This window comes from Dasypus novemcinctus, chromosome 13 (genome assembly GCF_030445035.2).
Source record: "Dasypus novemcinctus isolate mDasNov1 chromosome 13, mDasNov1.1.hap2, whole genome shotgun sequence".
Lineage (NCBI taxonomy): Eukaryota > Metazoa > Chordata > Mammalia > Cingulata > Dasypodidae > Dasypus > Dasypus novemcinctus.
In genome coordinates, this window is record NC_080685.1 from 75,682,842 (window position 1) to 75,827,020 (window position 144,179).

The 144,179-nt window shown below is 37.0% G+C and overlaps 3 protein-coding genes across 6 annotated transcripts; 1 reads left to right on the top strand and 2 right to left on the bottom strand.

The window, feature by feature from the left end:
- Positions 1 to 6,519: 6,519 nt before the first annotated feature.
- Positions 6,520 to 72,939, bottom strand: UCHL5 (ubiquitin C-terminal hydrolase L5). 2 transcript variants are annotated; one of them, XM_004484486.5, is made up of 11 exons: positions 72,701 to 72,939; positions 54,566 to 54,629; positions 53,073 to 53,178; positions 34,488 to 34,613; positions 33,437 to 33,498; positions 33,223 to 33,353; positions 31,171 to 31,234; positions 27,736 to 27,838; positions 24,582 to 24,692; positions 20,544 to 20,642; positions 6,520 to 12,593 (listed from the first exon to the last, which is right to left on the bottom strand). In XM_004484486.5, exons 1-11 carry the CDS (start codon positions 72,774 to 72,776, stop codon positions 12,549 to 12,551), a joined length of 987 nt encoding a protein of 328 aa, XP_004484543.2. In that variant the 5' UTR covers positions 72,777 to 72,939; the 3' UTR covers positions 6,520 to 12,548. The 2 variants fall into 2 exon arrangements, with proteins under 2 accessions (XP_004484543.2, XP_004484542.2); XM_004484485.5 differs by having other exon boundaries at positions 24,582 to 24,695; positions 72,701 to 72,915.
- RO60 (Ro60, Y RNA binding protein) lies at positions 72,906 to 113,756 on the top strand. Of its 2 annotated transcripts, none has more exons than XM_004484483.4 (9): positions 72,906 to 73,299; positions 95,730 to 96,331; positions 100,514 to 100,734; positions 101,580 to 101,726; positions 101,992 to 102,129; positions 102,821 to 102,937; positions 104,032 to 104,145; positions 104,431 to 104,577; positions 106,735 to 113,756. In XM_004484483.4, the coding sequence occupies exons 2-9, from the start codon at positions 95,752 to 95,754 to the stop codon at positions 106,885 to 106,887; spliced, it is 1,617 nt and encodes a 538-aa protein (XP_004484540.1). In that variant the 5' UTR covers positions 72,906 to 73,299; positions 95,730 to 95,751; the 3' UTR covers positions 106,888 to 113,756. The 2 variants fall into 2 exon arrangements, with proteins under 2 accessions (XP_004484540.1, XP_071063723.1); XM_071207622.1 differs by having other exon boundaries at positions 73,067 to 73,427.
- A 17,415-nt stretch (positions 113,757 to 131,171) lies between these two features.
- GLRX2 (glutaredoxin 2) lies at positions 131,172 to 140,314 on the bottom strand. 2 transcript variants are annotated; one of them, XM_004484488.5, is made up of 4 exons: positions 139,816 to 139,979; positions 136,492 to 136,552; positions 133,236 to 133,412; positions 131,172 to 132,810 (listed from the first exon to the last, which is right to left on the bottom strand). In XM_004484488.5, the coding sequence occupies exons 2-4, from the start codon at positions 136,549 to 136,551 to the stop codon at positions 132,685 to 132,687; spliced, it is 363 nt and encodes a 120-aa protein (XP_004484545.1). In that variant the 5' UTR covers position 136,552; positions 139,816 to 139,979; the 3' UTR covers positions 131,172 to 132,684. The 2 variants fall into 2 exon arrangements, with proteins under 2 accessions (XP_004484545.1, XP_071063724.1); XM_071207623.1 differs by lacking the exons at positions 131,172 to 132,810; positions 133,236 to 133,412 and having other exon boundaries at positions 136,491 to 136,552; positions 139,816 to 140,314.
- Positions 140,315 to 144,179: the final 3,865 nt, after the last annotated feature.

Genomic DNA, 144,179 nt, shown 5'->3' on the forward strand with positions numbered 1-144,179 from the left:
GACCCCAAAAGTCTACCGCCTCAGATAAGGGAGAACTTGAACCTTTGCATACATAGTCTTGCAGCCCGAGGCTGCCTCATCTGGATAGACCAGGAACTCTTAGGTCTTCCATGTGACTCAAGGTTATCCCACACCAGCAGAGCCTTTAGGAATGGCATAATAATCTTCTCAGGAAGACGTTACCTTTATCTTACACCTCAAAGTATTCCAAAAAATAATATTCCCAGTACAATTAGATAACAAGGTACACGAACACACATACAGACAGATGACTTGTGCAAGAACTAACAGAAACCACACAAAGGATACAAAAACAGATCCACTAAGACATCATATATTGGAAACATGAGACTCATATTGTGGCAGTATAACCTTAGTATCAAAACCCAGGCAGCCCACTTGACATAGATGTGCAATGGACACAATCAATCCAATGTCCACAGAGAAAATGTGGAATGGGTGTGGGAAGGGTAGCCATGGTGGCTGCTGGGTTTGGGGAATAGGAGGAAGAGATGAGATGTGGAGGTGTTTTCGGGACGAGGAGATGTCCTGGGTGGTGCTTCACGGACAATTACGGGACATTGCAGATCCCCCCAGGGCCCACTGGATGGAACGTGGGAGAGTGTGGGCTATGATGTGGACCATTGACTATGGGGTGCAGTGATGCTCAGAGATGTACTTACCAGGTGCAATGGATGTGTCATGATGATGGGAGAGAGTATTGCTGTGGGGGGAGTGGGGGTGGGGGCGGTGGGGTTGAATGGGACCTCATATTTTTTTAATGTAATTTTTAAAAATAAATAAATAATTAAAAAAAAAAAAATCCAGGCAGTATCACTCACAAAATAGATACAAAATTCCTTTTACAAAATTAGCAGATTCTAGTCATATACAAGAATACATGCTAAAACTGTATCAAATTGGGTCCATTTAAGGAAGCAAGGTGGTATAGCATAGAAATTATACTTGTTGAAATCAGAAAATCAGAAATAACCAGGCATTTAATGGGTAAAACTCTTCCTTCCACAAATGTATGGACATGCTTCAGTAGGTACTTGCTTATATTATTATATCTGCACTTCTATTGTTGACCATTCCCTTTTGACTAACTCCTTCTTGCTTTAGATATAGAGGTTTGATATTATTGATGAATTCCAAAAGGAAATATTGGATTATGTTTGTAAACTGGCCTTTTCCTCTGGGCATATTAGATTATATTGTGCCAGTGGGGCATTGAGTCCCCACCCCTTGGTGGGTGGGAACTCACAGATAAAAGACATAGCAAAATAAAACCTTTATTTTATAAAGGTTTATAAAAACCTACCAATTTCTGGTATTTTGCATCAGCACCCCTTTGACTGACTAATACAGAGATGTTCATAAAAGTTTAATATATTCCATTATTTTACAGCAGATGTTGCAAGTGCAGACTTTTGGGTCCAGTATCTGTGGTGTTTTAAAGAAGTTGACACCAACATTTATAAATTAGTATAAAATACTTGGATTTATTGAAAAACTAGACTATCTGTCAATATTGGGCCCATATTTCCACCTGGCAACAATCAGCTATGGCTGAGGAATGCTGCCCCCTTTAGATGGGATGTCTATCTTCATTTTGCCATCAGTTTCTGCCACTCTGGCCTAATTGCACTTGCTATTAGTCTTTGTGCATGTTCTTCCCTCCACCTTTTAGAGAAAACTTGAGAGAAACAGAAAATATTTGTTGTCTTATCTCGCAGATGAGGGGGAAAAAACTGGACAAAGAGGAACCCACATGTTAAGAAAAATAAAGGAAAGCACATATATATGTGAAAGTGAAGAATATCACTCTGTTTAGTAGACTAATACCTGGTCAGCTTCACTCCTTTATAGTACCTGCCTGGCCCGTAGGTATTTGTGACCTCTAGGTTATAGTCACATCCAAATGGCCAGGAACAATCTGCCTCTTTCTAGTGACTTTATTTATGTTCTGATCTGTTACGTATTGATCTTTTCATTTAATTTTTAGAATACAAACTTATTTCCCCAGCTTCTAAGTTTCTTGGAGACCTCTCAATAGCCTCCAAATGCTGATAAATCTTTGAAGTTGCAATTTCTACTTAGTATCTATCTTGAACCTAAAGTGAAATCCACCTAACCCCTGTGACAGTTTGAGATTATTTTATGAATCCCCCAAAATGAGAAAGATTACATTTGTAAACTAATCTGTTCTTCTGGATGTGATATCCTTTGATTGCCTTAAATTCAGCTGAGATATCTTTGATTTGATTTACTGTTAAGATTAGGCTTTCAGATTTTACTATGTTAGAGGGCATGACTCAGGTTGAGTCTGAGCCCCTTTGCTGGGTCTGATGTAAAACAGACACTCAAGAAGGAACAGGGGAGGAGAGAGAACTTTGTTATTTTTTATCCTGGAGCACCAGGGAGAGATAAGCCAGTTTGCAGCTGACCTTGGGTAGATACCAGAATAGATGAGGCTGATAAAGAAGACCGAGAAAGGAATGAGTCCTATGCCAGTAGTGAGATGAAGTCCTGAGAGACAAGCTCTATGCCTGCCTACAGCTGAGATCAGCTGAGGAAGAAGCTGGGCCCACAAAGCCTCGGAGAAAGAGGAAGCCCAGAGGGGAAGGCTGAAACCCAGCAGAGATCACCCGCCATCTTCCTTCAACACATGACAGCTGACTTTGGTGAGAAAGCACCTCTTATGGTACCTTGAGTTGGACTTTCCACAGCCTTCAGATTGTAAGATTTTATCCCAAATAAATACCCTTTATAAATGCCAATGGATTTCTGGCACATTGCATCGGCATCCTTTTGGCAGACTGATACACGCCCCGCCCCCATTTCTCTTTTCTTCCCTTGTCCCCCTCACTCCCCAAAAGAAGCTGTTACTGAATCTGAACAACAAAAAAATGTTGACAGAAATGTTTACACTGTGACCACAGAATATTTGTGTCTCAAGTGGAAGTTGATTCTTGTAAACATTTGTTTAAACTATATAAACATTATTGCTGCATGTGGGGCAAACTTGTCTTATTTAAACTGTTTTGTCTAATGCACTGTAACAGTCACTTATCATAACGTTGTCCTGCTGTTTGGTGAAATTATCACCAATGAAAATTATAATCCCACGAAGTTAAAACCCAGCCCAAACGTGTAGAATAGTTTGGGAAATGTGGTACAAAGCAGGACCATGTCTTTTAATGTATGTATACCCCAAAAATAGCACTGGGCTTGCTCAGAATAGATGCTTAATAAATATCTTTTCACTGAACAGATGGAAGGATGAATGGATGGATGGATGGATAGATGAACAAGCAGATGCTCAAAATGATGCTCTTTTCAATCATCTTTATCTTTGCCTCTTCTGTTACAATAAAGGGAATTATGTGGTGTTTTTAACAGGGTTTCTGTTATGACATTTAATTATGCTAAAATATATAATTCAGCATTTTTAAAATGGTCATTCTATCACTAGGCCCCACACTGTTCTACATTTATTTAAAGACATGTTTGGAAAGGAACTGATATTCTTTTTTGTGAATATATTTGGGAAAAATCTATCAATGTGTGTACAAATGACAAAATACCAAATTGGAGATGCAGTGTCAGATTAACACTGTTTATACTATCTTTTACTTATCATACTACATCCAAGTTTAAAATTAGCAAACGAATTGCTTCAAGACATACATATGTGAATAAATTTATAAGGTTGTCTGTTGAAGAAAAAATAGATTCTCAAACAATAGGGCTAATAGTTGAGAAAATGTGACCATATGTTTTCAAACATTTAAGTGAGTTTTTAAAAAAGCAAGAAGCCTGGCTTCTTGCTTCTTGTTTAGAATTAATCATGAGAGAGAGAACAAGTGAGGCCCAGATGTGGGTGCATCTAATGCAATGAAATTTTAATAGAGAAATATTTATTTTTCGGGCTAGTCATATAAACAGATGTGAAAGCCACCTGTTTGCTCTATACATGCTACTTGAAAATTATAACAAAGGACAAAGTACATTTCAGCAGATAAAAGAACATAAGCCAAGATCACACAAGTAATTATTAGCATAGCAGGACCAGAACCCCATTTCTCCTAAGACCATGTCCAGTAGTCTGCCTTCCAATATATTGAAATATGGGGTTACAATTTGTGAATAAAATAGTGTTTTAGTTCCTGGGCTGTTCAAGCAAATACCATGCAACAAATCAGCTTAAACAATGAACAGGTGCTGCTTTCTCTTAAGAGGACTATGGTATTCTGGGACCTGCTGCTGGGCGATACTTGGTCCTTAGTTTGTCACATGGCAAGGTACACGGAGGCATCTCCGTCTTCTCTTCCAGGCTCTTCCAGGCTCTGTTGGTGTTCAGCTTTTGACTGATCCCTCTGTGGCTTGCTCTCAGTGTCTGAATTTCATTCTGCTTATAAAGGACTTCAGTAATAGGACTAAAACCCAGCCTGATTGAAGTGGGCCACACCTTAACTGAAGTAACCTCATCAAAAGGTCCTACTTACAATGGGTTCATGCCTACTGGAATGGATTAAGCTTAAGAAAATGTTTTTCTGGGGTACATACGGCTCCATATCACAAATAGTATGCACAAAATTCAGTGCCTTAAATATGATGTAGCTGTTTTTTGGGTGTTTTTTTTTTAAAGATTTATTTCTTTCTCTCCTCCTTCCCCCCCCACCCTGGTTGTCTGTTCTCTATGTCTATTTGCTGTGTCTCCTTTGTCCGCTTCTGTTGTCAGCAGCATGGGAATCTGTATTTCTTCTTGTTGCGTCATCTTGTTGTGTCAGCTCTCCGTGTGTGGGGCTCCATTCCTGGGCAGGCTGCACTTTCTTTCATGCTGGGCAGCTCTCCTTACGGGGAGCACTCCTTGCGCATGGGGCTCCCCTACGTGGGGGACACCCCTGCGTGGCAGGGCACCCCTTGCACACATCAGCACTGCGCATGAGCCAGCTCCACATGGATGACGTAGTTTTTAACACTAGCAAGAAAGTATTTCATAGAGTGGCAGTAGAGCCTAGAGTGACCACGTTACTCATAGAGGCATAATGAGGATACTTAAGTTGGACCACCATTGTTTTTTATTGCAAATGCTAATTCAAGTAAATTCCTGCCGGAAATCTGAAAAAGTAACTGCATCACTCAAAGTGTTCATGTTAGCAGACAAGCCACTCCAATAACAATTCTGTGCACTTTAAGAGAAAAACTTCCCACATTGTAATAAGTGCAGAGCATTCCAACATTGTAAATTAGATATAGACTATTTCAGGCATAAGAAATTAAGAAAGGTCATAATGGCAACATTAGAATAGAAACACTGACTCCTATTTATAGGTGTTAACATCTGTTATAGGAAACACTCCCTTGACTTACAGACAGTTTAAAAAGTTAGACTAAGGATCTTCTACACATGGCATCATAAAGAAGAGAGATTGGGATAAAACTAAAATCGAGTAAGTATAAACATATTCAAAAACATTTGTTGACAGGAGATGGGAAGGAGGAAATTTTCCACCAGAAAAGTGTTACTTAGGGAGTTTAAAACGTTTTCATTGTCTCTCCAGCAATGTGTAAGAGAGAGGATGTAGTAACAATTTGCCCGGTGAGGTGGGTAGTGTATCAGACAGACTTGGTTGGTGTCTAGTATGGCAAACCATGTCACAGGCTACCAGAGTCAGTATCTCTTTAAAAAATAATTTCCTTTGGACTAGTTCTTTAGTCAACCAACCTATGGGCCTTAATTTGGTTTCCTCAATAAGTTAATCCGCCAGATACAGAATGTATGTTGATAGGCTGATAGGAATGTCTGGTCTGCTTGGCAGTTATAATTATAAAGTAAATTAATAAATTATATTTCAGATGTACATTAGTCTTCTGCAAGTTTTATTACATTGGCTCAACTATCCAAAGCTTTATTACCCCCAATGTGTGTATTCTCAGTGCCTCAAATAATAAACTGAAAGGGCAGATCTTGGACTCTAGTAAACTCACTAGGAGACACAGCCTGTGAGACTCAACCTAGACAGTTCATTACCCTCTAATCAAAAGCATTTTAATTATCAGCCCTCAGGGAGCCATCGAATCCCAGAGCTCATGTTTACCATTTACTCTACACATACCTAAATATTAATAACCCTAAGAGAGAAGAGAGAAAAAAGAAACGGAAGAGTGGGAGGGAAGGAGAGAAGGAAATAGAAATGAGAAAAAGAGTAGGAGTAAGGATTCAGGAGCCTGTTAGCTTGAGTTTGAATCCTAGGTCTACTTGGGCAAGTAAATTTGGGTAAGTTACTTACTAAATCTCATCTTTAAGGTGGGGAAATAGCAGTATCTAGTTAATCTTATGAGTATTAACAGAGTACATATACAAAACTACTGAGAACAGTGCTTGGCACTGTAAATTGTTTTGTTATTTTATCCCTAATTATCCTAGATATTACACTTTTGCATTTTGTTACTGAGATTGTAAAAATCCTAAAATAAATTTTAATGCATAAAATAAGTAAAAGCACAATATTCATGATTATGAAAGTAATATTTATTTCCATAAACATAAAAATAATGAATGAGGTTATGCTTCTTACATTTTAATGTGCATATGAATTAACTAGGCATCGTGTTAAAATGCAGATTCTGATTCCATCAGTCTGGGGTAAGACTTGAGATTCTGCATTTCTAACATCACTGCATTCTTCCCAGTGACAATACCACTGGTCTGGGGGCCACACTTTGAATAGTTAGACTACAGATGGCTTGATTCAAAGGGAAAACATAACTCAGAGGAAAAAAAGGAAAGGTAATTATTATCAAATGAAGATACTATTTACCTTATAGGATAGTTATGAGGATAAAATGAAGTAATATTGCTTAAATGTAAGAATGGCTACCACATAACAAGAACTTCATAGTCAATAGAAATTATTATTGCCAGAAAGGGATTATAAATATGCCTTAGTTGGCATAATGTAGATATTAGTCAAACATTATAGACATATTTTTTAAGCTGAATCTGCTTCATTCATATTTTGTTAACTGAATTCAGGGAGCATCTTGTAAAGAAATTCTGACTTGTTATGAGACTAACTGGCTCATTTATTGATATGCTTATTATTTTTTAAAACACAAAGTAATATATTCTGGTAGGAAAAAGATTCAATCATCTTGGAAATATATAAATTGAAAAGAGAAAGTTCCCCCACTTCAACCTTCCACTCTTAAGCCTGAGGGTAGACACAATGAAGAACTTAGTGTGATACTTCCAAATATTTTTGTACTATTATATAAACACATATAGGTTTTCTTCAGAAAATGCACTCATACTACATTACTGTAATGCAACTTTCATTTCCTTCAGAAATACATCAGATATCCATCCTTCCATGTTAATGTACAGAAATCTTCTTGTTCTTTTCAGTGATTGTATAGCATTCCAACATGCCATTACTTATTTAGCCATTCCCTATTGCTGTGCTTTTAGATTGTCTCCAACTACTCACTATTACAAATAATGCTATGATGAAATTCCTCATATATATAATATATACTTGCATAGTTATGTGAAATGAATAGTTCTGTAATATGATTCCAAAAAGTGGAGCTGCTGTGCAAAAGGATATGCACTGTCTAGATTTTGAAAACAGCTAATTTGCCTTTCAAAATCAAGGCATCATCAGAGATGCTTTCTCACCAAAAATTGTTTGCTCACAGATCCTGGAGTCCTGCCACGTGGCAAGGCAAGATGGCAGGTCCACCAGTCTCTCTCTACTTTCTCCTTGAGCTCAGCTGTGGGTGATCAGGCATCTCTCCTTGGGCCTTGACCTTTGAGCCTTTCAGGGCTTTTCTTTCTTTCTGCAGTGGTAAGTGAACATGGAGAATTGTCTCTCTCACAAAGCAGGGTCAAAATGGCAGAACTCTTTTTTTCTGAGTCTCTTCTTTCTCAGTCTATATAAGACCCAGCAAGAAGATGGAGACCTAACCTGGGTCATGCCCACTGTCACAGTCCAATCAAAAGCCCTAAAGTGCTCAATCAAGTGATCTAATCAAAGGTCACTTAACTGAATTTAATGCATCAAAGGACCCCACACCCAAAGGAATGGATTAATTAAAAAACAATCTTTTCTGGGATTCACAAAATTCAAACCATTACAGGAAGCTCTATCTCCAAATAATAACCATTTCCCATATTTTTTCTAGTAATTTCATTGTTTTAGTTTTAATATATACATTTTTAATTATAATACAGTATCAAATCAAATTGTTTTAAAATATACACCTGCATACTTTTTCCTACTTATTTTATGGCTTAGTAATACATATTATTATTATTAGAAAGGGTCAGAGAGGTATATTACGTGTAATATCTGGATAATCTAAAAGCATATAAGCCAGTAACCCTAGATTTTTGCATATGACTTTTATTCAACCTCTTTTCATGAACAATTTTAACTATCACACATTATTACAAATTAATACTCTGAGTTATTGTATGTTCGTTCTGCTCATACGCAGTCCATCTATGAAAGTGTTGATTCAGTACTACAGAGAAAAAAAGTCCCTTTATTTAGGTATCTGAATTTTTGAAATGCATCATCTTCTAATAAGTGACATTCCTTGCTCATCCTATCAAACCTCACCTCCTGCAAAACTTTTGCCCTCCCTTTTTTTACACTTTTTCTACCTGAAAAATTAGACACTTGTTTATTGTCAATCATGCATGAGGGCAATAGATTTATCTCATTCACCACTGTATTTCTAGAATCTAGAACTCAGATTTATATTGAATAAGTTACCAAAGAAAGAGTTTTTAATAAGTTAATATAAATTAATATAACCAAGTCAAAAACAGAAAGTACTAGCTATGCTAGAAGTGGTAATCTGTACCTGTCAGTCATTAAATTTAGGCCAGTTAACTATGTGTTGAGGAAAAGGAGAAATTAAAGTATATTGGTTTGATCTAGGAATTACTTTACCTTAAATTGTGAAATCTTACCCAAAAATCAAACTATCCAGCTTGCCTATTTTATTTTTATGCTTTACTTTTTACTACTGGGGGCTTGCTAAATACATTAGAACATATCTATATAATGGAAAATTAAGGAACCATTAAAGAAGAGATGATACCAGTATATTTATTGATATAAGAAAAAAGCATGCAAGAAAATATTGAATTGTATGATCCCATTTTCATAAAAAGAAAATGTTTACATATTCTATGGAAAAATATAAACCAAAACACTAAATAATGGGATTAGATTGGATTTTTAAATTTTTTTCTTCTGAATTTTCTCACTTCTCTAAAATAAACATATATTACTTATGCAAGGAAAAATTGGTTTAATGTAGAATAATGATTGAGTGTACTTGCACTCAGCAAGCTTTCCAACCCACTTTCCTAGTCCTTACTTATTAACACATAAATTTTATAAAGTTATTTTTTAAATGTCAAAATATAACATTTAACTCTTATTAACAGTATCTTTTGATAAGTTTTTAAAAATTTTTTGATTAACTTACATTGGATCTTTCCTTTTATAATTATTGCTTTCTGTGACCTAAGAAACTTTTGGCTACCCCCAAGACATACAGATAGTCTCCTATGTTTTCCTCTACAAAGCTTGATACTTTAGCTGTTACACTTAAGTCTATGATCCATCTCAAATAAAGTTTTATGCATAGTGTGAGGTAGAGGGTCAAGGTTCATTGTTTTTCCATTTGGATATTGCATAACTTTGGCTTCATTAGTTAAAAAGACTTCTCTTTTCCTTCTGGATTACTTTGTCACCTTTGCCAAAAAGTTAAGTGACTATATAAATGTAGGTCAATTTCTGGGTTCTCTCTTTTATTTCATTGTTGTTAGTCGTTATGCCAGTCCCATATCGTTATCAGATTTTGTTTATGTTTGGCTATGTTGCAGAAATGAATTTCAAGAGCATGTGGGGTGAGTTAGGCCAATAATTTACCCAGGTAGGCAGGGAAGAGAAATGGGAGAAAATAACAGGGCAGGGGTCCCAGGTAGAGAGTAAGGAGCTGAAAAGTGATAGAAGGCTGATTTACAGGATACAATTTCCCATTATAGGTTATAAATGCCCAGATTTTACTTGCGTCATGATTCAAGCGGGGAAGAAGGCAGCTGGAGTCCAGGTCTAGAGGCAAGAGAGCACACAAAAGTGCAAACTCAGGTCCAGCATTGCTTTTTAAACTGCTAATTATCCTACCCCTTTACTAATGGCAAGGGAGGAGTTCCAGCTGTTTACTGCTTTGATTGCTTATTTCCCCCATTACTCTCCCAGGAGCAACCAATGATAAAGTCCTTAGGGAATATCCAGGTTTCTCCTGGTTTCCAGAGGAAGTCTTTTTCTGAGTGGCAGAATCTTGGGGAGGGTCTTCCAGCAGCCATCTTGGGGTTCCTGATGTCCATGTGGACTTCTTGCCAGGCTCCAGATCCATCTATTAATTCCCTATCTTATTAGCCTGTTTCAATACTGTTTGGATTACTCACATACTTAATGGTTATTATATACTCCTTGGACTGTTTAATAAAATGTAAGTCTCTATAAAAGAAGGCATACAAATTAAGCTGAAATAAATGAATAGGATCAGGATGAACCTAAAATAATCCTTAGGAAACCATTTTTTTTTAAACCGTATCTTGGCTTTGAAAATAATCCATAAATATGATCATATCCAAAGCAAAATATATATTTTCCAAATAAACTGAGAAGCTAATTTTTCTATATTACCACCTTCAATTAAAATTATATAAACAGGAAAAAATATTTCAATTTCCCACCAGCCTTTCCCACATTAGTTCTCAGTCATTTAATAATACCAAAATGTAGAAAAGTTTAAAATAACCCTTACAAAGTCATGTATTGAAGCTGGAAGATGGGTATGCATTTTCTCTACATGTGCTTAGCTTTTCCATAATAAAAGCTAAAAAGTAACATGCTAACTTCAGAAATGTGCTTGGTGAAAAAAGAAGTGGATTATTTCATTCATGAAAAGAAGTTTTATAAAATTTCCTTGAAAATTCAAGTTAGAAAAGATTAGGAGCATGAACATAATATTATGTTATAAAATAAAAACAAAGCAACTGCCAAAAGCAGTAATAAACGTCATTGTGAGCAAACTGTACATGGCTCTTGGAAACTATTGGGCTGTGCTAATTTCGTTCAAATTGGCATAGAAGGATGTGGTGGTTTGAAGCTATGTACTCCAGAAAAACATGTTCTTAAATTTAGTCCATTCCTGTGGTTGTGAACTCTTGTAAATAGGACCTTTTGATGAGTTTACTTCAGTTAAGGTGTGGCACAGCACAATGAAGATGGGTCTTAATCCTATCACAGGATTTACAGGAAAGGTCACAAAGCCACGGGGAGAAGCCAGAAGCAGAAGATCAACAGAACCTGGAAAATAAAAGAAGCCAGGAGACACTACCATGTGTACTGCTATATGATAGAAAAGTCAAGGACCAAGGATCGCAGGCAGGCAGTCACAGAATGTCACCGTCTTCTAGGAGGAAGCACCTCCTCGATGATACCTTGATTTTGGACTTCCAGCCTCAAAACTATGAGCCAATAAATTCCCACTGTTTAAGCCAACCTATTGCTTTCGGTATTTGTTTTGGCAGCCAGGAAACAAAAACAAAGGATTTCCCCACTCCTTTTGTAAAGCAGAGAGTCTGTGAATTATCAAATCTCCAAATATTTTTTTTTTTTATAAACAAACTGTTTATAAAAAAAAAAAATCTTGAAAAAATGTTGCCAAACTGAGTATCACAAAATTTTTAAAGATTTAAATTTGTCCTTAACCTGAAATTTTGCTTTGAGGCAATAATAATGAATATTGATATGAACACTGAAATAATTCTATAGTAAATAAATAAATAACCCCAAACACTTGAAGAAAGTTTGCTAAAATAAAATTGGGATGTTTATTACCTTTTTTCCTGGCAGCAATGAAAATCACTAGAAATTGTACTTTTATCCTTTTCAGTTGATCAGCATTAAAATCACTTTTTCAAATACTTGATATAGAAGATAAACAAAATTCAGTTTTAAAATCTTCAAAACATGTAGGTATCAAAGATAAAGATATTGATTTTTTTTCCATTAATGATGACAAGAAACAAGAAATTCAATTTAAACAAGATCTGACATTTATAAATTTTAAGTATTTAACTGAAACTTAAAAGATCAAAAGATTAATTAGAACAATTACAGATAAAGTATATCATTTGTGCATTTTCTAGGTTCACTGCATTAGTAAAATATCCAGAGAGAAGGAACAGGAATTCTCAGGTACAATGTCAAATAATGGAATTTGAGCAAACAACTCTTAACATCACTTTTATTTAATATGCACTACATGCACATGATGCAGGTAGGGAAAGTTTATGAATCCATGCATTAAGACAAGACAGACGGGTATGACCGCCAAACGTGCACTAGGCCAATTAGGATGTTGCTCAAAGTTTTTTATACTTAATGGTTTCCATGAAAATAAATGCAGAAGCAGAAATCTGTACACATTCCAAAGAATCTTCTTCATTTGGTTTCCTGAGCTTTCTTTGCATTCTGTTTTTCTTTTGCCTAGAAATTGAAGATAGTGTTTTATGAAATCTTTAAAGTATGTTTCAGACCATATTAAAATACAATGTCTAAGAGGGAATTTTCAAGACTAAAGGTTTGAAAAGCAATGTTCACAAGATTTCTAATGCATTATATTTTATAGCTTAAGACTTGTAGCAAACTACTCCTTAACAATCACGTAGTTATGCTCTGCCCTCAATAAGAAAGAAATCTGTTTGGTTTGTCATTCTTTCTTTTTTCCCTTTATTAGAGAAATTGTGGGTGTGGAACATTTGTAAAATTGATAATAGCACATTTTAAAAATTGTACTAGTAACTATAGCCTGAGGTTCAACTTAGGGTTCACTGTTTTTATTCCTTCTTACTTTCTTTTTTATTATTATTTTTTTTTTAGAAGGTACTGGGGATTGAACCCAGGACCTTGTACATCAGAAGCAGTCATTCAACCATGAGCTACACCTGCTCCACGGTTCACTGTTTTTGTAGTGTAGTTTATGGACTTTTACATTTTTATTCTGTTACCATAAATACAGTCTAACATTTCCCTTTTTAATCACTTTCAGATATATATTTCTTATTTGAAGGTGAAATGCATTATTATAATTGTAATCATTTAAACATATATAATCGTTCATTCCATAAAGTCACATCTTCCAAAACAATACATTATATGATATCTGCACACTTTTCATTCAAATAGGGTATAAGCAAAGTCCTACTTAGGTTCTTCATATCTGAACTATGGATAAATGATTTTAACGTAACACGCATAAAAGGATTATGTGTCCTTTGGTGTCAATAAAATTTACTAATACCACTTTAAAAAGTTTTCACACATTATTTAATTTCCTCCTCATAACAATTACATAGCTTCAATATGGTAATTATTTTTATTCTTTGCAGATAAAAAAGCTGAAACTCACGGATGTTATCAAACTTGACCAAAGTCATACAGTTAGTGAACAGTAAAATCTCAACTACAGGTCAGAAGGCACATGTTCCATACCACTGCTGCTCAATGTACACACCAATGACCTGGGAATCCTGTTAAAAATGCAGACTGATTCAGTAAAATGCCTGAAATTCTGCATTTCTAACAAATGGGACCACACTTTGAGAAGCAAGATTTTATAGTACTAGAATACATGTTCTTTCTTTCCACATTGCCTCTTGATTCAGACAGGAACCAACAAATTAGGCTCTTGCTATTATATAATGAAAAAAACAACTTCCTTAGATAAAAAATAAGATATTTATAAAAACTACAATCTTTTTTATAATGTATTATCTAGTATGATAAGTGCTACGCCTTAGTTAATATATTAAGAGCAAATAAAGTTAAATGTGCCATATAACACAATAATAAAATTAATTGCTTCCATGAACAATTTTAACCAGCAAGCATTATTTGTAATTTGATATGTACACTATTTCTCATCCATTAATGCTAAACAAACACTATTTTCAAATAATGAAATACAATTCTATTTAGATATAATTTAAAGTAAAATAACTTCTTTCCTTACTGACCTCTGAATACACCAAACAGAATGTTTAGTAGAATTAAGGAAAAAATGAACTTACTGGTTTATGATATAAACTTGACAACATAATATAATTAAATCAGCAAAGACACATAATGCAGAGTAGCCATTTATTTACTAATCTGTATAATTCAGGTAAAATTAAGGGGTACATAAAATAAGTTAAAAACAATTACCACCATTAACAGAATATTTATTGAATCCTTTATAGATATAATCTCATATATAATTAGCAGTAACTGGAAGTAGATATGAATCCCATTTTAAAGAAAAGAAAATAGAGACTAAAAAAGTAACTGTGCTATTGTATGGGTAGGAAAGTGGTCAGAAAAGGAAAGTCTAAGGTTATGTATATTACTAGAAGGAAAGCTAAAAAATGTAACATGGCACTGTATTACATGGTGAAACCTCAGGTAAAACATAAATATAGGTGGTATTGCATATATAAGACTGTTTTTACAAAATATAAGTACAAATATACTCGAAAGAAGGAAAGAGAATAGCAGCTATTGTATGGCAAGGGAAACAGAGAGAGATTGAGAGGTGATGAGATTTGTTTTGTTTTTTGTTTTATTATTAATATTGGAATAATGAAAATGTTCCAAAAATGATTGAAGTGATAAATGCACAACTATGTGATTATACTGAATACCATTTTGTACACTTTACTGTACACATTAATACATATCATTTAAATTGATCTGTTAAAAAAGTTTCCAAATTTTCCAATCAATATTAATACATAGTATTAATAATAGGGTGGTTTATGGGAAAAAAATACACCAAATTTAATTTTTGGACCATAGTAGCAGTAATATCCCCCGCCCAGTTCCCAGTTGTCTGCTCTCTGTGTCCACTCGCTGTGTGTTCTTCTGTGACCACCTCTATCCTTATCAGCAGTACGGGGAATCTGTGTTTCTTTTTGTTGCCCTCATCTTGTTGTGTCAGTTCTCTGTGTGTGCGGCACCATTCCTGGGCAGGCTGCACTTTCTTTCGCACTGGGTGGCTCTCCTTATGGGGCGCACTCCTTGCACGTGGGGCTCCCCTACGCGGGGGACACCCCTGTGTGGCAGGGCACTCCTTACGTGCATCAGCACTGCACATGGGCCAGCTCCACACAGGTCAAGGAGGCCCGGAGTTTGAACCACGGACCTACCATGTGGTAGACAGACGCCCTATCCACTGGGCCAAGTCCACTTCCCAGCAGTAATATTTTGATGATATTCTTTCACAATTTAAAACAAATATTTCACAACAATGCAAGATATTGGTGGCCAGGTGATGTATGGGAATTCTGTACAATATGCATGCTTGCTGTGTATAAATACAACTTCTTTAATAAAAATAAATAAAACAAATAAATTGCTTTGGATTCCACATAGCAACTATCTATGATATTTACATTATGGTAGGCTATTGTTAAAAACGTGGAATAGACAATATTGCAAAATTACATATAAAGTCTGAGGTTAAAATTTTAGATGAATTATAAAATTAAGTAATGGAATCCAGTGATATTATTAATACTTTATATTTTAAGGAACAGTTGTGGTATATCGTACATGAAATTTTATAATTATAAACACTTAAGTTACCTCTTTAGCAGTTTTTATATAATGTAATATTTAATAAACTCATCAGATAGGGGTAGAAGTCTCAGATAACAAAAACACTTTCAGGCAAGAGATTTTTTTAACCTAACCTAGTTCATTATATAGCTATATGCCCTTGGGAAAATCAAAGTCTTCACCCTTTAATATTCTGTAATATGAAAAGAATTCTATGGCTCAAATACTTCCATGCCATGACAGGCTACAGACAACTTCTTCATTTACTTAGAAATATGATCCTGTCTAGGCTTGGCATTTAACACCATTGCCTAAAGCAGTCTCATCTTTTCTGTTTGGTTTCTTCCATCCTTTTCAAACTTTGTTCCCTTAACCTACTACCCTCCCTTAAAATAAAAAAAGATTCTAATTTAATAATCCATTTCTAATTCCACAGGTAATTTTCTTATAAATCTTACCAGTAAATGGTTACCACTATTAAAGTCTTTATAGTGTATATAATTATAAAAGCTAACCTTAAGTATTTTTATCTATTCTAGAATTTTCAGGCTCCTTTTGTAATGACATTTGCATTTATTACACAAAATGATAATTCAGTAAGATATAATATTTTTACAAAATAAGATGAACAAAAATAAATTTGTGTTAAAGAAGCTTATTTGTACAGATTAAGCATTTAATTCCAACCACAAATTTTAAATTTTATGTATATAAAATTTCAAGTGGTTGTAAAACTATTTAGGAGCTACCCTGTGTTCCCCATGTCTTTTCTGGCATTTAAGAGGATAATGCCATTCAACACATTCTAATTGCTTATTTATTCCTTTCCCCAAATACAGCTTAAGAGAGAAGAGTGGGTTGCTTGCTTTCTATTTTGGAGATGTAGGAAGAAAAACAAAAGATGTAGAATTTCTTTATTATGCTGGATATTAGGCCCTTATCAGATAAGTGGTTCCCAAATATTTTCTCCCATCAAGTAGGCTGCCTTTTTACTTTCTTGACAAACTCTTTTGAAGTACCAAAGTTTTAATTTTGAAGAGGTCCCATTTATCTATTTTTTCTTTTGTTGCTTGTGATTTGGATATAAAGTTGATAAAACCATTTCTGACTATAAGATCTCATAGATGCTTTCCTACATTATTTTCTAGGGGTTTTTATGGTCTTGACTCTTATAATTAGGTCTTTGATCCATGTTCAATTAATTTATGTAGAGGGTGTGAGATGGAGATCCTTTCTCATTCTTTTGGCTATGGATATCCAGTTCTCCCACCACTATTTGTTAAAGAGGCCATTCTGTCCCAGTTGAGTGGGCTTGGTGGCCTTGTTGAATATCAGTTGACTGTATATGCAAGGATCTATATCAGAACTTTCAGTTTGGTTCCATTGGTCAGTATGCCTATTCTTGAGCCAAAACCATGAAGTTTTGACCACTGTAGCTTTGTAGTATGTTTTAAATTAGGTAGCATAATTTCTCCAATTTCATTTTATTTTTCAGTATGTTTTTGGCTATTCACTTATGTTGAGTGAACATTTAGTGACAATATTTGTCACTGAAGGACAAATATTGCATGACCTCACTGATGTGACCTAAGCCTATTGAGCAGACTCACAGAGCTAGAGTGAGACAGAAAGGCTAGCAGGAGACAGAAAGGGAGTAGAGTGGGGTGAGCTGATGCTTAATATGAGCAAAACCCACAATGAGATGGAAGGAGAGGGTTTGGCAGTAGACCGGGGTTGATGGTGGTGAAGGGACAGGTGTGGGGTCAACAGTGCTGGAATGTGAGGGTGAACAGGGTAGAGGGTTGGGATGGACCATCCATGGAAATGAGGGAAGGACTGGAGGAATAGGTGTATTCTGGGGATCTGTAGGTCTGTGATTGAAACTACAATGGTGGGAATGTGGGTTTTTTGGCAAATATGGCAGGGAAGGGTCACTGGTGTGGGGCACTGGTGGTGAGGGGTCATATAGAAAGAGTGCACCTGGGCACTGGCACATGCTTTTGTGGAATATGAATGTGTTCATCTTGGCATAGGGTGTTATCTCAGTGGGTGGAGACCTACACAATAAACAAGAAAATATTAAACTCCCATTCTGGGAAGTCCTGCTACGTTCTCAAATAGAGGGGCAAAAACATCTCAAGTACATAGGCAGTGCCTAATAAAAGAAAACAGAACAGTATGTCAAGTCTTCAATATTAATGCATATAACTATGAGACTTCTTCAAAAATTGAAAGTTAGTGGTTGCCAAAGATTATGGGGGGGGTGTGGGAGGGAAAAATGGATGCAACATAGGGCATCTCTGGGCACTTGAATTATTCTGCATGATCTTGCAATTATGGTTACAGACCATTACACATTTTGTCAGAACCTATAAAAGTATACAGTGCAAAAGGTAAACCATAATGTAAACCACTGACAATGGTTAGTAGCAAAACTTCGACATGTGTTCATCAATTGTAACAAATCTACCATATTCATGTAGGATGTTATTGGTAGGGAAGGGTGTGGGGGGTAAGGGAGTGGGATATATGGGAATCGCCTATATTTTCTATGTGACTTTTCTGTAATCTAAAGTTTTTTGGAAAATAAAGTAGAAAAAAAACTTTTTTTAAAAAATAAAAAGGAGAAAAAGAAGAGTGTACCTTAATTATATGAATATCCCTATACTTTAACAAAGTGCCTGGAATAAAGTTTCAACTAGATAAATGTTGATGAATAATTTTAAAATATCAAAAATTTCAATCAACTGATTAGTCTCAATCTCCTTCAAAACCTAGATGGCAAAACAGATACTACATATAAAAGAAATCATTGTATCTCAGTACTACTTGTGCAATATTGTTAAAGAACAGTTTAGGAAAACAGATAAAAGCCAGGACAATAAACGCTCCCCTCAATAAAGCTAATGCAAACAAGGAACAGAGAAAGTGTTCCCCATTCATATACTGCCACCTTGTGTCCAAAATAATGAGAACTAAGTAATTACAATTCTAAAGCAAAAGCTGGAAAACTTGTTTTCTAACCATGTGCTCACAAAAACCTGAGAATATATAGTCAATAAATCAAACAAGAGCTCAAGAAAAGGAAAAGATTAAAGTAGTAGAACCCATCATTGAGGAGGATCATCCCGGGACATTCCAGAAAAACTTAAAAAAAAAATGGTCCTAAATATCTTCAAAGAGCTAAAGGAAAACATGGAGAAAGAACTATAGAAAGTCAATAAAACAATAGATAAATGGAATATTAAAAAAAAAAAGGAAATTATAAAAGGCAACCAAAGAGAGACAAAGACCACAGAAACAGAATTTGGTTATACTAGATCATATGACACATTCTATACAGTTATTTTACCTTTAATATTTTTAATAGAGAAATTTTTTATAGTGTTTCACACAAAGAACAAATTATCTAGGTATTCTGCTAACTGAGCAATTTTGAGAACCACAAGATGTTAATTGTTAATCTAAAACTTTAGAAATCAGTTGCTCATCTTGGACTTCCTATAAATTTTATACTCTGAGATACACGAATAGAAAAAGTTATATGGAAAAGAGAAGACTTAACAATTTTCAGCAATAATTTTGGCACCATGCTAAAAGCCAGAGTATACTTGTTCCAGGACCTGGGTAATAGGATATATACAAAAAACCTTATTAAGTCACATTTCATAGTATTTAGAATTTATATGAAACAGCTGGGTGGAAATGTATCTTTACTTAGTAAATGTTATATTAACAAGGAAAATATGCCTACCCTGTATTCTGAACTTTTGTTAAAGTAATGGCCCCAAATTCAATATGCCTAGTAGTGTCTTCTCAATGTGTGTCTCAATGTGGTAGAGACCAACTGAATTAGAATCACTTGGGTCACTTTCTGAAACAGTGATTTACAGTATAAACCTAAAACAACGTAACTGCCTTTCATTTATTCAACTAATATTTTATTAAGTGATTTACTGAAAAAAAATCATAGAAATCAGAATTTTCCACTCATCTATGCTAGTTTTCATCAGTGGAAAGGTTAGCAGACCAGGAATAAGAAAATTTGTTTTTTTTTAGCACAGGCTACTTTTTTATCCCCTCCCCTAAATGCCCATTCTAATTCTGAATTCTATGATTTTATTTCAGATTTTTGCTGGATTAAAAATGAAAAACAGGGAAACGGACTTTGGCCCAGTGGTTAGGGCATCCGTCTACCACATGGGAGGCCCGCGGTTCAAGCCCCAGGCCTCCTTGACCCGTGTGGAGCTGGCCCATGCGCAGTGCTGATGCTCGCAAGGAGTGCCGTGCCACACAGGGGTGTCCCCCGCGTAGGGGAGCCCCACGCGCAAGGAGTGCACCCATAAGGAGAGCCGCCCAGCGCGAAGGAGGGAGCAGCCTGCCAAGGAATGGCGCCACCCACACTTCCCGTGCCGCTGACGACAACAGAAGCGGACAGAGAAACAAGACGCAGCAAAAAGACACAGAAAACAGACAACCGGGGGAGGGGAGGGGAATTAAATAAACAAATAAATAAAAAAGAAAGAAAAACAAATCTATTATTTTGATTAACATAAAACTGTTTTCTGCCTAAAGAAAGGTTAGCACTTTAATTTTATTTTAGTATGACCCAAACTGAGTTCTTTACCCAAAGGATTCTTGAGGGTTAAACAAATAGAGCACTGACACAATCCTTTCTTTTTATTTCCTAATATTCAGGTTAAACCAACTCTTATCTGCAAAAGCAAAAAATTAAAAATTAAAATGCTTAAATTCTATTTCCACTTGGCAAAAAAAAAGATATTTCATGGTTTTGGAGAATCTTAATCTAATATAAGTATTCACCAAAAAAATACTTACCTTTTCCACTAGTGGTATTAACTGCTGGTGTTCTGCTAAAGTCTTTAACAATTCCATAATGAAAGGCAAATAATTATGTTTCCTTCTGATATTTTCAATCTGAAAATAAAAGAAACATCAAATCACACTAACTTTTCATATACTGCCAATATTTGCACCCAAATGAAAACAGAAATGAGATAGAATCTTCCATTTCCATAAGAAAAAAACACTAGAAATGATGAAATTCAAATCCCATTGAGAATAAGGACTAATACACTAAAGTATATGGAGAGAGTTTCTTGTCTTGGCTTCCTAGCTTAAGTTTAGTAAATAATAGAGGCTATTAAAAGTCCAAACTAAAATTACTCATAAAATCATAACTGTGAAAGCAAACGAAAGGCCTATATGATAAATTAACACTTTTGATGTACCTATACAAATATCAGATCATGTTTAAAGAGACTAGCTTTATTTTATGATCAAGAATAATCTTTCTGTGAGATGATTTTTTTATAAAAAGGGGGAGACTGTAGGGAGAAAAAATGTGCTGCAAAGGAAAACTATGTATTGTGTAGAGAACATCCTTCCAAATTAAGTGATTCTAGCCTTCCATTGCTGTTGAGCTATTTTGCAACACTGTAAGTTATACACAAGTGATAAGAATGCAAAATAATTATTGTCTAGAGACATGAAGAATATTGTGAAATAATTTTTGTCGACAGATATGCAAATATATCCTGTCTGGCAGAGGTTCAATTCACTTCCTTTTTCCCCACTGAGAAAAAAAGTTTCTATTTGTAAATTCATTTCAATATTCCTTTACTTCATAAAAATTTGTGCTTTTTTTACTTCTTTGAACTGGTTGTGACATCTTATAGCTCCACTCAGTTAATTAATGAGTTAAATAAAATCTTTACACACGTTCATTTTATATTGGTATGAGTGCCATTTTACCTTTTCTTGAACAAGCATTCCCAAACAGCATAGCCAGGAAAGATTCTGAGAATTTACTTTGTGTTTTATTTTAGTCAGATATTAAAAAATTAGTTAATTACATAATAATCCTCATAGGAATATATACGTGGTAGATTTTCTTTTGAAAATTTTTACATTAATAGATCACAAGGAATGTTACATTAAAAAACATAAAAAAACAAAAAACATAAGAGGTTCTCATACAACCCACTCCCCACTCCCAACCACATCATCCCTGTAAACTGTATTTTCCTGAAGATATATACACCACAAAAAAAAGTTACACTAAAAAATATGAGGTTCCCATATACCCACCCCACCCTACCCCTCCTACTCCAACAACCTCCCCCATTATTGCAACAAACTCCCCCATCATTGCAGCACTCTCATCGCACTCAGTGAACACATTTTGGGGCACTGCTGCACTACACAGACAACAGTCTACCCTTGTAGCTTGCACTCTCACCCAGTACACTCAGTGGGTTATGGCAGGATACATAAAGTCCAGCATCTGACCCTGCAATATCATCAAGGCAACTCAAAATCCCAAAAATGTCCCCACATCACATCTCTTTTACCCTCTCCCTGCCCTCAGCAACTACTGTGGCCACTTTCTCCACCTTGATGCTAAAATTTCTTCTATTACTAGTCACAATAGTTCTATAGAACTAGAGTCCACTCTAGTCCATATTTTATTCCTACATTCTGTGGATATTGGGATGGCGATGTCCCCTCCACCTATAGATTAAGAGGAGGCCCAGATTCCACATGGATGATGGATGCAATTCCTCTGCTTACAGTCGTAGGCGCTCTTGATTCCCTGGTGTGGTGGTCGACCATCCTCACCTCCCTGTTGGCTGACCTGGGTAAGACCAATGAACCAGAGAGTAGGGACGCCACTCTGCTGAGGTTCAAGGCCCAGCTGGCACATGGGCAGTCCAGAGATTCAAGTATCCTGAGCATGGACCATTCCTAATGCCAACCACAGGTTCAATAAAAGTGACAGAAGAGGCATGTGCAGAAAAATCACATCTGAGTACAGCTCTGTGACACCCAGGAGCACAAATTCCAAAGTAGGGCCCTCTGACATGGCATAGAGCTCCAAATCCATCTGACATGACTATATACCTTGTGGATCTCCGTAGCCTTCAGGAGAACCAGTACCGAGGGTTGTATCTACTTTGGCTTTTTCTGGGGTCCTGATATTTATTTTTCCTATGTCCTATGAAAGGGAGCATAAAGGTTGAAGTTTTCATTCCTTACTTTCTTCTCTTCATGAACTTGAACCTTCCTTTTCATTCTGCCTGAATGCTCTAGAGCCTTCTGAAACCTACCACTTCTACCTGAAGAAATATTACTTGTCCAAAGTCTATTTCTTTTATTAACAATCATTTATTGACTATTAAGTATGTTGCAAAGCATTACACTGACACTGAGATGAGCTACAAAGAGGAAAAGCAAAGTCATTGCCTTCACATGAGCTTTAAATGAAGAACAATCCTTGTTCAATTTTGACACACATGACAAATGACCTAAGTACCACACCTGAATTCATATAAAATTCAAAGTTCCCTCCATTCTTTTCGCTCTCTCTTAAAAAACTTCATCAAACTGACTGCAACTGCAGGATAATGACATTATTAAAGATAAGCTTGCATTTTTATATTTGACTGTGAATCATATAAATGTTTGAAATAAACACAATTGGATCACAATTTTAAAATAAGTCCTATAAAATCTGAAAGCAAAATAAATGAACCCAATAAGGCATCAACTTGGTGTTACAAACAGCAAATATTTTCCAAGTGAAGTTAAAACATAGTAATTTGAACATCTAAAATGAGAGATATTCTAAAGAAAAACAAGCTTAAGAAAATTTTTCAATAATCATTGCTATTAACACTACTGGATTTTGTTATTCTGGATCTATATAAACATATAAATATTTACATACACACAGTCAACAATAAGCATAAAGCATTTAAATAAGTTGGGAGGTGGATTTGGCTCAACTGATAGAGTTGTCTGTCTACCATATGGGAGGCTCAGGATTCAAATCCAGGCCCTCCTGACCCATGTGGTGAGCTGGCCCACGCGCAGTGCTGATGCGCGCAAGGAGGGCCGTGCCATGCAGGGGTGTCCCCCATATAGGGGAGCCCCACACACAAGGAGTGTGCCCTGCAAGGAGAGCTGCCCCATGCGTAAAAAGTGCAGCCTGCCCAGGAGTGGCGCCACATACACGGAGAGCTGACACAGCAAGACGATGCAAGAAGAGACAGATTCCAAGTGCCACTGGCAAGAACAGAAGCAGAAACAGAAGAACACACGGTGAATGGACACAGAGAGCAAACGGGGTGGGGGAGGGGAGAGAAATAAATTTTTAAAAAATAATAAATAAATAAACAAATAAATATGTTAATGCTATTAGGAACCAAAATTTTCAACTTAAGATACAAATACTTAACTTCTTCAATTATAAAGCCCTTTAATTCTAAATTTGAGTTGGAAATATTAATATGAATTAACATTGTTATTTTCTCTTTAACAGCAAAAAAAAAAAAAAAAAAAAAAACCAAAATGTTTCTTAGCTCTAAAAAGGCCAAGAAACAATGACTAATCAGTAGCAATGAGCACCCAAGCAACCAGATAATAATCTCCCAATGCTATTTCCAGGGCTTCTTGAAAAAATGGCCAGTGCCACGCCTGAGGCAGGAAATGTGCAAAGTAAGTCTGAAACATCTTTTCATACTAGAAAACAAAGAAGCTATCTGGGGAGAGAGTGCAGGAGGAGTGTAGAAGGTGGTCATGCCAAAGGGACTTAGAAACTACCTGAAGAGGCCAATGGCCAAAGACGAGATGATCTGACCATCAGATAGTTAAAAAAAAAAACAACAACAACAAGAAAACCCTAAAAAGAAGGAAACCTCACTAGTTACCTTTATAGGGTGCCAGAGAATCAACTCAGTAATCTGAAAACTGGTAAATGATAGGGGCAAAACAAGCAAACATTCAAAATAACTTCATGTCAAAAAATACTATTCTATATTAAAACTTTAAAGGAATAATTTTTTTAAAACATACCTTGTATCTTTTTAATTTTTGTACTTCTTCTTCAATGAGCATTTGATTTTTGGCAACCTCTGACTGAATAGCGCTTAACATATTATTACCCTGGTCTGTATCCATGGGTTCCTCCTTAGGGGGAAGAAAAACAAAAGCACGCCCTAGTGATTGAGGCTTAAGTCCAGAATATTTTAAAATGACAAACATAGTGTGATTATTTTCAAATTTCTACTCGTAATATAGGTGACAGAAACACCAGTCTAATAAAGGCAACATAAAAGGATAAAAGCCTAAAAACAACCTATACTATAATCAATGGTATCGCTATACTCTCCTATTAACCTATAATATAAATTTGTTTAAATATGCTTAAGAAAATGTATTCAAAGGAGTATTAAAAAGATTCTTTGTTATTATCAATTCTTTTCTCCAAACATATTTTATACAGAATATGTGCCATGCCATATTCTATATATCTTTACTATTCATAAAGTAAAGATTGCATGTGAATCTAAATGTACCTAATTAATTCTTTGATAAATATATTCTAACTTGCTTAATTGTATAAGGAAATCATAGTAAATAGGTAACATAGTTATTGTAGACAGCATGTAGATGGCTCATATTTTTCATCCATTCTGTCAGTCTGTGTCTTTTGACTAGGGAATTCAATCCATTAATATTCAACGTTATTAGTGTAATAGCATTACTTCCTTCTTATATTTTATCCTTTGGCTTTCTGTTGTCATATCTTACTATTTTTACTTTTTACCCTTTAATTTACCCTTCCAAATAATCTTCATTTCTACACTCTTCTCCAAGTCTCTCACCCTTTTTTTTTCCTTTCAAGCTAGCACTCTTTTATTATCTCTTGTAGATCTGGTCTTTTGGTAACATATGCTCTGAGTTTTTATTTGTCTGTGAAGACTTTGAACTTACCCTCATTTATGAAGGACAGTTTTGCTGGATACAGAATTCTTGGCTGGCAGTTTTTCTCTTTCAGTACCTTAAATATCATACTACTTTCTTCTTGCCTCCATGGTTTATGACAAGAGGTTGGCATTTAACCCTATTGAGGCTCCCTTGTACATGATGTTTCACTTTTTTCTTGCTGTTTTCAGGATCCTCTATCTCTGATATTTATCATTCTAAATAGTAGGTCTCTTAGAGTAGGTCTATTCAGATTTATTTTGTTTGGGGTGCATTGTCCTTGGATATTGATATTTATGTCTTTCATAAGGGTTGGGAAGTTTTTGGTCATTAATTCTTCAAATATTCATTCTACTCGTTTTCCAGTTTCTTCTCTTTTTGGGACACCAATAATGTGTATGCTTGTGTGTTTTGCATTGTAGTTCAGTTCCCTGAGACTCGGTTCTCTTTTTTCCATTCTCTTCTCTGTCTGCTCTCCTGTCTTTTCAAGGTTATATGTTCTATCCTTGATATCACTAATTCTGTCTTCCATCAATTCAAATCTGCTGTTACATGCCTCTAATGTATTTTTTTTTTTTTAAGATTTATTTATTTATTTAATTCCCCCCCTCCCCTGGTTGTCTGTTCTCGGTGTCTATTTGCTGCGTCTTGCTTCTTTGTCCGCTTCTGTTGTCGTCAGCGGCACGAGAAGTGTGGGCGGCACCGTTCCTGGGCAGGCTGCTCTTTCTTTTCACGCTGGGCGGCTTTCCTCACGGGTGCACTCCTTGCGCGTGGGGCTCCCCCACGCGGGGGACACCCTTGCATGGCACGGCACTCCTTGCGCGCATCAGCACTGCACATGGCCAGCTCCACACGGGTCAAGGAGGCGCGGGGTTTGAACCGCGGACCTCCCATATGGTAGATGGACGCCCTAACCACTGGGCCAAAGTCCGTTTCCCGTCTAATGTATTTTTAATCTCATCTGGTGTGTCTTTCATTCCCATAAGCTCTGTTACTTTTCTTTGCAGGCTTTCAAATTGTTCTTTATGCTTACCCAGTATCTTTTAAATATCCTTTAGTCATATTTTCCTCCAACTCTCTGAATTGCTTTGGGAGATAGTGTGATTATCATTGATCAGTTGTCTTAAATCTGTTTTGTCATGATATTTGGTTTATTCCTTTGGTTGTGCCATCTCTTCCTATTTCCTAGTATGGCTTATAATTTTTGCTGATGTCTAGGCATCTGAATATGTTGGTGAATTTACTCTTATGTTTAATTTCTCTCTCTGGCCTAGAGATTTTGTTTCACAGTTCTTCTCTGATTTTTGTTTCAAGTTATTCTGAGTCTTTAAAATTGCCCAGTTTAAGTTATCAACATCAGACCAGGGATTCACTAATGGGGTGCAGATGTTCTCCTAGGGGTTTGAGACAAGGAAGACCTAAAAGCAGTTTTTCTCTTCGCAGTTTCCTGACTGGCCAGCAGATAGTCCTCATCGGCAAACCTTTCCACAGAAGTGTGTCTTTGTACCCCAGCTTACCCATGCTTCTGGTCTGGCCAAAGCTGAGATTCAAAGCAGGCTCTGCTGGCCAAATTCAATGAAGAGAAAACACTCTCTGCCCTCTGCAATACTTCCCCTCTTCCAAGGGAGGAAGACATCTGTTCCCCTCTCAGGAGGCCGCAGTGAGCCATGGATTTTACACAGGCTGCACGCCTTGAAGGTGGGTAACAGGTGCCGTCCCAGACTCTGTGGGGACTTAGTAACTTACGTTTGTTGTTTTGGATTCTTCATCTCTCTGTCACTCACCATTCTGGGGGTTCTACAGCACTATAATGGTCTGCTGACTCCGAAGGCAGGTCTTTTGGACAGCTTCTTGCCCTTTGTCCATTATTTCTGTGAGAGAGTTGAGCCCTGCCTGTCTATGCCAATACCATCTTCCCATAAGTCACAACAGTTATTAACTGCTAACAGTTATTTAACACTGACTATGTGTCAGTGACTATGTTAAGTGGTTTACATATTTTATACCTAACCAGCCCAAAAATCTTAATAGGTAAATCCCATTATCACCATTTTGCATGAAGAAACTGAGGCACAAAAAAAATACCCAAATTCACATACTCATTATGTGGCAAAACCAGAACTGAATCTAGGGAGCTTTATTCCAGAGTCTATTTTCTTAAGTACCATTCAGAATACTTGATTAAATCTATATTTTTTTTTAAAAGATACACTTTTCCTGAGAAAATAATGAAGTCACAAACCTCTGCAAGTTGTCTTTGTAACTCTGCTATCTTCTGTTCATATATCATTTTTCTGTCAGACACAATGGCCATTAAGTTAAATCGAATTTCGCCTTCACTGTACCTAAAAAAAAGTTGTTTTAAAGTTTTACAATGTAACAAAGGGTTGTAAAACTATAATGAAAGATAACCTATTGTGATATTTCATGATCCACTTGGGGAAACAAAAATGTATCAATTAACTAATAATAAAAATGGACTTGTTTTAAGAAACTTCATATTTGAAAGATGGAGTACAACTACAGGGAAAAAAATTAGTTAAATTTCATTAATCACAAATATTTTTTAAATGTTCTAAAACAATGTTAATATTTATTAAAACAGTTGAAATAAATATTTTTACTAATTTCCCTATGTCTATAAAAATACATCATTCACTTAAGATTTCAGAAAAAAAATCAAACTAAGACCTCATATTTGTGGGATTAATTATACTGTCATCTTGATGGAAGATACTTTTTCTATCAAGTATATATGTCTACTGTATATATTTCTTATTGTGTATAGTATATATTTCTTACTGTAGACCTTTCCTAAGTCATAAGGTACTTTACTTTTACTAATATGTGATTATAACTTGTAAAATTTCTGAATGCTGTCTAGTTTTCACAACACTGATACCAATGAAATCAGCTCATAGAATAAGTTTATTTATAGTAGAGACTAATATTTTTTAAATTACCCATAACATTATGTAAATGACAATCAAAAAATAGAGAGAAAATAAGCCCACTTCTGCATTAGTTCACCTCCAAGAGTTTATCATAGATAGTTCATATCACTGGAAAGAATATGTCCCAACATAACTATAATGTTTTGAACTATCTAAAAATGTTTTTAAAACTCTACTTGTGAAACTTCCACTTCCCTATTCATTCTGGGTATTATATATATAAATATATATTCAAGCAACTTGAAATGTGGAGATGAGCAGACAAGCTAGGGACTTCAGGACTCAAGGAGTAACACAAAATTCCATGGCTTTTCTTTTTGCCTCAAATATCCCAACCTGGGAGCTGAAGAAGTCAGAAACCAGAAATGTTCAATAGGCACAGATAAGAAAAGCTCCAAAATAGTCAGGAAAGGGGCAGCCTTTTAAGACAGAAAACTTTTACATAATAACCATTCTACTACAGCCAAATGCAGAAAAAACTGTGGTTGTTACCCTATCGATGCAAGACGGAGAGGGGAGACTTGATTTCTACCTTCACCAGCCAGTAACAAGACACCTCAACCACCTGGCTAGGGTGGTGTCAGAAAAGGCTGAGTATGTATCCAATTGTATTTCCACACTGGCAATTATCACATGAAAATCAAAATTGGAAATAGAGTACAATTAATAATTGCTCAAAATATATGAGGTGCTTGAGCATATCTGACAAAAGTATAGAGGAGTTATATGCTGAAAACTATGAAATGCTGATAAAAGAAATCAAAGAACTAAGTAAATGGAAAAACATACTGTATAAATGGACTGAAAATTCAACATAGTTAAGAGTCAGTTCTCCTCAAATTGATATATAAAGATATAATACAATTCTAGATATAATCAATTCTAGATATAATCAAAGATATAATCAAAATCCAGACAAGATTTTTTTATATAGAAAAGAGTATACTAAAATTTATACAGAAAGACAAAGGATCTAGATTAGTTAAAATAATTTTGAAAAAAAAAAGAAGTAGGAGGAATTAATCTATTAGATTTCAAGACTTATTAGATAGCTACAGTAATCAAGACTGTGTAGTACTGGTGGAGGGACAGGACACACAGGTTAATAGAACAGAGTAGAGAACCCAAAGGGAGACACACAAATACGATCAACTTAGTTTTTAAGGGAGTGCAGGAGCAATTCAGTGGAGGAAGGATAGCCTTTTCAATAAATGGTGTTAGAGCAATTTTATGTTTTGAGGGTAAAAACTTAACTTTGACCTAAATTTCATACCAACAAACATTAACAAAAAATGGGTAACAGAATTAAAGGTAAAATATCAAACTATAAACTTTTTAAGAGAAAGAAAAACAGAAAATCTTCTGAATCTAGGGCTAGGCAAAGAATTCTTAGGCTTCACACACACACACACAAAACACAATTCATAGGGGAAATTACTCATGACCTGGACTTTGTTAGGATTAAGGGTTTCTGCTCTGTAAAGGACCATATTGGGAAAATGAGAGGATGGGCTACAGACTGGGAGAGAATAAATGCAGGTGGGCTGCCCAATGAAGATCTAGTATCAAGAATACAGAAAGAATTTCAGTTAAGTAGTTAAAAAAACAAACACTCCAATTAGAAAATGGGCAAAAGACATAAAAAGATATTCATTAGGGAAATGCAAATTAAAATCACAATGAAATATCACTACACAACTATCAGAATGGCTACAATAAGAGTGACAACACAAAATGCCAGCAAGGATGCAAAGAACCTGGATCACTCATACATTGCTACTGGGGATGTAAAATGGTATAGCCATGCTGGAAAATAGTTTGGCAATGTGTTAATACACTAATATGCATCTACCATCTGACACAGCAATGGCACTCTTAGTCATTTATCCCAGAGAAATGAAAACTAATGGTAGCACAAAAATCTATACACAACTCTTTAAAAGCTATTTTATCCATAACAGAAAAAAAAAACTGGAAATGGATTAAGGTTATGCTTCAACAGATGAATGGTTAAGCAACCTATGGTACATCTACAACGTGCCCATCTATAAAAATGAATGAACTATTGATATACATAACAACCTGGATGAATCTCCAGAGAATTATGCTGAGTGAAAAAAGCCAATATCAAAATATTACATACTGTATGATTTCATCTATATGATATTCTTTAAATGAAGGGTATGGCAGCAAGAAGGAAGTAGGTATGACTATAAAAGGGCAACATGAGGGATCCTTATGGTGACTGAATTTTTGTATCTTAACTATATCAATGTCAATTTCCTGGTTCTGATATTATGTTATATAGTTTTGCAAGATGTTACCATCACGGGAAACTGGATAAAGGATTACAGGATCTCTCTGTATTACTTTTGACAATTGCATGTGAATTTATAATGGTCTCCAAATAAAAAATTTAGTTTAATATAAAAAATACTTACAAAAACTAAACTAAGTCTTCAAACTACCTGTATAAACATCTAAGTGTACAAAATATCTAACTTAATGGCAAGTTTATCTTTTCTAAATACAAGATGGCCAAAATACTTCATAAAATTTAGGTATTTTCTGAAATAGGAATATATTCGTCCTAAACTAATCCAGTCAAAATTAGATGCTCAATAAGCATTGTAAAATAACAATGAAAGTGTTTTTTTGTTTGTTTTTTGTTTTTAATGGTTAAAAACCAAAATGTCATGCCAATGAGATTAGCTAGGCCTTACTTTTGTATCCTTTTCTCTATGACCGGCCTCACGGCACTGATCCAGTCGTCTTGATTGCATACACCTAGAAAGAAATTTTAAAACAAATAAAAATAAGAAAAATAAACACTTAAATTATTTTAAATGTTTCAAAATATCTTTTAACAAATATTTTAGCAAATTCAGAACAGGAAAAATCTTTTAGCATAACTGCATTACACTTCAATTCTTTTTTTTTTTTTAAGATTTATTTTTTATTTATTTCTCTACCCTTCCCACCCCCAGTTGTCTGCTCTCTGTGTCCATTCGCTGTGTGTTCTTCTGTGACCGCTTCTATCCTTATCAGGAGCACCAGGAATCTATGTTTCTTTTCATTGCATCATCTTGTGCCAGCTCTCCGTGTGTGTGTGGCGCCATTCTTGGGCAGGCTGCACTTTCTTTCACGCTGGGTGGCTCTCCTTACGGGGTGCACTCCTTGTGTGTGGGGCTCCCATATGCGGAGGACTCCCCTGCTTGGCACTGCACTCCTTGAGCACATCAGCACTGCACATGGGCCAGCTCCACATGGGTCAAGGAAGCCCGGGGTTTGACTGCAGACCTCCCATGTGGTAGGTGGATGCCCTATCCATTGGGCCAAGTTTGCGTCCCTTCAATTCTTATTTTCTGGGTAATGGAAGGGGGGACATCATAATCACAGTTTTCATTGTCACATTATTGTGTCACTTGGTGCTGAATAAATGTTTAATGAATTCGTAAGTTTTCTCATTTAAATTCACAAACCTGTTGTGATAAGGATAACTATACTCATTTTGCAGATGACAAAACTGAGGGCTAAGAAAATTTACCTCATGTTAGTGGCAAAACAAGAATTCAGCCCTCACTAACAGATGCTCCACATTCTTAAGTATAAAACAAAATCTTGAAATCCATACATAGTGCAAAGCCAAATTAAACCAGTTATTTTCATTCTTTTTCACCATAAGTTTTAGCACATCCACCAGATGTACAGCAAAACTGGATGCTCAATTTTACCTATTACTTCCTTTTTATTTGACAGTTGTAATGAAAAGAGAATGGCTGACCAGACAGAAGCAAACAGAAAAATGTAGAGATCTAATCAACCACCACACTAGGGAAAACCAACTTTTACAGAATTGCTAATTTTCTTTAATAGACATATAAAAATAAATATTTTTAATACACAGGTAATACAACTATGCTTTAATAATAATAAACTACTAGTTTTATATATGGGGCTGTGCAGAAAGTACCAACAATTATGTTAATGTTAATTTCTTTTTAAGTTTTCTGAATAGCATATAGCAATATTAGATCAACTAAAACAGGTTTAGTTGGATTTAAATCAATTTTAAAAAATAAAATATCAGAAAAAAAATAAGGAGTTAAAATTCTTCTGTGGGCCCATAATTTCAGTACTATTTCAAGAACATAGAACATACCCTCAACCTCGATAACCATTTCTCATTTTTGCTCAAGGTAGAAACTAGATAGATCAGAACAAATCTATCCTGTGACACAAAAGACATTAGTGCACTAACTAAATAGGAACTTTGAAGAAAACAATTTTTGTAGGTAATTAAATTGTTAACCACTAAATTAAATTGATTTGAGTGATATTATTCCAACTGAAAATATTTTAATACAAGATGATGAGAAATTTTTTTCTTTTACCAGATTAAAAATGGCATGACTAGTTTTAAATTCACTAAAAAGAGAGTAGTTTTAAAGTTAACCAAAAAAATATCTATAAGTATAAAATATAAATTATGTAATCTATGGGTTAAAAATTTTTATCTTAGAAAAATATTAAAGGTCCCAATTAAACTATAGTTGTCAACATTGCCTTCATATATGTTATTTAAGTTCATGAAGTTCCAGAGAGCTTAAAACCTTCATGGTATTATACTACCTTGTAGTCACTTTTCCCTTCAAAATTTAAGCCACACTGTGACTAAAACCAAGATGACTACTCAACCTTTTTCTGTTGTCAAAAGGGAAACACCAGGACATCCTATAAATTATTTCATGACCAGCAAAAAGGAATAGGATTACCTAAATCAATCGGTCCTTCTCTTAATCCATCTAATTCATATAGCCTTCCATTAACAGGAACATAACTGACAAAGTGAAAAGCATCTTCTTCTTTTGCTGATGTCTTTGCATCAAATTCGAACATCTGCTGTCTACAGCAAAGAAAAAAACAATAAGAAACAGAAGCAAAGAAAGTAAAGTCTCTTTACCTTTAGTTAATGTAAAATCTCTTTACCTGGCAAAACTGTTGTGAACTTGTCGAATCACATCCGAATTGCTCAATGCCAAACCTTTCATCTACAATAATTTTTAAAAGTACATATTATTAATCATACAGTTCTTCCATTGCTAGAATAATAATTACTATAATAGAATAATAATAAGTCTACTTTAGTCCATTATTTATTCCCTAATCTTGAGGATTTGGGGATGGTGATATCTACTGTTTCTAATTGAGACGGGGCTTAGATCCCATGGGGCAGATGGATGGAGCTATCTTGCTTGCAGTTGTAGATACTCTCTGTTCCTTGGGACCGGCGATGTCCATCATCTCGTTAGTTGTCCTAGGTGAGTACAATGAACCGAGAGCAGATGTTGCAACTCTGCTGAGATTCAGGGCTCAACCAGCACGTAAACGAACCAAAGATTTAAGTCTCTGGGACATATATTTAACAAGTATAGTGCAGGTTCATATAAAAGCGACAGAAAAGTCATGTGTAGGGAAACAATAAATGAGTCTAACTCTGTTACACCGGGGAGCATAAACTCCTAAGTAAGGCCCGACAGGATGCCAAATTTCTGAGCTTGTCTGCCCTGCTTATAGTGTCCAAATGTCTCTAGAGCTGGGTTCTGAGGGGAAGGAGAGGGAAGACAGGGTGTAATGGGGCATTTTCAGGACATTGGAATTGTCCTGCATGACAATGCAAGGACGGGTACAGGTCATTTATACATTTTGTCATACCCTACAAAATTGTGCAGGGCAGAGTGTAAACTATAATGTAAATTATAGTCCACAGTTAGTAGCAATGCTTCAATATGTGTTCATCAATTGTAACAAATGTACCACACTAAGGAAAAATGTTGTTAATGTGGGAAAGTGTGGGATGTGGAGGGTCATATGGGAATCCCCTATATTTTTTATGTAACATTTATGCCATCTAAAGCTTCTTTTAAAAATTTTTTTTAAAATATGGCATAGTTCTTAAAAAATTTTTTTAATAAAAAGTACATATATTATAATAAGAACTATCTCAAATAGGACATTTTAAGAATAAGATTATACTCACAGCTGCATCAAAACTTTGTGAAAATTCTTTAAACTCTGATAATGTCTCTCCTAAATGGACATCTTGATGGGTACAGTTCAATAACACACTTACTATGGCTTGAGTAGCACAAGCATTATTAATTACCTATAAAATGCAAAAGCAATGTAATTATCAATTTGTTAAAAAGGCATACGTTTTAACTGGTGACAATGTCCCCAAAAACATGAATTAAGGTAAAGATTTTCTAATTTTATTTCATATAGTCTTAGAAAAAACATATTAAAAATGTAAAATTTCTATTCTCATCTATTTCCCGGAATTAGCTGCAATTCTGGAGTCAGACTCCAGGAAACTAAATAAATTAAAGGAAAATGAACTCATAACATCAGTGAAAATCTATCCGGTTAAAGTAACATGAACAATCTTTACGGATCTGAAATATAGCTGGTTAAGCCAACAGAATTTTTATCACCTCCTATTCACTTCCTCCTAAGTACATGTCTACCTAACTATATCAACTCAGTTCATTACCCAGCACAAAAAACTACAACTAAACCTATGAAGCTTTTAGAAAAATTCTCCAACACCACCAATTAGTTTCTATCCTGATCTGAATTCCTAAAAAGGGTATATATTGTCCACAATTTTTTTCACTCACTCCATGTGTTATCTAGCTGTTAACAAATTATTTATGTTCTAGTCAAAACTGAGAAGACATTTATTTAGCACTACACATAGCATTTATATAGTACTTACTACGTGTCAGATACTTTTCCAGCCTTCAGATGTACTAATTCTTTTAATCTTCTCAACAACCTTTGAAGGAGTAATATTATTATCCTCATTTTAAATTTGTAGAAGCTGAGGCACAACAAGGTTAAGTAACTTGACCAAGGGTACAAAGCTAAGCAAGAAACAAATGGTCTAGTTCTAAAATCTGTGTACTTGGCCACCATGCAAGGAGAGCTGTGTACATACAAGCAGTTTCCCAAAAAAATTATAATCTACTGTGGACAAGGGCTTCTTTCATACTCCCTATAACACCAACATGGTGTTGAGATCATAGAACTGGAAAGAACCTCAGAGACAATCAGTGTGAATGCCAGCAAGTTAACTGAAAAGCTGAACTAAGCCTGTTAAAATGGTTTTTAAAATGTAACCTAGCCCTGCTATTATATTTATTTTTGTTCTTTTAAAGACTTATTTATTTATTTTTATTTATCTTTTTATTTATCCCCCCCTCCCCGGGTCTGCTCTCTGTGTCCATTCACTGTGTGTTCTTCTGTGTCCACCTGTATTCTCATCAGGCAGCACTAGGGATCTGTGTCTCTTTTTGCTGAGTCATCTTGCTGCGTCAGCTCTCCATGTGTGTGGCACCACTCCTGGGTGGGCTGTGGTTTTGCGCAGGGCGGCTCTCCTTGGCAGGGGCCACTCCTTGCGCAAGGGGCAACCTTACATGGGGGCATCCCTGCATGGGCCAGCACTCCTTGCATGCAGCAGCACTAAGAGTGGGCCAGCTCACCACACGAGCCAGGAGGCCCTGGGATTTGAACCCTTGGACCTCCTAGATGGCAGGCGGATGCTCTATCTGTTGAGCCATATCTGCTTCCCTTATATTTGTTACATTATATTAAATGTCATTTTCTCCTTAGAATCTTTCCAATACTGCCAACTAGCTTATGGTTTATATTTTAGTAAATTATCTATTTTGTCCTCCCAGATTTCAGAAGAAAGGACTAAATTTATCTTTTCGCTGTAATTCTTATGGCCCCCTCTGTTTTATGTTGCTAGAGGCTTTTGACTATCTACCAATTCTTAACTTTTGATGCAGTATATCTGAGAAATTCCTTGATAATACTACTTCTCCATTAGGGAACACTCTCTTACCCCTATTCCCAAACAAATAAATAGAAACTGCCACATTTCTGTAATTCCTCTCCAAGCAGTTTTTTACTCAAAACTATCTTATAACTGATGAACTAAGGAAAAGTAGCAGGACACACAGAATCCATTTAATATTGCTGCTTATTTCTATTTAGATTTATTTTGATCTGAATCACAGTTCTTTAGTAAATATGGATGAGAACTGTGAATGATTAAAAGAGACTTCATAGGTGGCGGACTTGGCCCAGTGGTTAGGGCGTCCGTCTACCACATGGGAGATCCATGGTTCAAACCCCGGGCCTCCTTGACCTGTGTGGATCTTGCCCATGTGCAGTGCTGATGCACGCAAGGAGTGCAGTGCCAAGTAGGGGTGTCCCCCGTGTAGGGAAGCCCCACGCGCAAGGACTGCACCCCGAAAGGAGAGCCGCCCAGCACAAAAGAAAGTGCAGCCTGCCCAAGAATGGTGCCGCACACATGGAGAGCTGACACAACAAGATGACACAACAAAAAGAAACACAGATTCCCGTGCCGCTGACAAAAGAAGCGGACAAAGAAGATGCAGCAAATAGACACAGAGAACAGACAACCGGGGTGGGGGGGAAGGGAAGAGAAATAAATAAATCTTTAAAAAAATGACTTCATAAAGGTGGTTGACTAAAACTTGAATCATACTTAGTGCTCCCTTATCTTGGGCTGAAATTATCTGGGGTGAAGTCACCTAAGGATAAAGGTGGTAGAAGTGAATTTAGGAGAAGTTAAAATATAAATTTATTTACACATTCTTTTCAAAATCATGACAGACTAAAGTTATCCTATGCGCCTAACACTGACCTAGGTTCTAAGGCTACAGCAGAGAATACTACTAAATATTTCTATGATCAAAGGACTTCAAAGCTGTAATCCTTAACTTTAGGAAAGCTTTTGAAAAATTAGAGAAAAAAATTCCTGCGGTTATTGATATTTTTCTTTTTATGTCAATAATGATTTATATTGTATATGATATATTAAAACTCGCATTTGTGTGTGTGAAGAATAGTAATTGCTGTGGCATGGGTATAAATATAACTAAAAGTTTTAAAATGAGTTTAGTGCCACCTAGTGGCAATGATATAACAGTAAAGAATTACCCCCAAAAACTTAGAAGGTGTGCAATCAGACATTTATTCATTAAAATGTTTACTGAACACCTACTGCCAGGCATTTTGCTAGATGCTAACTATACAAAAAACTAGAGATGTGGTCGTTGTCCTCATGAAACACATAAAAATCACCTTATATAAAGCTATTTGGAGGAACTTTACATTTTGTTTATGTCATTAAAAATGTATAAAGTAGTATAAATTATATGGTCCCCCAATTTTTAAAATCTTCAACTTATCTTGTGTCCTACTATATTCCCTAGTTTTTAACACATTTTTAAACAAACAGTAGAGCACAAAAGACAAAAAGCTAGAGCACAGGGACACAAGTAGGACTGGTCGATAACCTTACAAATTTGTACTGAATTCCTTTAGAAGGGCATATATACTTTTCAGTTCATCAGGACTCTTCCACTCCCTATTTCTTAGACTAAAACCAATTTACATAGTCATACTGCTCTCCTGACCCTGCAGACATCTGTCTTTGCAACCCCTAGACTAGACAAATTCTTTTCATACCTTATACAAAAGAAAATGACAGCAAACAAAAACAAAATAAAATAAAGTTTAAAAAAGGACATGGCAGGGAAACGGACTTTGGCCCAGTGGTTAGGGCGTCCGTCTACCATATGGGAGGTCCGCGGTTCAAACCCCGGGCCTCCTTGACCCGTGTGGAGCTGGCCATGCGCAGTGCTGATGCGCGCAAGGAGTGCCGTGCCACGCAAGGGTGTCCCCCGCGTGGGGGAGCCCCACACGCAAGGAGTGCGCCCGTGAGGAAAGTCGCCCAGCGTGAAAAAAAAGAGCAGCCTGCCCAGGAATGGCGCCGCCCACACTTCCCGTGCCGCTGACGACACCAGAAGCAGACAAAGAAACAAGACGCAGCAAATAGACACCAAGAAAAGACAACCAGGGGAGGGGGGGAAATTAAATAAATAAATAAATCTTAAAAAAAAAAAAAAGGACATGGCAGATGTCCAAAGGAATAATACCAAAATAGCTATAAGTATTGCATATACAAATTGAGGTCTATGTTGACTGAGTTTTAGATATAACAAGATGTAATAATAAAATTTTAATATTTATTTAGTAGTCAGGGTAAAAAGGTTGAGAACTAAACTGTGGGTACCTAAAGGGAAGGCAATGCAAACAGAAAGGTACACAATAAATGTCACGTCCACAAAGAAAAAAATACAGACATGAAAAAGATGGATAACAGAAAACCAATATAGTAAAGAAAGAAATCATCTTAGACTGAAGTATCATCAGATAAGGTTTCTCTATGAATGTGACATTGTAATAGGGCTTGAAAAGCTTGGTAGGACCTAGAGATCAGAGAAAGAAATTCATTCTGGGAAGCAAGAAATCTATGAACCAAGGAACAAACTAAGATATGTTCAAGAAACAAAGAGCATATCTATTGGTTTGTTTCAGTATGATTGTAGTCATGATTAGGGTCATTTATTACCTTGAAAATCACTAACTTTAACGCTGAGGAGTTAGTTTACCCTAAGGGTAAGAGACTCAATAGGGAAATAATATAATAAAAAACAGTACTTTAGAAAGATTCAGTGTAAGAAAATTTACAAGAAGGACTGAAGATGGGTAAAACTAGAAACTATTTCAACTGGGTTGCTACTGTAATGCATGTATTAAATAATAAAAGGTCATCAAGTAATGGAGTAAATAAAACCACTATCATACAAATATCCTGGCCAGATATCTAGGACTCAGGAATATAATATTTTTTTAAAAAATTACAAAGAGAATAAGAAAATAACACTAACAACCATACACAAGTTTTGAAAACTTAGGCCAAAATGGAGAAATATTGAAAAAAATATATCTTACCAGACAGACTCAAGAAGAAATAAAAAGCCTGAATAGTCCACTAACTATATAGAAAGTGAAACAGTGGTTAAAAATATTCTCATAATGAAAATACCAGGCCCAGATGGTTTCACAGACCAATTATATCAAACTTTGAAGAAATGGATCTTCTCAGGACAAAGAGAAAGGAAATATTCTTCAATTCATTCCATGGAGCCAGCATACCCCTAATATAATAACTAGTTAAGTCGTAAGGAAAAAGGAAAATTAAGGCCCATTTCATTCATAAATACAGATGTAAAAATCCTAATGAATTAAATCCAGCAATGCATAAAAAGACATTACAAAGGGAAGTGGATGTGGCTCAAGCAACTGGGCTCCCATCTACCATATAGGAGGTCCGGGGTTCAGTACCCAGGGCCTCCTGGTGAAGGCAAGCTGGCCCATGTGGCGAGCTGGCCCACACAGAATGCTGCCCCGTGCAAGGAGTACTGCCTTGTGCAGGGATGCTGTCCCACACGGAGAGCTGATGCAGCAAGATGATGCAACATAAAAAGACACAGAGGAGAGACAATAAGAGACGAAACAGACCAGGGAGCTGAGGTGGCACAAGAGAATGATCACCTCTCTCCCACTCTGGAAGGTTCTAGGATCAGTTCCCAGAGCCACCTAATGAGAATACAAGCAGACACAGAAGAACACAAAGCAAATGGACACAGAGAGCAGACAATGGAGGGAGGGGGGAGAAATAAATCTTTGAAAAAAAAAAAGACGATACATAATGACTATCTGGGCTAATCCCAGGTATGCAAGAATGACTTCATATTAGAAAAATTCATAAACATAATTGACATTAACCTATAAAAGTGGGGAAAAATCACTATCATCTTAATAGATGTAGAAAAAGCATCTCATAAAATTTAATATCTTTTCATGATAAAAACTCTTAATATATTAATAATATATTCCTTTACTTGAAATAGAATATCCAAAAGAAAAAATGCCAGAGAAAACAATACCCTAAGTGGGAAATGTTAGAAGCATTCCTTTTTCTTTTTAAAGATTTATTTCTTTCTCTCCCCGCCCCCAGTTATGGGACCTTCTAGAGTGGGAGAGAGGCAATCATTCTCTTGTGCCACCTCAGCTCCCTCATCTGCTACTTTTCTTATTATCTCTTCTCTGTGTCTCTTTTTTTGTTGTTGCGTCATCTTGCTGTGCGGGGCAGCACTCCTGCGTGGGACAGTGCTCTGCACAGGCCAGCACTCCGCATGGGCCAGCTGACCACACAGGCCAGCTTGCCTTTACCAGAGGCCCTGGGCATCAAACCCTGGACCTCCTATATAGTAGCTGGGAGCCCAATTGCTTGAGCCACATCCACTTCCCAAAGCATTCCTTCTAAAATCACAAATGATTTTATTGGAGGTCTTAGCCAGATAAATAAGAAATAAGAATGAAGAAGAAGGAAATAAAATTGTTATTATCTGTAGATTATGGGATCATTTAAATAGAAATACAAATGAAAAAACAACCCTACAAAAATTATGAAAGATAACAGAAGAGTTTATCAGGATAGCTAAATAATACATGAAAGTGAACTGCATTTCTTTATATAAGCAGCAAACACCTAGAAAATGTAACTGAAGAGACGACAATTTATAATAGTAAGAGAGCTATCATGTAACTAGGAATAAGTCAAATAAACTATGTACAAGACCATTACAGAGAAAATAATGCAACTTATTAAAACAAGGTATTAAAGATCTAAATAAATAAATACATACTAGGTTTGTGACTTAATCATGAAAATATCAATTCTCCCCAAATTGATCTATACATTCACAATGCAATTCCAGTCAAAATTCCAACAGAATTTTCATACAACTTGATGATTCTGAAATTTACATGAAGAGCAAAGGGCCAAGAAAAGCAAGGACATTTCTGAAAAAGAGCAAGTAGGGGAAATATGGCCTATTAGATATCAGTACTTATGAAGAAATGAAAGGAATTAAGACAGAATGGTATTGGCACAAAGATAGATAGAGAAAAAATGATCAATGGAACAGAGTAGACTTCAAAAAATACACATGCACGCACACATACATACAGATATGGACTTTTGGTATATGACAGAGGTGGTGATTCACATCAGTAAAGAAAACAAAAGATATTCAATAAATGAGGCTAGAAAAATATGGTAATTCACATAAAAAAAAGATAAAATTGAACCCCAGGGTCACACTATATATTAAAAACCTAATCCTGATGATTAATGACATAGATGTCAAAAACGGACATTTAAATATATAAGTAAATATCTCTTACAATTCAGATAGATTACTACTTTTTATTTATTTATTTATTTATTTTTAAAGATTTATTATTTATTTATTTAATTCCCCTCCCCTCCCCCGGTTGTCTGTTTTCTGTGTCTTTTCGCTGCGTCTTGTTTCTTTGTCCACTTCTGTTGTCGTCAGCAGCACGGGAAGTGTGGGCAGCGCCATTCCTCAGCAGGCTGCACTTTCTTTCGCGCTGGGCGGCTCTCCTTACGGGGCGCACTCCTTGCGCGTGGGGCTCCCCTACGCGGGGGACACCCCTGCTGTTGCACGGCACTCCTTGCGTGCATCAGCACTGCGCATGGCCAGCTCCACACGGGTCAAGGAGGCCCGGGGTTTGACGGACGCCCTAACCACTGGGCCAAAGTCCGTTTCCCAGATTACTACTTTCTAAACAAGATATAAAAAGCACTGACTCTAAAATATAAAATTCTATTGATCAAAAGATACCTAAAATATAAACAATAAATTACCAACTTGGAGAAGCAGTATCAAGAATATATAAACAATTCCAACAAATCAAAAAGAAAATTACAATTAACCTGATAGAAAAGTAACAAATAGAAACTTCACAGAATGAACACATATGGTCAATAAGCATACAAGAAGTTTTTCAACATTATCAGTGATCAGGGAGATATATACAAGTACTGTTTTAGAATCAATTAATAAGCAAAAAATAAAAAGGCCTGAAAATGTCGAGTATTAAAGTATGTGGATCCATTGCAACTCTTATGCATTCCTAGTGAGACGGTAAATTGGAGAATCTACTTAGGAAAATATTTTGTTATTTCCTCCTACAGTTGTATATTTATATATTAGATGAGGAATCATTCTACTTCTAGGTATACACCAAGAGAAACCTGCATCAAGAGAAGTACAAGAGAAAATATACAGAAAAATGTTTATAGTAGCACAATTCATAGTAATAAAGTGAAAAACAGAATGCCAATCTACAGTATTGTGATATAATATCCATTGCATGAACCATACTATGTTCATGCAATGGATATTACACAGCATGCAAAATAAATAAACTATCATGACAAAAAATTTATGGATAAATCTTAACAATATAATATAAAGTGAAAAAAAGTAAGTCCCCAAAATTACATACACAACACTTTTTATCAAGTTAAATTTTTATATAATACATACTGTAGCAGTTTGGCACTGTTTATGAATTCCAGAAATAGTTATTGGATTATGTTTGTAAATGGCCTGTCAGAGGCACCACTTTTAATTTATTAAATTATGATTATGACTTTAATTGGGCCACATCACAGAGAAAAGACATGGAAAAGGACAGAGGTGAGAGTTTTTGAGCTGGACCCTGGGAAGTCAACACACAGGAGAAGAACACAGAGGAATAGAGATGACTCCTTAGACAAGACAGAAGCCCCAGGGAGAGAGACAGAGCCATTCACCTGACAGTGTATAGCTAGCCTTGTGGAGAGAGCACAGCAGCTGAACCCAGAGAAAAATAGATCCCTGGGAAGAGAGGAACCCAGGAAGCCTGAACTCTTGGCAGACATCAGCAGCCATCTTGCCCTAACACATGGCAATAAACTTTGGTGAGGGAAATAACTTATGCTTTATAAGCATAAATATAAGCCTGGTAACTGTAGTCTTCTTTGCCAAATACATACCCTTTATAAAAGCCAGGAGATTTCTGGTATTTTGCATCAGCACCCCTATGGCTGACTAATATGACACACTTATTAGGATTACAAAAAAAAAAAAAAACATAAAAGGGAAAGAAAGAAATGACAAACAGAATTCAGCATGAGTGTTATAATGGATGTGAGGAGACTGAGTACAAGTGAGGGTTACATTTTATGTGGGAGAATGGGTATGAAATCATATATTTAAATTAAGTTTATTTGGATGGTGAGTTCTTGAGTACGTAACATATTACTTAAAATTACCAACTGAATAACCAAAAAAATAAAAGAAGGCCATGCCTCGACCAAACATAGGTGTGTATCATGAACCAAGGATTATCACAACACTGTTCTGTGTGCCTGAATATCACTTTAAGAAAAAAAAAAAAGAAACATGGGTATTATCATTGACATCTTCCTCTTTCACCTGCATACCCAATCCAGTACATATTAAAGATGCTAACTACTTTATCAACTAAGCATTACTCAAATCTATTCACATCTGTCTCTCTACCAGTCTTTTCTCTACTCTCACCTAGGCATCTGTAAGAGCCTCTTAATTGAAATCTACTCATATCTTACACTGCTGTGGGAAAACAGTAGGAAACATGATTTGAAGTTGAAATGTTTCCAGAACGCAGACAAAAAGTGAGGGCTTAGGAACACCCGGCCTTGACTAGATGGAACACCATCTGGTCAGCACAAAAAAATGTTTGCATGAGGAAGAGTTTGAACTTTGTCTAACTTGTACCTTATTATAGTAAAATGTTGCACATGTTCTATTGTAAACGTTGCCTTATTGTAGATGTTGCGGTTGTTTCATGTTATTGTAGATGATGCTGCAGTTCTGATAGCAAACAGCTGCTTGTTAGTTTCTAAATAAATACACAATTGGAGACTAGGGTTGAGGCTCTCAGTTTCAGAAGCTGTGAGTCCCCTGGTTCCATCTTTATTTCCTCTCTTGTGTCTTTCTTTCTGTCCTTTTATTTCTTCAATTCTGCGTCCCCTTCCCTTCATGCAAACCTATTGCTGAGCTGGTCTCAGCATTACACCACCCCCCCTCCTCAAAAGCATTCTTCCCAATATAGCCAAAGTGATTTCTTCAAATGAAAATGTGATGTCAACATTCCTAAAACTTTTCAATAACCTTCTAGTGGTCTTAGGATACAGACAAAAGTCTCTATCACAGCCTAAAACACCTTGCATGATATAATCTCTGTCTACATCTGGGGCAGAAGACTGTTAGTTGTTCTCCAATATCCATCTTCTCCTTCTTCCACAGGAATAGAGTCCCCAAATTATATCCTAACCCACAGCCACCTGAAATGAAGACAACTTTCCCAGCCTCCTCTGCAGCTAAGCACAGCCAAGTAACCTAGTTCTGGCCAAATAAAGTAAGCATATGACATGGGCAAATTCTAGGAAGTGTCCTTATAGGGAGAGAAGTATTCTGTCCCCTTCCTGCCTGGAATTGAGATTGAATGTCTGAAGCTCCCACAATCATCCTAGACCATGAAGTAACCTTTGAAATAGAAACTCCCCAGAAAGAAAGAAAATAAAAGAACTTACAATCTTGACAGTTCTTGGCTGTGAAAGAAAACAACTTCTATTTTAAGTAAATTTCTGTTTTTCTACAACTAACTAAACCTAATCCTGATTTATACTGCCTGGTTCAGCTTCATCTCTTATGTTCTCCCCCTAGTTCTCTACACTCCTGCTACACTGGACTTCTTCTAGTAGCTTTTGCTAATTTTACTCCTTTTTATTATCATACTGATACATTTATCTGAGATAATTCCCAAACCCTTTTCCCTAGCTACTAACTAATTAACCTCTAAATTTCAGCTGAACTGTCACTCAGAGAAGGTTTCTCAAGTCTCCCTGACTAGGTCAAGGCCCATTTTTACATGCGTAGTTAAAAACTTAACCTTGCCAAAAGAGAGGTCTGTCCTTTACCCTCAGCTCCTGGGAGGTGATCTCTAAGCCTGGAATGTCATACCTGACAAGAATGCCTTTCTTTACCTGGAGGCTTTGGGCCTCACCATATAGTGTAACAAAGTGATTTAGGGTAGGGAGTATGGACCATACCAGATTGTTTAATCATGTAATTTACGGTAGGTGCTTTGGGTCATGAGTATCAGGTATGAGCTCAAAGTCCAGAGAAACTGAAGACAGGTTAGCTACATGAGAAGCTAACCTGGTCTACAGAATGAACCCCAGAAGTAATTCTGGATACCAAGGCTTAGGTGAGCTGTCCTGGTTAGCAATACTCGGTACATACTGTCATATTATTATTGCTAGGAAAGTTAGCACTGTATACAACTCAACTGGAAGAGGATAACTGGAAGCTCTGCAGGTGGAACTTTCCTGGACTCTGTTCCATGTCTCTCTCTCTTGGTTGATTTTAATCTGTATTCTTTCATTGTAATAAATCCATAACCATGAATATAATGCTTTCAGTTCATTGTGAGTATTCTAGTAAACTGTTCAAACCAGAGGGTAGTTGTGGGGACCCCAAAACTAGCAAGTGGTGTTAAAAGTGAGGGCAGTCTCCAAAAATGGATTACATTTCACTCCGTGAAGCAAACTTTTCACCACTGTAATTTTGCCTTTAATTAATTAATATCAATCTCCTGCACTAAACTCTAAGCACCAAAGAGGACAGGAATCATGACTGCTTTTCATCCTCCAAATACCTAGCACAATATCTGGCACACTGCAGACACTCAATTATTCCTTCCTGTAAAACTGAGCAGATTGAGTCAAACAAACCCAGTATCACTAAAGGTTGACCTTAAAAGTAAATCACATCTTAGTTTCCTCATGAGTGAAATGATAATCATAAGACAACGATGTTTTGCAGAGAAATGTTACCAAAATGTTATTCTTAGATCCTTACATTCTAATTGCAGTTACTAGGATATAATTTCTTTCCTCAATTTTTAATAATCAATGATATACATGCACATTTCACACACAGGCACCTCCAATTAGCATATATGACCAGCATAAGATAGTATAAATTGATCAAGTGCATCTAAATTGATGCAATTCTATCCTCAAACAACAAAAATATACATTTAATCTGTATACCCTTATCGCAAATAAATTATTTTAATTCAATTTTTTAAATTTCAGAAAATACACCTGAGAGTCCACAGACCCTGATTTGAGAATCATCACTATAAGCTCTTCAAATTTAGAACCAAGGATTGTATACTTATGTAATATATACTACAAAGATCCTAGCATAGGTCATAGAAAGCATACATTAAGAATGACTGACATATTATTGGAGAGTAACTCATCTGTTAGTTTAATGAGAACTGTTGGCATAAGACAGTACAAAGAAAATCCCAGATATTATTGGGGAATCACTAATACGACATTTTAATAGACTGCTGGAATGATACAGTGCAAATAAAATACTGAATTACAGTAACATATATATGAAATACAGAATAAGAAAATTATCAAGGGAACCCAGAAATTATAAATTCAGACCCTAGCATTATTTATTTTGCTATAGAGAGTTTTATTATTGCTTAAAAATATCTATGGGAAGCAAACTTGGCCGAATGGATAGAGCACCTGCCTACTACATAGGAAGTTGGCGGTTCAAACCCCGGGCCTCCTTGACCCATGTGGAGCTGGCCCACGCGCAGTGTTGATGCACACAAGGAGTGTGCTGAGCCACGCAGGGGTGTCCCCCGCATACAGGAGCCCCACGCGCAAGGAGTGCGCCCCAAAAGGAGAGCCACCCACTGTGAAAGAAAGTGCAGCCTGCCCAAGAATGGCACCACACACATGGAGAGCTGACACAACAAGATGACGCAACAAAAAGAAACACAGATTCCCGGTGCCACTGATAAGGATAGAAGCAGTCACAGAAGAACACACAATGAATGGACACAGAGAGCAGACAACTGGGAGGGGGGGGGGCGGGAAAAAAAAAATCTAGACCTCTCTAAACCAAAAACATCATTAGTAAATTCCAGTGTTCTTTAATTGTAATATTCTTAGAGATTAACAGTTTAATCTACATTTATTGGATAGCTACCATGGCCAAGGACTATATAAAAGCAAATCTCTAACTCCCTGGTTTACAATTTGGTGTGGAAGAAAGACATTAAATATGAAGTTATGTGGAAGTTATACATATACATAGATAGATGACAGACAAATATACAGATAAGAACAAAATCTAGAAGAACATAAATTGTTTTCTGTAGTTATCTCTGGAGCAAAGATTGTAAGGGATTTTATTTTCTATATCATATATCTCTACAGTGTTTAAAGATTGTATACTCTTATACATATTAAAAAGATAATAACTTTCTTATAAGGGAGAAAAATCACCTAAAGGATTTTTTAAACTATCTGTTCCTTACCATTTTTCTGCTATGCAGACCTTGACAATCTGCAGTTTTAAAATTATAATTATTGCACTAAAATAACACTCACCTTAGGACATAAACATAATTAAAATTATAATTATTGCACTAAAATGACACTCACCTTAGGACACAAACATTTATAATCCATTATAAATGGATTATTTGAATTAGAGAAAAATTAGAAACTAAAAAATTCATGACTGAGAAGTTATTTAGCCTCCCTGGCACTGACGGATTACAACCAAGCACCAACTAGTAATGCAACTGGAAAACGACCTTGACCAAAAGGGGGAAAAGGTAAAGACAAATGAGTTTATTTGGCTAAGAGACTTCACAGTGAGTCAGAAGGTCATTCCAGAGATTATGCTTATGCACATCTCAGCAGGATCTCTTTGACTGTCAAAGTAAATACTACCCCAAATAGTTGGGCTCCTGAGGGCTCTGGAAACATCCAGACACTATAGTCAGGGCAGATCACTCAGAAGTTTGGTACCCTGCCAGTGGGCCCTACTTTGGAATTTATGTTCCCTAGTGTGACAGAGTTGGACTCAGTTGTCATTTCCCTACACATGGCTCTTAAGACCATTCTTTAGGGGGAAACGGACTTTGGCCCAGTGGTTAGGGCGTCCGTCTACCATATGGGAGGTCCGCGGTTCAAACCCCGGGCCTCCTTGACCCGTGTGGAGCTGGCCATGCGCAGCGCTGATGTGCGCAAGGAGTGCCGTGCCACGCAAGGGTGTCCCCCGCGTGGGGGAGCCCCACGCGCAAGGAGTGCGCCCGTGAGGAAAGCCGCCCAGCGTGAAAAGAAAGAGCAGCCTGCCCAGGAATGGCGCCGCCCACACTTCCCGTGCCGCTGACGACAACAGAAGCGGACAAAGAAACAAGACGCAGCAAATAGACACCAAGAACAGACAACCAGGGGAGGGGGGGGAATTAAATAAATAAATAAATCTTAAAAAAAAAAAAAAAAAAAGACCATTCTTTAGGTATACACCCAAGAGTCTAAAATCTTTGGGCTGTTCATGTGCCAGCTGGGCCCTGAATCTCAAAAGAGTTGCAACATCTACTCTCCAGTTCATTTGTCTCACCCAGGACAACTAACAAGGAGGTGATGATAGACAACCACCATACCAAGGAATTGAGAGAGTCTACAACTGCAAGCAAAAGAGTCCCATCCATTGGCCCTATGGGATCGAAGCTCCCTCTCAATTAGAGGTGGACTGGACATCACCATCCCAGAATCCTCAGGATTGGAGAACGAACTATGGACTAAAATAGACTTACTGGTATTCTACTATAGACTTATTGTGATTCTAGCAATGAAAAGAAATTATATCATTGATGTGGAGGTAGTGGCCACTGGAGGTTCTGAGAGCAGGGAGAGGGAAAAACAGGTATACTATGGGGACATTTTCGGGATTTGGGAATTGTCCTGAATGACATCACAAGGACAGATACAGACCATTATATATCTTGCCATAATCTACAGAACTGGGTAGAAGTGGGTGTAAACTACAATGTAAACTATAATCCATGCTTAGTGGCAATGCTTCAAAATGTGTTCATCAATTGCAACGAATGTACCACACTGATGAGGGATGTTGTTAATGTGGGGAAGTGTGGGAGATGTGGGGAACAGGGCATATGGGAATCCACTATATTTTTTATGTAACATTTATAAAATCTAAGTATCTCTAAAAAATTAAAATTTTTTAAATGTTAAAAAAAAAGAGATTAATTAAGTACATTATAGGCTATTTATCCCAAACATTATTTTTAAAGAGGTAGTGTGATACTATGGTTAGATTTTAGACTTCAGAGCCACAGTGCCTGGGTTTGTATCCCAGCCCTGCCACTGAATAGCTGAATAACTTGGGCAAGTTGTTTAACCACTCTGGGACTCAGTTTCCACATCTGTGAAATGATCTGATGACCTGTAAAACCTCATTGGGTTGTTGTAAGGATTACAGTTACTACAAATGAATTAATAATTAAAACCAATATGTATAAAAGTACCTAGTAAACCTTGAATTTATATTAGCTAATATAATAATAAGTATGCTTAAGTGGAACAATGTCAAACTTTTATCATTAAATGAAAAATGGTGCAAAATATTCTTCATAAAAATATAATTTTAGTTTAAAATTTTAAGAATATGTTACCATGTGACTAGAAACTATGGGAGATAATATGGCATGGGGATTAACAAACCTTGCTTAGCTTTAGAACTGGGTTTCCCCCTCTTGATGTAGAGGGGGACTGGACATAGCCATCCAGGTCCACAAGATGGAAGAACAGAGTATGGATTAGAGTGGACTTACTGGTGTTCTGCTGGGGAACTATTGTGATTAGTAAGGGAAGAAATTGTAGTAGTGATGTGGAGAGGGTGGCCACGGTGGCTGCTGATGGTTGGGAGAGGGAAGAAGAGATATGGTTTGGGGGCATTTTCAGGATTTGTAGTTGTCCTAGGCGGTGCTGCAGGGATGGATGCTGGACGTTGTGTGTCCTGTCGTGGCCCACTGGGTGGACTGGGGGAAAGTGTGGTCTACAATGTGGACCACTGTCCATGTGCTGCAGTGGTTCTCCAGAATGTATTCGCAGGGTGCAGTGGATGTGCCACAATGATGGAAGAGTTTGTTGATGTGGGAGGGGTGGAGTGGGTGAGGTGGGGGGTATATGGGGACCTTGTATTTTTTTAATGTAACATTTAAAAGAAAATAAAGAAGATAAATAAATAAATAAATAAATAGAATGAAACAAGCCGCAAGGGGGGGATAAATAAATAAATAAAAATCTTAAAAAAAAAAAAAAAAACTGGGTTTAAGTTCCAGATTCACCACTTATTAATTGTATGACCTTGAGCAAATAATTTTTCTAGGTCTTAACTTCTTCATCTGTCAAATGAGGATAACAACCTCGAAAGGGTTATTGTAAAGATTAAATAAAATAATACATCTAAAGAACAATATCTGGCACACAACAAGAATAATAAATGTTGGCTACTGTTATATTGTTATCATTATAATTGTTATTAATAAGAAAAGACTAGTTATAGTCCTAGTACTTAAAACAAGCCTAACACAAAGTTTGTGTTCAACAACTACCTGACGATTAAATGAATGACTCAAATTATAAAAAGTAATTAACAAAGATAGGTATGGAATTAAAAAGATATTCACTTTCATCACTACATATTTCTGTAATTTAAGTTCTGTTATCAGAAAAAAAAAATACTTTGTTAACTACACAATAATAAAAACTATGTTTTCCTAAGCCCTATAGCAGAAAAGTGAGAAAGTTCTAATTTCTCTAAGAACACTCAATTCAAAAAAAGTTTGGGAAGCATGTATTTAAAAGAGAAGAAGCAAAAAAATCAGAAAAAAGAAAACAAACACTAAAATAACAAAGGCTTGTTCTAAAGGGCAGTAATGAGAATTACCAATTTTATTTTCTCCACCTTTCTAATGGTTAATCAGATTATACTAAGTAATTTTTTTGAGTCTCAGAAATAAATACAATTTTTCAATAAATGCAATCATATTTAGGTTGGATCTTAAACAATAATCATATCTCCTTTGATATTTTCTTTTCCAGCTTTTCCAAACAATGGGTCAGATATATGCAACCATCTAATAATGTCAGTCAAACTTCATTTTCTTGATCACTGCCTACACTAGAACAGCAATTCTCAAAACATGGTCTACCATCCCCTTGGAATCCTCAAGACTCATTCAAGAGGTATGTGAGTGCAAAATTGTTTCCATTATAATTCCAAGACAGTTTTTGCCTTTTTTACTGATTTTGAATTAGGGCTGATGATGCAAAAGCAATAGTAGGTATAGCATTTTGTGTGATCTATGTATCTTTAAAAATATATACATATATATATATTTTTTTTTTTTTTAAAAAAGCAATAGTAGGTAAAACTGCTGCCATTTTAGCATAAATCTAAAGAGTTAAACTGGGTAACTACCATATAGATGCAGGTAAACTAAAACAAAACCATAAAGCCAGTTTTACTTAAGTATGTATTTGAGGAAGTAGTAAAAGATATTTTTATTAAATTTCACCCTGGATTATGTGCCTTTTTAATATTCTGTGGGATGAGATGGGAAGTACAAATCAAGTATTCTATTGGATACCAAGAAGTGATAAATTTCTCGAGCAAAGTCATTATGCAGTTGTTTAAGTTGTGAGCTAAGTTGGCTGCTTTTTAATTAGAACACCATTTTTACTTGAAAGAACAAATGATGGGCAAATATGGTTATTCAGACTTCAATATTTGGCAGATATTTTCTTGAAAATAAGAATAATGAGTCTGTCACTTCCAGTAAAATATCTGATGGTACTACTCATCATTAATAAAAGTAGAAATTTCAAGTGTAAATTAGAACTTTGTAAAACCTAGATTGGCCACCATGAACTTAAAAGTTTCCCAAAACTTATCTTTTCTGAAGAGAAAGGTGATAACATTAAAATGTGATTTGTTGGTATTGTATTGAAGCAGATACAAGAATCCATCTATGTCCAATTAAGCCAAACATGAAAGAGATTTGCAAAAATGTAATACAATGCAGTCTTTCCACTAATTTTTTAATTTTGGTAATATTAATTTTCATAAAAACATGTTTATATTGGGGATTGAATCATGTCCCCACAAAAGGTATATTCAGGTCCCAACCCCTGGTCATGTGGATATGAACTCATTTGTACACAGGACCTTTGAAGATGTTAAGGCTGCCCAAACTAAATGAAGGTGGGCCTTAATATCGAATATGGCTGAAGCCCTTATAAGCAAAAGAAATTAGACACCGAAGTGAAGTCATGGAAAGCAACCAGAAACAGGAAGTCAACAGAATCAAGAAGAGAAAGGAGAAAGCACTGCCATGTGCACTGCCATGTGACAGAAAAGCCAAGGACTGAGGATCGCTGATAGCCAGCCCCAAAACACCACACAGCCTTTGGGGGAGAAAGCATCACCTTTCTGATACCTCAATTTTAGACTTTTAGCCTTAAAACTATGAGCCAATAAATTCTTGTTGTTCAGCCCAACTCACTGTGTAGTATTTGTTTTAGAAGCCAAGAAATTAAACCATATAATGAGCTTTTTATTATTTTTAAATGAATTAATAATTCTTTTTAAAATTTCCCACTTTTAATGTGGAATATGGTAACTAGTGATAGATATAACCCAGGTAAATAAAAGCTCTTTGAGAATCTCAAAAATTTTTGAGTATAAAGGGAGCCTGAAACCAAAAGGTTTAAGAAATGCCACAGTATAGGCATATAGATGGAAGAAAGTCCTTTCTGTCAAAAAAGGTTGCTCTTTGGACTTTTCAGAGAATCCAAGGATCATACCTGCTTAGCAAAAAATATCGTGTCAAGTCTGGAGTCCTGAACCACAGAGCCTGCTGGTTCTTCTCCTGGCTGCCACTTGAAAAGAAAAATTAACCCATGAACTGGCCTACAAAATAAAATACAAATTAATGACACCAAATCCTGCTTATTTTATGACACACTGTCAATATATTAAATTGTAGTCAGCTTCTAAACAAACACTATGGCAAATTAAGTAAATGTGAGAAATTTTTAAAAGACTGACAATGCCATTCATAGAATCTTGCCTAAGAAAAGATTAATAAAACTTAGAATTACATCAGTTAAAATAGAATTATAAATGATTTACTCTCAAATCTACAGATTTAAATCTAAAATATATCACCTCACTTAAAAATAGAAAATAAGAATATAGAGTAAAACTAGATTACCCCTAGATTAACTTCTAAGATATATGAATATAATTCACATAGATATTTGCAGAAAAATGGCTGACAGCACATATATATGTTACTTTCATGCAATTATTGGATTCAAGAACAATACTCAAACTACAGTATGAATGGATGCTGAAATCTCGTACACAATAGAGTCACCCCCCTTTCCATAAAAGAATTTTTGTTGCCCACAAAACATTAAATCACTATTTCAGGATTCCCTTTATTCCGTCATTCACAACTACCTTCCACTCAACAAAAATCTTTCTTATCTTTTCAGAGACAGTTCTAAATGATGCATCTTTAATTAAATTTCCCCGATTACTTAATAGAAGTGAGCTCTTATTCCATCTAAAGTTGGTATAATGGGAAAGAGAAAAAAGGGAAAAGTAAACTATCTCTTTGCTATTAAGAACAATAGTCATATCCCTATAGTCCCCATTTTTTCCTTTTCAAAACATTCTTTGTCCCCATTTTCAAGATTCTAAGAACTCTCCTATCAATGAAACTCCTCTAGTCTTCCATGTGAATATTTGTAGATACTGTGTCAATGCTAGGGGCAGAAGGAGAAACAATAAAGAGGAGGCTCAAGTGATTCTGGTCAGAGGAGAGGGAAAGGAGAAGGTATTCCCTGGCACCCACATTTGGAACTTGAAATGTAAGTTCCCCCAAAAAGCAATGTAATCATAAATAGACAAGTTCCATATTATCATTAGTATACATTATGTATTAAATATGCTTTTGTAACCTAAGCTATTATTCATGCTTTTTATGTTTAAATATGTTCCATGTTCTAATACTATTTGCTTATAGTCTAATTTTGTAAAAATCAACAAATCAGTATTTTCTGAAGGCGGAGTTAGAGAGATTTAGATTTGAATCCCTTACAAGTTAATTAACTATGAGCCTCAGAGTCTTATTATAAAATGGGGATAATAATACCTATCTCACAGGATTGAAATAATGTGTTGATATTAGAGTAATCCAAGTAAAATAAAGACAAATCTGAATATCCTCTAAAAGTTTGTTAAAATATAGACATGCTATTATTTTTAGCACAATTAAAATTATACTTACTTTAATTTTTCAAAATTCTCAGGCTCCAAACTCCATATTTCTTCTACTTGGGCTCCTCGGCAACCTAAAATAAATAACGATTTTTTTCAGAAACCAAAGCAATTCATTTTTTTCCTTCACCATAAAATAAAATGTACATTTGAGAACTTTAAGAAATAACTAGTTAAAATAGTAAACACTATAAAGCTCACAGCCAAATTCTATTACCTTCTTTAATATTTTTAAATTATTTACAATGGGAGTATATTACTTCTATAATTTAAAAAAAAAAAAAAACTCCAAGAGTTTATTTTCATTATATTACCATCCTATGAATGTTCCTTCTCAGTTTCTTTCAATCTCTGGCTCCTCTTCACTTTTTTTCCTCGACCATTAAGTTTCCCCAACTCTGCTGTTGACCCTCTTTTTTCTTAGTGTATACTTTTTCTCTGGGAAAGCAAACAACTACCATTTAAAGATGTATTTATTTATTTATTTACTTTTCCCCCCTTTCCCTCCTCCTGCCGTCCTGTTTTTGCTGTCTGTGTTGTCTTCTCTTCTCATTTTCTCTCCTCTAGGATTCATCAGGATTCGATCCCGGAGACCCCTGATGTGAAAAGAGCTTCCTTATCCACTGAGCCACCTCAGTTCCTGGTTTCTGCTGTGCTTCACCTTGACTTTCCCTTCGTCTCTTTTTGACGCGTCATCATCTTGCTGCGTAACTCACTTGCGCGGGCACTTGTGTGGGCACTGGCTCACCATGCAGGAACTCACAGGGACACTGGCTCACCACACATGCACTTGTGATCACCATGCCAGCACTCACGTGGGCACTGGCTCGCTGCACAGGCATGCTTTCTCTTCTTTTTTCACCAGGAGGCCCCAGGGATCAAACCCAGGTCCTCTCATATGGCAGGCAGAAGTTCTATCAGTTGAGCCACATCCACTTTCCAATATAACTACCATTTAACATCAGATCACGTCTTCAGTTCTGATTCTTTTGCTTAATTCCAAATCCATATTTTCAACTACCTCAGTCTTTCTCCCTTCCCCAAAATGTGCTCTTCCTCTGGGGTAGGGTTTTTCCACAAGCATGATTTTGATCCCAGTGAACATTTGGCAATATCTAGAAACAGATTTTGTCAACTCAGGTGTAAGGCAGTAAAGCAGGGAGGCGGTTAGCTACTGTTACACAATGGCTAGTGGTCAGGAATGCTGCTAAACATCCTACATTGCAAAGGACAGCTCCTGACAACAAAAAATTATCTGGCCCAAAATGTCATTAGTGCCAAGGTTGAGAAATCTTACTTTAGCAGTATGTATCATAGTAATGGTATAATGGTTAAGAGCTTAGCCTGTAGTATGTATCATAGTAATGGTGTAATGGTTAAGAGCTAGGTCTGTAAACTGTTAGGGTTCAAAACCGGGCTCCTCCATTTACTAGCCACATGACCATTTAACCTCTCTGTTCCCCAGCTTCATAAAGTTGTTATGTGGAATAAATGAGATAATGCACAAGATACACTTAAGACAGTGTCTGGCACACCAGCTAGTATTATTATCACAAGACAAAAAAAAAAACAAAACAGTCCTTATTTACCAGTGACCTTTATGTGTGAAGGGCTTTAAATGCACTTACTCTAATGCCTGCAAAGTAGATAGTCAATGGAAGAGGAAAGTTTAGTGATGTTAAGTGACTTGACTAAACTAATTAAATTCTGGATGTGGTTCCAAAGTCTGGACACATCTAAAGTACCAGATTTCTTTCAAGTAAGAGCTAAGAAAGCCATTAGGCTATAGGCAAAGACTAATGGCTTAAAAAAAAAAGCTGAGTCAATCAACAAAAGTCAACGAACTATGTCCAGCAAACCAAGGGAAGAGAACACCTTCTCAGAGAGTTTATTTGTGAGGCTTGGCCTACCCTGAGAACTCTGCTTCTGTACTGCCCAAAATCCATGGAGTTCTGAATGCCTTTCTCCTTAGCACCTGATCTCTGAGCTGAGGGGACATCCAAGGAGGGCCACCTGCTGGCAGACAAGAAAACTTCATGAAAAGGTAAAAATAATAATAAATAAGTCAATCAGTGCCTTTACTGCCCCCACTCCAAGAACCTTGGAAACTGGCCTGTACCCCATTACTGGGTCCTTAGCCCTAGTATAAGTAAAGAGAAGCAATCCTAAATGCCTAGGAAAAGTTGATTCAAGAGTCAAAGAGCTGTGGAAGCTAGCCCACCGCTACTTAACAGTAAATCCCTAGGCAAGTGAGAGAAATTAAACATCACAGTAAACTCAGCATTATAATCAGCTGCCTAGACATCAAAAAAATTACAAGTCATACTCAGAAAAAGGAAGGTATGACTCAGACAAAGGGACAAATCAAAGCTCCAGACTATACCTGCACTTGAAACAACTAATCAATGAGATTCATATAAATCTCCTAAATTAAATCAGGAGTTAAAGGACAACATGGTTAAAGAAATAAAAGACATTAAGAAGACAATGGGTGAGCACAAAGAAAATTTTGAAACCTTATATAGAAAAATAACCAGCACTATGGGAATGAAAGACAATAAATGAGTTAAAAAACACAATGGAGGCACACAGTAGCAGCTTTAAAATCACAGAAGAAATAATCAGTGAAGTAGAGGACAGAACAACTGAAATTGCAAAGAGAGAGAAAAGAATGGGGAAAAAATGAGCAGGGGCTCAGGGAGTTGAATGATAACACAAAGTGCACCAACATACAAGTCATGAGAGTTCCAGAAGGAGATGAGAAGGGAAAAGGGGCAGAAAGAGTATTTGAGGAAATAATTGCCAAATATTTCTAAACTCTCATGAAAGACATGTCCAAGAAGCACAACATACTCCAATTAGAATAAATCCAAATAGACCTACCCCAAGACACACAATATTCAGAATGTGAAATGCCAATGATAAAGAGAAAATTCTGAAAGCAGCAAGGGAAAAGCAAAACATCACATACATCACATAGTGCAGGTTTCTCTTAAGAACCATGCAAGCAAGAAGGCAGTGGTATGATATAACTGATGTAATGAAACAGAAAACCTGACAGCCAACAACTCTTTATCTGGCAAAATTATTCTTCAAATAGGACAGTGAGTTTAAAATATTCACAGATAATCAGAAACTAAGAGAGTTCATAAATAAGAATCCAACTCTGCAAGAAACACTAAATGGAGTTCTGCAGTCAGAAAAGAAAAGAGAAGAGGGAGAGGCTTGGACAAGTGTAAAAATGAAGACTAACAGAAAGGGTGACCAGAAGGATAAGAAAAAAATAAGATATGACATATGAAAGCCCAAGGATAAAATGGTTCAAGTAAGTACTGCCTTTACAGTAATAACACTGAATGTTAATGAATTAAACTCCCCAATCTAAAGATGGATAAGAAACCATGAACCATGCATATGCTGTCTGCAGGAGGCTTTCCTTAGACCCAAGGATATAAACAGACTGAAAATGAAAGGTTGGGGGAAAAAAGTATTTCGTGCAAATAGTAACCATGAGAGAGCAGGGGTAGCTATACTGGTGTCATCATATAAAACAGACTTTAAATTCAAAAAAGGTATAAGAGATTTCAGTAGGCCACTATATATTAATAAAACAGACAATACACCAGGAAGGAGTAACAGTCATAAATATCTATGCACCTAATCAGGGTGTCCTAAAATACATGAGGCAAACTCTAGCAAAACTGAAAGAAAGAAGAGACATTTCTACAATAATACTTGAAGACTTCAACAGCCAGTCACATCAACTCACATCAACTAGACAGAACTAGACAGAAAATCAATTAAAAAACAGAGAACTTAAACAATATGATAAACAAGCTGGACCTGAAACACATGCACACTGCACACCAAATTGGCAGGTTATAAATTCCTCTCAAGTGCTCATGGATCTTTCTCCAGTATAGACCACATGTTGGGTCACAACATAGTCTCAATAAATTTAAGAAGAATTAAAATTATACAAAACACCTTCTAATGGAATGAAGCTGGAAATCAATAATGGGTGAGAAAGGGGAAAATCTGTAAATATATGGAGGCTAAACAACATATTCCTAAACAGTTGGTCAAAGAATAAATTGCAAGAGGAATTAGTACATATCTTGAGACAAATGAGAACAAGAACACAACTTATCAAACTTACAGCATACAGAGAAGGTGGTGTTGAGAAGGTAATTTATAGCCCAATACCTATATTTAAAAAGTGTAAAGAGTTAAAATCAGACCTAAGTGAACAACTAGAAAAACTAGAAAAAGAACAGCAAACCACTCCCAAGGCAAGCAGAAAAAAAGAAATAACAATGATAACAGAAAAAAATTAAATTGAGAACAAAAAACGAGAGAGAAAATCAACAAAACTAAAAGCTGGTTCTTTAAGATCAATAAAATTGACAAACCCTTAGCAAGACTAAAAAAGAAAAAAGAGAGATGATACAAATAAATAACACAAGGAATGAAATGGGGGACATTATGACCCATCCCACAGAAATGAAAACGATCATAGGAGATTATTATGAGAAACTGTATGCCAACAAATTAGACAACCTAGATGAAACAGATAAATTCCTAGAAATGCAAAAACAACCTACATTGACTCTACAAGAAATACAGGAATTCAACAAAGCAATCACAAGGAAAGAGATTGCATCAGTCATCAAAAATCTTCCAACAAAGAAAAGTTCAGGACCAGATGATTTCCCAGGTGAATTCTACCAAACATTTCAAGAAGAATTAATAACCAATCCTGTTTAAAGTCTTCCCAAAAATTGAAAGGGAGAGAAAATTACCTAAGACATTTTATGAAGCCAGTATCACCCTAATATCAAAGCCAGATAAAGATACAAGAAACAAAAATTACAGACCAATCTCCCTAAGAATATAGATGTAAAAATTCTTAGTGAAATGCTTGCAAGTCAAATCCCACAGCATATAAAAACAATTATACCTCATGATCAAGTCAGTTTTATTCCTGGTATGCAAGGGTGGTTCAACATAAAATCAATTAAAATAATACACCACATTAACAAATCAAATGGAAAAAACCCACAAGATTATTTCAATCGATTCAGAAAGGGCATTTGACAAATCCAGCATCCTTTCTTGATAAAAACACTTCAAAAGATAGGTAAAGAAGGAAAGTTCCTCAACATAATAAGGGCATATCTGAAAATCCCACAGCCAACATGTACTCAATGGAGAGACTGAAAGCTCTCCCTCTAAGATCAGGAACAAGACAAGGATGCTCACTGTCACCACTGTTATTCAACATTATGCTAGAAGTTTCGGCTAGAGCAATTAGGCACGAAAAAGACATAAAAGGCATTCAAATTGGAAAAGAGGAAGTAAAACAGAACTGTCACTATTCATAGTTGACATGATCCTATTAATTAGAAAATCCTGACATATCTACAACAAAGCTATTAGAGCTAATAAATGAGTTCAGCAAAGTGGCAGGATACAAGATCAACATGCAAAAATCAGTAGTATTTCTATACACTACTAATGAACAAGCTGATGATGAAATCAAAAGTTCCATTTAAAATAGTAATAAAAAGACTCAAATATCTAGAAATTAATTTAACCAGGAATGGGAAGGATCCATATTCAGAAAACTAAAAAACACTGCTAAAAGAAATCAAAGAAAACCTTAAACAAATGGAAGGCCATTCCATGTTCATGGATAGGAAAACTAAACATCATGATGATGTCAATTCTATCCAAACTGATTTATAGATTCAATGCAATACCAATCAAAATTCTGTAAATTCTACTTTATGAAAATAGATAAAGCAATTACCAAATTTATTTGGAAGGGAAAGGGGTCCCAAAAACAACCCAAAAAAGAAGCGTGAAGTTGAAGGACTCATGCTTTCTGAATTTGAAATTATAAAGCTACAGTGGATAAAACAGCATGGTATTGACATAAACACAGACACATTGGTCAATGGAATCAAACTGAAAGTTCAGAAATAGACTCTCACCTCTATGATCAACTGACTTGTGCTTCTTTTTTTTTTCTATCAACTGAATTTTGGTCAGCCTACCAAGTCCACTTCTTTTGGAACAGAATAGTCTATTCAGCAAATAATGCTGGGAGAATTAGATATTCATAATCAAAAGAATGAAGAGGGGAAGCAGATGTGGCTCAAATGATTGGGCTCCCATCTACCATATGGAGAATCCCAGGTTCAGTATCCAGGGCCTCCTGGTGAAAGCAATCTGGCCTGTGTGGCTTGGAAAGCTGGCTGGCCTGTACAGTGCAGAGAGCTGGCAAAAGATGATGCAACAAGAAAGAGACACAGAAGAGACAGTGACAAACACAACAAACCAGGGAGCTAGGGTGGCTTGAGTGATTGAGTGCATCTCTCCCACATTAGAAGGTTCCGGGATTGGTTCCTGGTGCCTCCTAAAGAGAAGACGAGAAGAGAAGACAAGGAAACACAGAAGAAAGCACAATGAGTGGACACAAAGAACAGACAGTGAGTGTAAGTGGTAGAGGGGGGGAATAAGTAAATAAATCTTAAAAACTAAACAAAACTGGGAAGCGGATGTGGCTTAAGTGATTGGGCTCCCGTCTACAACATGGGAGGTCCAAGGTTTGATTCCCGGGGCCTCCTGATGAAGGCAAGCTGGCCTGCATGGAGAGCTGGCCCATGTGTAGTACTGGCCCGCAGAGGAATGCTGGCCCACGTGGAGAGCTGGCACAGCAAGATGACGCAACAAAAAGAGGCACAGAGGAGGGATAATAAGAAATGCAGCAGACCAGGGAGCTAAAGTGGCACAAGAGATTGAACTCCTCTCCCCCACTCCAGTAGGTCCCAGGATTGGTTCCTGGTGCTGCCTAAAGAGAAGACAAGCAGACAGAAGAACACACAGGAAATGGACTTGGAGAACATAACAGTGAGCACAAAACAATCAGCGGGGGGAGAAATAAATAAATCTTTAAAAAAAAAAAAAAAGGCGGCAGACTGCCCAGTGGTTAGGGCATCCATCTACCACATGGGAGATCCATGGTTCAAACCCCGGGCCTCCTTTACCCGTGTGCAGCTGGCCCACACGCAGTGCTGATGCATGCAAGGACTGCCATGCCATGCAGGGGTGTCCCCACATAGGGGAGTCCGACGCACAAGAAGTGCACCCCGCAAGGAGAGCTGCCCAGCATGAAAGAAAGTGCAGCCTTCCCAGGAATGGTGCCACACACACAGAGAACTGACACAAGATGACGCAACAAAAAGAAACAGAGATTCCTGTGCCGCTGACAACAACAGAAGCAGACAAAGAAGACACAGCAAATAGACACAGAGAACAGACAACCGGGGTGGGGGAAGAGAGAAATTTTTTTTTAAATTAAAAAAAAAAACTAAGTAAAAATAAAAAAGAATGAAAGAAAACCCCCATCTCACTCCCTAGACAAGAATCAACTCAAAATCGATCTACAATCAAAACATAAAAGAAAGGACCATAAAACTCTAAGAAGATAATGTAAGAAAACATCTACAAGACATTGTAGTAGGTTGGGGGTCTCTTAAACTTTACACCCAAATCAAGAGCAACAACAAAAAAATTGATAAACAGGACCTCCTCAAAATTAAACACTTCTTCACCACAAAGGACTTTGTGAAGAAGGTAAAAATGCACCTTAGTCAATGGCAGAAAATCACACATACAACAAGGTCTAATATCTATGATATATAAAAAGATCCTACAACTCAGCAATAAAAAAACTAATGACCCGATTAAAAAATGTGCAAAAGATCTGAATAGACTTTTTTTAAGAAATACAAATGGAAAAGAAACACACAGAAAAAAAAGTGTTCAGCATCACGGGCTAATAGGGAAATGCAATCAAAGCTACAATGAGATATCATTTCACACTTACTAGAATGGCAACTATTAACAAAACAGAAAACTACAAGTGTTAAAGAGGATAGGGAGAGAGAGCATGGCAGTTTGATATTATTTGTGAATTCCAAAAAGAGATACAGATTATGTTTGTAAACTGGTCTGTTCCTCTGGGTGTGATAATGCTTTGATTGTGTTAGATTCAGCTAAGATGTGTGATTAAATTATGTTAAGATTAGGGCTTTTATTCAACGAAGTCATTAGAGTATTACTCAGCCTTGAGTCCCCGCCCCCTTGGTGGGCTGATAAAAAAGGCTCTCACACATAAGGAGATACACAGAGAGGATACATAGAGGATTCTGTGGCCCAGGAAGAGAGATGAGCCATTCATCTGATGGTTTACAGCTGACCTTGTGAAGAGAACAGAGCAGCTGGGCCCAGAAAGAAATGAGTCCCAGAGAAAGAAAGATGAGCCCTATGCCAGCCACAGCTGAGATCAGAAGAAACTGGGACCACAGAGCCTTAAAAGGAAGGAGAAAGCTGAACCCTCACAGACATTGCCCACCATCTTGTTTCAACACATGGCCAATGACTTTGTGTGAGAAAGTACCTCTTTAGGGCCTTGTAACAGTATGCTTCTACCCCAAATAAATACCCTTTATAAAAGCCAATAGCATTCTGGTACTTTGCATCAGCACCCCTTTGGCTAATACAGATAAGAAAGCTTATTCACTGTTGGTGGGGATGTAGAATGGTACAGCCACTGTGGAAGTCTGTTTGGCAGTTCCTAAGGATGTTAGATATAGGTCTACCATGTGACCTAGCAATAGCACTACTAGGTACATACCCAAAACTGAGAGCAATGACAAGAATAGACATCTGCACACTGATGTTCATAGCAAGATTATTCACAATTGCCAAAAGATGGAAACAATCCAGATGTCCATCAACTGATGAACAGATAAACAAACTGTGATGTATACACGTAATGGAATATTATTCAGCTGTAAGAAGAAATGTGAAGCATACTACAACATGGATGACCTTGGAGGACATTATGTTGAGTGAAGCAAGCCAGGCACAAAAGGACAAATATTGTATGATTTTGCTATTATGAGCTAAGCATAATGAGCAAACTCATGGAATTAATAGCTAGACTATAAGTCATCGGAGAATAGAATATGGTTAGAGACTGGAAAGCTGATGTTTAATCTGTGCAGAACCGGTAAAAAGTTGTTTGTAAATATTTGGAAATGAATAAAAATGGTGAAAGCACACCATTGGATTTATAATTAGTAGTGCTAACATAGGGGTATGATAGTGGTTTGTTCTTTGTTTTCTCTTTTTTTGGAGTAAAGAAAATGCTCTAATATTGACCAAAGTGATGAATGCACAAATCTGTGATTATACCAAATGCCGATGGTTGTATACTTTAGATAAATTATATGGTTTATGAACAAAAAAGGTAACTGGGTGGGTTGGGGGAAAACACACTAAATGTAAGATACAGACTACAGCTAGTAGTAATACTTTGACGATGCTCTTTCACAATTTGTTTCATAACAATGCACAGCATTGGTGTGGGGTGATATATGATAGCCCCATATGATGTCACACATGTCCGTTTTGTGAGTTCACAACTTATACTATATACTTATTATTTTTGTAAGTTCATGTATAAATGATAAATAAAAGTTTTTTAATGAAAAAAAGATATAGCAGGAGTACAAGCAGAGTTACTACATAGTTTGTAGGGGAGAGAATTAGAAACAACATATACAAGTTGAGAAAAAAACGTCTGTAAACCTATATTTGTATGAAACAAGAAGAGTATGGAAAGACACCAATGCAGTTGTTAACACCAGTAACCACTACTGGAAATCAATAGAAACATTAAAACATTAAAACCTTCTATAATTTCTACCAATTTTTAAAAGTCCACTGAATAACAGTGCCCAAAATATTTTGCAGTTTAGAATTTCAAGTGGTGACATTATTTAAGTAACCTCATATTGGCTAAAAATGCCAAGTAAGAGGCTTCAGGGCTCCATTCCCCCCATGGAAGCTTTGAACAAACAAGAACTGGTAGAAACATCTTATTGAAGCACCAGGAAATAGTTAAAGGATTGTAGTAACAAGGCAAGTACTGAATCAAGAAGTTCACTTAAAAGGAGTAGAATTTGTGGTGCTCTGGCTGGTCACTCCCCTATTCCTTCACCAACTTGGCATGGAGACCCATGCTCTCAATTTTAGAGGGGGCAAAGCAACACTTGTGCACATACTGGACATATGTATGTCTGGCCCACTGCCTGGTGGTGGTCAGAGGGATTCACTGTCCCAGAACTTGCCCTACGTATAGAAGGTAGCTCAACAGAGCACTCCTACAGAACACTATGGGAGAGAAGTCAAGTCACGCTGCCTGGGGCAAGGGATTGTTGACTGCAGGACACACAGTGCAATGCCCAGGACCTTAAGGAAACCATTTCCTAAGGGAAAAGAGGACATTAGCATGTATCTGTGTAAGCAGAGGAATTTCTAGGGCCACACACACAAATGCCCAACAGAAGAGCTATGTGAAGACATGATCAGGGAGGTCCCTATGCTTTGGCCTAGAGATATTCCCCAAAACCCATTGTATGGATAATCCCTGAAGAAGAGAACCATGTTACAATCAAACTGTCAAATCACAAAGATAAAGAGAGAATTCTGAAAGACACAAGAGATAATCAACATGTCATATACAAGGGAGCCTCAATCAGATAAGTGTCAATTTCTCATTATAGGAAACCATGGAATCAAGAAGGCAGTTAGAAGACATATTTAAAACGCTGAAGGGAAAAACATGCCAAACAAAAATTCTGTTATCTGGCAAAACTATCTTTTAAAAATGAGAGAGAAATTAAGATATTCCCAGATAAACAAAAACTGGTGGATTTTTTCACCACTAGACATGCCCTGCAAAAAATGCTAAAGGGAGTTCTGCAGATTGAAAGGAAATGACTGACACTACAGACACTGACTGAAGCCTCAAAAAGAAATAAAGGTCTCTGGTAAAGATAATGACATTGGTAAATGTAAATATCAGTTCTATTGTATTTTTATTTGTAACTCCACTTTTTACTTCCTACAGGGTCTAAAAGTAAATGTACCAAATGTAGTGATAAATCAGTGGTTTTGGGCTAAATGTACAAATACATAATTTGTGACAAGAACTACATAAAGGTAAGGGGATGAAGAGTTACAGGATCATAATTTACATTTGCTATCGAAGTTAAGTTGTTATCAAGACTGCTGTAGATTTAGGATTTAAATTTAAACCCCATGGGAACCACAAAGAAACTATTGGAGAATAAACAAATTCACAGACAGAAATTAGAGTACATGTTACCAGGGATGCGGGGGTAGAAGCAATGAGAACTTAATGCAAAAGTTTAGGATTTCTGTTTGGAGTAAAAGGGAAGATTCTAGCAATGCATAGTGGTGAGGGTACTTCAGTATTGTAAATGTGATTAATCCCACTGAATGTCATGCATGGAAAGGACTGGGATGGGAAGATTTATGTTGTATATATTCTCCACAATTAAAAAAAAAAAGAGAGAAATTAAAAAGATAATGACAATTAAATGCAATACATGATATACATGATACCGGATGGGGAACTAAAAATGGAGAAGGCTCAAAAGGACATTATTGGGACCTAACAAAAAAAATGAAATATAGAATATAAGCATTGTTAACATTAAATTTCTTTAACTTGAAAACTGCACTAAAAGTGAATACACAGTGAATATCCTTGTTCATAAGAAATATACATGGAATTATTAGGTATTAAAGGAATATGATGTGTGTAATCTGCTCTCAAATGTTCAGAAAATAGAGAAGAGAATATATGGCAAAATGTTAAAATTCGTGGGTATGAGTATCTGTGGGCATGCTGGGTTCTCTATGGGGTTTGTATTATTTTTCCAACTGTCTTGTAAGTTTGAAATTGTTTCAAAATAAAAAGATTTTAAAAAAAAACTCATGTTAAATACACATTTACTTTTGTAAGGAAGATATAGTATTCAACTGTTAGCATCTACAAATCAAAATCTTCTTATGTATATTCAATATCTGATGAAACACAGTATAATAGAAGGAGAAATAAGCAATAATTCATGTCATCTAGGTTTAATCAAGTACTGCCTTAAGAATCTTAACCATGGGGGAAGCGGATGTGACTCAGGCCGTTCATCATTCACCTCCGATGTGGGAGGTCCATGGTTTCCCATGGAGAAAGGTAAGGTGAGCAAACAATGAGCAAACATACAAGAGAACCCTCTGGGGAAAGGGTGTGGGATAAATTAAAGTAAATAATTAAAATAAAGAAAGTAAAAAAAAAAATGAGATTCCATTAAAAAAAAAAATCTTAACCATGAGCAAGAATATCATTTCTTTGAGCCTCACTTTCTTCATGTATAAAACAAGGGTACTAACTGGCTTATTCAAACAAGATTCTTGTGAGGTATACAAGATATTAAAAATGATAGAATAAAACAAAACAAAAAGAAGCAATGCAGACTTCCCCAGTTCACATTAAGTAAAAAGTTGGAAGAGCTTTATCAAAGTTAATAAAACACTGGTATTTACCACTTTTTATGGGCCAAGCATGATTCTAGGCCCTGTCAAAGACAGATATTAATAAACTATTCTTATGATACTTAGGAAGTTCAAAACATACTAGGAGACAAGCATACGCAACTCAAAGGCAGTGTAGCATGCCATTAACTGCATGTAAAAGGAACATAGGGCATGTTCTAAAAATTCAATCATTACTATCTGTCCTGACCAGAAAAGCTTTGAATAGTGAAATGGTACTTAAATAGGGTAACCATATAATTTGGCAGGCAAATCAGAACTGTTCCAAAGTGAAAGGGGATGCTAAAATTGAAATAAATTTTGAAATAGATATGTATTGAGAGAAGTGGATGTGGCTCAAGCAATTGGGTTCCTGTCTACCAAAGAGGAGGTCCAGGGTTTGATTCCCTGGGCCTCCTGGTGATGGCCCACACAGGAGTGCTGGCCTGTGCAGAGTGCTGGCCCACGCAGAGAGTTGGCACACCAAGATGATGCAACAAAAAGAGACACAGAGGAGAGACAATAAAAGATGCAGCAGACAAGGGACCTGAGGTGGCACAAGAGATTGAGTGTCTCTCCCACCTCGGAAGGTCCCAGGATTGGTTCCCAGTGCTGCCTAAAGAGAGGACAAGGGCGGCGGCCTTGACCCAGTGGTTAGGGCGCCCGTCTATCACATGGGAGGTCCGCGGTTCAAATCCCAGGCCTCCTTGACCCGTGTGGAGCTGGCCCATGTGCAGTGCTAATGCGCGCAAGGAGTGCCGTGCCACGCAGGGGTGTCCCCACGTAAGGGAGCCCATGCACAAGGAGTGCGCCCCGTAAGGAGAGCCGCCCACCTCGAAAAAAAGTGCAGCCTGCCTAAGAATGGTGCCACCCACACAGAGAGCTGACTCAGCAAGATGACACAACAAAAAGAAACACAGATTCCCAAGATTCCCGTGCCGCTGACAACAACAGAAGCGGACAAAGACGCAGCAAATAGACACAGAGAACAGACAACTGGGGTGGGGGGGGGAGGGAGAAATAAATAAATCATTAAAAAAAATAATAGAGGACAAGCAGACACAGAAATAACACACAGCAAATGGACACAGAAAGCAGACAATGAGCCCAAATGGGGGGGGGGGGGAATGAATAAGTAAATCTTTTTAAAATATATATATATTGCCAAACATTTGTATGATATTGGTGAGTCTATAAGATAGTTCTATTCAAAAAGCATTTTCAAAAATAATTTTTTTAAAAATCTATCTGGAGTCTTCCTCTCCAAGGAAAATAACCTAGTGGGGCTCTCCTAAACTGTTGCCAGTACCTTAAATTTAACTGACATGTTAAGTCTGCTATGTCCTGCCAGAGAGTTTTGATGATTTGATTGCCATTTTCCTTAACCTTATAAGTTTATCAGAAAATAGGTATGGACTCCAGCTTCCATACCTACCATGCATAATACCCCCAGATATCTTTCCCAATCCCATTCTCGGTCATTTTGCAGCACAAATGAATGTCATTTTGCTGGTAGTGTGAACAGGACCAACCTGATTGACTGTGAAGAGACACAGTCTCTCCAAAAAGAAGGACTAGACTAAGAGTTGTAGGCATTGTTGACTTGTATCTCTGACTGAATAGGTTCTCACTGTGGAAATCCCAACAACTGTAAACATTTTCTTCCAAGGCACTATAAGCATCATCATGACTATCCTTCTACCTCTTGTGTAAAGCCAGGCGTTAATTCATCTCTCTCCTCAAAACAAGGTGACATGCTCCTTAGGGGTGGTCATAACAGATCTTTGAGTGTTTAAGTAAACACAGCTTGACCCCAGAAGGCATTCGGATCTGCTCCAATTTGAGCGACAGAGTTATTACAGATGATGGAATTATCCCTAGACTTCCTCCTTACAGACCAAGGTAGAATCTGTGAAATCACAATTGCTAATACACCCTGCTACACCTGGATTAATGCCTTGAGCCAAGAGAAAAGGACAATACAAAAAAGGAAAGCCACTTGTTTTTCTAACATAAACATTCTAATAGACAATTGAACAAATTTGGTACCAGCCCCATCAGTGAGATTATCAAAGCAGTTGAGGGAATAATATATTCTGTGTAAAAAAGGAAGGGTGGATATTGTTGAGAGACAGTTCTCAATAGATTTCACCTGTTTCCGGATCGCTTCTGAGCAAGAGAAAACATTAGCTTTCTTCTGGACTACCTTTTCGAGGATGTTTATAGTAAAAGGACTTGAAAGATAAAGTGTTTTTCTCTTGGGCAGGGGGAAAACTTGTTGGCTGGCTTGGATAATAAAGATGTCTCCCTGAAAGGCAAAGGTTGAAGTTTGCTAGAAGGCCTTTTATAAGATAAGGAGTTCCCTAAACTCAAGAGTTCCTCAGCTATGACAGATTCATTTTATGTGCAGCATCCACCTGGATCCACTTCCAGCTCCATGAACTTGGAAGGCAAGGGAACTGATACAGACATGAAGTACATGATGCCTACTGTGCTGTCCTACAATCCTTTATCTCTGATCCGGAAGTTGTCTTTAAGCATCTATGAACCATGGCAGGCTAACTTGTCAGCTGGCAAGCAGGCTATCAAACTTCCTAATTCTTAATGTTGGATTGGATTTTATCAAGTTTTCTGCATCTGAGATAACCATATGGTGTTTTTTAGTTTGTTAATATGGTGAATTACACTGATTTTTAAATGTTAAATAAATCCTGAATTCTTTTAGATAAACCCCACTTGGTCATGATACATTGTCCTTTTAATATATTGCTGGGTTTCCTAAATTTTTATTTTAAAATTTTAGTATCTATGTGGATGAAAGATACAGATTTGAAATATTCTTTTCATCTTTGGTGACAAGATAATGCTAATCTCATAGAATGAGTTGGGAAGTATTCTTTCCTCTCCAATTCTTCAGAAAAGCTTGTATAGAATTCGTATGATTTAGTCCCTAAATATTTGATAGAATTTACTAGTGAAGCTATCTTGGCTAGTTTTCTTTGTAGGAAGATTTCATTGTAAGTTTTTCTTTAATAGATATACTGGTTACCTATTAGATATATTACATATTTGTTAATTTTATTATCAATCTTATCAGATATATTAATAGGTATTCTGGTTATCTATTTCTTCTTAAACAAGTTTTGGTAATTTTCTTTAAAGGAATTTGTACATTTCACTTGTCAAATTTACTGGCATAAAGGTGTTCACATTGCCTTATTATCCTTTTAATAGCTATAGAATCTCTAGTGAGATCACTTCTCTCATTCCAGATATTGGTAATGTGTGTCTTTTTTTTTCTTCTTTTCTGATCAGCCTGGCTATAGATTCATCCATTTTATTGATCTTCTCAAAGAACCAGTTTTTTATTTCATTGATTTTTGCAACCTCATTTCTGTTTCATTGATTTCCACTCTAATTTTTACTATTTCCTTTCTTTTGCTTACCTTAGGTTTAATTTCCTCTTCTTTTTCTAGTTCCTTAAAGTGGAAGCTGGGTTCATTGACTTGTTGCACGAAAGACATATCCAGTACTGTTATTCCATCTTGGCTGGAAGTTTACAGCTATTACTTTTTTTTTGGTAGACTATCACAGATTGTTTGGTGCATTTTTGTATTATGTATGCAACACAACCAATTAAAGTATACTTCTGTTTCATAGGTTCTTAACGTAATTACTTTGTTTTACCATGATGTTATACTCCACCGAAAATTTTATTTATATATTATTTAATATAAATTATATAAATATATAAGTATTATTTATATAGCCTTTGTACATGCAAAAAAATCCCCCCCAATGTTGAACTTTTAGAATGAGCTTAACAATAGCCTTCACAATACAATCAAGTGTTTCACTTTTGAAAGAATAAACTTCCAAAAGCTGTTTTAAAACCATGCACTCAGTGGAAACTAATGAATAACTGGTTTTCTCTTTGAAGCATCTGATGATGATATAAAACTGCCATCATTTAATGGAACCAACCAAGTAACAGCTATTGCTTCACTTTTCACATGTACAGGTGCAGAAGGTACATTTACATATCTCTAAAGCATGACTTTATTTAAATCATTTTCAATTGCAAGTTTTCTAGACATATGAAGGAACGGTTGCTAATGAATTGGATCATTTTTTAAAATAGTTACCTAATACAATATTTCTTAAGGTTAACTTTAATGTGTCACAATAGTTAAGGGCTATTGAAAACTCAGTGTATGTTCAAACTGAACCTATTTTCTTGTACTTCAACAGCTCCCAAAGTTACAAACCATAGTCACTTTTGCCTCTCTTTTCAGTCAGCAATCCTGTTCATTTTAATTCAGCAAAATTAGTGACTCAACCTCCTAATTCACAACTTTACAACCGTCCAAGCATCTACTTTGACAATTTTAAAGACTTCTAGCTGCTTCTCCACTTCATTCCAATCCATTTTGCAGGCATAGTAAATCTTTCTTAATTATAAACATAATGTCATTTCTCCATTCAAATATTTTTGACAGCTAAGTCCCCAGTGACTAGAGGGCAATCCAAACTATACACCATGACATACTACCTAGCCTCAGCTTACCATTTCAGCTTCAAATTCAAATACACCTACAGTCCATTACATTGTTTCATTCTCTTTGCTAGCTGTTCTGTCACTATTTAATGTCACTACTGTTCTGGCTTTTCCTTCTGCCTGTGCTCTTCCATGACCTGTGTTCTTATAACATTTTGCACATAGTTAACACAGCAGTTAACACACCAAAGTTTGACTGTACTTCAGAACAGCAGTCATAGTTTATTGACCTCAAGAAATCTCAATCCCTAGCAGTGTGCCTGAAATACAGATGAACAATATATTCTTGATGAATGATATTTTAAATATTTACTATGCAAAAAATATTTCAATGTTTAATTTTTAACTCAAGGACAAGTTTTAACATAGTATCTATAATCAATAATACTTGAATAAATGTAACAGATGAAAAATGAGGTGCTGTCCAAAGAAGAGGTAAAGAACAACAGGGACAGAGAAAGACAAAGAGCAAAAGCTGAGTATTTAGGATGGAATCAAGAAATACAGCCAGAGAAATTACGGGAAAAGCACGTAACTCCTAGTCTAGAGAGCTAGCGCAAGAAAACAGTTGGGAAGACAAAAATTAGCAGGGGACGGAACTAGTGAAATGGTCTGTCAGTCCCGTGCAGTCAGCATATGGGGAGGTCTTCAGAGCTCCTCAGATGTTCAAGGTGTTCTGCTTTGAATAACTAGAATCTCGGGTTTCTGGGCGGCTTGGCCTTTTGGCACCCCACCCGAAGGCACGCCCTTCGCTGGCTTTTTCCTGCAGGACGGATGGTCTGAGAGCCGCACCTGGGGACTCAGGCCCGGGATGGGAAACCACCGCAGAGAACTGGCGGCGGGAAGGAAATGATGTGCGCTTAAAGGGGTTAGACAAGACAGACACGGTCCTTGCCCTCGTGGCGTGGCTCTGAAAATGTCCGTGGAGCCGCAACTGCCTGGGGATGAGGAGACGGGAGCGGGAGCCCTGCATTTACCCACTCGCGGACTCCAGGTTCCTGAAGCCACCTCCCCGTAGTAGCCGGGCGGCGGCGGCCGCAGGAAACCCCTCCATGCCGTACTTTGGGCCTCCTCCCGTGACCCCCGGCCCAGGACGGTCCCCTTGGCTCTCACCGAATCCTTTAATGAGCTCGGTGAAGACCCCGGGGTCGCTTTCCATGAGGCACCACTCCCCCGCATTGCCCGTCATGGCCCCGGCCGCACGCCGCCCGGCTCCACCTCTCGCTCTCAGCCGCCCCCTGCACAAGCTGCCGGCGGTCAAGATCTAGGCAAACCCGCCGCTGAGCTCGTCAACCCCACGTCACCCCGCCTACTTCCCGACAGCCTCCGGGCGCCGTCACCTGGAGCGCGACAGAGTGCGGGAGGACGCTCTAGCCACCCAAGAGACATCGAATCCCTGCCTACGCCTTGCAGTACCCGTAGCGGATTCGGAAGGGGCCAGGGCCTGAGAAGAAAGGGCGGGGATTCTGAGCGCGGAAAGAGGCAACATCCGGGATCTTCGCCAGGCTGCAGGGAGGGCGGGGCAAGAGAGAAGGGGCGAGGCTCGGTCCCGGGAACCGAACCTGCAAGTCCTGGCGGCTCTAGAACCTGGGTAGTCGCCGCTTGCCGGCCGCCGCTGCCGCTTCCCGTCGTGTCCCATATCACTGGTCAGGGCTTCTCCAGTGGCGCTTGGGAGCCGAAAGTTCTGTCGAGGTCTTGGCCGCCAAACACAGGTGAGGAAGCCGACTGGGGAGCCCTTTGTGCGGTCTGAACGGCCCGGGGACGCACAGGGTCCGACTGGTCCTCCAGCCTTTCACACCGTATCCCAGGCGGCAGTGGCTGGGACAAACATTTCACCAAGGTATAGTCCTCCCCTGCCTCGCCTCTGCGCCCTTCCGGTGCTGCGTAGCGGGACCGGTATTCCTGCGGGGATATCCTCGCTCGGCCGGGCTGGGCATTCTACCCAGAGTGGGCCCTTCCGAGCTCGGACCTCTTCTGCTGCTTCTTGCAGAGCTTCCCGTAGGCCGGCCACCGGAGAGCCTCGTTTACTCCTCCTCTTCCTCCTTCTCCTCCCCGGGCTTTGCGCGGAGGGGCGTTGCCGCCGATCCGGGGTTTGGGCAGAAGGATCTTTGTGGAAAGAGAGAAGGCAAATTTATCCCGAAGGGAATGACGAGGGGAAGAGAAAGATGTGTCTTTTGGTCCATGGTGGTGATAGATAGGTATAAGGGGGTCCGATGCTCCAAAAGAAAATGAAGTTGTTAAATCTAGAGTATTTATCTAAAGACGGGACGGTGATAAGTTAAACCAAAAAGAGCTGTTTTCTTAACTTATTAAATCTTCCTCATTCAATATGGTCTTACAGAATACTATGGAGTGTTAAGATTAAAAACTGTAAATACATGTTTATGCATCATGTCTTAAGAGCTATGAGTTCCAAGAAAGGCCTTTGGCTTGGAATTAGGGAGCATTGTGCTAAAGATTCTTGTGAAGCCACAAACTAAACGGTAAATTGTACTAAGGGAAACAACAACAAAAGCTTTTTTATTAAAACAAACTAAGGCTGTATCCTGGAGTAGAAGCCAAACTTTGTATGAAAGTGTTGGATTTAAAAAAGTAGCTTGAACATTCAAAAACTTTCTCCCTGGGAGAATTTGTCCTCCAGCTGTGGGATTACTGTTCAGTATCTGCCCTTGAAATACTTAAATAGAAAAATTTGAGAGGCAAAGGATTTTAGCCTGTTTTCTTATAGGCCATGCCTAGAGTGATTGACATTAGAGTCCAAAGCAGTTTATGGAGATTTGTGGTACTTCTTAACCTGTAATATTGCTGTGAACATCAAAATATTTTCTGTGTTAAGGAAAGTAGATGAAAACTAAGGTTATTTGATACCCACCTTAACATGGTGCTTATTGTTGAAATCAGAATGGAGAGTGGAGGGCTAAGATTTCTTTAGTCACTGTGGTAACATTTCATCCTGAGAATTCACATTAAAATCTAGCTTTCTTATCTTTGAGAAAAAAAGATCTGGCAACATTAGGCTCACACCACAAGACAACCAAGTGGCTAGAATTGCAAATAATAGGCAGCTCCCTTCCAAATAATGTGCTTTCATATTGGCCAGTTTCTTACCAACTTCCCATTGCATCACAGTTAATTTGATCTGCTCATTTCCCTTACCTGTCTGTATGAAACAAATAATTTATGATTCCAGTTTTTTGCAGTATTATTTTAAACTGTTCTTTTACCCTCTCAAAGATATAAATAAACTCTGGCTTCATTAAAAAAGGAATAAGCTGTAAATTTGTTTGACCTCTTGGGATGAAAGGTAGAATTTTCCAATAATAAATTATCAAGAAACTTTGGAAACATATTCAGAGGTGTAAGTGTGACAAAAATGTGTGAATCATTAGGAGTAGTAATACTGGTAGAAGATCGTACAGAAGCTTAGTTCTAATTATGAAGCAGAAACAAAGTGCTGTTACCTATTTTGCTTTAGTAGCATTCATTAAATTTACATTCTAATTTAATCAAGAAAGAAATGAGCAATGTATAAAATTTTCCCAGCCAATTTCAAATCATGGCCATTCTTTTAAGAGCGTTATGATCTATTTAATTTCTCCCCAAATTTTTAATTTATACGAGTTTAATGCTTCTCCAACTGCTATAAATTTTTGTGGAATAGTGCACCTTAAGGACAATGGATAGGCCAGACCAACTATTATGTATTAATCTGGGTTTACAACATTTGATTATTCAGGAGTTGATTAAATGATTGCTGAATGAACAGGCTCTGACCTCACTCACTACCCAGATGCTTTCTAAACCACTGATAATGGAGCTGAAGCCTTTGAGGAAGGAGATGGTAGAAGTTGGGGGAAAAAAAATTAAGGTGCTGCTTGTCTCTATTTGTATCTCACATTGATTTCTAAAATCAAGTATAAAAAATTTATGGCTAAATACCGTTTTTGCATTATCTAGCTACTGCTCTTCTCTACTCCTAGTATAGATGATGGCAGAGTTAGATATTTATTTATTTATTTAAATAACCTACCAATTTTAATTCACCCAGCCAATATTTTTTATTTTTATTAACTTTTTAAAATATGATTAATATACCATGCAATTCAACCTTTTAGAAGCATACATGTCAGTGGTTTCTAATAAATTCACAGAGTTGTCCAGCTAACACAATTATCAGATTTCAGAACATTTTTATCATCCCCGAAAGCAGTCAAATCTTACCCATTAACAGTCATAGCCTAATCTCCCCTCCTTCCAGCCCCTAGTAGCCACTAACCTATTTTCTACGTCTATTAATCCAACTATTCTGGAAATTGCATATAAATGGAACCATAGAATATGTGGCCTTTTGTGACTGGCTTCTTTCACTTAGCATAAGTTTTCAAGGTTCATTTATATTGTATGTATCAGTACTTCATTCCTTTTTATTGCCCTATAGTATTCCATTGGGCATATACACATCTAAAATTTAGACGTGTAAAGTTTTAGTATCAATACGTTTTTCTAGGCAAAGGATTGTTAATCAGGTCCTCAAATAGTCCTGTAAATCAAAACTGATTTAGAATTATTTATATAGAGAGAAGAAGAACAGGATAGAATCCTGGTGGAATATTAACAGTTAAGATATAAGGGGAGAAAGGTCCCTTTAAAGGAAACAGAAAGTGGGGCATGGAAAGTTCAAGAAAACCAGGACAGAGTGGTATCATGGACAACAAGGAAGAGAATTTCAAGGAGTGAATGGCTGGCAGTGGCAAATGCCCAGAGATAAAAAAAAGTAAGGGCTGAAAAATTACCATTATATATATATTTTTTAAGATTTATTTTATTTATTTATTTATCCCCTTACCCCCCTCATCACTTTTGCACTTGCTATCTAATCTCTGTGTCTGTTGTGTGCTAGTCTTCTTTTTTTTAGGAGGCACCGGAACTGAACCCAGGACCTCCCATGTGGGAGGGAGGCATCCAAAAAGGCTTGAACCACCTCGGCTCCCACCATTAGATTTAGCAAAGAGACGCACCACTGGGATAAGCAATTGCAGTAAAATGGTGCAAGTAGTAGCTTAATTGCAGTGAGATTAGGAGGGTGTGCAGTGAAGGCTTCACAGGTAGAACTTCTCTTAGAGAAGCATAGCTTGAAGGTAAGGTAGATGGTGGAAGTTAAGAGGATAAATCCTTTTATCTTATTAGATGGGAAAGCACTAAGGTTGTGGTTGAAAGATTCTATCAATGCGGAGAAGAAACAGCAGAGAAAGGGGATAACTAAGGGAGTGAAGTACCTGAAGAAAATGGGACATAATGGGCTTTAGAGTGCTCAGGGTGAGACTAGTCTATTGATGACAGAAGAGCAACTTTCCTCTGTAAGAGTGAAAGGTAAAAGTAAAGATAGATTTGAGGGAGAGAGAGGAATACAGGACATGTAGAGTTCTGGTTAGTGTTGGAGTGGTTTGGTAGGCTCTATAGGAGCAGTGAATGATTGATTCTCAGAAAGGAAAACAATAATGCGGGGATAAGTGCATGGCAGTACATTCTTTAAGAGCAGTTGTGAGTTTACAGAAAAATCATGCAGAAAGTAGAGAGTTCCCATGTACCCATACACAAACACGCTTTTCCTGATTAACATTTTGCATTAGTAAAATACATTTGTTAAATTTGATGGACCAATATTATTATATTATTAGCTGAAGTTTATAGTAGCATGCAATTTTTATGTTGTACAATTCTGTGGGGTTAAACATTTTTTAATTATGGAACATTATACAACATAAAATTTCCCTTTTTAACCACTTTCAAGTATACATTTCAATAGTGTTAATTATATTCACAGTGTTGTGCTCCCATCAGCACCATCTGGTACCAAAACGTTTTCATCACCTCAGAGACTCTGCACCCATTATTAACTCATGCCCCACTCCCCACTCCCACCCCTGCCCCTCGTAACATATAATTTCTGACTATGAATTTGGTATATACTAATTATTTCACATAAGTGAGATCTTACAATATTTATCCTTTTGTATCTAGCTAGTTTCATTCACATGTATGGGAGCTCCATTCCTTTTTTGGGTGAATTAACATTCCATTGCATGTAATTTCCACATTTTGTGTATCCATTCATCTTTTAATGGACACATGGATTATTTCTACCTTTTGGAGATTGGGAATAATGCCACTATTAACACTGGTGTACAAATAACTGTTTATGTTCTTGCTTTCAGTCTTTTTGGGTGTGTACCTAGAAATAGGATGGCTGGGTCATAATGGTAATTCTGTACTTAACATTCAGAGGAACCACCAAATTGTGTTCCACAGCAGCTGCACAATTTTGCATTCCCACCAGCAATGAAGGAGGGTTCCTTTTTCTCCACATCCTTGCCATCTCTTATTATTTTTTTAATAACAGCTATTCCAGTGGATATGAAGTATGATCTCATTGTGGTTTTGATTTGCATTGTCCTCATGACTAATGATTTTGAGCATCTTTTTATGTGCTGTTGGCCATTTTTATGTTGTTTTTAGAGAATGTCTATTCAAGTCCTTTACCTGTTTTTTAAATTTGGCTGTGTGTCATTTTATTGTTGAGTCATAGGAATTCTTTATATTCTAGATATGAATCCCTTATCAGAGACATAGTTTCCAAATATTTTCTCCCATTCTGTAGGTTGTCTTATCACTTTCTTGATAATATCCTTTGATGGATAAGATTTTTATTTAATGGAAGTCCCATTTATCAATTTTGTTCTTTGGCTGCTCTTGCTTTTGGTGGGAAGTCTGTGAGTCCATTGTTGAATACAAGGTCCCGAAGCTGTTCCTTCCTGGTTTCTTTTGAGAGTTTTTTAGTTTTGGTTCTTATATTTAAATCTTTGATGCAAGTTGAGTTAATTTTGTATGTGTGAAATAGGGATAGGGGTCTACTTTCATTCTTTTGCACATGGATATCCAGTTTTCCCAGCACCATTTGTTAAAGAGACTATTTTTTCCAAATTAACTAGTTTTTGTACCCTTGCCAAAAATTATTTGGCAGGGAGCAGATGTGGCTCAAGCATTTAGGTGACCATGTCCCACATGGGACATCCTGGGTTCAGTTTCTGGTGCCTTCTAAAGAGATGAGCAGAGAGTAAATGTGGCTTGCACAGTTGGGCACCTGCCTCCTACATGGAAGGTCCTGGGCTCAGTTTCTGGTGCCTCCTAAAGAAGATGAGCGATACAGTGAGCATAGACAACAAGCAGACACAGCAAGAAGAAAACAAGCTGACAGATGAGGGAGCCATCTCGGGGAGAGGGGTGAATCAAGTGGCCGTAGATGTGAGGGTTTATTGCTGAAATCTCACTTATATCCTTTGGTCTATATATCTGTCCTTCTGCTAGTGGCATACTGTTTTGATTGCTGTAGCAATTTTTTTCTTCTCTTTCAAGATCTTTTTGGCTCTTTAGGGCCTTTTTCCCTTCCATAAGAATTTTTTTTTAAGGTTTATTCCCCCCCTCCCCCGCAGTTGTCAGCCCTTTCTGTCCATTTGCTGTGTGTTTTTCTGTGTCCGCTTGCATCTTTGTCATGTGGCACTGGGAAACTGTGTTGCTTTTTTTGTTGTATCATCTTGCTGTGTCAGCTCTCCATGTGTGCGGCACCAGTCTTGGGCAGGCTGCACTTTTTTCGCATGGGGTGGCTCTCCTTGTGGAGCACACTCTTTGTGCATGGGGCACCCCTACACAGAGGACACCCTTGCATGGCACAGCAGTCCTTGAGCACAGGCAGCACTGCACGTGAGCCGGCTCACCACACAGGTCAGGAGACCCTGGGTATCAAACCCTGGACCCTCCGTTTGGTAGGCAGATGCTCTGTCAGTTGAGCCACAACCGCTTCCCCTCCCTTCCATAAGAATTTGATGATTGGCTTTTCCATTTCTGCAGATAGCTGTTGGCATTTTTATTAGGATTGCACTGAATCTGTAAATCACTTTAGATAGAATTGACATCCTAACAATATTTAGTCTTCCAATCCAGGAACACAGAATAGTCTTCCATTCATTTAAGCCTTCTTTAAATTTCTTAAAGCAATGTTTTATATTTTTCCAGGTATAAGTCCTTGATATCTGGTGGTTTTGCGCTATCATCCCCAGAAACACATGTTCTTAAACTTAATCCATTCCTGTGGTTGTGAACCAGTTGTAAGTAGGACCTGTTGATGAGGTTGCTTCAGTTAAGCTGTGGCCCAGCCCAATTTAGATGTGTCTAAATCCTATTCCTGGAGCCCATAATAAGCAGAATTAAGTTCAGACAAATAAAGAAAAAGCCACCAAAAGCAAGAGCTGAAGGTCAGTGGAACCCAGAAGAGAAAAGAGAGGCTAGGAAAGGCCACCATGGGCATTGCCATGTTGCAGAGGAGCCCGGGACCAAGGATCACCAGTGGCCAGCTCCAGTATGCCCGTCTTTAGGAAGAAAACATTGCCTGGATGATGCCTTGATTTGAACTTTTTCCTAACCTCAGTACTGTGACCTAATAAATTCCCATTATTCAAGCAAACCCATTTCATGGTATTTGCTTGAGCAGCCCAGGAAAGTAAACCAACATCTTTTGCTAAATTTATTCCTAGAGATTTTATTCTTTTAGTTACTGTTGTATTAGAATTTTTTCTTGATTTCCCTTTTGCATTTTTAATTACTAGTGTATACACACACCACTGATTTTTGGAAGTTGATCTTGAATCCTGCCACTTTGCTGAATTTGTTTTAATAGTTCTAGAAGCTTTGTTGTGGATTTTTCAGGATGTTCTCCATATTGGATCATGTCAACTATGAATAAGGAAAGTTTTACTTCTTCCTTTCCAAGTTGGATGCCTTTGATATATTTTTCTTGCGTCATTGCTCTGAATAAAACTTCTAGTACAATGTTGAATACTAGTGATAAAAGTAGGCACCCACGTTTTATTCCTAATTTTAGGGGGAAATCTTTCAGTCTTTCACTGTTGAGTTTGATGCTAGCTATGGGTTTTTCATTTCTACCCTTTATTGTGTTGAGAAAATTTCCTTCTATTCCTAGTTGTCTGAGTATTTTTATCAAGAAGGGTTGCTGGATTTTGTGTTTCAGTTGGTGTAATTATGGCTTTTTTCCCTCCAGTCAATTAGCGTATTACAGTCATTGAGTTTCTTATGTTGAGCCATCCCCGCATTCCTGGGATAAATCCCAATTGATCATGATGTGTAACACTTTTAATGTACTGTTGAATTTGATTTGCTCGTATTTTGTTCAGGTTTTTTTAATCTGTATATATAAGGGATATTGGTTTGTAATTTTTTTTCTTATATCTTTATCAGACTGGTATTAGGGTGATGCTGGCCTCTTAAAATGAGTTAGGAAGTGTTCCTTCTTCAGTTTTTTGGAAGACAGAACAGTGTTCGTATTAATTATGCTTTGACTGTTTGGTAAAATTCACCAATGAAGTCATCTGATCCTGAGCTTTTCTTTTTGGGAAGGTTTTTGAGGACTGATTCTATCTTTTGTTATTGGTCTGTTGGGGACTTCTATATCTTCCTGATTTAGTTTAGGTAATTGTAATGGTTAGGCTATTGTGTAAACTTGGCCAGGTAATTGTGCCCAGTTGTTTGGTCAAGCAAGCACTGGGCTAACTATAATACAAGGGCATTTATGGACTTTAGTCACCATTGACTTTACTGCAGTGGTAAATCATAGGTAGCTGGTTATCATTACATCAGTCAGGGGGATTGCCATCAGCAAGAGTGATGTTTAACCCAATCAGTTGAATGCCTTAAAAGGGGAAGTGATTCCAGCATTGAGAAAGAATTTCCCAGCTCGTCTTTGGACAGCCAATATCTCTCAGAACTCGTTAGGAACCTTCATTGGACTTTCATTGCAGCCCCTGGTTGCAGCCTCCCTGTGGAACCTGAACTTGTGCATCCCCATGACTACGTGAAAGACTCAGAGAATTGCACACTATTGACAGATATCTCTTCTTGATTCTGTTTCACTAGAGAACCCTAATACAGTAATGTATATATTCCTAGGAATTTGTCCATTTTATCTGTGTTATCTAATTTGATGGCATGCAATTTTTGTAGTATCCTCTTATAATCCTTTTTATTCCTGTGGGATCAATAGAAATTTCCCCTTTCATTTCTTATTTTGGTTGTTTGTGCCCTCTCTCTTTTTTCCTTTGTCAGTCTATCTAAAGGTTTGTCCATTTTATTGATCTTTTCAAAGAACCAGCTTTTGGTTTTGTTGACACTATTGTTTTTCTATTCTCTATTTCATTTATGTCCACTCTAGTCTTTATTTCCTTCTTTCTCCTTGCTTCTGGTTTAGTTTGTTCTTGCTTTTCTAGATCCTCCAGTTGTGAGTTTAGGTCTCTGATTTTAGATCTTTCTTTTTTTTACTATAAAAATTGAGAGCTTAACTTTCACTCTCAGCCTCGCCTTTACTGCGTCCCGTAAGTCTTGGTATGTTATTTTTCATTCTAATTTGTCTCAAAGTGTTTTATAATTTCCCTTGAGAGTTACTCTTTGACCTATTGGTTTTTTAGCGTATTTTTAAATTTCCAAATATTTGTGAATTTTCCAGTTATCCTTATGTTTTTGACTCTAGCTTTATACCATTATAGTTGGAGAATATACTTTGTATTATTTCAATCTTGTAAATTCTGGGGGGCTGATTTTATAACCTAAAATAGGGTTTATCCTAGAGAATGATCCATGTGGACTAGAGAAGATTGTATATTCTGCTGGTCATTGGGAGAAATGCTCTGTAAATATTTTTGATAGATTTGACTCTTTTATCAATATACACTGTCCTTGAGCGTTCCAGGAAGACGTCAAATTAAAGACATGAATTCACTTTTATGTCAGAAAAAAAGTTAGAGGACTGGCAGAAACAGCCTGGAAATTTTTTTTTCTAGGGTTTAGGATACCAAGGGAAGGCTGGACACCACCCAGAAGAGAGGGGAGGCACAGGAAAAGAATCTCTACCGAAAGTTTGTGAGTAGAAGTTGCAGTAGCAGCTGTGAGCAGCTATCCTCCCACCCTCGGAGCAAATAGCTTTGAATTCTCTGGCCTCTGGCAGGAGGCTGTGGGCAGAGGTGGCTGCAGGAATCTACCTCACCAGAAATCAGAGGAGAGAGAGATACACAGTGTAATGATTATTCTGCTTTTGGCCAACAAATTCACTTTGCTGTGTCCCACAAGCTCTTCAGGCTGGGTAGAACTGTGCCAGTGTTTCCCCTGCAAGGCAGCATGGAACTGAAAAATCCTACTGTCACAAACACCCTCCCTTCTCACCAGGACTGGTCGTTGAGTATGCAGAGGGAAGTGGAATTATTTCCTACCCAGGAAAATGGAGGGGGCTGCCAGTAAAGGTTGGAGAACAACCTCTGAGAAAGTTTGAATTGTGAAGCTCTCAATAGCCTGGAGGCAGGATCCTCTGTCACATTGTTGTTGTTCCTTTTGCAGCTGACACACACCGGCCTGACTTTGAACTGATAGGGCTGTAGAAGAGCATAGTCTGCTGGCAGACCAAGGAAGTGTAAGTGAAGAAATTAAAGATAAATTAGTAAGCAAAAAATTACCTAGAGAACAGGCATCAATTTTCTGGAGGACTGCTTAGGATATTAGGGGAAGGCAAGACACTACCCAGAAAAGAGAGGGGTAAAGGAAAGGAATCTCAGCTAACAGAAAAATCAGTGAGTAGAGCTGCAAAAGCAGCAGCAGGTTCCCATACCCCACTTAAGGAACAAATAGTCTGCAGACTATAGCGGCTATGGACTGGAGTGGCAACAGACGGAGGGGGTTGCAGGAGTCTTGTTCACCAAGAAAGGCGAGAAGGAGGGACAGAGCCTACAGCAAATTCAGATTTTGGCCAGTGAACTAGATCTCTGAATCAGAAGGGTCACACACTTTCAGGCCAGCAGGAGCCGTGTCATTGCGTTGAGAGCCACCAGGGAGCTAGAGCTAATTTGCCTTCTCAGACACACTCCCTACTACCCAGGGCTGGTTGCTGAGGGGGAAGAGGGAGGAGGGTGTGGCCAGCCAAGCATGAAGAACAACCTCTGAAAAAGTTTGCTTGTGAGGTTTGGCCAGCCCTAAGGACATTGCTTCTGCACTGCCAGCTCTTCCCCAAGGTTACACTGAAAGCATTCTGCCTAACATATAGGATCTGAGCTGAGAGTCTGCCAAAATAAAAAGAGGCAAGCAGGTGCCTTTATTGCCACCCTGTACAAGGTGGTTAGAAATTAGTTTAAACCCTATTATTAGCTCTGATTTGAGCAGTTAAGCAGGGACAGTCCTAAATATCTAGAACGTGTTGAACCAAGAGGCAAAGGATAATAGTCACACACAGCTACTTAGTAGTAAATCCCCAGGCAAGAGAGAGAAACTAAATATGAGAATATATTCAGCATCAGAATCAATGCCTAAACTTCAGCAAAAAATTACAAGCCATACAAAGAAAAAGGAAGATATGACTTAGGCAAAGAAACAAATCAAAGCCCCAGGCAAGACACAGGACTTGAAAAATCTTATCAGTGAGGTTCATACAAATCTCTTAAATCAAATCATGGAGTTAAAGGACAATATAACTGAAGAAGTAAAAGACATTAAAAAGGCACTGAGTGAACATAAAGGAAAATTTGAAATATTGGGTAGAAAAATAACAGAGCTTGTGGGAATGAAAGCCAAAATAGACATCAGAAATACAATAGATGGTACCAATAGCAGATTTGATATTGTTTAAGAAATCATCAGCTAAGTAGAGGAAAGAATAACTGAAATTGAAGAGAGGGGAGAAAAGAATAGAAAAAATTGAACAGGGACTCAGGGAGTTAAATAACACAAAGCGTACCAACATATCTGTCATGGGAGTTCCAGAAGGAGACAAGAAAGGAAAAGGGGCAAAAAAGAGTATCTGAGGAAATAATGGCTGAAAATTTCTCAATTCTGATGAAGACATGAATATACCTGTCCAGGAAGCATGGCATACTCCAATTAGAATAAATCCAAATTGACCTACCCCAAGACACGTAATATTCATAATACCAAATACCAACAGTAAAGAGAAAATTAAAGCAGCAAGGGGAAAAGCTAAACATAAAAGGGAGATCCAGTAAGACTTAGTGCAGATTTCTCTTTAGAAACCATGGAAGCAAAAATACAGTGGTATGATAAAATTAAAGTAATGAAAAAGAAAACCTGCCAGCCAAGAATTCTTTATCCCGCAAAACTGTCCTTCAAATAAGACAGTAAGCTTAAAATATTCACAGAAAAAAACAAAACTAAGAGAATTCATCCGCAAAAATCCAGCACTCCAGAAAACATTAAAGGGTGTTCTACAGCTGGAAAAGAAAAAAAACAAAAGAAAGAGGCTTGGAGGAGAGTGTACAAGTGAAGACTATCATAAAAGGTAACCAAAAAGGTAAAAAGATAGACTAAATTAGGTTATAACATATGAAAGCCAAAGGATAAAATGGCTGAAGTAAGTAATGCTTTTACAGTAATAACATCAAATATTAGTGGATTAAACTCCCCAATGAAAAGATATAGGTTGACAGAATGGTTAAGAAAACATGAGCCATCCATGTGCTGTCCTGCAGGAGATCTCCTTAGACGGAAGAATGCAAATAGAGTGAAAGTGAAAGGTTGGAAAAAGATATTTCATGCAAATAGTAACTACAAGAGAGCAGGGGTAGCTGTACAGGTGTCATATAAAACAGACTTTAAGGGCAAAAAAGTTATAAGAGATGCAGAATGCCGTTCTATATTTATAAAATGGACAACACATCAGGAAGGAATAACAGTTATAAGTATCTTTGACCCTAACCAGGGTGCCCCAGAATACATGATAAAGGCAAACGGGCAAAACTGAGGGGAGGAAATAGGTCTCTCTACAATGGTGAGTGGAGACTTGAACATGCCACTCACACCAACAGATAGAACAGCTAGACAAAAGTTCACCAAAAAACAGAGAACTTAAGCAATATGATAAATGAGCTGGACTTGACAGACATTATAGAGAACATTGCACACCAAATCAGCAGGTTATATATTCTTCTAAATTGCTCATGAATCTCTCCAGGATAGACCCACCTTTTGGACCATAACACAACTCGCAGTAAATTTAAGAAGATGAAATTATACAGATGATCATAATGGAATAAAGCTGGAATTCGCTAATAGGCAGGAAAGGGAGAAATTAGCAAATAAATGGAAGCTAAACAACACACTTGTAAACAGTGGGTCAAAGAAGAAATTGCAAGAGGAACGAGTACATATCTTGAAATGAATGAAAACAAGAACACAACTTATCAAACTTATGGGATACAGCAAAGGTAGTGCTGAGAGGGAAATTTATAGCCCATTGCCTATATTTAAAAAGCAGAAAGAATTAAAATCAAATACCCAACTGAATAACTGGAGAAACTAGAAAAAGAACAGGAAACCAATACCAAAGCAAGCAGTAAGAAAGAAATAACACAGATTAGAGCAGAAATAAAAGAAGTTGAAAACAAAAAACAAGAGAGAAGATCAGCAAAACCAAAAGCTGGTTCTTTCAGAAGATTTGATAAAATTGACAGACTCTTAGCAAGACTAACAAAGAAAAACTGAGGGTACATACAAATAAATAAAATCAGGAATGAAAGGGGGAGCATTACAACTGACGGCACTGAAATGAGAAGGATCATAGGAGGATATTATGAGAAACTGTATGCCAACAAATTAGACAACCTAGATGAAACAGATAAATTCCTAGAAATGCAAAAACAGCCTGCATTGACTCTGCAAGAAATACAGGAACTCAACAAGCCAATCACAAGTAAAGAGATTGGATCAGTCATCAAAAATCTTCCAACAAAGAAAAGTTCAGGACCAGATGGCTTCCCAGGTGAAGTCTACTAAACATTTTGAGAAGAATTAATACCAATTCTGTTTAAACTTTTCCCAAAAAATTGAAAAAGAGGGAAAATTACCAAACACATTTTATGAAACTGACATTACTACCTACCCTAATAGCAAAGCCAGATAAAGATACTACAAGAAACGAAAATCACAGACCAATCTTGCTGATGAACATAGATGTAAAAATTCTTAGTGAAATGCTTGCAAGTCAAATCCCATATAAAACAATTATACATCAAGTTCAAACAGGTTTTATTCCTGGTATGCAAGGTGGCTTAACAAAATCAATTAACATAATAACCCACTTATGGAATTGAAGGGATAAAACCACCTGATTATCTCAAATGGTGCAGAAAGGCATTTGACAAATCCAGCATCTCTTCTGGATAAATAGACGTCAAAAGAAGAAATCATGAAAAACTTAAATTTACAATAGCAACTAAAATACTTAAATACTTAGGAATCAGTTTAACCAAAGATGTACAGGATATGTGTTCAGAAAAGTACAAAACAATGCTAAAAGAAATTAAGGAAGGCCTAAACAAATGGAAAGGCATTCCCTGTTCATGGATTGAAAGACAAAATATTGTGAAGATGTCAGTCCTAACCAAACTCATTTATAGATTCAGTGCAATACCTATCAAAATTCCAACAGCCTACTTTATAGAAATAGAAAAGGCAATTACCAAATTTATTTGCAAGGAAAAGTGTACCCGAATAGCCGAAAGCATCCTAAAAAAGAGCGATGTGAGAGGATTTTCACTACCTGACTTTGAAGCACAACACAAAGCAACAGTGGTCAAAACAGTATGGTATTGGCAGAAATATATACACACTGATTTGTGGAATAGAATTGAGAGTCTAGAAATAAACCTTCACCTCTGTGGCCAACTGGTTTTTGACAAACCTACCAAGTCCACATTAGCAGGGCAAAACAGTCTTTTAAACAAATAATGCTGGGAGAATTGGCTATCCATAACCAAAAGAACGAAAGAGGTATCGTGTCTCACTCCCTATGCAAGAATCAACTCAAAATGGATCAGAAACCTAAATATAAAAGCCAGGACCATAAACATACTAGAAGAAAATGTAGGAAAACATCTTCAAGATCTTGTGGAGTAGTAGTTTCTTGGATTTTATGCCCAAAGCAAGAGCAATAAGAAAAAGCCGTTAAATCGGGCTTCCTTAAAATTAAACATATTTGCACCTCAAAGGACTTTATCAAAAGGGTGAAAAGGGAGCCTACTCTAAGAGAGAACATAGTTGGAAATCATATAACCATTAAGGATTTAATATCCATAATATGTAAAGAGATGCTACAACTCAATAGTAAAAATATAAACAATCTGATTTTAAAATGGGCAAAAGACTTGGATAGACATTTGTTCAAAGAAGAAATACAAATGGCAAAAAAAAAAAACCATGGAAAAATGTTGATCAACAGTAGTGATTTGGCAAAATAAATCAAATCTACAATGAGATATCATTTCACACCTATTAGAATGGCCACTATGAAATAGACAGAAAACTACAAGTGTTGGAGAGGATGTGGAGAAATAGAAATGATAGGAATGCTTTTTCACTGTTGGTGGAAATGTAGAATGGTATAGCCACTGTGGAGGATTGTTTGGCTGTTCCTAAGGAAGTTGAATTTTGATTTGCCTTGTTACCTGGCAGTACCACTACAAGGTTTATATCCAGAAGAACTGAAGCAGTGACATAAGACATCTGCACACTGATGTTCATACAGGTGTTATTCACAATTGCCAAAAGATAGAAATAACTGGTGTCCATCAACCAATACATGGGTAAACAAACTGTGGTGTAGTCACACAGTGGAATATTATGCAGCTGTAAGAAGAAATGACGCCGTGAAGCATATGACAACATGGATGAACCTGGAGGAAATTATGTTGAGTGAAGCAAGCCAGACAAAAGAACAGATAGTGTATAATTTCACCTTTGTGAACTAAGTATATTGTGTAAACTCATGGAATTAATAACTAGAATATGTAGGTCACTAGAAATAGTTGAGGTTAGAGAATGGAAAACTGAGCATTAATCTGTGCAGAACTGGTAAAAAGGTTGTTAATCTTTGGAAATAAATAGAAGGTGAAAGCACCTCGTAGTGTTTATTAGTAGTTTTATTATATGGGTGTAACAGTGGTTTAAAGGGAAAGTCTGAGGTCATGTGTATTACTAGAGGGAAAGCTAAAAAGTTTAACATGAGACTGTGTGGCATAGTGAAACTTCATGAAAAATGAATATAGGTAAATATTGCATGTATAAGATTTTTTTCTTTGAAACTGAACAAGTGTATGTTACTGTTTCAAGATGTTAATATCAGGCAAAAAAAAGAAAAACATGCTAAGTGAAAGAAACCAGCCACAAATTACTACATATGATTCCCTTTATATAAAATGTATAAAGATGGGATTAGATTAGAGGTTATTCATAGGGTTGGCTAGGATAGAGGAATTGAGAAGTTACTGCTAACGGATGTGGAGTTTTTCTTTTTAGAGTAGTGAAATTATTCTAAGGATTTTTGTAGTGATGAATGCACAATGCTATGACTATACTGAAAGTCACTGATGGTAAACTTTGGATGAATTTTCTGGTATGTGAATGTCTCAATAAAACTAGAAAAAAATATATGTATACTGTCCTTATTTGTTCCTTATAACAATTTTGGACTTTAAGTCTATTTTAATCTAATATTATGTTGCTGCAAAGGTAATTGTGGTTTTACATTGTTGAAATTTGCTGTTTGATATTAGAATACATTCTTAAATAAATGTGGTTATGTTATACATCATTTTAACATGCATTTTTCGCTTTATGCTTTTTTGCTAATAACTTACTTGCTACTTATTTTGCATTTATTTTAGATTAAGCAAATTCAAGTGATTTTGAGTTCAAAATGGGTCGTAAAGCAGCAGAGACAACTTGCACCATCAGTGATGCATTTGACCAGAAACCGTTTACTAACATACAGTGCAGTGGTGGTTCCAGAAGTTTTGCAAAGGAGGCGAGAGCCTTGAAGATGAGGAGCCTAGTAGCTTGCCGTTAGAAGTTAACAACGACCAATCAAGAGCAATTGTCGAAGCTGATCCTCTTAAACTACATAACTCGCTGTCCCCCCCACCTTTATATAGTTCTTGTCACAAATTATATATTTATATAAGTCCAAACCCACCAATTTATCATTACTTTTAGAAGTATTTAGAAGTAAAAAAAGGAGTTTACGTACCAAAAATAATAATAGTATTGGTGTTGACAATTACCCATGGAGTTACCTTTAGCAGAGATTTTTATTTTTTATGCTGCTTTGATCTACTCTCTAGTGTCCTTTTCTTTCAGTCTGACGAACTCCCTTTAGCTGCTTGTAGGTCAGGTCTAGCAGCAATGAACTCCTCCCACAGCTTTTTTCTGTGAATGTCTTAATCTCTCCCTCATATTTGAAAGAAAATTTCACTGACTATAAAATTCTTGATTGGCAGTTGTTTTTGCCTTCATGCTTTCTAATGAGAAGCTGGCATTTAATCCTGTTGAGGTTCCCTTACACATGATACATTGCTTCTCTACAACTGTAGAAAACGTCATTTTCAGGCTTCTTTCCTTTGGCATTTGACAGTTTGGTTTTAATGTGTCTAGGCAAGGATCTCTTCAGGTTTGTTATGTTTGGCTGTTAATATGGCTTCTTGGATGTGTACATTCTTTCATTAAATTTGGAAAGTTTCTAGCCATTATTTCTTCAAGCATTCCTTTTGCTCCTTTCTTTTTTTCTTTCTTCTGGACTCCCACAATATATATATCTTCACCCTTAATAGTGTCCAGTGGGTCTCTTTGGCTCTGTTCATTTTTCTTGTTTTTTTTCCATCTGCTCAGACTGAATAATTTCAGTAATCTTATTTTCCTTCAAGTTCATTGATTGTTTCTTCTGCCAGCTCCAATCTGTTGTTGAATGCTTTAGGGAAATTTTTATTGCAGTTATTGTGGTCTTCAACCCCAGTATTTCTATTTGGTTTCTTTTTATAATTCCCATCTCTTTATTGGAATTCTTATTTTGTTCAAATATCATTTCCTTCCTATCAAGTTCTTTATCCATGTTTTCCTTTAACTCTTTAAGCATATATAAGACCTTATTTTTAAAGTCATTGTTTGGCATGTCCAAATCTGATCTTCATTGATGATTTCTCATGTTTATCTTGTTCTTTTGGATAGGCCATTGTGTACTGTCTCTTTGTATGCCTTGTGTTCTTCTGTTGCACACTGTACATTTTAATATTTTAATGTTAATTATGGAATTTAGTTCCTGAGGTATCCGTTCCTTGAGTTTGTATCTAGCTAGTGGTATGACAGAGATGTCCTTGAATGCCAGCAGCTAACAAGTGTCTACATACACCTTTCACAGACTTTGCAGATTAGCTCGTTGTGGATTGTACTCTCTTTGAGAGCTTATTACTTCAATCAGTGAACCTGAAGAACAACCCAAGGCAGAAGCACTAGGTCCTTTTTGGTCTGTTCATGCATTGTGGCCATAAGAATTCTCCCATTTACAAGGCTCCAGTGCCCTCTCCTTTTCCTGTGAAGTACCTTCCCCCCTTCCAGGTCCTTTATTTAGGTCTTAAAGCCAGTAATGCTTTGCCCCAGGTTGCTGCACTTTATTGTTTCTTACATTGATTTAGCTGTTCAAGAGCTGCTTCTATATACAGGGCAAGTTCTGGGATGGTGAGCCAGAGATTGAGTGTCCTGATTCAGTCCTTCAGGATGTCACTAGATGGAATGATTGAGACCCCATTATGCACATAGGGGTTATTTTGCTCCCTCTGGAACTGGAATAGGCCCCTCACTGAGAACATAGACTGGTACCACTTTGAGCTGGGAAGGGGTTGGGGGAATGGCCAGCAGATCATCTTGAGGTTTTCTTTCCACCATTTTTCACTTGTTTTTTCTTTCTTTGGCACTCACCCAGTTACTTCAACCCTTTGACTGTTTCTGAAGTTCTGAGAAAGATGGTTCTGCCAGTTTTTGCTATTTGTTCAAAGATTTTGTGGAAGAACGAAACCCTAGAGCATCTCACTCTGCCATGTTGGTTGACTAGAAGACTCAAGAGCCTCGCATTTTGAATGTGACTGAGGGAAACAACAGTTTCAGTTGTGTTGGAAATAATTAGCCTCAATATTCCAAATAGAACTCCCGTGTAGAGCTGCTTGCATTATTAGTACTGGCGTAGGCCTCAGGTGGTGTCAAAGATTTAATGATCACGTTAGTTATCAGTGACTGATTAATAGTTATTGAGTGCAGCACAGGCGAAAACCCCTAGTGCAATGAGTGATACCTTTTCTTCTATTTATTCTTAGCCCCCTTTTAATTTGGCTTTTCCTTTGCCTTTCAACACAAAAAGCTAATTGCTTAATTGCTAATTCCAGTAGAAAATTTTATCTTATTTTCACTTACACATTGCATTTTACATTGCTAACCTCTCCCTTAGCTTTCATAAAAACCTTTTCTGGTGGTTCTTCAGCCTTTTTTCCTTCTTATTGTTTAGTTACCCTGTCTTCCTCTTCCTGCTCCTTAGATTTAGTGATTTTTTTTTTAATGGATCTTCCTCCTGTCCAAGACCAATCCTGTGGTCTGAATCTCTGTCTCCCCGTAACTTCTCAGAATCCTCTTTTAGTTTCAGTTATCTTGTGTCTTGATGGTCCCTCCCTCCCCTACTGGCCTTTTTTTTTTTTTAAAGATTTATTTTTATTTATTTATCTCCCCTACTCTCTCCTCCCCACCCCCATTGTCAGCTCTCTTGTGTCTATTCGCTGTGTGTTCTTCTGTGTCCGCTTGCATTCTCAGCAGCGCTGGGAATCTGTGTCTCGTTTTTGTTGCATCATCTTGCTGCGTCAGCTCTCCATGTATGTGGCACCACTCCTGAGCAGACTGTACTTTTCACACAGGGCAGCACTCCTTGCAGGGCACATTCCTTACACATGGGGCTCACCCCTGCGTGGCATGGCACTCCTTGTGCGCAGTAGCACTGCACATGGGCCAGCCCACCACCCGGGTCAGGTGGCCCTGGGTTCAAATCCCTGCACCTCTTGTATGGTAGGCAGACACTCTGTCAGTTGAGCCACATCCACTACCCCCTACAGGCCTTTTTTGTACAGTATATAAACATGCGTCTATCATCTCTAAAAGAAAATGTATTTAACCTTGTTTCTGCTTTAAACTGTTACCTTATTAGTCAACATTTCTTTATAGCTATGTCAGTACAGTTAGATAGTTTCTTCTCTAGGATATAGGATTTCACAAACCTCTTCTTAGAATGCCTTCCCCCAAACTTGCACTTATCAGTTTTCAGTTTGCTTTCTCCACAAAAGTTTCCCAGGATTACTTGGACAGCATTAATCTTGGGCTTCTCCATTCATAGAACTTTTCTATAAGCCTACTTATGAACAGTTTTTGCTTTGTATTATAAATGTGGTTGTGTGTAATTTTTTTTCCTACCTTCCCAAATAGAATAGAATGTGATATCCCTGAAGACAGGAAAACTTTTATTTTTAATTTTTTTGGTCTTTTTAATGAAACAAAACTCCTTCATATCTTTGCAGATAGTATGCAATAAATGCTAGTTGAGATTTTATTTTTTATTTTGGGTGTTTTGGGTTTTGTTTTTTGTTTGGTTTGCCATTGGGAGACCCTATAGGACCTGGATAATAGGTGTTATATATAATAAGACTAATGGTGGACATAAAAGTAGTGGATGATTGCAGTAACTTCATTAGGAAGATAAAGAGGGATAGATAAGTATTGTCAGATAGCTAGTTCTAGTAACTTTAGAGATAGTGGAAAAGAGGAAAATGGAGTAGTTACAGACAATATAAACTGTAAATTAACACAGTTAATTATATATCAATCCGTATCTTCTCAGCTACAAGAATAGTAATAGAAAACTAAAAAACAACTGAAACATCAAGGATACATGTTTTAGTTTGCTAAAGGCTATCAAGCAATATACCAGAAATGGATTGGATTTTAGAGTGGGGATTTATTAATTTGAAAATTTACAGTTCTGAGACTGTGAAAGTGTCCAAATAGGGCATCATCATAAGATCCTTTTTTCCTGAGCTGTAGCTCTGGGCAATCAGGCATATGGCAATGTCCACTAATCCAGTCCTTGTTGCTTTCAACTTCTACTAAAGTGGCTTCCTCTCAGCTTCTGTGTTCCATTGATTTCAGCTTGGAAATCTTGTCCTCTTAAATAGGCTCCCTTCATCATTATCCCAAAATGGTATCTACTATTCCAGGTTTGTTGTTTTTTTTTTAGGAGGTGCCAGGGATTGAACCCAGCACCTCGTACATGGGAAACAGGCACTCAACCACTGCCCTACATCTTCTCCGCAATGAGAGGTGGTTTTTCATTTGTTTGGTTTTTGTTTTTATTGGGAGAAACTGGGGATCGAACCCAGGACCTTGTAAATGGAAAGCAGGCACTCAATCACTTGAGCTATATCTTCTCCCCAGAAATCTCTTTTTAGGACTGCAATCCTTCCTTCTTCCCCTTATAAAAATGACGGAATACTGATGTTTAATGTATGGAAAATTTTCAGTTAGCTTGACTGTAAAAGTTTGGAAATGGGTAAAGTTGATGATAACACATTATAATAAGTGTAACTAACATGACTGGTTTATAAATGGGATTGTGGCTGAAAAGGGTAGTCTAGGTATATAAATGTCAATTTAAAGAAAACTAGAGAATACTCTAGGGACTGAATAATATAGTGAACCCAGAGATGAATGAGAATTGTGGTTAATAATACAAATTCAAGAATGTTCTTCTATGAACTAGCACAAATGTACATCACTATTAGAAGGGGGCAAGAATATAGTGATGCCTGGGAAAATATAATTAATGTAACTTATGGACTGTAGGTAATATCAATACGTAATAATTTCTTGCATATTGATGCAAAGAAAGTATTATATCAATGCTAAAGGTCAATAAGGGAAACTTTCTTTGGACTCAGGAAAACATCAAAGATTAACTGGGGCAATGATTATAACTCTGTGATGAAAGTGAGAGCCACTGAATGTACATTTTGGATAGAATGTACAGGCGTGGGAATGTATAACAGTGAAGTATGTGGTATAACATGGACTATGATTAACAATACAAATATGAGACGGTTCTCTCATGAACTATAACAAATGTATAATACCTCTTACATAGTGTTAATAATAGGAGGTGTATGGAACAAATATACCAGGTATATACTATGGACCATAGTTAATGGTAATAGTTTGATTACATTCTTTCATAACCTCTAACAAATGTCCCATAACAATGTAACATTTTGGTGGAGGGGTGACATATAGGAATTCTGCATACTATGCATGTTTTGTAAGCTCACAGCTTCTCTACTTAAAAAAAAAGAGGGACAAAATAAAGGAAACCTCAGAAGTATGGACTTTTTGTCACGTAATACTTGCCAGAGTTGTAGCACATCCCAGTGCCTTTGCCAGTCTTGTGACAAGAGGATGAGAGTACCATGATTGAACTTAGGTACAGAATTAGCATCCCTTGGGTATTTCTGATAAGTACATATTCTGGCCTCACCTCCGATCTACTGAATAAAAATGAAACTCTGAGGGGTGGGGTCCAACAATCTGTGTTGTAACAAGAATTTCACGCTATCCTGATCCATACATAGTTTGAGAACCACTGGCTTAGAGCAGCCAGGATTCATCCTTGTTGCTAGGGGAAGGCCTAGCTTCCTCTGAAGGACTCTGAAGGACTGCCTGGAAAAGGATAAATGAGAATAGGGAGAATTGGATGTTGTATAGGCAACCAAAAATGCTCATAGTTCTTTAGGGAGTATGATCTTTCATTGTGTCAAGTACTGTTGCTGTCCCCTCCCCTTTTTATTCTTCTCAGTCTGTACCTCAGACCCCATGCTGACTTACCTGCATAATTTTGGTCATCAAAAATGTGACTCATTTTTCTTTAGTACATTATATTGACTTTGTTATAAGAGAAAGTTTTATTAAAAACACAATAGGTTTTTTTGGAGCTTTTTTATGCTAGAATTTTTTTTAATTAATTTATTGAAGTATATTGCTCATACATGAACAAAAGATTTTTAAATTATAAGATTTCATGACAGATTTCAATAAATATAGATTAATAAATATTGCATTGCCTTTTATGATTTTGTTTATTTTGTCTAGCTATAATAATGTTTCACTTTTTGGATAGGTTTCCTCAAAGACTGAAAAAAATGGAAGAATCAGTAAACCAAATGCAACCACTGAATGAGAAGCAGATAGCCAGTTCTGAAGATGGATATATGTGGCAGGTCACTGACATGAATCGACTACACCGGTTCTTATGTTTTGGTTCAGAAGGTGGAACGTATTATATCAAAGAACAGAAGTTGGGCCTTGAAAATGCTGAAGCTTTAATTAGATTGATTGAAGATGGCAGAGGATGTGAAGTGATACAGGAAATAAAGTCGTTTAGTCAAGAAGGAAGAACCACAAAGCAAGAACCTATGCTCTTTGCACTTGCTATTTGTTCCCAGTGTACTGACATAAGCACAAAACAAGCAGCATTTAAAGCTGTCTCTGAAGTTTGCCGTGTTCCTACACATCTCTTTACTTTTATTCAGTTTAAGAAAGATCTGAAGGAAAGTATGAAATGTGGCATGTGGGGTCGTGCCTTACGGAAGGCCATCGCAGACTGGTACAATGAAAAAGGTGGCATGGCCCTTGCTCTCGCAGTTACAAAATATAAACAAAGAAATGGCTGGTCTCACAAAGATCTGTTAAGATTGTCACATCTTAAGCCTTCTAGTGAAGGTAAGCATCATGTCTTCGTTGGGTAAGGGGTGTCCAGTAAATGGAAGATTTTTCTTTGATATAAGACAGTTGTTTCATATTTTCTAGAAATAATGTTTCATTCTCAAAATCCACATTAATTGACTAATTCAAATGAGTTAAATGCCATTCTGGGAATAAACACCTACCTCCAGGAATCCAGACACACGTAATCAAGAATCAAATGGTGGATTTACAGATTAATATTCTAAGTCTTAAAATGTCACCATTGTTAACTAGAATGTTCACCCAAGTGATTATGGACAGTAAAAGCAGCATGGGCAAGATTCAAGTTGTAGGAGCAAAGCAGCTCCTTGGCACTAAATAGCAGATAACCATACTCCTCTAACCCCTTATCATTGTTTACCGTCCCTGTCTTTCTAGGACGTATGTTCCATGGAACCTAAAGGTTACCTGTAATAGTGCTGAACTTAACAATTCAGGATATTAGTTGTCTTCAAGCAGTTAGCCAGGGAACATGGTAACTCAGAGAAGTTTCTAAAGTATGAGCTTCCACAAAATTCAGCATCCTCAAAATTTGACTTTTTTTTTTTTTTGCATCAGAAGTTTAACTTGGAAAAGACAGTCACTGAATTGAGTCTAAATATCAGTTCTGCCCTTTACTTTGTGTCCTTCAGGCAAGTCACTTAACCTTTCTAAGTTTCTGTAGCTTCATCTATTAAAAATGCAGGGAGATTTAACCCTTACAACTATTGTGACTAATTGTGATAATGTAAATAAAATACTTATTTAGCACACATAGTTCCTGATGTCTAGTAGAAGTGCAATCATGGTTCTCTCCCTCTCCCTTCCAGGGATGGGAACCATATAATTGTATAGTGATATCTTCTTGAGCAGAAGTGCTTTAGTAAATTCTAATTTATCGCTCTTTGACTATAAAAGAACTTTTTCAAATTAAAATTAAGCAGTTATTGTAAATATATACTCAAACACATTTATATTTTGACTTTTTATTAGCAATTGCAGGCTTGCTTAAAATAGTTGAATAATATAGAACTATATGAGTCCTGGTCTTTAAAAAAAAAAAAAAGGAAATCACTGTATATTGTAAGTTTTATCTTCCTTCTTTTTCCTAAACATAGCACTCTACATATTTTATGAAATACTACTATATACCTTCTCTGTCAGTTAAAAGTATATTGATGTTTATCAAGGTCAGTAGAAGTAGATTTATATATCATATGAACATAATTTTATTTATTTAGCTAGTCTCTTATTTAATGGATAGTTAAGCTTCATTTTTTTTTTTATTAGTACTGCAGTGAATAAAGTGTAGAGTAAATATTTCTATAATGGGTAAATCATAAAAGAGAAGTCCTGGAACAAGACAGTTGGCATATATATTTTATAACATGTCTATAAACAGTTTATCAGAGGTGCCAGTTTCCCACATTTGAACACTGAATTTTTTATCATTCTCAGTGGGATAGGTGAAAAATTTTATCTTTTTATTAGAATTTGTGTTTGGGGGGATACTTATCTTTACATATGCTTATTGATTATTTGTATTTTTTTCCTATGGATTATATGATCAAATCTTTCCCCCTTTATCTATTGGGTTGCTATTCTCTTTAATATAGATTATGGTCACCATTCATTCATTCAAGAAATATTTATTGAGTACTATAGACAGGCAGTATTCTAAGAATTTCAGACACTGTTGTAGAAGTTAATAATTTATTATTATATGCATTGCAGGCATCCCCTTCTCCCACCCTCCACCCCCACCCCCAGTTCTTTGTCTTTCTATTTAGGAGGGGAAGATCGTTTCTGATAAACTGAAATGTTGAATTTGGTGCAATCAAACTTATCTATGTCTTTCTTCATAGATTTGGAGTTCTGTGTTGTTTAGAAAGGCCTCTTCTGGCCTGTGTTTTCTTTCTAACATATTCATATTTTTTCACTTTTAAATCTTCGGCTCAGTAAAAGGATGAAGGGATCTATCAGTATATATTTGTTTTTCAAGACACTGTAAGGTGGTGGAGTGATTACTGAACTAAAGAAGATCACTTATATGGTAGTTCTAATTGTACAAATGTTTCCTAACTTCAGCAAATAATATTCTGGACTTTGATTTCTTGATCTGTAAAATGAGGTGTTAGTTGATTTCCCTAACCTTACTCCCTTACATAGGATTCTGTAATTCTAAATCGAGGACAGAACTTATACTCAAACCCTGTAATAATAGCAATGTCATGTTTAGGCTTAAAGGATGTATAGCCTTTCAGAGGGAAAAGAATTTTGAAACAAATTCTTGTCTACAGAATGAGTAATATTTTAATACTTTAACTGCAATGTGTAGTTATAACAAATAAGATTAGTCAAAATATTTGTAACAGTTTAAAAAAAAAAAAACTTGGTCTGTAATGATTTGTCAGCTATAAAAACAGTCTACTCTGGGGCTAGCACAATTCTAGAACTTAACGTGGATAAAAATAAGTATGATTGCCATTAAGAATTTTTAGATTATTTGGAAAGACAAAAGACATGCTCCTATGAAATAGTTCACTAAACATTTAAGACATTATAAGAATTTGTAACAAAATATGGAAGATAACAAGAGTCACTATAATTTAGAAGTTCCTGCATATTAGATTTCTTTTAGTTTGCTAAGCTGCCAAAGGCAATATACCAGAAATGGGTTGGCTTTTACAATGGGAATTTATTAGTTTATAAGCTTTCCATTCTGAGACTGTGAAAATGTCTATCCAGCTTTAAATTGTCTCAAGCATTAACTTTTAATCAAATGAGTTAAATTGGAGTTCAGAATTAGCACATTGACTAAATCTGGCTTAGAGATGTTTTATTTGGCCTGTGCAATATTTTAGAAAATCTTTAGAATGAACAAATATTTATATTTTCTTTAAAAAAAAAAACAAAAATAAAAAACCTTGACCTGTAAGGCTTTGTCAGCTATAAAAACAAAGATTACCTGCCTCCTTGTCAACTTCTACTTATGTCCATTAAAAAATGCAAATATATTCAGCAACTTAAAGGTACACATGAATATTACATTGTCAATATGTAGTCTTGTGAGTTCTGAGATTATGAACCTGTGATAGGCACTGTCTAACAACATTTCTCGTGCTATTGTCCTTTTGTAAATATATTTTTTATTGTTTTTAAAAGATATTTAAATTACATAAATGATACATAAAAATATAAAGGGGATTTTCACATGCCCCACTCCCTACACCTCCCACATTTTCCCACATGAACAACATCCTTTATTGGTGTGGTACATTTATTACAATTGATGAACACATTTTGGAGCGTTGGCACTAAACATGAATTATAATTTACATTGTAGCTTATGCTTTCTTCCTCACAATTTTGTAGATTATGGGCAGATACATAATGTCCTGTATCTGTCATTGCAGTGACATTCAGGACAATTCCCAAGGCCTGAAAATGCCCCCTATTACACCTGTTTTTCCCTCTCCCTGCCCTCAGAACCTCCAGTGACCACTTCCTCCACATCAATGATATAATTTCTTCCATTGCTAGAATCACAATAAGTCTATAGTAGAAGTATGAGTAAGCCTACTTTGGTCATAGTTAATTCCCCAATCCTGAGGATTCTGGCATGGTGATGCTCTCGCCACCTCTAATTGAGAGGGGACTTCGATTCCATAGGGCAGATGGATATAACTCTCCTCCTTGCAGTTGTAGACTCTCTCGGTTCCTTGGGATGGTCATTGTCCATCATCATCTCCTTGTTAGTTGTACTGGGTGAGTCCAGTGAACTGGAGAGTAGGTGTTTCAACTCAGTTGAGTCAGGACCCAGCTGGTACATGGACACCCTAAAGATAGAAGTCTCATGGACATACACTTACCAACTCTAGTACTCTAAATTATAGGTTCAAACAGAAGGGTCAAAAGAGCCATGTGTAGGGAAACCACAACTGAGTTCAACTATGTCACACTGAGGAGCGTTAATTCCAAAGTAGGACCTACTAGCAAGGCACTTAAATTAAAAAATAAAAAAAAAAAAGAAACCTCTATAAAATGACTTTGGACTCAGGTTTTTCCCCCCCAAAATCTCATATTTGACTATCATAATAAACATTCTCAGTAAACATATGTTCTGTTTTTTTAACCTGGTACTCCTACATGCCTTTTCAATTCTTTATTTTGTTAAAGGACTGGCTGTTGTGACCAAATACATTACAAAGGGCTGGAAAGAGGTCCATGAATTATATAAAGAAAAGGCACTTTCTGCGGAGACTGAAAAATTATTAAAGTATCTGGAGGCTGTCGAGAAAGTGAAGCGCACAAAAGATGAACTGGAAGTTATTCATCTAATAGAAGAACATAGATTAGTTAGGGAACATCTTCTGACGAATCACTTAAAGTCTAAGGAGGTAAGAACATTATAATATTTTGGTAGTATGTGATTGAACATGAATACTTTATGATATGTATAAAAAGGATAAACTTTGGGTCACCATTAATTCTTAATAAAAAATAATTAACTATAAGAAGTGGATGTGGCTCAAGCAATTGGGCTCCCATGTACCATATAGGAAGTCCAGGGTTTGATACCCAGGGCCTCTGGTGAAGGCAAGCTGGCCCATGTGGAGTGCTGCTCACCACAGGAGTGCTGGCCCACATGGACAGCTGGTGCAGCAAGATGATGTAACAAAAAGAGATAGGAGAGACAATAAGACGCAGCAGATGAGGGAGGTGAGGTGACACAAGAGAATGGTCGCCACTCTCCCACTCCAGAAGGCCCCAGGATTGGTTCCCGGAGCTGCCTAATGAGAATACAAGCAGACACAGAAGAACACACAACGAATGGACACACAGAGCAGACAACGGAGGGAGGGGAGAAAAAAATTTTTAAAAAACAAAAATAATAACCAAAATTTGCCTTGAAATTAATGTTTATTTAGAACACCTAACACAGTGCCTAGGATGTATTTGGCATACAGTGTTCCACGTCTGAAAATATACTGGTTATTGGCCATGCCAATTAAAGCAAAATTCTCTCTTTAGTACCTTCATAAAATATACTTCTGTGTCTAGTAAATAACGAGTTAGTTTACTTGATAAGCCTTTGACCAATCAGCACAGAATTTTATTCTGAAAGTTCTCTGAACCATAAATGTAAAGCTTAAAGAATATATTATGAATACTGTTATTGACCTAGCTATGTATTTGTTAATTTACTCTTAATTCCCTGTTTCTTCATATGTTGTTCCAATAGGTATGGAAGGCTTTGTTGCAAGAAATGCCTCTTACTGTATTACTGAGGAATCTAGGAAAGATGACTGCTAATTCAGTGCTTGAACCAGGAAATTCAGAAGTATCTTTAGTATGTGAAAAACTGTGTAATGACAAATTATTAAAAAAGGTAAGCATTATTAGTGCCCTTTGTGAGATGCTTCTCATTGAAAAAGTTGACTTTTAAATTTTGGAAATGCTGTCGGTGTATTTCTTAGGTGTTCTGAACATTTTCTCCTACCAAATTGCATTTTATGTCTTAAATCTAAGGTTAATAAAACTTTTTTTCTTTTTTGTGTAAAATATATTAGATACAATAATATAAAAACCCAAGAAAGATACATAATTACTAGTATTTTTTACTTGAACTTTGCATTTACTTTGTCTTGTCCTAGGCTCGTATACATCCATTTCATGTTTTAATTGCAATAGAAACTTACAAAATAGGGCATGGGCTCAGAGGAAAACTGAAGTGGCGCCCTGATGAAGACATTTTAAGAGCACTGGACGTTGCTTTTTACAAAACATTTAAGGTAATGGTTTGATTATTGTTTTAAAGCAAATGACCCTGGTACAACTTAATATCTTTTGTAAAAACAACATTTTAATGGTAATATTAATAGCTTTAAAATCATTTTTGATGAGCTATTCATTTGTTTTTACTTAATTCATGTGCAGTTAGGTATGTAATTAACATTGTAAGATTTTATATAAAGTATTTCTGTCTTAGGGTAGCAACTAATTATCTTAAGATCATTTTGATAGTTTTTAAATTAATAAATTCTAAAATTTGCATTCCTTGGTGGAGAACTTTGACATGTACCTCTGTCCTGTTCATCTCCCTAGTTGGTAGATGAATCTTGTCTACTTAGTAGGTAATGGTTTATTTAGGCACGAAAATTCCACATCAGAGCCAAAAGTTAAAGTATTTGATTTTGAAAATTTCATGGTAGAAATTTCCGTTTTACTTCAGTAATGATAAAATAAAAAAGAAAGAATGGTACCTTCTTTAAGTAAATACTAAACAGGTTATATTTTCTTAGTCATACTTTTAGTGAAAGCTAAGCATGTTAAAATAGTTGTCAGTTGGTAAATCAAAAGCTCTTATTTTAGACAATTTGAAATGAAAATTGATAACTAAATATGATTTGTTAGAAACTTAATCTACTTAACAATATCTATGATTGTTTCATTTATTTATGATCATTTTTATTTTCTTTTTAGACAGTTGAGCCAACTGGAAAACGTTTCTTGCTGGCTGTTGATGTTAGTGCTTCTATGAACCAAAGAGTTTTAGGTAGTATACTCAATGCAAGTACAGTTGCTGCAGCAATGTGCATGGTAAGAAAACTTAAAGACGATTTAGAATTGCGTCACTCCAAAAAATGTTTAGTATGGGGCAACGCTGTAAAATTAGATATCAACAGTTAAGTTTTCATTTATTTTTGTCATTTCAGTTTATTTGGCACATTTTTCTGTCATATCATAACCAAAGATAATTTTGTAAAACAAAATTTCAAGTATATTGAAAAAGGATGTTTACAGAATAGAATAGAAATTTGAATTTTTACAACAAAAGATTAAATATTAATCTATTTGAAGACATATGTAATGCTTAGAAAAATGATTAAGTAAACATATGTTAAAAGATCAGAGAATCAATGAGTCAGGAGACTTTATTTCTAACCTGACCTGTCACTGAAGAGTAGATGAATCATAAGCATGTTTCTTCCCTTCTATGGTTTTATCCTTATTTAATAAAATAGAAGTGTATGTACTACATCTGCTTCAAAGGATTGTTATGATCTGTGATGAAAATGAGAGCCACTGAGTATATACTTTGAGTGGATTGTACAAAGCATTTGACTGTATAACACAGTAAATCCTGTGGTAGAAGATGTACTGTGGTTAACAGAATAAATATGAGAGTGTTCTCTCATGAACTATAACATATATAATACTGACACAGGGTGTTAATAACCAGGAGGGAGGGAAAATACACCAAATGAAGATAAGGACTATACTTAATAGTAATATTTTGATATGCTCTTTCAGAGTTTGTAACAAATGTTTTGCAATCATGGTGTTGGTGGTGGGGTGATATCTGGGAGCCCTGAAAGATGATATGCATGTTTGTTTTGTAAATTCACAACTTTTACTATGTACTTATTGTTTATATATGTTTGTGTCTTTATGATATACTTCAATAAAAAAATTTTAATGAAAAAAAAGAATTGTGAGAACTAGTTTCTTTGTAAATGCTTGTGAAACAACTTTTTTTTAAAGCTATACTATTACAGTGTAGCTCCAATTCACAATAATTTAAGATTAGAAATAAGCTATCATAGGGTGGTTTTGTTTTTTGAATTTATGAACTTCTAGATACTGTATTTATTTCCCCAAAATTTGAAAATTACTACCATTGAATTTTTCAGGTTGTTACACGAACAGAAAAGGAATCTTATATAGTTGCATTTTCGGATGAAATAGTACCATATCCAATCACTTCAGATATGACCTTACAACAGGTTTTAATGGCTATGAATCAGGTAATAGACTGTTTTATTAAGTTTTATTATTATGTATTGTATAATAATTTTATATTGATATCATGCATGATATTAATAAATTAAGTTTGGGAGAACACATTTTTTTATCTTAATTTCTCATGAGATACACAAAATTTAAAAATTATATACAGGCTTTGCAAAGGCCTATGTGTAGGTCTTAAACAAAGGTAATATAAAAATAGTGTTTTTAAGAATTTATTTTGTTTTAGTATGGTAGCTAGGGCACTTTGTTTTATTTTTAATCATATTTTTTTTCTGAGTTAGATTCCATCCGGTGGGACTGATTGCTCTCTTCCAATGATCTGGGCTCAGAAGACAAGTACAGCTGCTGATGTCTTCATTGTATTTACTGACAATGAGACCTTTGCTGGAAGTATCCATCCTGCTGTTGCTCTGCAGCAGTATCGGAAGGTAAAATGAATTTTAATATTCTTTTTTACCCCAAGCAATATTCAGGTTTCAAGTATTGACAGTCTATTTCAAAAAGGTAGTTCTTTATCCATGTTTTTATAGACTCATAAGTACTTGAAATAAGGAAAATAATTGACAACAATTGTTTTGTTTTTCAACCAGCTGCGCATTACTAATAATATCCTTTGTTTTTTTGTTTTGTTTTGTTTTTTTTAAAGATTTATTTATTTAATTCCCCCCCCTCCCCTGGTTGTCTGTTCTTGGTGTCTATTTGCTGCGTCTTGTTTCTTTGTCCGCTTCTGTTGTCGTCAGCGGCACGGGAAATGTGGGTGGCGCCATTCCTGGGCAGACTGCTCTTTCTTTTTCACGCTGGGCGGCTTTCCTCACAGGCGCACTCCTTGCGCGTGGGGCTCCCCCACGCGGGGGATACCCTTGCGTGGCACGGCACTCCCTGTGCGCATCAGCGCTGCGCATGGCCAGCTCCACACGGGTCAAGGAGGCCCGGGGTTTGAACCGCGGACCTCCCATATGGTAGACGGACGCCCTAACCACTGGGCCAAAGTCCGTTTCCCTAATAATATCCTTTGCAAACCGCAGTTCTGGTAATAATCAACAGAAATAATTGTTTCTATAAATTTTTTAATGATTTAGTGTGCTCCTTGAAAAATTAAAGTATCATTTGTGGATTTGCTAAAGAAGTATGTAAAATTAAAGCAAAGCTATAATCTCTGTTTTAAGTAGTATGGATATTTCTATCTTCTAATTAGTACTCTTGAGTGTTCTGAAATGATGTAAGTGTTCTGTTTCTGCACTGTCCAGTATAGTAGCCTCTCTCCACATGGGGCTATTGAATACTTAAAATGTGGCTAGATAAAGGGAAGCAGAAATAGAACTTATGGTTCTAAAAGCGTGATTCTCCTGCCAACAGACTAAGTATCTTCTAGGACCTTGTTAGAAATGCAAATTCCTGGCTCCTTGGGAGACTTGTTGAGTCAGAAACTCTGCAGGGTGAGACTCAGCAGTCTTATTTTTTAACAAACCCTCCAGGGATTCCGATGCATGCTTCATTTGAGGACCACAAGTAGAAAGAATAAATTTTATTTATTTATTTTTTTTTTATTGACTTTGTAATAATATTACATTAAAAATATATATGTGAGGTCCCATTCAACCCCACCCCCCCAGCCCCCCTCTCCCCCCCCCCAACAACACTCGTTCCCATCATCATGACACATCCATTGGATTTGGTAAGTACATCTTTGGGCACCTCTGCACCTCATATACATTGGTTCACATCATGGCCCATACTCTCCTCTATTCCATCATGTAGGCCCTGTGAGGATTTACAATGTCCGGTGATTACCTCTGAAGCACCATCCAGGGCAGCTCCATGTCCCGAAGACGCCTCCACCTCTCATCTCTTCCTGCGAAAGAATAAATTTTAGAATCAAGGAAGCTTGAGTTCTAGGCCCTGAGTCTTTCTCTTTTACTATTTGTTGACTTGAACAAATTATTTAACTGGTCTGTTAGATAGGTTATAATACTTATGTTTTAGAGTTGTTATAACAGTTACATTAGGTAAATTTTTATAGGGTTAATACAGTGCCTAACATAGTGCACACTCAGTAAGTATTTTTTTCAGCAACTCTATTTAAGCTTAAATTGTAGCCATAGAGACCAATGAAGGTTCTTATATGTGACATATGTGAGTATTGTACCTGTCAAAGTCATAGGTCAGAAATTGATAGTTCTAGAGAAATATTTCTTTATATTTTTATATACCCACACATACTGTCCCAAGGTTTGATATATTGGTAAAATATTGGGCTCCCCGGAATATCTGTAAAGGTTTCATAAGTATAAACTCCACAGGTTGCTCAGAAAGGTACTTGGAAGCCCATAAAACAAGTAATAATATGGGAAGGGAGTAGAAATTTGGGGCTCAATCTTTACACAGTTTTAATTTTCATCCTTCAAATAGTCTGGCCCTGAAAGACTGACACATTTTATGGAGAGAAATTTTTTAAAAATAAAAAATATTTGACCTTGTAATGAAAAGCTATAGTAGGGAGATTTTAAAGTGCTTTCATTTTGGAGAATACTTACTTTTCCTTTCTATAGTTTTTAAAATATGTATTTTGATTTTTTTTCTTACAGAAAATGGATATTCCAGCTAAATTGATTATTTGTGGAATGACATCAAATGGTTTTACCATTGCAGACCCAGATGATAGAGGAATGTTGGATATGTGTGGTTTTGATACCGGAGCTCTGGATGTAATTCGAAATTTCACATTAGATGTGATTTAACCATAAGCACCAGCATGATCTAAGAGGTTCAATGCCATCAGTGGACCTTACTAAAAATAGGCAGCTACTTCCCAGCTAATCTTAATCCAGTGAAAGATGCTTGTATAGTATGTGCATAATGAAAAGTTCTTCTACCCCCAAAAAAGAAGGAAAATAAGAAAAGCCCAAAGTCTTCCTGTCTACTCAACTAGCTCTTGGGAAACAGCTTCAGAATAGACTTTATCTTCCTCTGTCTAAAAGAGAATTCTTGTTAATAGACACTGTAAAATAGAACAGTTTTGCTTTGGAAAAATCATAACATTTGTACTTAGAAGAGAGCCAAAAATATAAGTGGTTGCAGATCATGACACTTTAACAGCTTATTTGAGAAGTACTTAAAAGTTTTCCTAAATGTTTTCATTGGGAGAGGACAACTTTGATTATTTCCAAATACTCTGAAATGCACTAGACCATGTAACTGTGATGGAATATAAAAATCATCTGTAAACTTTTATACCAAGAAAAAACTAAGACATTTGATTAAATTCTGAATGAGTTTTACAGATTCCTTCTAGAGCCTTTTACGATCATATGACAAATTTCTTATTCAGTGAAAAGGATATTTTATTTCTGATCTTTTACTCACACTTAGAGAATTTTTGTCATTACCAGAATCATGGTGGAAATCCCTGAGAAGAGACTCCAGAATTTGTGTCTGCTGAGGAAGCCTGTTTGGTTTGGTTTGTTTTGTTTGTTCATTTTGTTTTATTTCCATGAGTGAAGGGCATGAGTTGACAGTAAGTTCCTGTGAAATAAAAGAGCATAGCTCCATGCATTCATATTTTTTCATACTCTTTAATGAAAACAAATGAAAATGTTTCAAGCATTTACCTTCCCATCCTTATTCTTAAAAGTATTATCAACTATAACCAGATTAGCTTTCTCCTTACTTTTAAAATAATTATTTTCATTACTTTTAACTATTTTTTAGCCAATTGTAAATGGGTTTTAGGTATTTTCTAATTGTAGCAATGCTAATGGCCTCCTGAATCTTTGTCCATTATTTTGTGGTAAAATATTCTTTGATAGTGGGAAAAAAAATAATGAGGCATTCTAGTCCTTCAGGTTTGAAAGATTCTTTTTGATACCACCCTGAACGCTCCCGATCTCATCTGAAAGGTTCTTTTTGAGTAGCATGTATCATCTAACCAGTCTTGAAAAATTTTTTTTCCTAATCAATTTGTAAATATTAAACTTCCTTTTCATTACACTGAAGTGCATTATTTTCTTGAGGAAGAAATCTTTTTTTCTAGAGGATGTTTAACATTAAAGCAAATCTGATTAAAGGCCAACATCTTTGCTCATAATTTAATCATTGTTGTCTAATATAGCTTACTAATAAAACTTGGATTTTTCTGCATTCTCGAAATATTAAGACTTACTGTGGGGTTTATAAAGCCCTTCCTACTGTTACATGAAAAGTCAGCCTCTAGTCAGTATAAATTATAGCCTTTCATGTGCTTTGGAGTTAGAGGTTTTGTTTTTATAGGAAGGAAGACTAGTAGTATTAGAGTTTGTATAGATATTTTCTTTTTCATGGGAAATTTGGGCTCTGATAAGAGGTTCCTTTCCAATCCTTATTTGACATATTAATACTTGTTTTGAAATGTAGCCAATCCTTCAGGGGGAACTGGAAGCATTTTTTAAATGTTGTAATTTCCCTCGGACATTTTTTGGTCAGCAAATTTAGCAATGAAAAAAAAAATACCTTGCTTCTGATGTCATGACAGTCAATTGTAGAGTAGATTTGAAAACATTGTGATTTTAACCCTCTGTGAAGCATTGAATTTAATGTTAGCTACTTTTGACATATTAAAATATTACATTGTTCAGATTAAATTTAAAGTTTAAAGAAATTAAAGAAATTGTGTGATAGTTCATTTTCTTTACTTAAACCTAAGATTTTCCTAAAAATTATAATACGACCTATACTTTCATTCCTAAAAGAAATGTTAAATGAAACATTTATATTTTGTTATATTTATACAGTTATATTTCTGTAGTATTCTTAAGACAGATAGCTCTAGGAGCTAATATTAAATCCATCTAAGATTAAACATGACCTTTATGACTATTTAGGAAAGTCTGATTAAATGGATTAGGATTATGATTTAAGAAAGAAGAAACAAAACAAAAAGGAACCAACATAGAAGGTTACTTTATTTTCAAGTCAGAATTTTAGAGCTAGAAGAAACCTTTGAAATTTATAAGCTTTTTTTTATTACGCCTCAAAATCACACCAACAGAGTGTGACATTGGAGCAATAGTCTAGAAATCTTGGTCTCTCAAATCCCATTCCATTATTCATTTCCCCCACAGAGTGGAAGACACTGATTCAGAAGTAAAGGGGATAAAATAGAATCATTCTTTATTTAGATACTAGGAAACAATGTATATTCATGATTGTTTAGGAAACAGGGAGATTGTGAACATTTTTGTAATTCATTGTAATCCTCAAGCACAAATAATGTATTAATAACTAGTGTTGACATATAAACTAGTCCTGTAGAAAAGACTTTTTAAACTTTACCCCATGAATAAAATATACAAGTGGTAAGTTTTATTTTCTGATTTAATTTTAGGGTATTCTTACATTAATATTTGGGAAAATACTACTTTTTAAAACAATCCTAAGTAAAATGAATAAATTTATTTCCTAGATAATATGTAAATATCATAAGGATGTAACTGTAATTAGAAAAACAAAAGCTAATTTTATAAGCACTTCCTGCCTTGTTAGTTGAATTTCTTGGAAATTCCATTTTTGTCACTGTTATATATTACTAAGTTATAGTAACTGAGAATATTAGTGAGGCAAGCTGCTAGTAAATGTAATTTAGTGTTACCTCCCTGGACTCTCTTGCTTTATCTAATTACTGTGTAACTTTAGAAAATCAGCTTAGCTGCTGTGACTCAGTTTCATTATCTTTAAAAACATATTTGATTCTTGGATAATTGAATGGTATTTGTTTAAAAATTGAAATTGGGAAGAGGACCTGCAATACAAGTTAGACCTTTTCTTCATTGAAACCATTTTTGTTAATAGGATGTATTTTAAAAGAAAAGCATTTTAGAAAAATAGCTCAGTGGACCTTTTTAAACCAATCTTGTGCAGAGTCAGAAAATGTTAAGGCAAAATACTCACAATGAATGTGAGTATTGACTATAAAGTCAGTATTCTCTGATAAAGTGAAAGATATATATCCCAATTATGAGATCCTCTTGAATAGATCTAGAAAAATAACATATACTCTAAATGAAGAGATGCTATTAACAAACATTTGTTTAATCTTTTAAAATAATAACTAAATCTCCAAATGAAAAATACCATTTTGTCAAGTTTTCTTTCTCATTTTATGGGGGGAAAATAAAAAATTGTTTTGGAAAACAAGCACCTTTCAGAGTCTGACGTGACATCTTTGAAAGCATAATAAAGCTACAGCAAAAATCATTGAAAATCAAATCATTGTAATCTCGTTGAACTTATTTTAACTTGACATAAAGATATTACAGCCACAAATACAAATTTCTTGTTGAGTGATATCCTTACAGTAGATAACCAAAAACTCCAAAATTATAGTCTCATATATCATAAGTTTGGGTTGATTTGTCAAGGCAGTATTCCCCTAGAGAAACATAACCTCAATGTAAACATGTACCAGAAGAATTAGAAGAATTAGAAGGAAAAAAAGATAAGCTATGAAATTAGTTTTGCTTGTTTATTCTAAGATTTATTTTATTTACTTATCTCTTCCCAAACCCTCATTGTTTGTACTTGCTGTGTCTGTCTGTCTTTATTTCTTTAGGAGGTACCAGGAACTGACCTGGAACCACCGATGTGGGAGGGAGGCACCTAATGGCTTAAACCACCTCCATTCCCTGATTCGTTGTGTCTCTTCCTCTTGTGTCTCTTGTTACATCATCTTGTCACATCAGCTCACCGCTCCTGCCCATCATGCCAGTTTGCCATCCTGCTCATCCTCTTTAGGAGGTACGAGGAACCTCTGCTCCCTGTTTTGTTGTGTGTCAGTATGTTTTTCTTCTTGTGTCTTGCATCATCTTGTGTCAACTTAACTGTGCCTGCCCATCATGCCAGCTCACTGTCTTCTTTAGAAGGCACCAGGAACCAGACCACAGATCTCCCATGTCGTAGGCAGGAGCCCAGTCACTTGAGCCACATCCGCTTCTCAAAATTAGTTTTATTATATATGTATTTTATTTATGGTTTCCCTATCATCTCCTTCCTAAGGTTTTGTTTGTTGAAAGATTACTTTTATAGTTTTCCTTTTCTTCTAAAATTTCTTTCTTTTGACATTTTTGTCTTCTCTTTTTCCTAGTCCTGCTTTACCTGGGTAATAAAAATCACAAAACCCACATTTAGGTTGGAGCAGAGTATTAGGGCATCTGAAGGTTGTTTTGTGTTCCATATGAATTTGGGTTTTTTTCCTCAGATTAATAATCGGCATGTTTCTGAAAAATAACTGAGTTGACATTCTCTCCTGAACTCAAGTTACATCATATACTTTTTGTATTAGATGTTTGCAGGTATTTTGTGGCCTTTTGAGTAATACCAACTCTTCTATCTTTCTTTGTTTGCAAGTATTGATGTACCTACCTGTGTTTGGGAATAGAATGGCTTTACAAATAAATACCCTTAGAAAAGTACTTGAATGGACTCAGAAAATAACATGCTTCAGTGCTCATACTTCCATAATTATTAAGACCACTATTAAAGTCTTTGGTCTAATAAATGTTTCACTGAGCTAATATATACATGGCTTTTAGCATAAAAGTTCTTGTTAATAACTTGTATTAACATTCAGTAGTTTTATTGGTGAGTTTTTAATTTGCTTTTGAAAAATTATCAAGTTAATTAAAATTTTAATTGCATGGTAATACTTTTGTGTAGAAACTAATATATGACATAGTTAAGCATACTGTGGGAATAAGATTATAATGACACATTTTCCTAAACTCTGAATATACCAAAGTATATTGGAAAGTGGTAGAAATACAAGTTAGAGGAGATACGTTAAAAAGTCCTATTACTAAAATTAAGGTGATTATTTTCAATGAGAATGAATTTGTAAGTAGTAAAAATATCCAAAAGCTAACTTTCTGATCCTTTAAAAGATTTTTCTCTGCTTCAGTTTTTTTTAGCACAGCAATGCCATTAGTTTTAATAAAAATGAACACAATATTTTAAATTTTAAAATATGTTTAAATGTCTACACTTTTAACAGTTATCAGAATTTTTACTTGAACAAAATTAATATAGGGGAGCAGATGTGGCTCAAACACTTGAGTGCCTGCTTCCCACATACCATGTCCTAGGTTCAATCCCCAACCCTGGTACGTCAAAAAATAAAAATTTAATGGTAAACTATTTTTGTTTCACTGGCTTCACTTAATGATCCCTTAGATTATCCAGAGTAGTGAGTAAAGTTAAATCTTTGCTATTTTATATATATATGTATGTCATTATTACAGTTAATTAATGGAATATTATACTTTTGGTAATATGTAAGTTTCTGTTTAAGTTACTTATAAGGTTTTATTTGGAATGTAAACAGTTTCAGAATACGTACTGTTTAAGAGTGAAATTAAAAATACACAATTATCAGACAATAACCAAGAAAAACTGTTCTTGTTGTACTAGGTTATTCTGAATATGGACTATATAATTTGGTAGGATGTGTCTAGACATTACTTTTGTAATGCTTTTGGATTATATTTTCTTCTTATGGTTGCCAGCTTCTGATAATGAAGGAAATCTCCAAAGGGATGAGATACCTGAAATTATTTTTATCAGGCAGGGGTTGGTGGTCATGAGTGTTAGATACTAGTTCTAAACTATCCATTTGCTTTCTAAAGAGGTTTTGATTTCCCCAGCTGACCACTTGATGAATATGTACTTTACACAGAATAATGTTTGCACAGAATTGATGGAATAAAATTTAAATATGTAAGAGCCTTAAAGTGAGAAAAAAAAAAAAATGAAACTTTGACTGCCTTAAAATGTAACTAGTACTCCAATACAAACATATTAGTAACTTTCCATGGAGTGTTTTCATTAAGTGATGCCTTAATAATGTTTTAGTGTTTCTGAACAAGGGGTCTTAACAGTTTTTAATTTTACATAATTGAAATTAAATTAAGTTTTAAAACCTGATTGTACATTGGTAGTTTAAACACCCATTAACAGACTACACACTTTACACCAATGTATTATGCATACATGACTGTTAACAGTAATATTTTGTAGTATTTTGTATTTTGTTGATTTATATAATAAATTATCCAAGAAGCTGGACTTTAGGACTATTACATGACCTCTAATAACCAAGTTACATATTTAACTCTATGAATGAAAAATACAGTTGTACAATTCAAAACCAAGGACATTTTTTTAGACAAAAATGAGATATTTTGTTTCAAGGCTATAAGTAAACTCATTCAAAGTATCCAATAAATTGCAATAAAAAGTATCCAGGCCAGTGATTTGTTTAATTACATTCACACTTTTACAAACACTTCACCTTTCAAAGCAGGAATATTTTATAAAACTGAAAGATGTAAATTGTGAAGCTGGTGCTTTAAGGTATATGAAATTTGATTTAGAATAATTTTATTCCATTTCCAAGGAAAGGACCCCGAAAAAGCAGTGGGGGGTGGGGTGGTTCCTAGTCTGTTGATATACTAGCTGATGCTTTGTTAAGTCTTCCAACTTTTCACTGTAAATAATGTACCTTGCAGTCTCATTTTCCTGTTTTTTTTTATAGGAAATTGATGAATATACTAAAATATTAAACTTATTTCATGATCAAACAGTTTTCATTGTTACTATGGAATTTTGACTTTTTCTCCATTCCAGCCTTGCAAAATACCATACTGAAGAAATCATTTTAGACGTGGAATGCAGGTGGGCACTATGTGAACTGTTTCTGGTCAGGTGCATTACTATAGAAATTGATAGGTGTGCCAAATAAACTCTATTCTTTATCATTTAATTGTCTTCTTTAAAGATATATGAATTTTAAGGTTAAAAGCCAAGGCTCTTAAGTCCACTCTATTGGGGAAAAATAGTCTCTTCAATTGGTGCTGGGAAAATTGAATATCCATATACAAAAGAATGAAGGAGGGCCCCTATCTCACACCGTATACAAAAGAACTCAAAATGGATCAAAGACCTAAATACAAGAACTAGGAGTATACAACTATAAGAGAATGTAGGGAAGCATCTTCAAGATCTTGTATTAGGCAATGGTTCCTTAACCTTTACAGCCAAAGTACAACAAACAGAAAATAGGACCTCATCAAACCTGAAAATGTTTGTATCAAAGGGCTTTATCATGAAAGTGAAAAGAACCTACCCAATGGGAGAAAATATTTGGAAACCACACCTGATAAGGATTTGATATCCCAATATATAAAGAAATCCTTTAACTCAAGAATAAAAAGATAGCCCAATTTTAAAAATGGGCAAAAGACTTGAGCCAGACATTTGTCCAAAGAGGATATACAAATGTCTAAAAAGCAGAACTTTATGATGAAACAAATACTTCAGAAGACTGGCCCAAGAATCTCACAATGAGCTGATTTAAGCTAAGTGAACAGGCCTGCTACAATTAGGGTAATTTATATGATGGCATAGCCATATTAAAATATTTTAGGTATTTTGTCTTGATAGAGGTCACATTAAGAAAAATCTAGTAACTTTTATTGGGAAATACCACTTTTTGAAAAGCTCTTACCATAAGTTGTAATGCTGTAGCATGATAATGAGCAGCATTAGCCTGAGATAATACAATTTTTCTCCTCATCCTTAACTTGCAGAGCCTTGTGTCGTTTGGATCCAGGCATTCTTTCTGGATCTTGGCTCCATTTGTATACCCGCTTTCCCATGACCCCAAATCTTTGTAGATGGTGCCTTGATCAGAGAACCTGCATTTAAAAGCTGTCTGGCACTCTGAAGAAAGCTCGCTGATTATCTTCCTGTTCCGCCACCTTCCCCAAGGCAGGAAAACAACAAAATCAGTAATGTGCTCATTTATGTAAGGATCAGTAATATATAAATATATTTATGATGGAAGCAAGTAGATTATCCTAAAATATATATATAATCAATGCAGAATTACAGAATATCCCAAAGTGAAAGTTCTATAATATCTAGAATTTTTTTAATGAATTTTTGCAATCTATCACCATTAAGTTAATACATCTGAGAAGATTAATCTGCAAGATCAGAGAGACCATGTTTTTCCTGACGGTAGGACTCCTGTGGTTTGGGATGGATAACATAAGCTCTGTCCCAGTTTTAGTTTGTAACCTGTGATGCTAATATTTGGCTTACCTCAGAATTTCTTACGGATCTGAAATGCTGAGTAAGTGCCCAAAATAAAATGTTGATTATCTCTTTATTAAAGATAGAATTTCCTTATTAAACCAACCTGCCTTTTGTAAAGACACACTGCTTCAAATCTCAGGATTTTCCATTGGGAAAGAGCTGTCACTAAGGATTCCTAGATGTAATTGCTTAGCTTCCATTATTGGTGCGTAGCGTAGAGAGGTTTTTAATTTTTCTTTCTTTGTTCTGCCTCAAAGCTCAGTTAATTGAAGAAATACTTATAGGCTGTTTTACCATTGCTTGATGAAGATTTTACCAAATGAGCTTAACTGTCTATTTCTAACTTCAGTGTTGTAGAAATAGCTAATTTTAAATTTTGTCCTGTTTCTTTAAGTCAGTGTTGGAGTAAACTGAAGTTGGAGATGAATATTTTAAGAAATCTGGTTAAGGTCTGGAATAAAGGCCTGTTTATTTCATGTCCCAGTAGCTCCTAATTTCCTACTACTTGAGAAACATTTCATTTTTGACAGCTGACTAGGACAATTACAGTCTTGGCGAGTTGAGATAGTAAGTTGGATTGTTTTTGATGAGTTGAAAGGAGTATGTTTGTGATTTGTTTACAAGTTGTTCAAAACACTTGTGCTGCTGACATAAATGCATCTTTTTTTTTCTCCCCCCCCACCCCGTTGTCTGTTCTCTGTGTCTATTTGCTGCATCTTGTTTCTTTGTCCGCTTCTGTTGTCAGCGGCACGGGAATCTCTCTTTTTTCTTGTTGTGTCGTCTTGTGTCAGTTCTCCGTGTGTGCGGCGCCATTCTTAGGCAGGCTGCACTTTGTTTCGCGCTGGGCGGCTCTCCTTACCGAGCGCACTCCTTGCCAGTGGGGCTCCCCTACGCGGGGGACACCCCTGTGTGGCACGGCACTCCTTGCGCGCATCAGCACTGCGCATGGGCCAGCTCCACGCGGGTCAAGGAGGCCCGGGGTTTGAACCGCGGACCTCCCATGTGGTAGACGGACGCCCTAACCACTGGGTCAGGTCCGCCGCCCATAAACGCATCTTAATTATTCCTCAGGATAGGCCTGGGAAGACCTCTGCTTGTTATTACTGCAGTATTTGGCATTATTGCTCTTTTTTACTTGATGTAATAATAGCAAAGCTCTACTTCCGAAAATTCACTGATACTTTTTATTAAATCAGACATGTATTCTTTCTCAGTCAAATTAGTGAAGTTTTATCAAAGCTGAAATGTAACACCTACACAATTGTACTCTATACTTGGGACAAGAAACCTGTGGCCTTTTCACATTCCCCAACCTTAAAATGTTTCTTCAATTTTTCATTTCCTTCTTTCACTGTTTCATCTTACCTCATCTCTGCTTATTCCTTAAGCCCACTGATGACGCTCATTAAATGGTGTTTACGGCTTATGAATTATCAGTCCTTAATATCCTTTACAATACACCACAAAACAGTGTTCTAATCTGGGTAATGACTAATTTGAACTACTGTCCCAACTTTGCAACTAAGCATGCACTATCAGTCTTCCCCTGTCTCTTACTTTCCCAGTGCCTTTCACACCTGGTACAATTGTGATCAAAGAAATCTGACTCTGGGACTGTTAACCTAAGGACAAAAACAATGATTTTTTACTGTTTTTTTAGTTTCAGCCTTTTAAATAAGTAGGCCTGTGGTTTTTTATCCTGTAAATTGATTAATGGTGGTTACAATACCGATTAATGTATGTTTGCATTATGTTATTAAAGAGCAGTGGGAGGAAAACATCTTATTTCTTAAATATTATACCCCTGAATCTGTTAACTGCACCTCTATCATTTGTGATGCAATATGACATTTCACCTGTATTAAAAGGGCTAAGAGTATATGGCTCTTTTGCTGAACAACACATGGAGTTTATGCTGAAATCTGTCAAATAGCCTTTCTCAAATTAATCGTGAAGTACACAAAAATAATAAATTGATCTACCTAATTTCTATTGAAAATAAATAAAAAGCACATGAAGGGGAGTGGATGTGGTTCAAGCAGTTGAGCTCCTGCTTCCAACATGGGAGGTCCTAGGTTTGATCCAGCTCCAGTACCTCAAAAAAAAAAAAAAAAAAAAAAAAAAGGCACATGAAAAGATGCTCAACATCTTTAGCTATTAGGGAAATGCAAAAAAAGAAAATTACACACACTAGAATGGCTTTTTTTTAATTACAAGTTTTGGAGAGAATGTGGAGATATAGGAATACTCATAAGCAAACTAATGTTTGCTGAAGTTTACACTTTTCATTTTTTCATATTTCATATTTTTCATATTTCCAAAGTACACATTTTAGAATTTCCTATTGTGAACTCAGTTATTTGTCTGAAATGAATTTATTTTGCCTTCAATTTTTTATTGGAGAAGTTGTAGGTTTACAGAACAATTGTACATAAAATACAGGGTTCCCATATGCCACCCTATTACTAACACCTTGCAATGGTGTGGTATAGTTCTTAAAATAATGAAGTACATTGGTATAATTATACTATTAACTATAGTTGATATAGTTTAACTTAGGATTGACTGTGTGGTGCAGTTTCATGGATTTTTTAAAAAATTTTGTTCTAGTTATATATACAATTTAAAACTCCCCCCTTAATGACACTCAGATGTATAAATCACTGCTCTTAATTACTTTCACAGTGTTGTGCTCCCATTACTACCTTCTGTTACCAAAACTTTTCCCTCACCCAAAACAGAAACTGCACATTTTAAGACTTACCTGCCTATTCCTTACACCTACTCTATCCTCTGGTAACCTGTATTCTAGGTTGTGACTAGAGTTTGTTAGCTCTATTCCATATTGATGATCTCATACACTATTTGTCATTTTGTGTTTGGCTTATTTCCCTCAACATGTCTTCAAGATTCATCCGTGTAGAACATCATTCCATTTTATAGCTGAATAATATTCCTTTGTGTGTATATGCCACTTTTGTTTATTCATTCATAGGTTGATGGACACTTGTGTTGATTCTATCTTATGGTAAATATGAATAATGCCACTATGAACATCGGTGTAAAAAGACTGTTCCAGTCCCTGTTTTCAATTCTTTTGGGTATTTACCTTATGATTTGAAGAAATTGGCCCCCAGAAAATCATGTTCTTAAAGCTAATCCATTTCTGTTGATGTAAACCTATTTTAAGTAGGGCCTTTTGATTAGGTTACTTCAATTAAGACATGGCCCAGGGTGGGTCTTAATTCTTTGCCTGGAGTCCTTTCAGGATGAATATGGAGAGAAAAAAAGCCATGGAAGCCAGAAGCTGAAAGCAATGAAACCCAGAAAAGAAGTGAGAGGGACTAGCAAACACCACCATGTGCCTTGCCATGTGACAGAGGAGTTCAGGATTGCTAGCATCCAGACTTTTGAAAGAAAGCATGGTCTGCTGATGCCTTGATTTGGCATTGCCTTACAACTGTAAGCTAGTAAGTGAATAAATCCCTATTGTAAAGTCCAATCCATTTCTGGTATATTGCCCAAGACAGCCTAGCACACTAAAATTTACCCAAAAGTGGGATTGCTAGGTCATATGGTGATTCTATATTTAGGTATTGGAGGAACTGCCAAACTGTCTTCCACAGTGACTGCACCATTTTGCATTCCCACCAGCAATGAATGAGTGTTCCTGGTTCTCCACATCATCTCCAGAACCTTTAATTCTGGTTTTTAATAGTTGTTCTAGTGCATGTGAAATCGTAGCTCACTGAGGTTTGGATTTGCATTTCCCTGATAGCTAATGAAGTTGATCATCTTTTTATGTGCTTTTGGCCATTTGTATATCTTCTTTGGAGAAATGTCCAAATCTTTTATCCATTCTTAAATTGGGTTATTGTTCTTTTTGTTGTTGAGTTGTAGGATTTTTTTATATATACTGGGTATTAGACCCTTAGATATTTGCTTTCCAAATCTTTTCTTCCATTGCATAGGTTGTTTTACTTTCATGATTAAGTCATTTGAGGTGTAAAAGTTTTTTTACTTGGACAAGGACACATGTTGCTTGTAGTTTGAGTGTAAAGTCTTAAGAAATTATTGCCTGGCGGTGGACTTGGCCCAGTGGTTAGGGCATCCGTCTACCACATGGGAGGTACACGGTTCAAGCCCCGGGCCTCCTTGACCCGTGTGGAGCTGGCCCATGCGCAGTGCTGATGCGTGCAAGGAGTGCCATGCCACACAGGGGTGTCCCCTGTGTAGGGGAGCCCCATGGGCAAGGAGTGTGCCCCGTAAGGAGAGCCACCCAGCATGAAAGAAAGTGCAGCCTGCCCAGGAATGGTGCCACACACACCAAGAGCTGACACAACAAGATGACACAACAAAAAAAGAAACAGAGATTCCCATGCCGCTGATAACAGCAGTGGACAAAGAAGAAGACACAGCAAATAGACACAAAGAACAGACAACCGGGATAGGGGGGAAGGGGAGAGAAATAGATAAATAAATCTTAAAAAAAAAAAAAAAAAGTTATTGCCTAACACAAAGTCTTAAAGATGCTTCTTAACATTTTCTTCTAGGAGTCTTATAGTTCTGGCTCTTATATTTAGGTCTTTGTCCCATTTTGAGTTCTTTTTTGAATCTGGTGCAAGGTAGGAAACCACCTTCATTCCTTCACAAATTGATAGCCAGTTTTCCCATCACCATTTGTTAAAGAGTCTATTATTTCGCAGTTGAGTGGTCTTTGGCCTCTTGTCAAAAAACAGTTGGCCATAAACATAAAGGTTGATGTCTGAACTCTCAGTTTGGTTCCATTGTTCTATATGCCTGTCTTTGTGCCAATCCCATGGTGGGGTTTTTTGTTGTTTTGTTTTGTTTTGTTTTTTAGGAGGTACTGGGGAATGAACCTAGGACCTTGCACATGGGAAGCAGGCGCTCAACCATTTGAGCTACATCCATTCCCTTCCCATACTGTTTTGATTACTATTGCTTTATAATCTTATTTTTAAGATTTATTTTATTTACTACCCCCCCTCCATTCTTTGCACTTGCTGTCTGCTTTCTGTGCCCATTCACTGTGTACTCTTTGTGTCTACCCTTCTTCTCTTTTATTTATTTATTTATTTATTTATTTTTAAAGATTTATTTATTTATTTAATTTCCCCCCCGCCCCTGGTTGTCTGTTCTTGGTGTCTATTTGCTGCGTCTTGTTTCTTTGTCCGCTTCTGTTGTCATCAGCGGCACGGGAAGTGTGGGCGGCGCCATTCTTGGGCAGGCTGCACTTACTTTTCACGCTGGGCGGCTTTCCTCACGGGCGCACTCCTTGTGCGTGGGGCTCCCGCACGCGGGGGACACCCCTGCGTGGCAGGGCACTCCTTGAGCGCATCAGCACTGCGCATGGCCAGCTCCACATGGGTCAAGGAGGCCCGGGGTTTGAACCGTGGACCTCCCATATGGTAGACGGACGCCCTAACCACTGGGCCAAAGTCCGTTTCCCTTTTTTTTTTTTTTTTTTTTTTTTTTAAAGATTTATTCCTTCTTCTCTTTTAGACGGCACCAGGGACTGAACCTGGGACCTTCCACATGGGCAAGAGGTGCTCAATCACTTGTACCACCTCTGCTCCCCACTTTTGTTATGTCTTTTTGTGTTTCCTCTTTTGTGTCTCCTTGTAGCGTCTTGTTGCATCAGCTCACCACACCAGCCCTTTATGCCAGCTCGCTGTCTTTCTTGTTTTCTCCAGGAGGCACCGATAACCAAACCCAGGACCTCCCATGTGGTAGGCAGGAGCTCAATCACTTGAGCTACATCTGCTTCCCTGTTGTAAGTCCTTTTTTTGTTTTTTGTAATAAGTCTTAAGGTCAAGAATTATGAATCCTTCAACTTCATTCTCTTTTTCAAGATGGCTTTGTCTATTCAGGATCCCTTACTGTTCCATTTAAATTTAATGATTGGCTTTTCCATTTCTGCAAAGAAGTTTGTTGAAATTTTGAATAAGCCTGCATTGAATCTGTAAATTGCTTTGTGTAGAATTGATATCTTAATAATATTTAGTCTTCCAATTCATGGACAACAGTATGTAATTCCATTTATTTAGGTCTTCTTTCATTTCTTTTAGCAATGATTTGTAGTTTTCTCTGTACAAGTCCCTTACATCCATGGTTAGATTTATTCCTAGATATTTGATTTTTTTGATTGCTATTATAAATGGACTATTTTTCTTGATTTTGTCTTCTAATTGTTAATTACTAGAATATAGAAGCTACTAATTTTGGAGCACAGATCTTGTACCCCACCACTTTGTTTTAATTCATTTTAGCTCTAGGACCTTAGTTGTGGATTTTTCAGAATACTCTGTGTTTCGGATCACTGTCATCTGCAAATAGGGCAAGTTTTACTTCTTTTACAATTAGGAAACCTTTTCTTTCTTTTTCTAGCCTAATTACTCTTGCTAGAACTTGCAGAACAATGTTGAATAGTGGGTATTCTTGTCTTGTCCTAATCTTAGAGGGAAAGCTTTCAGTTTATCACCATTAAATATATATTTACTCTGGGTTTTTCATATATGCTTTTTATCATAGAGAGCAAGTTTCTTTCTATTCCTAATTTTCAGTGTGTTTTTATCAAGAAGTGGTGCTGGATTTTGTCAAATGCCTTTTCTGCATCAGTTGAGATGGTCATGCAGGTTTTTGTTCCTTCATTCTATTTATGGTGTCTTACATTATTGATTTTTTCCTCTTTTTTTTTTTCTTATCTTTTTTTTTTTTTTAAATTTTTTTATTTTTTATTGACTTTGTAATAATATTACATTAAAAATATATATGTGAGGTCCCATTCAACCCCACCCCCCCACCCCCCCTTCCCCCCCCAACAACACTCGTTCCCATCATCATGACACATCCATTGGATTTGGTAAGTACATCTTTGGGCACCTCTGCACCTCATATACATTGGTTCACATCATGGCCCATACTCTCCTCTATTCCATCATGTAGGCCCTGTGAGGATTTACAATGTCCGGTGATTATCTCTGAAGCACCATCCAGGGCAGCTCCATGTCCCGAAGACGCCTCCACCTCTCATCTCTTCCTGCCTTTCCCCATACCCTTTGTCCATTATGTCCACTTTTCCCAATCCAATGCCACCTCTTCTATGTGGACACTGGATTGGTTGTGTCCATTGCACCTTTATGTCAAGAGGAGGCTCAGATTCCACCTGGATGCTGGATGCAATCCTCCCATTTTCAGTTGTAATCACTCTATTTTCCTCATTTTTAATATATTTTTATTATTTTTAAAAGATACTTAGATTACATAAATGTTACATAAAAAATAAAGGGGATTCCCATATGCCCTGCTCCCCATACTTCCCACATTTTCCCACAGCAACAACATCTTCATTAGTGTGGTACATTCATTACAATTGATGAACACATTCTGGAGCATGGCCACCAAGATGGATTATAGTTTATATTGTAGTTTATACCCTCTTCCGCCCAATCTTGCAGGTTATGGCAAGATACCACAGTGGCCTGCATCTGTCACTGCAAGGTCATTCAGGACAATTCCCAAGTCCCAAAAGTGCCCCCATATTACACCTGTTCTTCCCTTTCCCTGCCCTTAGAACCTCCAGTGGCCACTGCCTCCACATCAATGATGTAATTTCTTCCATTGCTTGAATAACAATAAGTCTGTAGTAGAAAACCACGAAGTCTACTTTGGTCCATAGTTCATTCCCCAGTCCTGGGGTTTCTGGGATGGTGATGCCCTCTTCACCTCTAATTGAGAAGGGGCTTCAATCCCATAGGGCAGATGGATGGAACTCTCTTGCTTGCAGCTGTAAGCTATCTTGTTTCCTTGGGATGGTCATTGTCCATCATCATCTCCTTGTTAGTTGTCCTGGGTGGGTCCAATGAACTGGAGAGTAGGTGTTGCAACTCTACTGAGATTCAGGGCCTGGCTGGCACATGGACAGTTAAAAATTTAAGTCTCTTGGACATACACCTATTGACTCTAGTACTATAGGTTCAAATAGAAGGATCAGACAAGCCATGTGGAGGAAAATCACAACTGAGTCCAACTCTGTTACACTGGGGAACATAAATTCCAAAGTAGGGCCAACTGGCAAGGTACCAAACTCCTGAGCTATCTGCCCTGACTATAGTGTCTGGATGTCTCCAAAGCCCTCAGGAACCCTGCTATTTGAGGTAGTATTTTACTTTGGCAGTCAATGAAATCCTGCTGAGACATGCATAAGCATAACCTCTGGAATCACCTCCTGACTGATTTTGATGTCTCTTAGTCATATAAACTCATTTGTCTTTATCTTTTCCCCCTTTTGGGCAAGGTCTTTTTCCAGGTGCATTGCTAGTTGGTGCTTGGTAGTAATCCCTTGGTGCCAGGGAGGCTCATCGCTGGGAGTCATGTCCCAGGCAGGGGGGAGGGTGATGCATTTATATGCTAAGTTTGGCTTAGAGAGAGGCCACATTTGAGCAACAAGGAGGCTCTCAGGAGGTACTCTTAGGTGCCCTATAATACTAGGCTAAGTTTCAATTTCAGAAGTAAAGGTTCATAAGTATAGTCATCCATATCAAGAGCCCATCAATGGACCTTCCTCCTTCACTAGTCATTGCCTGTGTACTTGGGTGATTCTTGCTTTTCCATTAGAGAATGTGACAGAGCTCCCCAGATGGGAATTCAATATTCTTTTGGTTATTGTGTGAATCTGCACCTACACTGACAATGCCCCATGATCACTTGAACACATTTTTAGCCTTATATGTATATCCCAGGTGAAACTCCTCCCATGTATCCCCCATCAGTGACACCCCACACCAATGCTCCTCCCCTGTCATAGTTGTAACCCCTCTGTGATCCAAAACTTCTTCAAAAATGAACCCAACAAAATAACTAAATATAATTAGTAGGAAAATGAAATAACAATGACAGTATAAAAATATGAAGTAAAATACAAAAAAAAATTTAATAAAAATATTTGGAATAATGAAAAAATATTTTTAAAATATTTTTTTCATTATGTCTTTCATCACTATAAAATCTGTTGTCTTGTGGATACAGGACATTTTCTTCCATTTATTCTCCCATTGTCTGACTTTTTAAATTTTGTCTTCAAGAAGTTTTAGGTTATGAAAAGTCATGTCCCAAATATAGGGGATTCCTATATACCCAACATTCTTCCTCATTTCCCCTTTCCTCTACTGATAACATTTTATATGTGGATCGTACATTTCTTAAAATTGATATACAAATATTGAAACATAGCTACTAACCATCATCAATGGTTTACATTATGGTTTACCTTTTGTACCATATAGTTTTATAAATTTTGATGAAATTTAATATGGCTTTTATCTGTCACTGCAAGATTACGTTTAACACTTCCATTTTCCCCAAAATGCCCATGTTCCATCTATTCTATTCCTTCCTTCCTCCCTTTCCCCTCTGGGCCCATGGCAATCACCACGCTTCACTCCTTAAAGAACAAGATTCATAGTTACTCGCAATAACATTGAGGGCCTGACATACTGGTCTGTCCTCCTCTATTAGGCATTGCCTATGCTCTCAAGAGACTCCCGCTCCTCTATTTGAGAACATAGCAAGACTCTCCAGGATGGGAGTCCAACGCCTTCCCACTCATTATGTGGGTCTCTGCCCACTGATACAACACACTATGACAAGATGAACAGGTGTAGTATTCCTTTAATGTGCTGTTGGTTTGGGGTTATTAATATTTTATTGAAGATTTTAAAATCTAGATTCATAAGAGATACTGGTCTGTAATTTTCTTTTCCTGTCCTGTCTTTATCTGACTTTGGTATGCAGGCGATGTTGGCCTCATAGAATGAATTAAGGAGTTTTCTGTCCTCTTGAGCTTTTGTGAAGAGTTTCAGGAGTATTGTTGTTAATTCTTCTTGTAATGTTTGATAATTCCACTGTGAAGCCAGCTCATCCTGGGCTTTTCTGTGTTGGGATGTCTTTGATTACTGATTCAAATCTTTACTACTTAATGGTTTGTTGAGTTCTTCTAATTATTCCTGAGTCAGTTTAGTTAATTTTGTGTTTCTAGGAATTTGACCATTTTATCTAGGTTATCTAATTGTTTGATGTATAGTTGTTCTGGTATCTACTTATGGTCCTTTTAATTTTAGTGGGTTGGTAGTACTATCCCCCTTTTCATTTCTGGTTTCAGAAATGATCTCTGATCTCAGTCATTTCTGTCCTTTCCTTGTCAGTTTAGCTAAAGACTTGTCTTTTTTTTTTTAATTATAAGATAGATTATTTTTGAAATGGCTTTACATATGGATATTGACAGTATAAACAATAGTACATATAACTATCAATATATCTCTGATTAAAATTTACAGGACTCTTCTCTCCCAGAAAAATAGCTAGAGGACAGGAAATTGCCCAGAAAAAAATCTTCTAGGGTTTAGGCATAGGCTGGACACTGCTCAGAAGAGAGAGGGACAAAAGAAAAAAATTGCGATTGCAAAACTGTGAGTTAAAATCACTACTACTGCTACTGCGGCACCTTCCCCCACATTAAAGAATTCTTAGGCCTCTGGGATGGCTACAGACAAAGGGTGCTCCAGGGATCTACCACTCTAGGAAAGGGGGGAGAGAGGGACCCAGTCTAAGGGTGACTCAGCTTTCGACCCACAGATTTGGTCTCCTGTGTCCCCGGAGCCGTTCCAGGCCAGCTGGGGCGATGCCATTGTTTGCCTTGGGAGTTGGCAAGGGGATAAAGAGATACCACCCTCCCAAATTCCTACTTTACTAACCAGACTGATTGTTGAGAATGCAGAGGGGAGCGGAATTATTTTTTAACCAGGAAAAGGGAGAGGACTGCCAGAGAAGGCTGGAGAACTGTCTCTGAGAAAGTTTGGAATACAAGGCTCTTAGCCTCCAGGAAGGAACCTCTACAACATTGATCCTACACTCCCACCAGGCTTAGAACTGAGAGGGCTGCCAAAGAATGTTATCTGCTGTCAGACCAAGGAAGGGCCCTTGAGAGAATTAAAAGTAAATAAGAGACTTTTTCCAGTCTTTATAATCTCTCTCCCCAAGGGCCTAGGAATCAGGTCTGCAACCCATTAATGGGTCCAGAGACCAGTTTTGAGCAACTAATAGGGACAATCCTAATGATCCAGGTTGAACTAAGAATCAAAGAACATCAGTAATACACAACCTCTTGTCACAAATCCCTACGAGAGAGAAATTGAGCATCTGAGTAAAATACCATCCTAATCAAATGCCTAGACATCAGCAAAAATTTACAAGTCATAAGAAAATGGAAGACACAACCCAAGAAAAGGAATATATGAAAGCCCCAGAAGAGATGCAGAATTTGAGATAACTAATTAACAAAATCAAATTAATGAGTTGAAAGACAATATGGCTAAAGAGATAAATGACATAAAGAGGACATTGAATGAGCACAAAGAAGAATTTGAAAACCTGAAGAGAAAAGCAACAGAGCTTATGGGAAAAAAAGACTCAATAGGTGAGATAAAAAACACATTAGAGGCATATAACAGCAGATTCAAAATAATAGAAGAAAGAATAAGGGATACCAAAGGCAGAACAGCTGAAATTAGAGAAAGGAATGGAAAAACTGAGCAGGGGCTAAGGGAGTTGAATGACAGCAAAAACACAACAGCATATGTATCGTGGGAGTTCCAGAAGGAGAAGAGAAAGGAAAAGAGGCAAAAAGAGTACTTGAAATAATAGCTGAAAATTTCCCAACATTCACGAAAGAAATGAACTTACAAGTCCAAGAAGTGCAATGTACCCCAGTCAGAATAAATCCAAATAGACTGACTCCAAGGCATATACTACTCAGAATGTCAAGTGTCAAAGATAAAGAAAATTCTGAGAGCAGCAAGGGAGAAGCAAACCATCAACAAGTAATGCCCAGTAAGACTTTGTGCAGATCTCTCATCAAAAACCATGAGGTGAGAGGACAGAGGTATGGTACAATTAGGATACTGAAAAAGAAAAACTGCCAGCCAAGAAGTTTTTATACAGCAAAATTGTCCTTCACAAACAAACAAAAACTGAGTTAGTAAAAAAGAATCCACCTTTTCAGGAAATATATTAAAAGAAGCCTTAGAGCCTGAAAGAAAAAGACAAGAAAGAGCCTGGGAGGACAGTAAAGATGAAAGGATAGCATTAAGGATAAAGAAAAGTATTAAAAGACAAAAATATGATATGACATATGAAAACCAAAGAATAAAATTTTGTAAGTAAAATGCATTTACAGTAATATCATTGAATGTGAATGGACTAAACTTCCCTATCAAAAGATATAGGCTGATAGACTGGATTTTAAAATATGAGCCATCCATACGCTGCTAAAAAGAGATTTCACTCTAAACTCAGGGATACAAACCAGATGAAAGTGAAAAGTTAGAAAAAGATATTACATGCAAATAGTAACCAATAAAGAGCATGGGTAGCTATACTAATATCAGACAAAACAGACATTCATGCAAAAAAGTTATGAGATGCAGAAGGCCATTATATATTAATAAAAGGGACAATCCACCAGGAAAATATAACAGTCATAAATATCTATGCACCTAACCACAGTGCCAAAGGCTGGATCTCATGGCTGCCTGCCGCAAGAGCAGGACCTGGGCAATAGTAACTGCCACACAAGAAAGCACTTTAATGGTTTTTACTGTAATTTAAAATCCTATTCCTTCTGCTCTTCCCTCATTGCTGTACAGTGTTCTACTGGACTCCAGAATTTCAAAATACTCTGATTTTGATTGAGACACTTCTTGCTTGTGTAATAGTTCTGGTGGAGGGACTGTTGGCTGAAACTTTCTACTCTGCCATCTTCCCACAACCCTCCTGCTTTGCCTTCATTCTTTTTTTTTTTTTTTTGTCTTTTCCTACCAGGAACATTTATTTTGGATCTCTGTGAAAACAGGTGCACAGGGCCTGGGGGAAGGGAGCGCTTGGGGAGTGGGGAGGGGCAGCGAGTGGCATGAGGCTGTGGCAACCACCCCATAATCGCATCTTTTCCTGGAACCTTATCTGCAAAGGGAGCATTTTGTCTGTGGAAATCCCTGAGGCAGCCTCCAGGGAGGAACAGCAGGAAATAGAGATAAACTGACTAGTCCAGAGAAAACTGAAGAAGCAAAACTAGAAGCAAGGCATCCTCAACTGAACCAAATGCCTGGAGGTTTAGATTAAGAAAAGGACCTTGAACCCAGAGAAAAGCAAGTCCCAGGAATGTAGGAACCCAGGAAGCCTGAACCCTCATAGACGCCGGCAGCCATCTTGCTCCAAATAGACTTTGGTGAGGAAGTAACTTACCCTAATGGCCTGGTATCTGTAAGCTCCTACCCTTTATAAAACCCAATTTCCGGCATTTTGCATCAGTACTCCTTTGGCTGACTAATACACCCCCCTGTTATTAACACCATCTACTGGTATTGTATATTTATTATACTTCATGAGGGAATGCTCTCATATTTGTACTGTTAACCACAGTGCATCACATCCCCCAACACATGGTTCACTGTGTTATAGTCTCATGCCTTGTACAGTCCATCCAAAGCATACACTCAGTGGCTCTGTTTCATCAGTTTTACTGTCATAGTCTGAGTAAATTTTTCTTAGTACAAAAGAAAAAAAAAATCCCATAGCCCCCCATTATTGTCCCTTAGAATTGATACAGTACCTGCTTTGATGTTGATGCAATACTAACTATAGTCCATAAGTTACATTAATTGTATTTTCCCATGTATCAAATATTCTTTTTGCCTTGTAGTAGTGACGTACATTTGTTCTAGTTCACAGAACATTCTTGTACTTATATTATTAATATTAACCAATCCTCACCCACCAAGTTCACTATGTTATACAGTCCTTAAATTATCTCCTAGCTTTCTTTCCACTGACATTTATGTTCTTAGATTATCCCTTTCAAGTGAATTCACTTTTATCGAACAACATTAAGTAAAATTTTGATGGGTCTACAATTCTGGGTTGACAAGTTATTTTCTTCTATCGTTTTAAAAATATTTCACTGTTTTCTGGCAAATATTGATATCAAGAGAAATGTACAAGCAGTCAACCAGTAATTATCCTTTAGGCTAATTTCTTTTCTCTCTGGTTGATTTTAAGATATAATTTTTTTTTTGCCTTTGGAATCCTAGTTTCACTACCATAATCTAGATGTTGATTTCTTTTTTATTTATCCTTTTATTTTTTAAAGGTTTACTGAATGGGAATCTGAGAATTTCATAGCTGCTGTCACTTTGATATTTGCTTCTGCTCCATTCTCCTAATTCTCTCTTTCTAGAATTCTGATGAGATGTATATTAGATCTCATTCTACCCTACATATCTATCATATTAACTTTTTCCATATTGTTCAACCTCTTTCTCTCTGTTCTACATTCTGGGAAATATTTTAAGATCTATTTTCTAATTCACTTATCTTTTCTGCTGTATTTAATCTATTTAATCGAGGTTTTCAATCCAATTATTAGAACTTATAACAATGAAAAAAAACATACATTTTTCTCACCAAATCTGCCTGGTTATTTTTTATAATCTCTTGTGTTTTAATCTTGGTTTTAATTCTTCCATTTTTAAACATAATTAACATAATTAACATACTTATACCCTGATTTTAATAATTCTAAGATATGAAGGCTCTGCAGGTCTGGTACTGTTCATTAATTCAGCAGGCTCAAATGGTGTTTTTCTCCCCGCCCCTTCTTAAAAGATTTATTTCTCCCCTTCCCCCACCCCCATCATTTTCCACTGACTGCTCTATGTTCGTTTTGTTGTTTTTTTTTTTTTAGGAGACACTGGGAACAGAACCTGGGACCACCTTGTGGGACAGAGGCACCCAGTTATTTGAGCCACCTCTGTTCCCTGCTTGTTGTGTGTCTCATTGTGTTTCCTTGCTGTGTCTCTTTGTTGCATCATCTCACTGTGTCATCTTTTTGCGCCAGCTCGCTGTCTTGCTCATCTTCTTTATTAGGCACGGGGAACTGAACCCAAGACCTCCCATGTGGTATGTGGGCACCCAGCTGCTTGAGCCACAGCCGTTTTTCTCCCATTTGCTTCCATTTTCAGTTAAATTGATTAGAACTTTATCTATAAGAATTCTTGGAAACTGGATTTGAAGGATATTCTTCTAGTTCTTAATTTGCTTCCACCAGAGGACTGGGGGTACTATCAACTTGGTCAACTTTAAATATTTAGCTTAGTTCTTCAGACCTTACAGTGATTCAGGCCCCCAAAATGCATGAAGACTGGCTTTTGATGATGAATTCTCAGGGCTTCTTACCCTTCCACTCAGGGTCAAGGCTAAAACCAGCAATTTTCCATCCTATCTCCTTTTGGGGAAATTCTTTTTTTCTATTTCATTATCTAGTTTAGTGGCTTTATGTTGTGGTCCCTATCCAAATCCCTTTCTTTACCCCTAGCTTTGTAATTAGACACCTGCATAAATAGTTATAACTAAAGCTCTTTGTCATTCAGGAGTGCTATGTCAATGAGGCAGCTACTGGCTTCAGTGTTAGCTTACTCTTACATCATGTGATTTTACTTGTGGTTTGCTTATTTTCCCCTTGGAAAGATTTTTTTTTTTTTAACCAGAGTAGTCATGCATTGGGGGGGGGGAATTAATATTACATCCCTCATTGTAGTGTTTTATACTGAGAAATATCTGTTGTTTTGTTCTTTTTGAAGCTAATCTGGCATATGGCCAGAAAAAGGTGAGATTTATTTAATCATCTTTCTCACCACTTAGCATTTATCAATCAGGAGAGTCCTGCTTTCCTAATTGCTTCCTTTTTTATGCAGTACTGGACCCCAAAATAACAGAATCTTCTTTATTAGTCCCTGAATATAATGTTCAGGATATTAAAAGGCAGACATTGGAAAGTTTTTTTCTTTATTAAATAAAAATGTAGATGCTAATCAGATATATTACCTTCACTGGAATTTCTAAGCTTTCTGATGATAGGGCTTCTCTCCTTAATAATGAATTATCTCACGGTCTAAACATAATCAAGAACTAACCATCACTCACCGTCTTCCAGTCTTCCTACCAATTTAGGAAGGGTTGATAAAAAGCACTGTCGACACTACCTGGTTAGTGCTTCTATACCTTAAGGTACCTTTGCCTTTGAAACCAAACAATTGACAACGATAACACAGAATTTTATCTTTCTCATCTTAACAGACTTCCTCTATTTTCTAACAAAGATTTTACAACATAGCAAGCACATAAAATTTTTCATGACATAATACAAAATAAAAGGAATGAAGAACATTCCATTCTGTTTTCCATTCCACTCTTATAACGTAAATAAATTGATTGTCATGGGGGAGAGAAATAGTCTAAATTCTTGCTTTATCAAGATAGTTGAACAAGTCCATGTAGGAAGCATCATGAATGGCAAATGGCCAAGAAAACCACCAGCTGTCCCAGATCATCTTGTCCATCCTGACCAGAAAGCAGAAGCACAATACTTCTCTAAAAATTCATTTTCCTCCCACCTCTGAAGACTTTTCTCTTCGGCATCTGGTGACCTGTCCCATATGACTTTGGTATCAACTAGGAAAATGCTTTGTTTAGAAGGCACTTAAAAATTCTTGTTGATAGGAAGCTGGAAATATGACTTAATAAAGTATCTAAAGTATTTTCTTCATTTTTTCTAAAATAAGATTTCCAATAAGATGAATCCTATTTGAATTTGGTTTGAATAGTATTCCCAGGCACAGAAGTGCAAAATAGATACATCAAAAATGACTTTAGGGAACATCCAGTTTAACCTCCTATCCAATATCTGGACTCCTCATGAAACATTTTCAATAGCCTTTGAACATATTTTGAAAAGAACTCTCCACCTCACAAGAGAATTCAAGTAATTTTCTGAACTACTGTAAAAGTTCATCCTCGTATGATGCTGAAAACTGCCTTTTAATTTCTGCCCATAGGTACAGATTGGTTCCCTGGAACTGTCATTAAATGAGTAATTTGGTTACCCTAAGATATATTTCATTCCATTCTACAAATTTAGTATACTTTTAATACTCTGGAAGAACAATGTATGAAGTCTTGTTACAATATGGTACAAGCTATCCCAAATTATTAATACTCTCAGTTGTAAATTCATATACACATCCCTAATAAAACAAATTTTCACTCAGCTTCTGATACAACTCCACTCCTGTTTTCAGTCTTAAAAACCATCCATTTACTCAAGAATTGGAGAGTAGAAAGATGAGGTTGCTGCAAGGATTTATTGCTCACTATTTTTTACACCTTACTTTTTCGTGAAGATAATTCAGGTATTTAAAATGTCCTCAAACATTTAAAAGACATTACCACTTTAAATAATGGGCATCTTACTAGCAAATTTATGAATACCTGTATCACTAGAATTATTTCCTATTACTTTTGTTTAAATAACACTGATGAACTAGTGGAAGCAATTTCCCTTCTTTGTGAAGCCTACAAGTGTCACTTGCACCTCCAATAGAAGTTCCATTGACAAATATTCTTGGAACCTGTTGGATAAACAAAAGATGGATTAGGTTTCGCCCCAGTGTCAGAAGTATAAGACAATTTCACATACTACTAATAGATGTCCTAATAGTGTGTATTTTTATTATGGGCCAGGCACCACACTAAGCTCTTTCACAAATTATCTCTTTAAATCTTTACAACTCTTGCAGTAGGCACTACTTTTAGCCCTATTTTGGAGGAAAATAAGGCACGGAAACTTGCCTAAGATCACAATGAGAATATAAAGAAAATGAATTAACTCTGCTGCTTCCTATTCTAAGAAGCTGGTTCTCAGAGCTGATATTTCTCTATCATATAAACTCAAGAGAATGTTCAGCTCTTTTTTCCCTAGTATCAGAATCTAGGCTCTGGGTGATGCAAGTCCCCACCTATTTTAAGGAAACAGCTCCATAGAGGATATACTCACAGTTCTTTCACCAGTCATTTTGTAAAGAGCATCTTGAAACTGCCTCCCGTATTCAAGCATGTCCAATTCTACCACTTTATATTTAATGCCCATGTCATGGAAAAGCTTCTTTGCCATTGCACAGTGAGAACATGATGTTTTAGAGAAAATTACCACACAATTATCTGAAATTGTTTCCTAAAATAAACAAACAAACAAACAAATAAATAAATTACTCATTTCAAAAGCCTGGTACTGGGGAAAAAAGATTTAACAAAGGAAAATAATTTAACAGTGCCTGGTATGGAGTAATAACAATAATAAATACTTAGAGTAATAACAGTGTTAGTAGCAATGCTTCAATATTTGCTCATCAATTGTGACAAATGTATCACATTAATGAAAGATTATTAATGGGGAAAATGAGAGAGTGGGAGGGGGTGGGTATATGGGAATCCCTTATATTTTCAATGTAATTTCTCTGAAAAAGTTTTAATTCTAAATATTACCTTTTTGATAGAAATAGCATGATACAGGGGAAAGGTATAGGTTTTGAAGTCATATGATTCAAGGCTCACACTGACTATCATCTACTTTCTCATTTGTAAATTGAGGATTAAAAAAAAAATACCAGGTTAAAAAAAGAATAATAACAGTGATCATAGTCAACTCATATATATAGCAGACATTTCTGTGTCTGGTACTAGCCTCACACTTTACCTTTATTAGTTCATTTAAAAGTGCCTAAGGGAAGCGGATTTGGCTCAACTGATAGAGCGTCCGCCTACCATATGGGATGTCTAGGGTTGAAACCCAGGGCCACCTGACCCACATGGAGAGCTGGCCCACACGCAGTGCTTATGCATGCAAGGAGGGCCTTGCCACGCAGGGGTGTCCTTGCATAGGGGTGCCCCACGTGCAAGGAATGCACCCTGCAAGAAGAGCTACCCCGCATGAAAAAAGCACAGCCCACCCAGGAGTGGTACCACACATCATACACACAGAGAGCTGACGGGCAGCAAGATGACGCGACAAAATGAAATGCAGTTTCCCACCTCACAATGCAAGTGGACACAGAGCAGACAACAGGGGAGGGGAAATAAATAAATAAAAATAAATCTTTAAAAAAAAAAGTTACTATGCTATACTGCCTCTCAAATATCTGGTAGGTGTTCAGGAGTCAACTCTTTACCTTCTGTAGTTTTTAATGGTGAGGGCTGATGTGTGGGTCTCTGATACAGTCGTGAATAACTTACTCCTCTACTCCCATTCCTTCTTGTATATCATTATAGTACAAGAGCTGTCTTAACTGTATTGATAAGGTATTCTTATACTACTCCTCCTTCAAAAACTACTTCTAGAAATGCTGATTCAATGTGTTTGAAGCAGACATGGTAAACTATTTTTTAAAAGCCTTCAGTGATTCTAATAACACTCTGGTTTGGAAACTACCATCCACACCTTTCATCACATAGACCAAGAAGTCTTGCTATGCATCCACATTACTTGTGAAGTTCGTTTTGTTTTGTTTTGTTTTGTTTCTAAATACATGGACCCCAAAGTACTTCATTCGAGAGACCCTGAATGGATAGGTCTAGAACCAAAACTTTGTCTAAGTTTTTCCTATGTAGTGGGTCATAAAACAGCACCTTCCAGATGAAGGCCAAAAACCAGAAAGCAGAATACCCAGGGAAGCTTCAGATGCTATACCCACCCTTGGGGTCAAAGAAGGGATCACACGGAGTCACAGCCTAGCAGTATGAAAGCTGGTCTATTTTTATGCTTTCTCTTGTCTTTACTCAAAATACTTAGTACAAGAGTCTATCTCCTGGTGATCCAGACATACCAAAGATATAGTAATGAATCCATTTTAAAGATGAGAAGACTGGGAAATGGACTTGGCCCAGTGGTTAGGGCATCCATCTACCACATGGTAGGTCCATGGTTCAAACCCCAGGCCTCCTTGACCCATGTGGAGCTGGCTCATGCGCAGTACTCATGCACAGTGCTGATGTGCGCAAGGAGTGCCATGCCACGCAGGGGTGTCCCCGCATAGGGGAGCCCCACGTGCAAGGAGTGTGCCCCATAAGGAGAGCCCCCAGCGCAAAAGAAAGTGCAGCCTGCCCAGGAATGGCACCACACACACGGAGAGCTGATACAACAAGATGACACAACAAAAAGAAACACAGATTCCAGATGCTGGAAGTGATCACAGAACACACAGTGAATGGACACAGAGAACATACAACTGGGGAGGGGCAGAGGGAGAAATAAAATATATAAATCTTAAAAAAAAAAAAAAAAAGATGAGAAGACTGAAGCTGAGGGGTTAGTGATATTGGGATCTGAATAACACCAAAGCCAGTGCTCTTTCCCTCCACTGTGCTGCCTCAGGTTGTAGGCACAGTGAGACCATCATTTAGAGAAAGAGGAGCATCCTAGGTGCTGTCATATAATAGAAACACTGAAGAAGAGATTCCAAAGTCAAGCTGAAACTAAAGTTGACAATATCAGGGTTTCCAGAACTCTGGTTCCTTTCATCAAGCTCATCCTTGTTAAATATTTCAGGATTCTATATTTTTATTTTAAAAGAGGCAATAGCTTTATAACAGGTTTCAAGCATATAACAGGTTCCCACATTTGTCAGCTATAAAAGAAAATTTTTTTTAGCAAAATAAAAGAAAGAAATTGTGTGTGTTGTGGTGGTGGTGGGTGATGAGGGAAGAAGAAAGAAAAAAAAATGGGTGTCACATGTAGGTTGCAAGGGAAGAAAAATACACATACAAGAGAAATTTTCTGAGGCAGAATTAACTTAGATTTACAGTGAAAGAAACAAACAAGGGAACACAGCAGTGCATGGTATACCTGAGAAGGCCATTATGGAGTACCTGCTGCACAGTAAGTTCTGTGCTATGGAAGAGTGGTGGTAAAAAGCTACCCAGGTCAGAATCAGATAGTATCCCTGGCCGAGGTCAGGCAGACTGGTGTTAACAGCAGCCCTAAGTGAGCAAGATGAAAAGAAGCACCCTACCTTATAAATCTAACTTAGAAAGACTGAAGACTTCAATAAGAGTAAAACATATAAATTCTGATTACCAAAGTGGATTTAGAATATGGATTACTTTGATAGCAGATTTTAAAATATATATTAATTTAGTAATTCATTTACTGAAGTATGAAGATGTCAAGTTTGGATATTGAATAAGCATATTAAATACATAAAACAATTCTTTTTTCCACAGATGAAAATTTTTTCCAAGTCTCACACATCACTCACTTGGATCTGGTTTACAGGAGCAGATGCTGACTTCCTCAAAGATGATGTGTCACTCCCCATTCTAAAAGTGAATTAAAAAGGGCATCAGAGTTTATTGAGCATGAAAGGATCTATCACATAAAACACCCAATTGAAAAAAACCTTTTATGCAAATATGTATTCAAATTTATGAAGTAGGAAAAAAAATTTTACTTGTTACCACTACAAAATATCCATTTACAAGGTATTTGTTTTGTGTTTTGTTGTTGCAATTTTAATAACAGTACAAGGTATTTATTTACCAAAACAAAAAGGGTCTCTTTCTGCTCTAACTAGCCTCTCAATGCCCTTAATTATTTGATAAAAAACATTTGCTGTGTTTAAAGTCTGGCACAATCATATTTATGATCACCAAATTTAAAATAGTCTGTCCCACTCTTGGCCATATGACCTGATCTTTGGGTAAAATAATAAGTTTCCATATCCTTATTAAACAAGCCAAAACATCTAGAACACTTTGTGAGGCATAAAGAAAAACCTACAAAGATTAAAATATTTGAAGGAAACTAAAGTATCTCAACCACAGCAGTCCATTATCTCCAAGTTTCCAAATTTGTAAAATAGGAACAATATCCATTCCAACCTCAAAGGGTTTTGTGAGGAGTAATAAATTGATATATAGAAAGTAGACCAATGCCTGGCACTTAGTAAATATTATATAACATTTGACATTATTATTTACTAATTAGAGGGACTCTCATTATCTCACTACTTATTTCCCAAAACCCAGTTGTTGGAAGCTTGTAAAGGAGGCATTCATTATAATAGGAAAATAGTCAATAAAAAATTGACATCATTAAATCTCTCTGCTTATTCCCAGAATCTTTCCCTATGTACTTCATCTATCTTGGTTAGCCAGACCATAGTACATTGTTGGAACAATATCCAACATCATGATGCAAACTGACTGCAGAGTGAAACTGCAAAGTTTGCAAAAGGATTATAAGGAAATAGATGCTACAAAAGAGAATGACTCAAACATCTATAAAGAATAAGAGAGTAGGATAAAGTAGGATAAAGACTTGAAGCTTCAAATATATAAAAAATCATAATGATTGTTGCAAAGGTCCAATTTTTATAGAAAAAAAATTCTCCCTCCAAATCAACATTACATTCATTGTTAGTGCAAATGCTTTGCATTAAATGCAAATTGTTTTGCATTAAAAAATTTTTTTAAAATATTTATTTATTTCTCTCCTCTTTCCCCACCCCCTGCCCCAGATGTCTGTTCTCTGTGTCTATTGGCTGCGTGTTCTTCTTTTGGCCGCTTCTGTTGTTATCAGCAGCACAGGAATCTGTGTTTTTTGGTTGTGTCATCTTATTGTGTCAGCTCTCCATGTGGGCGGCGCCATTCCTGGGCAGGCTGCACTTTCTTTCGTGCTGGGCAGCTCTCCTTACAGGGCGCGCTCCTTGTGCCTGGCGCTCCCCTACGTGGGGGACACCCCTGCGTCCCACCGCACTCCTTGCGCGCATCAGCACTGCGCATGGGCCAGCTCCACGCTGGTCAAGGAGGCCTGGGGTTTGAAACACGGCCCTCCCATATGGTAGGCGGAGGCCCTAACCACTGGGCCAAGTCCACTTCCTGTGTATTTAAATTTTAAATGTTAAATACAAGATAGGATCTAATTCTGTACAGTGCTTAATTTATATTTTTTCAAAGGTCCCAATCAAAACAATTTTTTTTAATGTATAACATGAAAACTTGGTCTTGTTTTAAGTGAATCCACTTTATAAGTCCTTTGCAGGCCAAATTATCCTTGAAAGATGAAGATCTGCTCTCAACAGTGATGCATGCACACAGAATAAGGAAGCTATAACAGAGATGATCACAAATAATAAAGAAGAGTTAGAAAGGGATATAGGAAATATGCATAACTACGCATGAAAACATTTAACCTCTCTAACTCCCTGATGTTTACAATCTTCTATAAATGACCAAGGAAATCCTTAAAACAAAAAGGGTCTGTGTGCTTATCTCCACAATGGGATAGGAATAGGGAGCAAGCAATATTGCAGCCAACTTGGGAGGAGAGCAGGGGGTGAAGCTTTTAAGAGAAAATCAGGTTTACTTCCTGGAGCCTAAGGCAGAAAAGAAAAGGGGGGACCAGGGGGACCTAAGACGGGGACCTTGGTGGAATAAATTAGCAATCTATGTGGCTTACCAACTGACAATAACAATTCAAGTCCTTTTCATGTCAAGTCCAACATTTAACTGTCATCCCCAAACTATCTCCTACAGCACTTATTATTGAAACAGGAATTCCACAGAACTTTCATAAGAGAATGTTTCCCTGAGTAATGAGGAGGTAAGGATGCATTCTGAAATATCACCTTTCATGCAAGAGAAAGTTTCTGGAAAGCATGCATCCCTTTCCATTTTTAATTTGGCTTCGTAAAAGTTATCGCCTCTTTAGGAAAGGGACATCCACAGAAGAACTAAGTGCACAAAAAACAAGTTAATTTCAATAACAACAACAACAAATCTCTGGACATATTTTCAGAACCACCCCAGTGGAAGGGGTCATTCCACATTTACGGAGTGCCTACTATGTGCTAGGTGTGCACAATACTATTTCCACTAGGAATACAGATTGGAAAACACAACGGGAACCTCAAAACGCTGACAGTAAAGTGAAATGCTGTAGTTATGTTATATGAGCAGTACCTTCAGGAGTGGGGTCCCTAGCTTGGACTGAAAAGTTAATCAAAAATCCTAGTCTTGCAAAATTGGTGTAACTTCCCAGATCAGGTAGGAAGAGATTCCCAGACAAGAGGGATGGGTGCGCAGTGGCAGGCGCAGAGAGGAGAGCGAGACAGGCATGGGGCGGGCACCGCATCAGCCAGGACCGGGGATCCTCCACGGTAGGTTCTGAGCATCCACGCGGTATTCGAAACAAGGAAGCGCAGGGAAAGCACTGTTCTCGAGCTAGCCGGAGGCGACACCAACATTAATAAGGCAGTCTCTATTTCCAAAGACTTGGCCTTTTTGTTGGCAGTTTCAAACTGAGAGTTCAGGGGCTCCTAGAGTCGACTGAACCAGTCAGGGACCTCCTCCCAGCGCGCGCAGCTGCCGTGCTCCCCCTCCCGGCCTCGGCTGTGAGGAAGGAGCGCCGCTCCGGCTCCCTGGCCCCCGCGAGGCCTCCGCCGGTCAGGACTCAGGGCCCACGCGAAGGCTCGGCTCGCCCACCCGACGCCAGGGTGAGCGGGCGCCCCCGCCGTTGCTTCCTCAGGACCCCGCGAGGCCTCTGCGACGCGCCCGGCCGTACCGTCCGCCACGCCCCGTACCTACGAGCCGCAGCCCGCGCCGCCCTGCGGGGCTGCCTCGCCGAGCCGTTCCTGCAGGAACACCCGCACCCGCACCGCGCCGAGCAGCTGCAGGTCACGGCGCGGGCGCGGCACCGCGGGGAGCGCCGGTGCTGGCGGCGGCGGCGGCGGCCTCCTTGGGCCCGCCCCCGCCGGCAGGCCCCACACCCCCGCCGTGCGGGTCGCGCCACCGCCTGTCTGTCCGCGCCGCCCCGCGGCTCCTCCCGCCGCAGACAGCCGGGGGAGAGGGTTGCCCCGGGGCGCGCAGTCCGCCGAGCGCAGCGCACGTGGGGCTTCCGTCAGTGTCCGGGAGCCGCTCCCCCGCGGCCGCCCGGGGCCCCCCCACCGGCGCCCGCCCCTGTCGCGGGTGGGGACGCTCTTCAAGGCTCGGAGGCACGCGGAAACCATGCCCGGGGCTGGGCCAAAGTTCTGGAGAAACGGAGGAAAAATAATGACTGTTCCCACAGAATCAAAGTGACTAGGTACTTGTGCATGATAGCGTCATCCCAGCTTCCCGTCAGGCAAGTTTCTGTGTTGGTGAAGTAAGAACCCAAACTTGTTACCTTAAAATTAGGCTGTTGATCGAGAACTCGAAAAATCCTGGGACTATCTGGTGTTTACACTCAAGAGTTAAAAGGAAAAAAGCAACCCAAGGTGGAACGTTCATTCCAAAGAAAACAAAGATCGTGTTTTCAGAAATAAAGATGAAATAAGTAAACAAAAGAAAATAAAACAACCAGTCTCGCGAAGGCCTGGAAAATGGGCGAGTGCCACTAACGGCAACATTGTTTGAATCCCGCAGTACTGATGATAATAGCTCTTTGTACGGTGCTGTGTAAGTTGAGGTGGGTCAAACTTTTTATTTACTGAGGACATTGAAATGGATTTGTCAAAGTTAAAGACCAAATGGTGTGTCTAAAATGTTAAACAATGCTTGAACAATCCAGACCTTTATGGATCCATCACGCTCAACTAGCTCAATCTAAGATTAATGTTACCAAGGTACAAAATCGTTTCTGACAGTTCTTTTCCTACTTTCAAAGAGCTATTTTTCATTATTTCATAACGAGATGAAAATTAGTTGCAGAAACCAGTACCCCCAAAGGTGTGAAGTCATTTTCATAAATCCAAAAATAATTTTAAAATGTAAAGTGTTTTATCCGTAGTGTTGTGGGGTTTTAAGTTGCTATTTAAGAAATTTACTGTCCTATTTTTGAAGTATAATTTTGCCTGATTGTTTCATTTTATTTTACAAAATAAAGACCATTATGAGGTAGAACAAACATGTTACAATTTGGTTTTAATACAGTGTGGATGGCTTATATTAAGCATTCATTGGACAGATTTTTTGTAAAGTGATCCTATACTGTAAATACTTCGAATTTATGTGCCTGAAATAAGCATAATATATTCCTCATTTTCAACTTCCTTGTGGCTCAAGGGATAGCTGCAGAAGTGATTTTTTAAAAAAAATCATAGTTAGGATAGCTACAATAGCACTTTAAGAAGCATGCTGCTCTTTATTTACATGTCTGGTATGACTATAAAGTGGGATGGTCCGAATATGTAGCTCAGGAAAATATTGGCAAACATAGCCTTATGAGTTCTATAATTTTTTTTCATAGTTCAACCTGTTATCAACGAAAAGAATTGCCGTATCTTTAGAATTTCATTCAAACTTAAATGTTCTATTGTTTAAACGGTCAATTAAAGAAGAAAGAAGGGGAGGACTTGGCCCAATGGATAGGGCTTCTGCCTACCACATGGGAGGTCCGGGGTTCAAACCCGGAGCCTCCTTGACCGGTGTGGAGCTGGCCCATGCGCAGTGCTGATGCGTGCAAGGAGTGCCCTGCCACGCAGGGGTGTCCCCGGCGTAGGGCAGCCCCATGCACAAGGAGTGCACCCACTAAGGAGAGCCGCCCAGCGCAAAAGAAAGTGCAGCCTGCCCAGGAATGGTGCCGCACACATGGAGAGCTGACACAACAGGATGATGCAACAAAAAGAAACACAGATTCCTGTTCCGCTGACAACAACAGAAGCGGACAAAGAAGACGCAGCCAATAGACACAGAGAACAGACAACCGGGGTGGGGGGAGAGGGGAGAAAAATAAATAAATACATAAATAAATAAATAAATCTTTAAATAAAAAAAAAAAGAAGCCAAAAAAATACTAAATGGTCAATTAAAGTTCACACATGGTTTGATACCAGATTCATCCTCTGCCTAGGGTCAGAGGCCACTAAGATCAGTAAATTTGGGGATCTTCTAATTTGAAAGTATCCTTAAGGAAGATCACATACAGTGAGGCCAGCCAAACTGTGGTCCTTAGACTTCTGAGATGCTTCACAAATTCTTCCAGAGAAGCTTTTAAAAAAAAGAGAAGCATGATTTGGGGCCTTTAAACTACTTATTAAACTACTTAAAACTTTAAACTACTTAAAACTACTGTATTAGTTTCCTAGAGCTGCCAGAACAAATTACTACAAACTTGCTGACTTAAAACAACAGAAGCCAATTGTCTTACAATTCTGGAGGCCTGAAGTCCAAAATCTGTCAGGGCTAAGCTCCCTCTAGGATCTGTGATGTAAATTTCGATTTAGGGCCCATTGAGACAATCTAGGATGACCTCATATCAATACCCTTAACCACATCCTGCAAAGACCCATTTTTCCAAACAAGGATACTATTCACAGGTGTCAGGGATTTGACTTGAATATTTTTGGGGGAGCCATTTTTCAGCCTACCACAGCTGCATAACACAAAACATCTAAGAGAAGTCTGCTATTTTATTGAAGTCTTACGTATTTTGTTAAAATTCTGGGAATTTTGCCTTATGCTCATTCTGTTGTTTATAATAATTTATTTTTAATTGTGGTAGATATGTATAACATAATCATTATAACCATTTTAAGTGGACAATTCTTTGATATTAACAACGTAGGCAATACTGTATAACTTCTACCACTATTTCCAGACTATCTTCATCACCAAATCTCATAATCATTTAGCAATAATTCCCCATTGTTCTTCCCACCCAACCTCTGATATTCACAATTCTGCTATAGTGAATATCACTATAGCAGATACAGTGATATAGATCTGCTTCTTGCCCCTATGAATTTGCTTATTCTAGTTATTTAATCTAAGAGAAATAATATTTGTTCTTTTTTGTCTGGCTTATTTCACTCAATATGATGTCTTCATGTACCATGTTGTAGTATGCATCAGCACTTCACTTCTTTTTACAGCCAAATAATATTCCATTGTGTAGATAAACCACATTTTGTTTATCAGTTCATCTGTTGATGGACACTTGGGTTGCTTCTACCTTTTAGCTGTGTGAACAATGCTGTTATGAACATTGGTGTACAGATATTTGTCCAAGTCCCTGCTTTCTGTTCTTTTGGGTATATACCTAGGAGTGGAATTGCTGAGTCATATGATAATTCTATGTTTAACCTACTAAAGAATCACCAGATTGTTTTCCACAGCAGCTGCACAGTTTACATTTCCACCAGCAATGTATTCCTGATTCTCTGCCTCTTAGCCAACATTTATTACAGTTTTTAAAAATAATAGTTATCCTAGTGGGTAGGAAATGGAATATCATTATAGTTTTAATTTGTCCTTCCTTAATGACTAGTGATGTTGATCATGTTTTCATATACTTTTTGGCCATTTGAATATCTTCTTTGGAGAAAAGTGTTCAACTCCTGGGCCCATTTTTTAATTGGGTTGTCTTTTTGTTGTTGAGTTGTAGAAGTAGTTTATATATTTTAGATATAAAACCCTTATAAGATATAAGGTCTAAAATTAATAACAACCTAGCTCACCTAGTACCAACCTAGTCTCAGGAGTATACCAACTCTCTACTCCTGTATACTTCTGTCCCTCTCCCTTTATATTGTTTTTGGCTTAGATTATAGCCCATTAACATAGATTTAAAATATTACTTTATACATTTGCCTTTAAAGCCATATGGGGGGAAGCAGTTATAAACCAAAACAATAATAATACATGATTTTATATTTACCCATGTAGTTACCTTCACCAATGTGCTTTATTTCTCTTATGGCTTTAAGTTACTGTCTAGTGGGAAGCGGTTGTGGCTCAACTGATAGAGCATCCACCTGCCTGGCTTGATACCCAGGGCCTTCTCTCCTGTGTGGTGAGTTGGCCCACATGCAGTGCTGCTGCACCCAAGGAGTGCTGTGCCATGCAGGGGTGTCCCCCACATAGGGGTGCCCCATGCACAAGGAGTGTGCCCTGCAAGGAGAGCCGCCCATGTGAAAAAGCGCAGCCCACCTGGGAGTGGCGCCACACACATGGAGAGCTGATGCAGCAA

Excerpts from the sequence above, each read along its gene's own strand:
- GLRX2 (XM_071207623.1), bottom strand. The coding sequence starts at position 140,241 with ATGGTTTCCGCGTGCCTCCGAGCCTTGAAGAGCGTCCCCACCCGCGAC.
- RO60 (XM_004484483.4), top strand. The coding sequence starts at position 95,752 with ATGGAAGAATCAGTAAACCAAATGCAACCACTGAATGAGAAGCAGATA. Across the intron at positions 100,735-101,579 it reads ATCACTTAAAGTCTAAGGAG|GTATGGAAGGCTTTGTTGCA; the intron begins GTAAGAACATTA and ends TTGTTCCAATAG. Across the intron at positions 102,938-104,031 it reads TTGCTGCAGCAATGTGCATG|GTTGTTACACGAACAGAAAA; the intron begins GTAAGAAAACTT and ends TGAATTTTTCAG.
- UCHL5 (XM_004484485.5), bottom strand. The coding sequence starts at position 72,776 with ATGACGGGCAATGCGGGGGAGTGGTGCCTCATGGAAAGCGACCCCGGG. Across the intron at positions 33,499-34,487 it reads CACAAAGTTTTGATGCAGCT|ATGAAAGGTTTGGCATTGAG; the intron begins GTGAGTATAATC and ends AAATTATTGTAG. Across the intron at positions 24,696-27,735 it reads TACAAAGACAACTTGCAGAG|GAGGAACCCATGGATACAGA; the intron begins GTTTGTGACTTC and ends CTTCCCCCTAAG.